This window comes from Anguilla rostrata, chromosome 2, assembly GCF_018555375.3.
Source record: "Anguilla rostrata isolate EN2019 chromosome 2, ASM1855537v3, whole genome shotgun sequence".
NCBI lineage: Eukaryota > Metazoa > Chordata > Actinopteri > Anguilliformes > Anguillidae > Anguilla > Anguilla rostrata.
In genome coordinates, this window is record NC_057934.1 from 65,626,470 (window position 1) to 65,746,456 (window position 119,987).

General features: G+C 46.9%; 7 protein-coding genes across 18 annotated transcripts; 4 read left to right on the forward strand and 3 right to left on the reverse strand.

The window, feature by feature from the left end:
• The first annotated feature begins 1,204 nt into the window (after positions 1–1,204).
• On the forward strand, positions 1,205–36,055 carry palm3 (paralemmin 3). Of its 6 annotated transcripts, none has more exons than XM_064324077.1 (8): positions 1,205–1,226; positions 23,980–24,034; positions 26,200–26,280; positions 28,733–28,851; positions 29,156–29,204; positions 31,104–31,131; positions 31,532–31,594; positions 33,644–36,055. In XM_064324077.1, exons 2-8 carry the CDS (start codon positions 23,987–23,989, stop codon positions 34,960–34,962), a joined length of 1,707 nt encoding a protein of 568 aa, XP_064180147.1. In that variant the 5' UTR covers positions 1,205–1,226; positions 23,980–23,986; the 3' UTR covers positions 34,963–36,055. The 6 variants fall into 6 exon arrangements, with proteins under 6 accessions (XP_064180147.1, XP_064180146.1, XP_064180145.1 ...); XM_064324076.1 differs by lacking the exon at positions 1,205–1,226 and adding an exon at positions 1,492–1,680; XM_064324075.1 differs by lacking the exon at positions 1,205–1,226 and adding an exon at positions 1,671–1,786.
• Positions 36,056–36,548: 493 nt separating this feature from the next.
• On the forward strand, positions 36,549–51,663 carry misp3 (MISP family member 3). Of its 2 annotated transcripts, none has more exons than XM_064324070.1 (4): positions 36,549–36,677; positions 40,600–42,672; positions 47,954–48,030; positions 48,582–51,663. In XM_064324070.1, the coding sequence occupies exons 2-4, from the start codon at positions 40,674–40,676 to the stop codon at positions 48,663–48,665; spliced, it is 2,160 nt and encodes a 719-aa protein (XP_064180140.1). In that variant the 5' UTR covers positions 36,549–36,677; positions 40,600–40,673; the 3' UTR covers positions 48,666–51,663. The 2 variants fall into 2 exon arrangements, with proteins under 2 accessions (XP_064180140.1, XP_064180141.1); XM_064324071.1 differs by lacking the exon at positions 36,549–36,677 and adding an exon at positions 36,697–37,853.
• A 4,041-nt stretch (positions 51,664–55,704) lies between these two features.
• Positions 55,705–67,327, reverse strand: LOC135248945 (alpha-1B-glycoprotein-like). 4 transcript variants are annotated; one of them, XM_064324040.1, is made up of 10 exons: positions 66,966–67,325; positions 66,278–66,607; positions 63,595–63,939; positions 61,968–62,276; positions 61,344–61,400; positions 60,556–60,648; positions 60,042–60,072; positions 59,840–59,889; positions 59,396–59,430; positions 55,705–56,355 (listed from the first exon to the last, which is right to left on the reverse strand). In XM_064324040.1, the coding sequence occupies exons 1-10, from the start codon at positions 67,036–67,038 to the stop codon at positions 56,263–56,265; spliced, it is 1,416 nt and encodes a 471-aa protein (XP_064180110.1). In that variant the 5' UTR covers positions 67,039–67,325; the 3' UTR covers positions 55,705–56,262. The 4 variants fall into 4 exon arrangements, with proteins under 4 accessions (XP_064180110.1, XP_064180112.1, XP_064180114.1 ...); XM_064324042.1 differs by having other exon boundaries at positions 63,595–63,933; positions 66,966–67,324; XM_064324044.1 differs by lacking the exon at positions 61,968–62,276 and having other exon boundaries at positions 66,966–67,327.
• Positions 67,328–67,389: 62 nt separating this feature from the next.
• Positions 67,390–71,707, reverse strand: LOC135248947 (uncharacterized). The gene is made up of 6 exons (XM_064324047.1): positions 71,509–71,707; positions 70,525–70,708; positions 69,588–69,690; positions 68,951–69,071; positions 68,747–68,822; positions 67,390–68,424 (listed from the first exon to the last, which is right to left on the reverse strand). Exons 1-6 carry the CDS (start codon positions 71,599–71,601, stop codon positions 68,030–68,032), a joined length of 972 nt encoding a protein of 323 aa, XP_064180117.1. The 5' UTR covers positions 71,602–71,707; the 3' UTR covers positions 67,390–68,029.
• Positions 71,708–71,991: 284 nt separating this feature from the next.
• Positions 71,992–82,124, reverse strand: LOC135248612 (uncharacterized). Its single transcript, XM_064323435.1, has 16 exons — positions 81,087–82,124; positions 80,382–80,623; positions 80,191–80,279; positions 79,869–80,008; positions 79,574–79,773; positions 78,861–78,913; positions 78,564–78,750; positions 77,961–78,067; positions 77,475–77,653; positions 76,775–76,882; positions 76,386–76,601; positions 74,668–74,781; positions 73,954–74,079; positions 73,429–73,553; positions 72,655–72,877; positions 71,992–72,177 (listed from the first exon to the last, which is right to left on the reverse strand). Exons 2-16 carry the CDS (start codon positions 80,600–80,602, stop codon positions 71,992–71,994), a joined length of 2,274 nt encoding a protein of 757 aa, XP_064179505.1. The 5' UTR covers positions 80,603–80,623; positions 81,087–82,124.
• A 185-nt stretch (positions 82,125–82,309) lies between these two features.
• Positions 82,310–84,759, forward strand: klf1 (Kruppel like factor 1 (erythroid)). 2 transcript variants are annotated; one of them, XM_064324045.1, is made up of 3 exons: positions 82,310–82,572; positions 83,266–84,157; positions 84,545–84,759. In XM_064324045.1, the coding sequence occupies exons 1-3, from the start codon at positions 82,498–82,500 to the stop codon at positions 84,718–84,720; spliced, it is 1,143 nt and encodes a 380-aa protein (XP_064180115.1). In that variant the 5' UTR covers positions 82,310–82,497; the 3' UTR covers positions 84,721–84,759. The 2 variants fall into 2 exon arrangements, with proteins under 2 accessions (XP_064180115.1, XP_064180116.1); XM_064324046.1 differs by having other exon boundaries at positions 83,350–84,157.
• A 27,041-nt stretch (positions 84,760–111,800) lies between these two features.
• On the forward strand, positions 111,801–116,809 carry nfil3-3 (nuclear factor, interleukin 3 regulated, member 3). 2 transcript variants are annotated; one of them, XM_064324049.1, is made up of 2 exons: positions 111,801–111,946; positions 113,446–116,809. In XM_064324049.1, exon 2 carries the CDS (start codon positions 113,590–113,592, stop codon positions 114,790–114,792), a length of 1,203 nt encoding a protein of 400 aa, XP_064180119.1. In that variant the 5' UTR covers positions 111,801–111,946; positions 113,446–113,589; the 3' UTR covers positions 114,793–116,809. The 2 variants fall into 2 exon arrangements, with proteins under 2 accessions (XP_064180119.1, XP_064180118.1); XM_064324048.1 differs by lacking the exon at positions 111,801–111,946 and adding an exon at positions 111,959–112,222.
• The last annotated feature ends 3,178 nt before the right edge of the window (positions 116,810–119,987 follow it).

A 119,987-nucleotide genomic window follows, 5' to 3' on the forward strand; every position in this document is an offset into this window, starting at 1 on the left:
TGCTGCCCCTTTCGCCCACGGTGCGCAGGAACTGCCGCCGTGGGCTACGCATGGCAAAATGTGGTCACTCACTCACTCACTCACTCACTTACGGACGACCTTTGAGGGACGTTTAGTGGGACGCGTGCGCAGGCGGTGCCAGCTGAAACGTGTCTGCGGAAGTGAGTTGCGCCGTGGGTCTGGACGGTTACGTGCTTGTTTATACCCCTCTCTACCTATCCATACTCATGCCGGCACAAAATGGACTCACCGAGTCACCCATTTGGCCATTTCACAGTGGCATTGGTTGAGATGAGTGCCCTTCTACAACACACAGAAAAGAATTTTAAAAATAATTTTAATTATTATTATTATTAATAATAATAATAATAAAATAAATATGAAGGCAAATCACGACGAATATATCTTACATTAAATCTGATCTTAGTACATTTTATTATGTCTGTTATATTTACTGTCTTCTAAATTGAAACTAACTCTCTTATCGTATCAATGTACATACACTGAGAGACAAATAAACCAAGATCTGAACCAAGCACCATTCCAATCAATATAAGCCAATTAAACTCTGCTGTTCGTCAGACTGATCGTACATTATGCTAATATTTTGTATATTTAGAAATAATTTTTTACATTAGGACAGTGGAATCTCTGGTTCGACTGTAGAGGGTCACTTTCACGAGCGCTAAATTAATTTTTTAAAACACTGAATGATCACATGCTGCTGGGACAGCAGTCACATTGTCAAATTAAATCACGTGACTTTTGCGTGTTTGCTGCTTCTTTGGATGAGCAGTTGAAAGAATTTGTTCGCATGATGTCAACAACGGACACCTGAATGTGAAATGTCAAGCGGCCACATGACTGCGCACTCACGCGCCCATGCAATTCCTCATGCTCCAAATTATATTACGGAGCTCCACAATATTGTGGCCATTTATTAAGCGGGAGAATGCGGGCCAAAGCGACGCACGCCAAGAGGCGGACGTTCCGCTTGTGCGCAGCCGCTCTGATGAAGTCTAATTTCTTGGCTTTACTTATTCTTTTCTCTTTTGGTGCCTCGTTGAGGACAAGAAGGGCATAAGTGATAAGGATTACTTCCAGCAAACCGTGGTTTGACCTCTTAATATTATGTACATTTTTATCCTAAAATAAACATAGGCCTACTGCAGTCCTGCTTTGGCCATTGTGTAGCCTACGCAACAATAGCTGGATTACACTAACAGGTTATTTGGCTAATGCACTTTTTTCAATATATTGGCACTGCATGAAAATTATACACCATTGCGTTCGACCTTTTATTTATTAACATAATCAGGGTTGGACCTTTTATTCATTAACATAATCAATAAATAGGGCATCTAGATTAGGAATTCGGGGAAATGGGGATATATGGTGCTCACCTATCACAGTCGTAATCATCATTATTGATTACATAATATTCTACACGCCGCCCTGACGTTTTAGGATATACCTACGAACACTTTAAGTAACGTGTTATTTCAGTCTTTTATATGCTAGCAAAAAAAAACTTTTCGCTTTGGCGATTTTGAGGTTTTTAAGGCAGTGGCTGTCTCACCATCTGCGAAAAATAACAGGAAACCAAGCACCCATTTTAACAAGATCGTTAACGTTAGCCATGTAAAAGGGGGCTGGTCACACCACAGGAACGCCAGTCAGGTATGACTGGCTGCTGCAGAAGCGCGGCGTGCCGCTGTTAATATTTGACACGTACCAACTAGGAGCGAAAGACCGGAGAAGCGGCAGAAGTTGCCTAGTATTTGAGGTCTCCTTTCTGCATTCCACATCGTAGCCTACGTTCCCTCAAAAGTCGCGTTTATTCATCACAGCACGAATGCTAGATCTGGATCTTAATATCCTTTGGATTTTCACTCGGACAAAGAACTCAGGTGTTTCTGTTGCAGAGGAACATTTTGCGGAAACATTGTAGCCCACAACACAATTTGAGTTAGATTGTGGACCGATCGTTCGTTTGGCGTCACACATTTTAGTGTTTTTAAATTTTATTTTACGTTATTTTTTAACTTTCTGAGTCGGACCTCTTTGCTCCATCGAGTAAGGTAAGGAAGCCAGTTTAGCTGTAGCTACATTGGGTGATCGAAAGTTTCCCGTATGTTTTGAAGTTTAGGCTATATTAAACGCGATGGTTGTAGCTGTTTCTTTTATCCTTTAACCGTTAAGTAGGCAGAGGCAACTCAGGCAAAAATAATAACAAATAAATAACTGAATATGATTGTTTGCTTCGCTGTTTTTGGTAAGCTTCGCAAATAGTCTTGATGACCGATCAGACGAAGATATTTTTGATGTGTGTCTGTACGAAAGTGTTGACTTGGGGACTTTCATTTTGTATCCAAAGGAAATGACAAATACCTATGCAAAGCAATGTCTTCACACGTGTCTTTCGACTGGGAGGTTGAAATTTTTAGTTTTGCATCGACTAGTTCATACTTCAGCACTAACATAGAGACACGGTTGATAACACGCTTTTGGGCAAAGCGACCCTTCCCGGGTTTTCTGAAATAAAACCGTTAATGAACTTTCGACCGAATTTGACAAGCACGTGAAGGTTTCAGACGTGAGTATGGAGTAATTCTGTTGCCTTTCGTCCGCCAGGTCAGATAAACAATATTTGCTTCTTGTACGCTATCTTTGAAGGTCGTGTGTGTCACACCTCATTAAAGCTGTATATCCATTAACCTTTTTAACTGCAAGTCTTAGTGTGAATGGAAGGTGGTTATGCAATACTAACATTTAGCATGTGGTGGAATTACGCATACGTTGCTCAGTTGATGCATCTGGAAGTAGTGCTTGTTGATGAAAACAAACTGATAATTTGTACAGAACTTTCAACTAGCCCCTGTAAGCCGGCCCAGGGCCTCAGAAAGGAAATGCGTTGCTTGTGATGTAAGGAAAATAATGAGACAAAATTAATTATATAGGAATCGCTGAAGTGCTTACGATGTTCTTTCTGATGGACTGATGCAGTCTTATCTCGTGTAAAACCAGTAGCTGCATTGCTGCTTGCAACATTTTGCCACCACCCCCTCACTGATTCCAGAACGAATGAAGAGTGTCTGAAGCTGTCATAGTGAAAAAAAATATAGCATTTTAACTGACTGCCTGGGTCACGAGCAACCAGATTGAGCCTCCGGCTTGCAGAGCAGACATTAAGGTACCCATGAGCTTTGCAAAAACGCCCAGAACAGAGAGACGCAGGGACGGAGATGCAGAGGAAGACGGGGAAATCACTGATTAAGGAACTGCTCTGATGTTTCCTTCTTGGCTGGATCTAACTCTTCTTGTGGTTCAGATACTTTCCTAATACTAAGACTTTTATCCAGGTATGTCAGACAAAAAAAAAATGAAGAAGAAAAAAACACGATCTGGTGGTGCGTGGTGCCATTGACAGGGCCTTGTGTTCGCTCGGGTTGTGTTGTATTAGGTCTGACAGGATGGGCACGTGGACGCAGAGTACACTGTCACTGGCGAATGGTGATAACACGGTAGTGAGGGCATTCCTGTAAAGGTATAACCACAATAAAAATGGAGGTGGTGAAGGGTCCGAGTCAGCTGGGTCCGGAGCAGGTCCTGCGGAGTGGCCTGTTGGCGGTGATGGATGGGGAAACATGCCAGGGGGAAATTCCTCTCTGGTGCCGTGTCCTTTGTGCTAAACGAGTTGGGCTTCCACTGTGTCATATTTCCCGCCCGCACTTTCTGCCCTGAAGTAGTTGCAGTTCCACTCGTAATGTACTCGCGCTTTTATATTCCTGAAAATGTTTGTCTTCGTGGAAATCAGGTTAAGAGATTTGTTTGCCGTTAAGTTTGTAAAGGGAAGTGAAAAAAGCATGCGAGATGTAGAATACTGGTGTTTATCTTGATGATTGGTCAGGTGGTTAGTGGTTCCTGTGTGTACAGGCACAGACCTGCCCTGCTGGTTGGACATGCTGCCTGTGTGTGTGTGTGTGTGCGTGCGTGCGTGTGGCTGTATGTGGCTGTGTAGGTGTGTGTGTGACTGTGTGCGCTTATTGGTTTTACTGTATCTGCAGTTGCTGCTGCTTATTTTGCAGTGTATTATATTTATCGTGTTGATCCACCTAAGCCTTTACTCTGTAGCTGAGGTACAGTACCCAGAAAAAATGAAAGTTGAAGAGAGCTTCTTCTTGCTTCTGCCCTTTCTCCTGTCTGAATAAGCTGCTAGATGTAATTTTGTTTGTTTAGCCTGGGAAAGTTGGCTACAGAAAAACTCCTTTCCAGACTCCCACACACAATAGCCTGCCACTTCAGAGCTGTAAATCCGCTCGATTTGACGACAGGTGGGACTATAAAAAAAAAACGTCTGCTTGCTACTGATGAGGCTCGGCCTGAACGTGCGATTATAAACAAGGAAACGGCCTCTCCTGACATAACAGGAGCCCGAGTCCTGTTATTTATAAGGTGCTCTATCATTCATGCTACATTACACCCGAATAAAGAGGCCTACTTTTGAGGGAAGTTGATCCTAGCTCTTAAGGCGAATGCAGCCATAAATCAAGGCAGTCTACGCTTTCATTCAGCAGCACAGTTTAACACTCTTACTCGGTTGCCCCGTACAGCCCTTTCCAGTAAGTGTCTGCTGAGGAAAGTCATGCCTTCTCTCTCTCTCTCTCTCTCTCTTTCTCTCTCTCTCTCTCTGTCTCTGTCTCTCTCTCTGCTTTCGAGCCTACCTGGCCTGTGCCCGTCTTGGCTCCGGGCCACGCGAAACATTCCTTTGCGCTGTGCATTCGCAGGTACGGCACTAGACCTGCGGGCCCGGAGCCCGTGGTAACGCCAGTCCGTCTGCACTGCTGCGCTGTGCCATAGCGTTGCCGAGGATCTGGCGAGCGAGCCGCCGGCGCCCTAGCCCGGCGGACCCTGACGGCGATGGCCGTAGAGGACCCCGCGCTCTGCCCTTTGCTCGCTGAAAGCCAGAAGAATCGGCGAGCGCGTCGGCGTGCGAAGCGCTCGCCGCGTCGCCGCTCCCCTTCCTGCGTTCGTTTTAATCTTCGATCTCGTCCGGCGGCGTGAGAAACGGCTCGGGCCGGAGCCGTCCGATGCTGCGCGCGCAGTTTCTCACCCTCGTTAACTTCGGGCCCGGCTGTCGCGTCTCCAGATCCAGCTGTCCGATTTGACTGCGAGATGAGCCCTCTCGCTGGAACTCTGCGGATGAACGCAGGCATTCGGCTTCTAAAATATACTTCTGAAATGTATATTTTAAATACGGATAGATATCCGTCCCCTCAGTCATGTTTTACTCCAGTTCTGCTGAGATTCATAGTTGTGATACTTACGTTGACCCATGGAATGAGTTCACTTTGAGCTTTCTGTGTTAATGTAATGCACTTCTACGACAACAGCGGGAGCACACCAGGTCCAGCCATCAATGTGTTTTATGGTTCGGACGAATCCTGTCCTTATGCTGACGGGTTGATTGACTCGTTTTGGTTTGTAGTCAGTTTACTGAAGCAGAGGTGTTGGAAGATGGAGCAGCTACATTTCTGCGCTTTGTAATTTAGTAAAATCTTTCAATAAAGATTGGCTGTAGCAATCAGTGTTATGTGCAGAAACAACTGTGGGATCATAGGTCACTTGTTACAATGATTAATGATTTAGGGTTGCACAAAAGCATTTAACTAATAGCAATCAAACTGCCATGTTAAACGCATCATAAAATGTTTTTTTAATAGAGCACATTGGCTCGATAGTTTGGCAGAGCTTCAAAAAGCAGTAAAAGAAATAGCTTATATTAACGTTCCATGAAATCGCATGATGCAACAGATTTGATAATTTATTATGCCATTTTCTGTGGAGTGAACGCAAGGCAGACTGCACTGCCAATTTTTAAAAATGGCATTTTACTTGCTTGTTAGCCTTAGCAGAGTGCTCTTTTTTTTAAAAAAAAGAAGAATATTAGCTGACTGCAAATATATGGGCTTCCCAGGCAAATGTGCTGCAGAAAGTGTAGCTGCGTGCTGAATGATATTGCTATGAGATTAAACGTGCGGAAGATGGCTTCCCTTGAGTGGCGTCAACATGAAAACCCGTTTTTGACTTGCTTCATAATCGTCCAGCCAATAAGCATCCCAGAAGCTCTTTGGCTCTGCTTTTTGGTGTGCAGGTTGAACCAGCTGCTCCCCCCCTGCTTCTGATCCTGGTTGTAATGGCTGAACGGTTACCCAGGATGCACTTGAGAGAAATCCACGGGAGGGTTTTGTGGCAAATCATTCCATTGTGAAAGCCACTTCGCAGTAATGTTTACAGTCTGACGTGATCTTTTGCACACGGAGTGGACACAGACACAGGTTTACTTTCCTCCACAGTGTGGAGTTAGATGTGAAGGTGGGAGTTAAACTGAAGATTGGTTAAATGTGAAGCCTGAAATTAAGTATGGATTTCAGAGCTTGAGAGGAAAGGCTGGAGTTGAGCTGTGAACAGTCGCTCAGTCAGTTTTTATTTTCATACAGTGCTCTTCACACCAAGGTGTCCCAGGGCACGGAGTAGCCAACCACTGTATTTGCAAAATACAAAGGCAGGCCAAAACCCAGTCTGTTGCATACACTTGCATAAAAGCATAGCCAAATTTTTGTCCTTTTTTAAATTTTAAGCCTTTGTTTCGGTATTTTTCTTCTTATCTGGAAGAGAGCTTCTCAGCAAATGTGTATAGTAGTGGAACCTGGCAGAACTGAAACGATACCAAGGTACTGCCAGTATTTGGAGACCTCCGTATTTTGGGTGAATGGATCTGGCTGTTATATAAGGTGCTGACAATTCTTCAAGATAGGAGCGCCCTTTCACATTTAAAGCTTTTTGTGCAGCATTTGCACTCCTGAAGACCGGGTGCTGAATGGCTATTCGAGCCCTGGGGAAAACACATCTGCATGGGAACAGAGTCTGACTGCCTTGATTTCACTGTCGTTAGCTGGGCTGAGTGTTCAGTGTCGGGGGGGGTTTCCCTGCATTTTATGCATTTACATTTGCACGCCGACATCATCTCTCTCTGCGTGTGGGCACAAACGCATACCACACGCGGTGGTAAACCATGTCTCTCTTTTCTTTTTTTAAAATTTGGTGACGAATACGGTTATGCAAACACAAAAAGTTTTCGAAGGCCAAAAGCTGTCGTGATGCAACTTCAGGGGTGTCGGTGGAATGCTAAGCTTTGTGTAATTGTCTTGCCAGGAGGCATGTGTTCATGCCGTTTCACCATCAACTTCACTCTGACATAAGCGCAGGACAAATATGTGATAGCAACAGACATAAGTGCCTCCCCAAACTTGTTTTTAGTAAAAATGCAAATCCTGTACTCAGAAAGCAAGACGATGATGAGCAATAGCATGCTAGGGCTTACGATGTGGTAACAGCTGTTCAGCCTGCAACGTAGTGATTATTCCTTATGGTATGTTGGGAAGAGATTGATTATAACGGTTGGGTTTCATGCCATCGGAAGTCATGTAGTAGTCTTGTACCTCTGTATGTATGTATGTGAGCATCTTGCCTTATTTAACCATCTGCTTGTGCGTAATTGGAGGCAGCTCAGTTAATCTACACCCAGAAACTCACACAGTTTGTCAGTCCACTGGCTGTAAGTTAATTTGCTTGCCTGTGTCTGTAGTGTTTGTGAGTGTGTCTGTGAATGTGTGTGTGAGTGCAGGACAGGTGGCGTAAACAGGTGTGTGTTCGTTAGGGATGGCCATTTTCAGTTACTTCCCAGATCGATGGATTGCATAACGTGCTCGGTTCCAAATTGATTCCTGCCATGGGGAAGAATCTATTTTTAGAACACGTCTTGGCCCGGTGGCACCACTGGTTATATAGAAATTGCATGGGCGCACAGCAACGCACATCAGTACCCAAGCTGTTCCATCATAATAAAGCCTTAGTTTATTGTGTCAGTAAGCACGGTCAGTGTTAGATACGACACAAAGAATTTTATTTTCAACTCACAAATGTTGCGCACCCACAAAACCAATACACAACGGGGTTGGCTGAATACTCAATTCTGATTGGCTGGAACGTGTGTATTATTTCTCCGTATTCGCCCGACGACGGAGTAGCACCTGCTAAAGTTCAGTCATCTTCCTTAAATGAGTGTGCGTCAGTCTGACTCGATAAATAAAGGGCAAATTTGTAAGAGCAAGAAAACAGTCACAAATATCATACTTGCAACAGTGTCAGCTTTATGTCCATGAATGACTGTATCGAGGGCGGCTGGTCTAGTTACAGCTTGACTACGTTTGTAGTTATATTTATATCCAAAAGCCTCCGTTTTTGGATATAATTCAGTAGTTGGCTATTTGGGTATCCGTGATGTAAAAACATGCTGTGAAACCGTTTTGACTGAATTTTAATACTAGGTAACCGGGTTGAGGTAGTCTGCTGGAAAGAGGTGGTCGCCTGTAGGGTGTGGGATGTTTTCGAGAGCGCTTACGTTTCCTTTGCCGTGGATTTGCACGTTCTGAAACGCATGTTTTCGGTACAGTGGTCGGAGGCAGTAAATTGGCCTCGGGTAATTTCCCTCATCACTGCGAATTCAAACCGCGTAATGCTCATCCACTTGGACATTATCCCGCTTCTACCACGGCTCACCAACAAAAAGCAATGATTGCAATCAAAACATGCGTTTCAAAACACATTTTTGCTTCATTCTGTTCATATTAGATTAAAAAATATCCTCTGTTAATGCATTTCTTTTTTTTTTTCTTCTTTTTTTATGCTACATATGCTACTGTATGATAAATGGATACATGGAGCCAAGCTCCAGCACATAGTTGTACACGCATTGTCTTTATGAGAAAATAAAGATCGAATAGGCACGTATCTGACGAGCAATCGATCAGTTACTCGTACCCATGCCCAGTTTCCATGTGACTGCAGTATGCCTGTGTGTACCTCTGAGGTTGTGTGTGGATGTGGTGTGGGTAATTTAATTGGCCGGTGGTTGTGGTTTATATGTGAATGTGCCCCTGGGTTTGTGCATCTGTTGTTGGTGTGAGTGTGCTTGTCTTTGTCTGTTGGTGTGTACAGTATGTCTATCTATAGGTGCTGCAAACCTTATGGTGGTGTGTATATTTATCTGTGTTTCCGTTACATGGGTGAGTTCATCTGGGGTGTGGTGAGAGTGATGGTGGAGTGTGTGTGGTCTCTGTGTGTGTGTGAGCGTGCTAGTATGTGTGTGCGCACGCGCATGTGCATATATGTGTGTGTGTGTGCGCGTTTGTGTGCATGCGTGTTTGTGTGTGTTACTGCCAGTCTTTAGTAGGGACACAGTGCGGGCCTCCTCTGAGAGTGAGATTTGGGGTTAGCAGTCGGCATGCTCAGCACGCAGGGACAGTCGAAGGTGTCTTGTCAGAACTCGCCAGAGCAGGTGGCCCCACCGAGAGCCCATACCCACCCGCCGCTCCCCCCCCCCTCGCCCCCGCCCCCCTCCCCCCTCGCTCTCCTGAGCTACACTCCGGCTCTGTTTCACATGTGACGATTAGCATTTGTTCAAACCAAATAAGCGTTTTGAATTTTAAAAAAAACGGTTTGGGTTTCAGTCAAGGACAGCGGGAGCACAGCCGCGCATGAAACACGGCGCCTTCTCCAGCCTCCTCTTCACCCTGCTTTAGGCTGCCAGCTGCGGCTCTGCCCGTCTGCTGGAGCCGCCGGGCAGTCCTCTCGGGGGGGCCTGAACGGGTGATTCCGGGGGTTTGTGGGGCTCTTGAGATGGCCTGAGGTGTGCGGGGACAGTGACTGAGCGTCCTCCTGCACTGGCTTGTGCCTCTGCAAAGGGAGGACCCCACCCAGCCCAGGTGCTCAGTGCCAGAGGAGTCACTCTGCAGACGTCGGGCGTGACCTCTGTCCTTGAGCTGACTCGTGTGGAGGGGCATACAATTGGAGGGACCTGACCTAGCCTGGCCTGTCTTCCTCTTCCTTCCTGTATTGGCAAGTGTTGGGGGTGTTGGAAGTATTGTGATTGATTCTGAGTGCTATCGTTGTTTTTTCCCCCCCCAATTATCTTTGAGTACACTTCCCCCTATTCACAAAGCATGCGTAAAGACATCATCTATTGCGTAAGTACAAATAAAGACAAATTAATCTGGTGTTTGAATTCTAACATGAATATTAATGTGTTTTCTCTTCGAGCGCTGTAATTAATGTTTGTGAGTTGTCCGCCTTGGGAGAAGATTTAAAAACAGGATGAGGAATTTGATTGGATGTTTAACCAAGCATGCAGACAAATCACAGCCACCTCCCACAGGAAAATGAAGGCTCTGGTTGTGAGCCTGCGAGTGCAATTTATTTTTAGATTATGTTGAAGAGCTTCGGCCTATTTAAGTGTCAATGTGGATTCGGTGATGTGGGGAGTTATAACTCGACAACATCCCTCTCCTCTTCTCACAGTGGGGGCCCTCAGTGTGTGTGAGAAAGGGAGTAGGTGTTTTTGCATGGCTGTGTGTGTATGTGTGTGCGTGTGTGCAAGAGAGACAAAGAGATTAAATGTTTTTGTGTGTCTCTGTGAGTTGGTGTTATTGTGTGGCTGTGTGTGTGAGTAGGTGTTTGTGGGTGTGTGTGTTTGTGTGAGTGAGAGAGTAGGTGTTATTGTGTGTGGCTGTGTGTGTGAGCAGGCGTGTGTGTGTGCGCATGTGTATGCGTGTGTGTGAGAGAGAAAGAGATTAGGTGTTATTGTGTGTGTGTGTGTGTGAGAGTAGGTGTTTGTGTGGCTGTGTGCATAGGTGTTTGTGTGTCTGTGTGGCTGTGTGTGTGTGAATGAGAGAGTAGGTGTTTGTGTGTGGCTGTGTGTGTGTGCATGTGTATGTGTGTGTGTGTGTGTGAGAGAGAGAAAGAGATTGGGTGTTATTGTGTGTGTGTGTGTGTGTGTGTGTGAGAGAGAGTAGGTGTTATTGTGTTTGTGTGTGTGTGTGTGAGAGAGAGAGATTAGGTGTTATTGTGTGTGTGTGTGTGTGTAGTGTGTGTGTGAGAGAGAGATTAGGTGTTATTGTGTGTGTGTGTGTGTGTGTGTGTGTGTGTGTGTGAGAGAGAGAGTAGTGTATGGTGTTTGTGTGTGTGTGTGTGTGTGAGAGAGAGTAGGTGTTATTGTGTGTGTGTGTGTGTGTGTGTGTGTGAGAGAGAGAGTAGGTGTTATTGTGTGTTGTGTGTGTGTGTGTGTGGGAGTGGAGAGAGAGAGAGGTAGGTGTTATTGTGTGTGGTGTGTGTGGTGAGAGAGGTGGAGGTCATTGTTGCTGTGGTTGTAGAGAGAGGTAGGTGTGTATTGTGGGTGCTGATGTGTAGAGAGAGTAGGTGTTATGTGTGTGTGTGTGGTGAGAGAGAGAGATTTGTGTTAGTTGTGTGTGTGTGTGTGTGTAGAGAGATTAGGTGTTATTGTGTGTGTGTGTGTGTGTGTGTGTGTGTGTGTGTGAGAGAGAGAGAGAGAGTAGGTGTTATTGTGTGTGTGTGTGTGTGAGAGAGAGAGAGTAGGTGTTATTGTGTGTGTGTGTGTGTGTGTGTGTGTGTGAGAGAGAGTAGGTGTTATTGTGTGTGGCTGTGTGTGTGTGTGTGAGAGAGAGAGTAGGTGTTATTGTGTGTGTGTGTGTGTGTGTGTGTGTGTGAGAGAGAGTAGGTGTTATTGTGTGTGGCTGTGTGTGTGAGAGTAGGTGTCTGAGGGTCATTTCCTGTCCTTTGGTTAAGCTAATGAGCACGGGGTGTGTAAGATCCAGGAGGCCCTCTCGCACATGCATCTTAACCCGTAAACGTTCCGCCAGTTATCCCTGTCAGAGTCATGTGGGGAGAGGAGTCGGAGTCAATTTTCCACGCTTAGACGTTCCCGCGATTCGCCGGGTCGGGGCCTAGCGAGGTTTGCGGAAATCTCCCGCCGCGGCTCTACGCGAACAAGCGCAGAAACATTCCTGGACGAATCGCGGGAAAAGGTTACGGTGTTCTTACTGAAGACCTTTCGTTTCTGGAGCGATTTCTTTAATGAGCGGCCCGCTGTACCGGATCTGCCCTCTCAACAAGTCTTGCTCAAATACGAGACTTTTGCACGTAGAAGATATTATTGCTGCATCGTGTGATCTTTGCGAGGGGAAATTTGAACGTTTATTTTTGGAATGGAATAGGCAGTGCCTTTCTCCTTGCGTGACATGACTTTGTCTACTGCAGAAACACCCTTAGAAAACGTCATCGTGGTCTCAGAAATTGCTTGTGTGCTATGAATAGGCTACTTCTCCTTGGTAAGCATCGCTACCAGGCTCTTCCACTTTCAAGTGGCTTTTTTCAATCCAATGTAGCGAGCCGGCTAGCGCCACATATCAGTGTCACATATAGCCAGCTATTTACCTTGAATTACGTTTGTTGTGTTGTCCCAAAAAGAACTCTGCGTATCGATTTTCTTTTTCTTAAGCTGATAGCTTACGGTGACACTTACGGTTTTTCTAAAGACTGTTACTCTTCAACTGTGTTGTGTTGGTAGGGTTTACATCTCTGCCTAAACTATTATTCAGAAAAAATATCTGGCTCTTTTAAAGATGAACTGGCGTAACATCAGTTTTTGTCCTGCGTGGTTTTGGAGGGTGGACGTCCTGCCTCGCCCGGTCTATCCGAAATGGTCGTGTCGAGTGTGAACTGACTCGACACAGAATCTTTCCATATAGGACTCTTATGTATGAGAACCACTACGTATCCCGGGTACTTGAACCCAGCAACGTTGCAGGTTCTGTGTTTAAAAGCTATGGAGACCACACACCCCTATGAGGGGCACAGGACCATCGTTCATCAGACACAGAGAATTACACACACACATACAGGTGCGCACACACATACACGCTCACACACACACACACACACACACACACACATGCTCACATACACGCTCACACACACACACACACACGCTCACACACACACACACATACACGCTCTCACACACACACGCACACACACACATGCTCACATACACGTCACACACACACACACACACACACACACGCTCACACACACACACATACACGCTCACACCACACACACACACACTCACACACATGCTCACATACACGCTCTCACACACACACAACTCACACATGCTCACATACACGCTCACACACACACACACACATACAGGTGCGCACACACATACACGCTCACACACACACACACACATACACGCTCACACACACACACACACACACACACGCACACACACACAGATGCACACTCCCCCGCTCTTCTGAGTGGAAGAGTGTAGGATCCAGTAGGGGAGTGACAGACGGCTGTCTCTGAGCGCTCCAGTGAGCGCCCTGGGAGAGCTGTGACATCTGGCTGCCGTGGCGACGGTTGGCGCGTGCTTCAGCGTTTGGGTTTGGACCGGCGCTCAGAGACGGCCGCGGCCTTTCGCCTGCGCCGCGCGTCGGGCTGATCTGGAGCCGCGCTCGCTGGGCGTGGCACCCTGCTGTCTGCGCTCCGCACGCGCTCCCTTTGCTCCGCGTCTCAGACCGCGTCTCTGTCACTGCTCCCTGCTCCCTGTTACAGTCATCCCCCTCTCCTCTCCTCTCCTCTCTGCCTCCTATCCTCTCCTCTCTGTCACTATCCTCTCCTCTCTGCCCCCTCTCCTCCCCCCTCTGCCCCTATCCTCTCCTCTCTGCCCCCTCGCCTCCCTCCTCTGTCACTATCCTCTCCTCTCTGCCCCTCCCTGGCCCCCTCTTCTCCTCTCTTCCCCCACTCCCTCCTCTCTGCCCCCTCTCCTCCCCCTCTGCCCTATCCTCTCCTCCCTCCTCTGCCCCCATCCTCTCCTCTGTCTTCCCCTCCCCCCTCTCCCCTCTGTCTCCCCATCGCGCTCCCCACTCCTCTCTCCGCTCCGTAAGGCCCTAATGAGAGGAATAAAGACCCGGGCCGTCAGGGCTGTGAGGTCTCTCTTCCCAGCTGAATGAGAGCAGCTGGAGGTCCCCGCTTACTGGACAAGCGCAGGCTTTGCCTCCGTTATGGATGGTGTTGGGTAGGGGGTGGGGGGGCGCAGTGCTGGCTTACAGAAGGGAGGGGTGGGGTGGGAGTGGGGGTGCGGGTGGGGAGGTAGGCTGAGCAGGTACTTTGCTCCAGCTGCTCCAGGTGCTCAGCAGCGTCGGGTGCAGCTCTGCGCACAAACAGTCATTATCTGGCCTCTGAGACCAGGATGTCAGAGCGGTGAGCTCACAGCGCTGCCCAGGAATGCTGACTGACAGATTTAACAGCGACGGGCTGACACCGGGAGGAAAGGGCGTGTGTGTGTGTGCGTGTGTGTGTGTGTGTGTGTCTGTCTGTCTGTCTGCACGTGCACTCGCTAGCAGGTCGGCTTTTCGGTCAGGTGACCCGCGGCCTGTCGAGCCCCCACCCCCCCACCCCCCACCCCCCACCCCCTTCTCCCTCGCCACCGTCCCACACCCTGAACGGAAACAGGAACTCCTCCCCTTTCCCGCGGGGTTGTTGGGGACCAGTGAGGACGCGGTGTCTCCCGGTCGCGGGCGCAGGCTGGCTCTGTCTGCGGAGCGGCTTGTCCGCGGGGCCCGTGTGAATAGAGACGGCCCGCACGCTCCGCCGCCGAGCGTGTCGGCGTGTGAGGCGGCGTGGGGGTGGAGCTCGCTACGCAGGCTTGGGCAGGAGGAACAGGCTGTTTAACTGTGACAGGCTCGCGCTGGGGCGCCGTGGAAACCACCCCTCCCCCCCACCCCTCCCCCCCCACCCCTCCCCCCCCCACCCCCCCCCTCCCCTCTCCCCTCCCCGTTCACACGGGCCAGCTGAGAGCCCAGCTCGGCGCTTTGCCGGCGCAGGTTAGCCAATCGCGCGACACCTCGGGCGTTTCGGTCGACACCCGCGCCCCCGTGTAATGCGACGCCCCGGCCGCGGCGAGGAGCGGAGCGGAGCGAGAGAACGAGCGGGGAGGAGAGGCGAGAGCTCCCCCCCGCCCCCCCCCCTCACCGGTGCTCAGCGACGGCAGGGGCGGGTCGCGCGGAGGAGAGAGGGGTCTGGGGTCTGTGAAGCGGCGGTTTCTGTCGGAACAGGAGTGCCATTGTCCGCGATCGGGCGGCCCTGGGGAACCGGCGGACAGAGAGCGCATTGATCTGCCCCGGGACATCAGCGCCTGGAGAGGGGGGCGGCCTCCGGGGCCCGGTTTCAAACGAGCGCGAGCGAATCGCTCATTACTCTCCCCGCTAATAGAGCTTGGCCTCTGCTGATGCGGGACGGGACGTACGCAGCCTGACGGGCCCCTTTCTCAGCCGCGTTTAGGAAAAGGCCTTTTTCCTCACCCTACCTTTACCCTTCTCGTCTCGGAAGGCGATGGAATTTCGATGCATGTCGAGAGAGTGGATTAACCAGTTTCTGTGTGCGTGCGTGTGCGTGTGTGTGTGTGTGTGCGTATGTGTGTGTGTGTGCGTATGTGTGTGTGTGTGTGTGCGTGCGTGCGTGCGTGTGTGTGCGCGTGTGGATTGCACTCAAACTGCGCGTTTTGATTGTAGTCAAAGTGAGGAGCTGGAACAGGATGTCTGCTCGGGGGGCTGTGTCTCTCTCCTGTCCGTGCTCAGCCTGCGCTCGGGGCCTGCGTTTGGGGCCTGTGCTCTGCCGCGGCGCGGCGCTGGGCTGTTGTCACAGGGCTGCGCGTTAGCGCGCTCGGTGGAATGCGCTGTTTTCCTTCCCTTGACCCGCCGCTGCCCGGGGAGCGGGCCGTCTGCGGGGCTGCAGCTGCTTTTACCGCATTTTTAAGATTCCACTCAAACCCCCCATGAGCCCAGCGCACACACGCACACACACACACACACGCGCACGCACGCACACACACACACACACATACGCACACACAAACGCACACGCACACACATGCACACACACACACGCGCACACACACATAAACGCGCACGCACACACACATGCATACACGCACGCACGCACACACAAATGCGCACGCACACACATGCACAACCACACACATGCGCACACACACACACACAACCACACACGTGCACGCACGCACACACACACAAACGCACACGCACACACATGCACAACCACACACGCGCACGCACACACATACATACAGGCACGCACACACACATAAACGCGCACGCACACATGTATACATGCACGCACACACAAACATATGCGTACACACAAATGCGCACACGCACATACACACACACAAAACGTGCACACACACATACACACACACACACAAACGTGCACACACGCACGCGCACACACACACGTGTATTACTCAGTCTTGCACACATTTACTCTGCCATGCACTGTTACCACACACGTCGTTAGAATCTTAAATATGACCCTTCAGCAAAAAGGGCTTGAGAATAAGTAACTGATTTCAAAACTCCTGACACTCATGTGTAAAATTAGAGAGCTGATTGTCTTTGAAGGGCTGAATGATACTTTAAAGGTCAGAAAGATCTGGCTACGGCTGTCAGTCAAGCCTGCAGTCTGGGACTGTAAATCATTTTCATGGAGAGCTGTGGCTAGCCAGAGGAGAATGTGGCATTTAAAGGGGGTTGGTTTGCTTTGGAAGGTGATTTCACAATAACCTGATAGGACAGGGAATGGAGGAGCTAGACTGCAGTCAGAATGTGCAAACGCCCCCCCCCCCCCCCCACTCTCCCCCAACTCACAACTGGCTCTCTGCATTCCTGATGTCCGTAGCCCTCGACAGTTTCACGTACAGCCGCATACAGTTCAGTTCTCCTGAGTCAGTCAGACAGTCGACTCAGTCAGTCTAGTCAGTCAGTCAGTCAGTCTGTCAGTCTGTCAATCTGTCAGTCTGTCTGTCTGTCTGTCTGTCTGTCTGTCTCTCTCTGTACTACTCCTGGAGCAAGAAGTAGGCTCAGGACAATGCTGTGACAGTCATGACCACAGACACGTCCAAGCAGCCGGACCCAGGATGTTCCGCCAGCGTGCCCCTTTCACACTGCAGTGCGTGTGGCTCCACTGCTGGGAGCACCAGGCACAAAAAGACGCAATTTCCCCCGCAACGTGGATGCCTATTAAATCCATTACTGGGGAATCGGGGCCACATGCATTACAGTACACTGTGACCGCATCGCCCTGTAACGAAGTAGGTTTTCATTTGAATGCCTACTAAAGCTTTTGTGGAGGATTTATTGCTTTAATTAGTGCTGTAATAGTAGTAATATGTAATGGTCTAAGATGGACTCGCAAAATTTTATTGCACTATAATTGTAGAAAGCCGTGAGAAATTAGCCACTAACTGCATAGGCGCTGCCGCAGTTTCGGACTATAAAACCATGTCCTTCGCATAGCGATTTATTTTTTGCCCCGCACAGGTCACCCCTGGGAGAATTCCCCCAGCATTGTTATTAGGACAGGGGCCAGGTGTGTCCTCTTTCGCCGGGGGGGGGGTCAGAAGGCCTCAGCCTGCGGTATAAACCGTAGACGCCTCGTCTGGGGAGGGCCGTGTGCTGGTTTCATATGAAGTCAGCGCCTCCCCGAAATGGGTGGTGCTCACCATTTCCCCCTCAGCTTTACTCGCCGAGCAAGCTGGCTGAGAATCTTTTATTTAGAGTCCTTCGCCGCCGTTCAGAGTCGCCTTGTCACAGTCACCTTATCCCTGAGGGTCTGACACAGAAAATTATTTCTTCCCTTATCCGTGATTTTCCGGTGACACTGGGATTTGTAGGCTGTGATTCATTTGAAGTCCTCTGCGTGTCTCCAGCCGATCTAGTGGAACGCACGAACGGGACACAGTAATTGGCTAAAAGCTAAGCGGTGATGAAGTAGGTAGAGGGAGACAATATGTGTTTGGTGCCATCCAAGAAATATCCCATTAACTGAACGAATGGCTGGAGGCTGGAGAATTATGACTGTGGCCATTTACTGAATCTTCTGCTGCACTGAAACTTGTAGTATTCGGTACCTTGTATGGAGGCAGATGTCATTTGTTTTGCATGAATACGTTTTCCCAACATCAATCCATGTAACTGAAACAGAGTTTTTGACTCTTTTGAACCAAAACCCTTTTATGTGACTCTTACTCCCAATGAACAACCGTTGATTATTCTCTATAATATTTATATTCCCAATTTTAAAAGTTAGTTCTATGGGAAATATTGTGAATGAAATTATAATGGGAACAGGACAGTTTCTCTACATTTGTCGCTGCAATCTCGACTAACATTTTATAATATTCCACATTGGGCAGTGGGCATTTCTGAGTCAAAGTTTTCTGAAGTGCAAAGCCAGAAATCACCAGTTTGGCAAATCATATTGTGGTGCTAGCAAAACATCAACGTATTGCGCGTGGATGCATTATTGTGAAAAATTGCTAATAGCCATTAGCCCCTCTGTGGGAAGATTAAGGAATTGCTGCTCAATGGGTGGATTCACTGGGAGGCTGTAATCGTATCTTGCCGCTGGAGGACTGAAACACGAAGCTGTGAGAAGGCAGGGCCCTGTTCAGCTGCACAGCTCAGCTTCGCTAGCTCCAGACTGCAGACTTCCTTCCTGTGCGTGAGAGCGCGAGAGCGGTCGCGGCTCGCGCCCGGCGCAGAGCTCGGCGGCGGGAAGGCGAGGCGCGCGCCGCTGACAGCGGGGGGAACTCCCAGAGTGCACCGCTTCGGCGCGTCGAAACGAAACGCCGCGGTACCCGTCGCCTCTCCCCTTTCCGCTTCACTTCCGCCCGGGAATCTGTACCATGTGACCGAGTGCAGGTACGCACAATGGCGTCAACACAGCGGCTTGAAAAAAATGACATTGTCAAACAAACAAGGAAACGTATCAGTGAGCGTCCTTTATGAGTGGATATAAGAACGTAACATTATGCAGTGACATGAACAGGCCATGCATCCCATTTAGGGTGATCATAAGGAACATGAGAACAGGTCTTTCAGCCCATCTCTGCCTCTCATTTACCTACAAACTTGACCGCACCAGCATTGCATTAAGCTGTGGTTTCTGAATGCCTTTAGGCTTTCTAATTGCAGCAGGATTTGCATCGCTGGATTTAAATGTCAGGGGTGATGTCACTGGCGACGGCATTGCTGGCCTGTACCTCTGCCTGTTTGGGCACTGGGCAGTTACTGCCCTGGCGCTGGTGTGTGGGGTTGTGGTGGAGTGATGACTGCATCGCATACGCAGCACGTGCTCTGTCTGTCCTCTCATGCACGACTCCCCATTACACCTGTATCACCACCATAATGAGCGCGTCTGCTTATTAATCCCTGATTACGGATAAGTGATTCGTCGCCGGTTCGTTTAAAATGCCTGCGTAAGTTAGACGATGCAATTGTGCACTGACGTGTCAGTTGTGGTATTATGATTAAAACACCTAATGTTGAATTTAGAAATGCATTTGATTTTAAAAAGGATGATTTTTTTTTTTTTAAATCACCAAAGCCAGTGAGAGCTGGAGTTCTTTTAGAAAGCGAGTGTCTCATTGTCTCATGACCCGATGCTCACATAATCAGCCACTGACAGCCGGCAGTTGAAAGCCGGCTGTAATTAAGTTGCGGGCGGGGAGACGGACGGGGAATTAATTAGCAGACGACACGACGGACCACATTCCTGGCGAGGTGACGAGATGACAGACAGGGGTGAATTCCATTAAGGAAAGTACCGCGGGAAACATGGCTGAGCGCGTGTACAGCAGGCTGTAAATAATTCCGCGCGGCAGCCAATTTTATTGTGTGTGGAGTTGACAGACACATGTACTTTTTACCGATTACGTGAACCACTTTGCTCTCGGGCTGAAAACATGTTTTGACATGACGGTGTCGCTGTAACGGTATATATCTGTGTGTGTTGCGGATTCTTCCCCTGAAATATTCGGCAACTTCCTCTGTGCGTTTGGGCAGGAGCAGACAAGCCTGCGTGTCAGCGGGAAGCGATGCCATCGCTCCCCCCGCCGTCCGTCGAAGGCGTCCTGCGCGTCTCGCGGCTGGCGACAGGCGGAGTGGGCAGGTGCCAAACGAGCCCCGGAAACTCGAAAAAGAGAGATTACCCCACCTGATGAAACCCACACTCCCTGGGCCCACACACGGTGGGCCCAACCGTAGATTTACCCCGGGGGACGTCCAGTCGCGGTCGGCGCCGGCACGTTGAGGATTGGATCCCAGACCGCGGGCGGGGCGCATCGCTGCGTCTGGAGCCTGAGCGTGATGCCACCAGCGTGTTCCCACATCACGTCCCCAATCGCACCTTCCAAATACTGCTTTTTTTTCTCTTTATTTGTCATTTTCTTCTCATTTCCTTCGTGTCCTCTGGGATTGGCTTCCGACGATGTGACGCACCCCGAGGCCTTGCCCGTGGCGACGGATGGAAATTCTCTCCGTTTGAATGTACTTTTTATATGAAAAGATGTGCACTCCCACAGTCAAACTGCATAGAACATATTTCCATGTAAGACTCTTGGACGTCTTCCTTGGAAAAGGTTGGGAAAACAAATAACCAAATAATTTCATGCAAAGTCTAAATTTCCAAAACCCAGCCTGGATGGAAACCAGTACAATGTGCAGAAATGTACTCTATCATAGCTGCTTTAACCCCTTTATTTTACCTTTGTGAACCATCCCAGCACTTTTTGGTAATCTGTATTTGTCCTAATACTGTAGCTTATTCTTCTGCCTAGTTGGCTTTGCAGAGGTTAGGTCTGAATAGTGTTCACTGTGTGAACTAAACTGTGTTCCTTGGCTAGAAATATCTGTACAAAAAGTATTGTATCTTATTGAACCTGTGTTTAGTAGTTGTCTATGACCATGAAATGCACTTTGTACGTCGCTTTGGATAAAAGCGTCTGCCAAATAAATGTAATGTAATGGAACTGTGATGTTGAACGCCCGTCGGTATGGTAACCACAGTTCTGCTTGGGTTCGTGATGTTTTGGAGAACAACGGACAAACTGAGTTCCACAGCGGAGCTGTTTCAGGAGGTGCTCAGTGAGACTGTGATCACAAGGCCGAGGTGCTGTGTCCCGCACTCCTGATGTGCACCCCGTCTTTATCTGCGTCCCCGGGCTGTCTTCGGAGAGCTGCCTGATTGAGCCAATCATGTGGCACAGATTGGTCTGGTGGCCTGGAGAGGCCTTGACAAATCAAACGCTGACCTGGCCTGATCGTTTCCAACGGGCCCGTCTGATGATGCCTTTCCTTTTGATGTGGGTTTGGTGAGCCCTGCTGTTGTGACTGCTTCAGGCTCAGGGAGCGCCCCCCCCCCCCCCCTCCCCTCAGCCTCCCCCCCACACCACAAAAGAGCCCCTTTTATATTTATCTTTATCCTCACAGATTATTGTCTGAGAACGAGACTTCGTAGTTCTTAACGACTCTCGTCTGGCTGACTGAATGTGCGCTTCCGAGAGAGGGCTGAAGGAAGCCAGGGGGACTCTGGGTGATTGCGTGGATGACAGCGGGGGGTTTCAAACGACGCACGCGGCGTGCTATAAAGGGCCCGAGAGCCCCTGCGAGCCCCCGCGCTTCTGTCGCGGCGCATAACCGCGGCCGCCCGCGGTCTGCCGAGGATCGCCGCGGAGTAACTCTGCACCGAACGAAGCCCGCGGCAGCTGCGGCGCATCTCGAGTTCCTCCGGCTGGTCGTGGAGAGCTAGCCGGGCTTCTGCTGCACCGGATTCCACACGCGGCTTCCTGGGGGGGGGGGGAGGCATCCCTTCCCGCTGACACCGCCGGCGTGAGAATCTGCACCGAAGCCTGACCTGCTGTGGGCTTCTGAGGGGCCGCAAAAGGGGTGGAGAGACTCCCTCGCTCTCGCTGTTGAGACGAGGGGGGGGAGTATTTAAGGCTCGTTCCTCGTCTCCTACGTAGCGCGGGGATCAACCCCATCCCTCCCCCCCCCGCCCCCCCGCTGTACGATGCGTGGGTGTTTTCTCTTTGAAACCGAATAGCCCAGAAAAAAAGGGCTTTTTATACCTGCCGATGAAAGTATGTTTCGGCGCTATTGCTGTGGAAAATCCGAGTGTGAATATTCTCACTTGTGCAGTGGTGGGTAGGTCACCATAGCAACAGCTGGGCAGGGTAGCTGCAAGCCTGGAGGTGGAGCAGAGTAGGCAGGAAGCACAGTGTCAGATTCCGAGCTCTCTCCTGAGAGGATGAGACGCTTCCTGATGAAAAGATTAGTATTATAGTATTATTTCTTTTTTTATTTTTATCAGCAGCAGGCTTTTCTGTTGGGAGCACAATATGCAACATCAAAGGCTTCTTTTAATTTACTTTATAATTCTTTTTTTCCTGGTCATATTTCTGAAACTCATCTCTGCAACTGAAAGTCAGGAGCTGCTTGGAGACAGTGGTGTTGAGGGTGTTTGGAGACAGCGGCGTTAAGGGTGTTTGGAGACAGTGGTGTTGAGGGTGTTTAGAGAAAGTGATGTTCTGGGTGCTTGGAAACAGTGGTGTTCAGGATGTATGGAGACTGTGGTGTTCAGGGTGTTTGGAGATCCATGGTGTTCAGGGTGTTTGGTGACCATGGTGTTCAGGATGTATGGAGACTGTGGTGTTCAGGGTGTTTGGAGATTGATGGTGTTCAGGATGTTTGGAGACTGTGGTGTTCAGGATGTATGGAGACTGTGCTGTTCAGGATGTATGGAGACTGTGCTGTTCAGGGTGTTTGGAGATTGATGGTGTTCAGGATGTTTGGAGACTGTGGTGTTCAGGATGTATGGAGACTGTGGTGTTCAGGATGTATGGAGACTGTGGTGTTCAGGATGTTTGGAGCACCGCTCGGACTCCCACTCAGACTCTGCTGTGGAAGTGTGTGGGAGAACACTCTGGCGTGAAGCAGGTTTGGAGCCCTGGGCCTGCAGTGCTGTCGAAGACGCCTCTTGGGTGTGGAGTGACATCAAAGAGCTCTGTAGACCAAAGGCCTTGTTAGCTTAGAGGAATCACAGGAGACGGTCAGGTGTTCGCAGGGCTCAGAGAAGCCCATCGCCTAACGCTTGATCAAGTTCTTCCTCTTTCTGCGAGCCGCCAATTACAGGCCAACTGAAGAATTCTTCCTGTCGTGCCTTCAAAAGACGTTCCAATCCCAGCCTTGGGCCGTTTTCCCGAAGATTGCCTGTGTCAGTAAAATGAGAGTCGCTGCTGTCTCTCGTCTGGCTGAAGCTCAGTTTGCAACTCCCTGTGTCCTGTGAAACTGTGCAGCTTCTCTCTCTGCTGTTTGTGTGCCTTGGTCCACAGAGCCACTCAGACTGTGACACAAATTTCCAGTTTTTTTTTTTTGTTGTACACTCAAGACAACGTCATCCTTCTAGATGGGAAACTGCCCAGACAATCTTTTCAATTCCACGTTCCCAACGCAGTCATTGTGTGCACCCTCTTGTCATAATATCCATGGATTTATCCCTATCATATATGTTTCATATACTGTATATGCTTTGGAGGATAGCCATAGCTGTGTCTGCCGAATGCTATCATTTTAAAGTATGCCTCTGAGACGCTGCTGGGTGGCTCATCCTGCTAAGGCATCCTGTCCTAGTCTGGTATATGACCACTGTGAAACCACTGACTGTGGCTAACAGCCCCCTGCTGCGATGTGCAGTTGGCACTAGCCTTCCCCAGGGAAGGTATGTTTTCAGTCTGCTGGGATGACAGCATCGTGTCGCACATGGACCCCCCACTGGTGAATGGGCACTGCCTGCTGGGATGCGCATGAAGGGTCTTCCTCAGGCTCACGTCTGTGTGTCCCTGACTTCTGCGGCATCTGACATCACTTGTTTTGGAGGAGAGCGTATGCTTGATGAATACCTGATCAATATGATTGGGTGAAAGAAAAGAGAGAAAAAATCATTAAAAAGTGTCCTCTCAGTCTTTGGAGCAATACAGTTTTAGTGGGGGTGGGGGTGTGTTTGGGACAGTGGTGTTGTAGGGACAGTGGTGTGTTTGCGACATTGGTTTTGTAGGGACAATGGTATTGTAGGGACAGTGGTCTGGTTGGGACGGTGGTGTTCATACACACATAAACCCCGTGTTCTGTGCTGCAGGTGGAAGATGGCGGACGAGGCGGAGAAGTACCAGCAGAGACTGCAGGCCATCGCGGTGAGTGAGTGACCTATTGGGTCTGCACAGAGACACACACACGCACACACACACACACACAAGCACTAAGGCATCCGGAGGAGGGAGAGATGATTAAATGAGGGTGTGGAAAACCAGTTGATTACTGGGCTAAGGTGGGGGGGGGGGGATTGAGCTGGGATTGGGGATAAGACATGAGAGTTGGTGGGGGGCAGTGGGGAAGGCCTGGGGGGGTTGAATAGGTGGGGTACCTTTATAGACTGGGGATAGAGAGGGTGTAGAGAAGGCAGATAGTAAGTGTGCATTAGGGGTGGCGTTAGTGTAGACTGGGGTGAAATGTTACTTGTGTACTGTTATAAGTGGATGTATGTTGGGTAGAGTGGATGTAGAGTGGGGGAAATTCAGTGTGAAGGAAGTGGGTACTTGTTACAGTAGTACAGAGTGGGTGTAGAGTAGGGGAATGGTTAGTTTTGGTGGGGAAGAATGGGTGGACATGTTGCATTTTCATGTAGCATTTGTTGTCGTTGTTAACTTCCATGATAACTTTGTTTTTCTTCTGTTTAATTTTGTATTTATATGTATAAGATAATTTTTCTTTCTTTTATGCCCTTGAGTGCTGATTAACATTTATGTGAAATTAATTAATGTACTCTAGTCTATTAATATCACTGTGCTTCTTTTTATTCCTTCTGGTATGCACTTTCTTGAAGAAGAAAAAAGCCAGCCAAAGTACAAAAAATGCATTTACATGTAGAGGTATTAAGCATAATGTAGGTGATTAATGCTAACATTTATGGGTAGAAATCATGGACCCATGACCCAATGTCATTGTCTTGAGCTGTGCCTTTCGGTGCTCAGTAAAGCACAGGATTAACTTGCTTACATCAACATTACGTGCATTGAACTGGGAAATCATAGGATCCGCAGCGTATCTGAAGGAGAGTGTGAACGAACAGACCCCCCTGTTCCAGCAGGAAGTCGAGTCAGACCCATAGGGACTCGCCTGGAACCACGTCCCCGTGTATCAGAGAGCTAGCAGCTAACCGTGACAGTCAAGTGCTTCCCATTTCAACAGTGTCATTCGAGACCGCACTGTGTCACAGCGCACGCGCACACACCCACGCACACACAGACACACACACACATACACACACGCACTTACACACACTCACACACACAGAGAGACACATACACACACACAATTACACACACACACACACCCACACACAGAGACACACATGCGCACACACAAACCCACACAGACACACACACACGTACACACACACACACGTACGCACACGCACACACACAGACACACACACACGCACACACACACACACACACGCTGCCAGGCATGTGAACCTGAGCCCTGGTTCCCTGGCTTTCTCCAGCCTCTGAATAATTGAGCGGTTCTACAGAGCGCAGTGCGGAGGGCGGGCGGGCGGGGCGGGGCCGAGGCAGGGCCCTTCTGAGTGCTGTAAAACAGCCGGGCCCCAAAGCACCCCGCACCTGCTGCCCTGCTCCCCTCTCTGCGCTGCTCCCCTCTCTGCCCTGCTCCCCTCTCTGGGCTGCTCCCCTCTCTGCGCTGGGGGGGGCGGTGGCGCCGCAGTAAATATCGCACGCAGTTGCGCCGGTGCGCTAGGCCCCTGCTAGGTGCGCTAGGCCCCTGCGTGCACTCGCTAAATAACCTTAAATGACTGCGGCACAGCCGTCCTCGCTCCAGCTCGGGTTTCACAATCGTAGCATTTTCACCCGGCTGAGCTCAAAATCTGATAAGACGGGGAAGTCGCAGTGAGTCAGCCTGCAGCTCGGGCAGTGTATTTATGTTATATTTTTATAGCACACTGAGGTGTGAGGGTGAGGGTGCTGGGAGTGGTGTGTTGGGCAGTGTGCAGGCTCTGTCACACCGTAGCGTTCAGGCCCCCTGATCCTCACAGGGCTAAGGCAGATGCTGGGGGGCACTGTAGTGGCTTAAAGGTGAATACTGAATGCATTAGACTCGTATTGTACTACGTTAAAAGCGCGTGTGTGTGTGCGTGTGTGTGTGCGCGCACGCGCAGACGTGTGTCAGCCCTGTGCTGTAGAGTGCACCGCAGAGCTGTGGGGGGGGGGGGAGGGGGGTGATAAGCGGGGGGAAGAAGGCCGGGTCAGCGCTGGCTGTTTGACGTGCGTTTCCTGTCTCTCAGGAGAAGCGCCGCCTGCAGGAGGAGGAGGACCGGGCCAAGCGGGAAATGGAGGACGAGAAGCTCAGAGCTCAGCAGCTCAAGGTGTGAACTTTTCCCCCCCGACTCTCCAGCCGGCATGTTCAAACTAGCTCTGCACAGCAAACCAGGCAGCGACCTTAGAGAGCGACTACGAAAGCGTGTGGGTCTCACACACACACACACACACACAAACATACACACACACACACACACACACACACACACACACACACACACACACACGCACACAAGCGCACACACACACACACACACACACGCACACGCGCACACACACACACGCACACACAGACACACACACACACACACACACACGCAGAGACACACACACACACACACGCGCATACACACACACACACACACACACACAAACAAACAGACACACACACACACACACATAAACACACATAAACACAGACACACACTCACACATAAATACAGACACACACGCGGAGACACACATACACACACACACACACACACACAAACATACAGACACACACCCACACACACACACACACACACACACACACACATAAACACAGACACACACACACGGAGACACACACCCACACACACACACACACAGACACAGACAGTAAATACACAGTAGTTGTGTTGAAGTAGTTGTAATAGTCAGTTTTGTTAGAGAAGACTGTTAATCCCATTCCGTTGCGCACACATGCAGACTGCTCTCTGATTGGTGTTCCTCCTTCCTACTGTACTTCAGTGTGAGCTGCTCTAGGCAAATAACCTGTGACGTTTTGTGGTGCGTTGGTGTGGTTCCGTCCGTCAGCCGTGGCATCACGAACGTGATCCATCACCATAATAGAAGAAATCTCGTCACGCTTCACCTCTTTCACATATCCTCCCTGCACACCACTGCATCACACTCCGGTGGCATCACTGCCTCTGCTCCCGCTATCACAGCCCAGTGCAGGGCCTCATTATGATCTGGGAAAGAAACGGTGCGAAGCTCGTCAGCGGGGAGCTGGGAGGGGGGCGGGGCGGGGCGGGGCCGGGCGGGGCGGGGCGGTGGCGGTTTCCTCCTGCGGCACCGAGTGCTTCCTGCGTGGAAGCGGTTAAATCGCTGCTAATCCCCTTTAGCTCCCCTGCTCAGTCTTCTGACCCCTTCCCCCCCTGTTCACTCCAGAGGAGAGCAGGGTCGTCCCAACACTGCGGTCTGCACACACTCAGACCCGCTAAAGGTTCCCGCAGACGAGGGCCAGGATGGGCAGAGTGGATGCTGGGAAAGCTGTCGTAACCTCCGGAGTCTGTCCGCGGGGCTCTGGTCTGGCGGTTTTACTCGGTGGTTACAGGTCACAACATGGTGTCTCTCAGTCAGCTCAGGTCTCTTTCTGTCCCAGAGCGCTTTCTCAACAGGACTTACTGCACATGCCCGCCTGCACCGCTTTAGCAATCTGTCGCCACAGAAAGGCCTTGCTTCCACCGTACATGCACAAAAGCACTTTGTGTGTTACAGAGACGTACTGTATTTACTGGTATGTGAATATGTGTGCGTGTGTGTACAAGGTTGTCCCTCTTTTTTTAATGTGTACTGTATATATTTTTTACAAATTTCAAATGCTGCCGTTATAAGCCGTTTTTAAACATTCTTTCCCGCTGACGTTTGCCCCCCCCCCGTGGTTTGAGTTTGAAAAAAGGGCGCAGGTCACCTGTGTGCACTGCTGCGTGTCGCTGGGAGGATGCACGGCTCGCAGAAGCCCGGGACCTCCCATCTCCAGGAAGGAAGTGCTGGGAGCAGATTTCCTTGTTTGGCAGTGACACAATGCTCTTGGCTTTGTACCTTCATTCTGGCAATCGGAGAGGTTACGCCTTGGGCCGCGGAGTTATTTGTTTTGGAAATACTGTTTAAAGGGACGGGCTGCCTGTTTTCTTGCGGAGAGATGGGTTTAAAGGGATGGGAGTGGGAAGGGGGGGGGGGGGGGCAGTGCATGCTGGGAGGACAGCCCTGCTAGGCTACACTGCCAGCGCACCCTGAGACCTGCGTCGCTGTTTACTGAGGGAGATTTGGGAGGCCTGTGGTGAAGTGGCCAGGAGGAACCAATCAGGTCGTGCCGTCAGGCTGACATCACGCTGATAACCGGTCTCCTCAGCTTAAGGCCTGTGCCTCATACACAGCGCAAGCTGGGCCCATTTACTGGGGCCTGTACAGAATTAAACACACAGAACATTCAAATGATATATTATTATCAGGACAAGACATCACCACCTATGACCAAAAATACAGCTTTGTTACAGCATGAGACATACCAATGTAATACACTGCTGTGAAATGCATTTATCACAATATTTATGAAAAAAGTCTATTTTTGCGATTTATTGCAGATTATTGCGTTTCTAATGTTAAATATTCATGCTTGTGAGTGTGTGTGCGGTAAATATGCTGGTGTGTGTTGAGTCGCTTTGTAGTGGCAGTGAAGGCGTGTGTGTGTGTGTGTGTGTGTGTGTGATCATTTCTCTCTCTCTTCCACAGAGGAAGTCCCTGAGGGACCAGTGGCTAATGGACGCGAACCCCACCAGCCCTGACAGCCCAGGGCCCAACTCTCCTGCCTTAAGCTCTCCCACTGAGGAGGCAGAGGCGCAAACAGACAAGTAAGATCCCAGCGCTTCCCTTTCACCTCCCCATCGCCTCTCATTCACTCCCTCTCTCCACCCCTCGTCCTATACTCAAATCCCCCTCTACATCCCCCCACAACTGGAGCTGAATAAGACCGGCTTTAAGGCTATCTCTTACGCTGACCCCCTGCCTGACCTGTAGCCTTCTCGCCACAAGTCTACCTAAGATTTAAAGGTGCAGGCCGGAGAGACAGCGTTCACCGTTGCACCTCTATGAGTCACAGTGTGTGTGTTTGCTCTGAAGAGTTATGCGCTGTCCGTGTGTCTCTGTGTGTATCAGGCCGCAGGAGAGTCCGCAGAAGGCTGAAGAGAAAGAGGATCAGCAGGATGTAAGAGCTCAGGACGGCACACACTTCCTTTATCGAAGCAGTCACCTCTGTTACCTGGATAGATTATGTCTTGTGTGAGGAACCCCCATAAGGAGATTTTTGATTAGCACCTGCAGAAAAATCAGGGACTGAAGTTTCATTTAGTGAGAATTTGTGTAAACACCGAAACCCTGTAGCCACTGGACTCTCATCCCTCAACCACCACTCTTCCTCACCACACTCTGTAGCACAGCAGTGCCTTTTAAGAACCCCTTTTTAATTAATTAAGGTCCACTCCACATCCAAAATCAGCACTCTCAATGTTGTTTCTTACCCATGGACAACTGATAGTTTCACTCATGTTTTTATGTTGTTCTGCACTACAGACAAGAACTTATAAGCACTGTGTTCAGTTCCAAGGAAGACTGTTTTACATAAAGAAATGCTTATAGATTTTAATGTGAACCCAGCTCAACCATACTTCCCAGAGTGCTTTGCAAAAATGCTTGAAGCACAATGCACATTTGCAAATACTTTTAGGCGATACTATACCAGAAACCTGCTGCCTTTCCTATTTTCTATACAAATTCCTTTAAATATTAACTGGATCTACAGGCATAATTATTTCCCCTCAAATTGTCCTGGATATACCTGGTTCAAACTGACAAACCGAATAGACACCTATAACATGGGGCAATGATTTGAAAATCTTCTGTATGTTATGTCAACTCTTCCAAAGAATAATTCAAATTTTCAGTTTGATGCTTCAGTAACTTATGTATTTCTTTTCAATTTGAAAAGGAAATCCTTTTCTTGTTAAGAAAGACAAGCCCTCCACAATATGTGCTGATAACATTATGCGTTTCCCATTTCTATATTGTAATTCTTCCATAATAATTAACTCTAAGCATACTATTATTATCTGTTTCTGTACATCTGTAGATGCTGTGCACGTATACATTTAAGATCATCATAATGAGGTTCCATGGGGGCCGGCAGACATGTTTGAGACCCCAGTCCCCCCCTAAATCACTTAAACAACACATTCTTAAAGATCCCCATGGGAGAAGCAACCCTGGGGTGTAAAGAGAAGCATCTAAAATCTTTGCATAATATACAGATGGTTTCCACAGATGCTGCACTGCTCACTTAATTCATTTGCCCCACTTGCTTTGCTCTAAAAAAAAACTAGATTTGTTTATAGCTTCAACACACCAACTGCTATGGCATGTAGCCATACTAACAGGGAGGGGGGAAGCCAAGTCTGCCTTTTAAATAAGAGTACTTAAAATATTTCCTGTTTAATGTGTGTTTCTGTCCTGAAGTACTCCATAATGATTCAAACGAGAGAGCTTACTTATTTCATGTTTCAGTGTGGGATTCTTTTAATTAGACTGTTCCTGCAGTGTCTGTACTGTGTACTTTCAAATCAATCGCTTGGTCAAAATGTTTTCTGTGTGCTTTCCACGCAAATTCCTGCCTACCCCCAAGGCATCATAAACTATCACTGGGTTCTGAATATCGTACAGCACACCGTGACTCACTGAGGCCCTCTTGTGTTTAAAAATGGTAGCTTTATTTATTCTGTAGCAGTCCCATTTTACAGCCGTTCTGGTTGTTTCGCATTTTAATTCTGAAATAAAGGACTTTTTAATGAACTGTAGCGGAAATTCACCGCATTTCCAGACCCGAGGCTTAGCGGATCAACTGCGTAGTATCTGATTGCAGAAGAGAAATGTCAGGAATGTTTGCTTCGGGGACTGTTTGCTGGGTCACTGTGCCACTACTCCGTGTCTGGCTACCATGAAATATTCATTAGCGCAGGGTGTCAGTGACAGTGAGTGTTTAGCTGAGGTGGTAGGCATGCAGACGGTGCTCTGCGTGGAGCCGTCGAGTAACACTGTCTCTCTCCACCAACAGAACGACAAGGCGGAGGAAGTGAAGGAAGGTGGGTGTGAGCAAATCTTCCTCAAATACTTACTCCCGCACAGCCCCCCCACTGTCTTCTAGCCTGCTGTTACATACCTCCTCACAATTCTGTCGTAATATGTCGTTTACTCCTCCTGTAAAAATGCTTTTTTTTTTTTTCAAGCGTCTGTGATTGTCACAATTTACACATTTCTTGGCAGAATTGAATAAGTCTAGTGCTTAGGTTTTTTATTTCTAGTCCTCAGACGCCTGCTGGCTTGGTTGGCAAGGAAGATGGTGGGGGGTTCCAGATTTTAGGTCCCATATGTGTGCGTGTGCATGTGCGTGTGAGTGGGGGTCTCCGTATTTACACAGAATCATTAAGATATGCACTCACTCACTGCCCCTCTTACTGTGTGTGTCATCCTCCTGTTCTTCAGATGGTGGATCACCCGAGGAACCCCCATCAGCCAGTCTGGAAAACGGCCAACAGGAGCCGTCAGGTGAGAGGCAGTACGCACGCAGCCTTGACTCGAATCATCATTTCAGAAGCACACACATGCGTATTGTCGTTGTAGATGTTCTGATGACCGCAACCATAACCATGGGCATGGTGTGGATATAAATCAGCACACGAAAGGGCATGTCAGCTGAAGTCTAATACATCTACAGCTGCTAGTTTTATACAGCATGTTTTGATATATGTTTTGTGTTGGGTGATGTGCTATAACCAAACACCTTTGACTGTAATGAACGACCAGCTGGTAAGTCATCTGCCCTCTGAAATGCTGGCAAATGCTGCGGTAACAATAAAACTGCACTGCGTCAAGTGGGGAAGGTTTGCATCTTATAATGAGCAAGGGATGAAGACTTTTTAAAAATGGCTTATACATTTTAAATAATGAGAAGTTAAATCTGAAAATATTTTTCTAACCATATGGCAGGCTAAAGTTAATTTAATGCATTTGTTTCCAGCCCTTAACAAATGTTAAATGGGTAGGAAGTGGTGAAAGTCTAAATATTTAGCATTTCTGGACATTGTTTGTTTCTTGGAACACTTATACTAAGATAACAAATAACTTAATACGAACTTATTTCATTTATTAGGGTCATTTATGCAGTGCAATTTGCTTTCAAGCCTCTAGAGCTGTGTCAGCACACCAGTGATGCCGAAAGTGTTGCTAAGTAGGCCCTGTTGTCCTGGTGATGAATGATTGGCGCTCTTTTGCATTGTGAGCTTTTTTTAATTAATTTTTTTAGATTACTTTAATTTTTAAGAACGAGTTTAATTTACTTTAATATATGTACGGTTTATGCACACAAGTTCTGCTCCACACATCCCGTCGCTCTTTAAACTCTGAGGTAAGATAGTTAACCAAAGAATTTTGTGCAGTTTCGAGAAAGGGGCACTGTCGTCTGCTAACGTTACCTTTTAAAGGAGCTTGGTTTAATTTTAACGTCAACTCAGTTTACATTAACCACATGCTTGCTAGCTGGAGTTAGCTATTAATTCTTCAGTCAGCTTGACTCTGGACCGTATAGCTTTGAATCGGGTGCCACATACAAGTTATGATTTGCCTGAATGTACTTAACGACGTGGTTCTGTAGAACTAGTTCCTTCAGTTCTAAGAGAACTATATTAGCTGCCGTTTTGTGAACCATAACGACAATTTACAACAGCTAGTCTAACGGTAACTTAGCTTACTAACGTTGACAAATGCAACTTAGGTCTACATAACGACTCGTGCTCTGTGTGACATTTAGGCCTTAACTTTGTCATCGCTCACCCTTGAATGTTCTTGATTAGACCAGCGTATGAAAGTATTGCTGATCGAAGTCAGTCAGTCGTTGACGTGGAATTTCCCTCGTCCAATCTCCGTGATGGAGGTCCCCGCCTCCTCCGTGTCAACCTTCCTTTCTGACGAACTCCATCGCGTTTTGTTACCGTTGGCTACAGACAAACCGATTTAAAGACCTTGAGATCTGTATGCCGCAGTATTGTTCCGGGTAGCGAATGAATCAACCAAATTAATTTTACTTTGTGCAATAATACTATTAGCCATTATTATTATGGTTTTGTATGAAATTACAAAGACGGCCAGTTAACGTAGCTGATTAAGAATGGGTAATCAGTAGTATTGTGCTGCACATCAGACTTTCTCTTGTCGAATTCTTTAGTGCAAAAATGCTTATTAATTTAGAGTATAATCATTAGCTACCATTTCGTCCTCGTTCAACGCAATGCATCTCGCCATAACAGTAACGTTACAGCTGGGACAAAAGTGACAATCTTGACACTACTTCGAAGTGGCTTCAACAGTGCTGTTGCCCACTTTTAAAAAAAAAAAATGGATATTTGTACTGAGGGGCAGAAAGAGGTTAAGCCAAGAAGAGGGGCTTGCGCGGGGAGTGTGAAATAGCCTTCAACTTCCCTTGACCTTTCCGCTTCACTGTGTGCTTTTATATTTAGTCATTTCCAGTGAAAGGTCTGCATTTGACAGGTCAGTCGGTTTAAGGCTCTGACCCTCAGACTGGTGTCCTCTGTATTGCAGTGCTGGATGCTGCTGCTGCTGCCACCACGTCAGCATCCCCTGCACCTCCAGAAGAGGCGGTGGATTCTGGGGCAGCGGCGTTGGGTAACGGCCCCAAGAGCTCGCAGGCCACTGGGGAGCCGGAGGCCCAGCCCACCCCTGAGGAGGACCAGGAGGCGGGACCAGCGCCAGAGAAGGCGGCGGTCATCCCTAATGGCACGCAGGAGGGCAAGGAGGAGGCCGCCGCCGATTCTGCTCCCCAGCCCCCGCAAAAGGAAGAGGTGGCCGATACCGACGCCCCCCCGAGCGCTGCCGAAACCCCAAAGCAGGAAGAAGGGGGTGCGGAAGAGGGAGGCGCAGAGGCCACGCCGGGGGAGGACCCCACACCGCTCCCGCCTGCTACGGAGGCAGAGCCAGGGAAGGATTCGGAAGACGAGGACGCGGGGGAGGTCATCCGAGCAGAGCGGGTGACCGTCACGGATGAGGGAGACGAGCCAGCCGACACGGAAGCTGCAGCGCCCCAAGCCGACGCGAAAGAACCCGCCCCTCCAGCCGAGAGCTCCGCCCCTCCAGCTGAGAGCTCCGCCCCCCCAGCTGAGAGCTCCGCCTCAGTAGAAGTCCCTGTGCCAGAGGTGCCGAAGCCTGACCCTGCAGAGGACGCAGGCGGCGTTCAGGAGAAAGAGCCCCAGAAAGAGGCCCCAAAAGACGAGGAGGCGTCAGGTGCAGGAGCAGAAGCCCCAACGGAAGCGGAAGGGAATGTGGAAGAGGCCCCGGAGCCCGAGGTAGAGCCTCCAGCCGATTCCGCGGAAAAGGAGCCTCCAGCCGATTCCGCGGATAAGGGGCCTCCAGCCGATTCCGCGGATAAGGGGCCTCCAGCCGATTCCGCGGAAAAGGAGCCTGCAGCCGATTCCACGGAAAAGGGGCCTCCAGCCGATTCCGCGGATAAGGGGCCTCCAGCCGATTCCGCGGATAAGGGGCCTCCAGCCGATTCCGCGGAGACGGAGCCCCCGGCCGCCCAGGTCCCCGTGTACCCGACAGAGCTGCCCTCGCTCGCCCCCCAGCCTGAAGCGGAGGGGGAGGGGGCGAAGCCGGAGGGGAAGGCGAAGTCTGCAGCTCCAGCCGCCGTGGCCGGACAGTTCCAGGACGTCCCTCTGGATGGGAACGCGAAGCCGGAGGCAGCCAAGGATTCGGAGCCGCAGCCCATAACGGGCACGACAGAAACCCCCGCCGAGCCGTCAGAGCAGCAGGCCCTGCTGGACCCCTCCAAAACCGCCCCCACTCGGGCCGAGGGAGGGGAGCCCCCCAAACGCAAGACCTGCCAGTGCTGCTCTGTCATGTGACCAGTACAGTACAGACCAGACCAGTACAGGCTGTCTCCGGCTCTCCTCTTCTGCCTGTGTCCTGCTCTCTCGCTCTCTCTCTCTCTTTCTCTCTCTCTCTCCGTGTCAGGTGTCCCCTTCAGTGCACTACAGAACATCCTGTCTTCCCCCCGCCGTTCTTGAAGATCCACAAGTGGTGTTCACATGGTGACCGTCTCCAGTAGTAACCACTGACTCACCCGTGTGGGAACCTCCCCCCCCCCCACCCCCCTCCCCCCCATACTGCGCTCTTCGCGGTATTGGGGACATTGAGTCGTAAGCTAGACTCTCCGGTATGCGAATTTGGGAATTTCCAAAATGGATGAGTGGAACTGCGAGCGCGCGCTGTGAGACACTGATCCCAGAGAGGGCGGAGATGCGGACCGAACCGCAGCGCAGCGTCATCATGGGCAGTGCCAGGCGCGAAACTGCGGCCGTCGACATGGCCACTGACCTCTCGATGCTTCAGATCAGATCTGCCCTTTTTTTGTTAGCAAATAAGGGAATTCTCTACTGTTTATGGGCTGTGCTATCCTGCGTTATTGCGCGTGGCCATTTTTACTTGGTGAAGCTTCAGCTACAGGTCCACCTACTGGACGTACGGTGACAGTGCTGCAGTCGTACTTTTGAATGACATTTATTTTCACTGTTCTTATGCATCTGAATTGATTTTTTAAAGCTGTAGATCTTATAAAAAAAATAAAATCACCAACATGGAGGTTTTAAGTTGGGTTGAAGTCAAGGCATGCATAGAAGGTTACGGTTTTCAACATTCTGATTGCTCCGGTCTTTTTATTGCTTCTAAGAATTTTACCATTTTTTCATCAGTCTTTTATGGGAAGTCGTTTTTTAACATGTTTGTAATGTTACAATAAATTTCCTCAAGGATCAAAACAAAACTAAAGAAATGTACATACACAGCCATATTTTTGTGATACCGCTGTGTACCTTAATGTATATAACATTAATTAAGGCAGGTGGGGTTTGTTGTATAGAATGTATGTTTCATGGTTGAGTTATTGTGGGAGGGAAAAAAGGAATGTGTTTTAATTAAACAGGAATATATGGAGTAAAATGTGTGTGTCTTAGTGTTGTATGTTTTATTGACAGTGGAAAGATGGTTGCCCTTTTGAATTGGACTATCCTTGTCAAACAGATCTATCCTGTTCATGCGCATGTTTTATTTGTTATTTCAGTCGTTAAATTCAGTGCTGCTAAAACTGCATAGCATTTTCGATATCAAAGTAACGTTAGTTCATGTTTTTTATAGGACACTGTAGCTCGGCCTACTCGTGCTGCTTGAAGTTACGAAGACTGCATATTCTCTACTTTCAAAAATTACGTTCACATTTATGAAACGGACAAATTAAGCAATTGCACCATTATCAAATAATATCTGACAAGTCTAAGCGGTTTAAATGGGACACGTATAGAACCGTTAATCCGATCGACATGTGTATATAATTAAACTATTATATCAATTAAGTCCTTTCCTAAAACCCATGGAATACTTGAAATCCTATTTTCGAAGCGCGGATATTCGCCTAATAATTATAATCTCTTTAGAGGTGGCGAGTAAACAGGGGGGAGGGAGCTTACAGTAGCCTGACGCCTTCTGTTGGCCTCGCAGTTTTTGTCTGTGGGAGTCGGTCTAACGCCCCAGAGGACCCGAAACTAGGCAACATTTTTTCCAACAGGTGAGTTCGCCTTAAACCCTTACAATTGCTTGTGTCGTCAGTCATAAAGCTGGTAAACATGACTTTTACCATCACGTGTTGTCAACGGTGCAAGACCTATTCAGTAGGTTTGTTCAATTCATAAGATCATGTTAAATTGTAGCATTAGGGATGGCTAATCTTTGAAATTTCGACAGTAGGCTATAGAATACTTACTGCACATTGCACAGGTTTTGAAACATGTCCGTTCATTTGTTTGATTAATAAATTAATGAGGTTGATGTTTAATGCTGATTTTCTACGAATTTGATACTCCGTTTGTTAATTAAACGGGGTCTCCTATAATTGTTCAAACTTAAGCACAACAGATCACCCCGTCGTGCTTTATTTGGAACCATATTGTCCAACGTTTTTCAATTAATCTGCGTATTAACCCCTTGCGATGTGAAATCCCTAATATGTGACTGGAATATTTATTTATTTATTTGTTTGTTTGTTTATTTGCATTCTAACGGTCGATGTGATCATCACTACTGGCAACTGAAAGTAATGAAGTTCTAGAACACTGGCCTAAAATTGAGCTGCTTTTCAAAGGGTTTAAAGTGATGAAAAGACTACATTTTGAAATCAAACCATGGAACTTTCTGAATCTAATTATGTTGAAATAATTGTTGGGTAATAGTGATCTTCAAAAAGGTGAATAACGCTTTAGAGAAAGAATGCGATAGTTATTCATCTAAACTATTTCGCCATTCATTTTTAATGTCCTTATGTTGTTTAATTGTCTTGCGCTATTTGGGGAATCAATTTAAGTGCATTTGTTTTGTGAACACTGCGGTTGCAGCGCCTTAAGGCTACAAATCGCTGAACCTCAGATTAATTATAATACGACGCAATACGACGTCTCTGTGGACCAGCCAAGAAGGCACAGAACAAATCACGCAGAACATCTTTGTAAAATGAAGCAGTCAGCAGTGACACATAGCACACTGTCAGTGGTGTCTTGGTTTAAAAAGTAGATTCGAACTCGACAACATGAAGGGAAACTAGGGTATCAGAATGTTTTCAAAATTCAGAATCAAAGTTTTTTCCCCCTCATATTGAAGAAGAATATTTAATGGGACAGAGAAAATTCAATGTGGGACAGCAGTCAGACTTGCAGTGGCGGCAAGGATGGCCATCTTGAGGAAACTGAAGGTGAGCACATTGTCTGGTAATGAGATTTAATAATCTGATTAAAATGCTAATCTGTACAGTTTCCACTGCTGAGTATACTGTAACGGCGAAAATCCAAGCGTTCTTCATTCCCTTTAGCCCGCTAGGTAAACAATGAGAGGACGTCATTTGGCATTCACTTGATTCAATATATATAGCGTATATTTTTTTAGAAAATTGATGGGAACTGCGCTACCCTTATTGGATGCTAGGAAAATGAATAACAATGGAAGACGATGATTTGCCTCTTCACATGGGAATACATTACATTAAGTTACTTTGTTCCATTAAAAATACTGCACTGAATCCCTTAAACCCTTCGCTGAAAAATAAAACGTCCAAGTTGTCATAAATATTTTAATTAAGGTAACAACCCATTTTGTAATGTTTCTTGTACTGAAGCCCGAAAACGTGTTTTTAAGCGAGAGTTGTGTACATAAAAATACGCAGTTGAATCCCACTGCACAGCACTCCTAAAAACACTGTTTGTGCATTATCATTTAATACCATTTATATGTGCACATACTTTAAACAGCAGCTTTAATAATTGGATTAGCTGCTTTTTTTTGATTAACTTAAAAAAATAGATTCATTTTTTATTGTTCATTGATCAGCAGGCAGAGTAAAGAGTCCTTTCTTGAATCTGATGTAGACTGATTCTAGTCCTGATACTTAAAACATAATTAGTTTGGAAGAATATCTGCTGAAAGGCAATCAAATGATTAGAATATCTCATTACATTTTTATTTATTTATTTTAGCATTTTTAAAAATGTATTTTCACCTCTGCCTCACTTCTGCACATCCTATCCTACCCTACCTGTAAGATATCACATTCACCATCTCTGTCTTTCACCTCTTATGCATCATTCTCAGGTGGGAAACGCCCAGTTACACTAAGGCAATCATTATCATTTCATTTTAATCAGTGGTCTAACTAAAACATTTACAGTAGAACTGCTGCAGCAAAAAAATAATAATTGTATTTCTTACACTTATCTTGTAGTCTAGTGGATATTGGTAGGCTACTGATTTGTGTGAGAGTGCTCACACGGAGTTGACTAATGGACAGTTCTTTGGCTGTGAGCCGCTATGTGGAAATATTTTTGCCGCGGCTCTCAAGCCCGTCTCTGGAAGCAGCACTTGTGGAAGAAGGATGCAAACGCAGGGGGCTCAAGTGCAGAGTAATGAGACCGGTGAATAGACACTTAACCTGCAATGCAGTCGTACGGATATGGATGCTGAGATGGGAGGGAGGAGAGGCAGACAGGGTAAAATGGGACTGAGACAGACCCGGGGGGCGACGGAGAGAGAGAGGCAGGGGGCAGAGCTCCGTCACCTGGCAGGTATGAAAGCCGGGCCATTGTTCCGTCGGCTGGCGCGCACACACACACACACACGCACACACACACACGTCACGCATGCCTCCTCTGAGCTGCTCTGAGAGGCCTAAGCGGATTAAAGTCCGCCCCGAATCAGCAGGACACTTTGCTGGTTGTGCAGCCGGCAGGAGGAGGGGCCTCGTGTCTTACTGTGCCCGGCGGGGGTGGGAGCCTAGCCCTTAGCGCTAGGGCTAACAACGGGCCCGGCGCAACTCTGGAGCGGCAGGAACACGGCCGTGATGGAACAAGCTGAGCAGCGCGGTTGTGCTGGTTCCTAGGAGATTGCTCAAAGAAACACTCGCTGTGCCCGTAGAATAAACGCCATTTAATGTGAGATGCCGTGTTGCTGTTCTGACCTGATGGCGATGATCCACATCGGATTGAAACGTTGCCGATATAATGGTGGAAACAGCAGCATAGAGTGTGTGTTTTAAATGTACCGGTGTGTCTCCATTAACCCCACACCTAGCTCTGGATGTGCCGATGTTTCCTTGTTTTTGATGCTGTTGCTCACTGCCATCAAACCCAGTTTGATCAATCAGCTGGGTTTTTGTCTGTCAAGTGTTGTGTGAGATGGAATGACACATCTGCCTCATGTGTGCCTTGTTCTCAACGAATTCCTAAAAGGACTGTGCCTCACCCCAATATTTTAAAGCTCATCACCCCCATCCCAAAGAACTCTGCTGGCTCAGCTCGACTCGATTTGATCAGTCAAGAGTTTCTTTTTAAGATTCTGTCAGACTACCTGTTTGTGCTGCATGCTGTGCCGTGTTGTCTTTTTCTTAAGAAAGACTGACTGCAGTTGAAGGTGGAAACCAATGATTTTAGTCTTGTGTATTCTAAGCACTGGTTTTCTGTCTCAGCGCAAACAGTCTTGGATTGAACATGAGTCATGTCTTGATTTTCTCAGGTGAGGGTGTGCTACCTTTGGAGACTTTTCTGTGACAAGTACATGATGATAGGTTTTTTCCTGTCTTGTTTTATTGTTTTATACATACAGTACGTTCTGAACACTGACTCAGGTCTATAACGAGCAATGCGCCATGTCGTGGCCCTCCTACACATCACACATCACTCAGACGGAGCTTTGCAGGGAGTTCTCCAAGAGCTGGAGTGAATCAACACACTGCTGTTAATAAATCATATGGCATTCTGCAATACGGACTGTACAAAATGAGTGTCATTTATACAATCCAGATTAAACCTGCGTACCCACAAGCATGACAGCTTGTACTTTAAATCCCTTTTAATTTTTTAATAATTCTTACTGTGGTAATTCTTTCTTGGAAGAGTACGTTTCCTCTGTTTGTCTAATTTTGATTATCATTTTTGCCATCGTTATTTTAGGTTCATTGATTGAGGAGATCTAAGGAGCTTTAGGAGTAGTTAAGGCAACAAATCACTTTCCGCTCGAAAGGTCAATGGAGCCAAGCAACAACTCTGTCACTATAGCAACTGAGGCCATTACCAGCCCCCAGAGTTCCGTGTCCCAGGAAGACTGGGGGAGCGGGCTGTGGATGGAGGGCTCTGGCTCTGACTCCGATGACAGGGACAGTGGGAGGGACAACTCTCCACCCATGACCAATGAGGCCACCAGGGCAGGACAGGAGGACACTTGGCCTGATGTAACGCAACCAGAGTGGCCCATGGAGGAACCTTGTCAGGTGATCAGCGCAGAAACCTCCGATGGATCAGACAGAGAGATTGAGGCTTGTCACTTCCCTGAACCCAGTGCCAGCAAAACCTGGCCAACAGATGGGGACAATGAGAGAGACAGCAGGCAGGGCCCTGAAGGGGAAGCCAGCACCCCAGGTACCTCTCAGACTTCCCTTCAGCGACAACAGCAAGATGGCTTTCTGCAGCATGGCACTGTTGCAGACAGCCAGCAGGGGGAGCTGCTGCTGCAGCGCCTGTGTCTGCTACAGCAGAAGCAGGAAGTGCAACAGGTGTTTGAGGGATCTCCACCCTTAGCGACGGTTGCCCTGGAGCCTGCCAGTCAAAGGCCGGGCTGCCATGGCTCCGCTTGTGTTGTTGTAAGGGAGTGGGCAGGGAGGAGGAGAGAAGGGGAGGAGAAAGGGAGCGAGCAAACGGGTGAAGAGGCGCAGCAGAGCGTCGCAGGGCTCCACACGGGCGAGGAAGCGAACCAGGAACAGAGGGAGAGAGGAGCGGAGAGCGCACAGAGAGGAGAGACGAAAGCAAACGGAGGAAGGGAAGGCCAGTCGAACCCCCCGGCTCACCGGAGAGGCAGCAGGATGGAGGCCTCGAACGGCGAGGACAACCAGAGCGACAGCGGGGTCTCCGCCGACTTCTCCCCCGGCAGCACCGTGGAGCTCTGCCCCGCGCCCTGCGCCCCCCAGGAGGACCCCGACGCCTGCCCCGCGCCCCTGAACGAGACCCCCATCGAGAGGGAGATCCGCCGCGCGGTGGAGAGGGAGCAGAGCCTGCGGAGGTCCCGCGGCCTCACCAGCACCCAGGAGTTTGTGGAGATCCCCCTGAGGAAGCCCGTTCTGTCCCGGGCCGTGCCCTCCAGGGCGGCGAAAGGGGAGGGCACGGACAGGCAATTCGCCGGGAAGAAGATGCTGAAGGAGATCAGCGTGGAGGCCCAGAGGGAGGAGGTCCTGGTCCTGATGGGCAAACTGCCCGGCGTCTACGACAAGGGCACCGTGCGCCAGCTGCGGGAGAAGAAGCAGCTGTTCGAAGCCTTCCAGGAGAAGAGAGAGATGTCCGGCAGCCTGACGCCGCTGTCCAAGAGGCCCTCCTTTTCCGCCAGCGACATCTCTGCCGCGGGGTCCCAGATGGGTGACGGCCCGAATGCTGGGCCTGTCCTGGAGAGCGGACACGGCCTGGACCAGATCGCCCAGAAACAGGACCAGAAGCCGGGCTCAGCAGGCTACGGGGGCGAAGACTTCGGCAACACGCATCGGGGTCTCTGTGGCCCCACGCTATCCGAAGGGACTAGCAGTCAGATTATCATTTTGGAGAATAACGTGTTCCTCCATACGCCTGTCCCAAACCCGGACGGGCTCCAGCATCCCTCCCACAGCACGGGGTCCCTGCCTGAGGCGCACGATGTGACGGTGGTGGATTCGGGGACCGTGGGAGAGGGCCGGAGGGTCGTTGGGGAGGCTGAAGGAACGGAGGAAGCAGAGGAGGAAGAGGAGGAAGAGGTCAGCATGGTCAGAGAGAACCCCTTCTTCAAGCTGCGCTCCTCCATGTCTCTGCGGCCTGATGTGGAGCAGGACATCCAGGAGGGGAGGCAGCGGGAGAGGGAGCTGAGGAGGCAGAGGAGCAGTCTGTACGGGACCACGGGTGCAGGAGGGGGGCGGCCGGCCAGCACGGGGACCCGCAGCCCCACCCCCTCCCAAAACGGCCTTTCTACATCAGAGCTTCCCTCATACACCACCTCACCCACACCATCAGGTCAGTGCTGGACTTGTATGTGTAGTTCTCTGTTTCTCCTGCATAGTCTTTTTATCTACAAAATGTAATTTTTAATTTATTGAAAGTTCCCTATTATTTGCGTTGAAATTCAGCATTGGCATTCTGCCTTTGTCACCATGTTTTGTGATTTTTACAGCTCAGTGTTTTCGAAGTGAAAATGTTCCCTTCATTATATTTTTCCATCCTCGTAATTACAGACTTCCCTACTGGATGACTGAAACTGAAAGTATAACGTTTCTTTTTAATTGCGAGTACAGCCTCCCACTTGGCAAGTTAAAAAAACAACCGTGGGGGGGTTGCTGCTTTTAGTGTGCTTTTAAATCAGTTTGCTCCATCCTTCTCAGTATAGGATCGGGCCCTGTGACAGTAAGATAAACAGGTGTATCAGCCATTTGCTGGTAAATGTTTTATGAATACAGTGATGGGTCTGTTGCATTGGAGAGCACAGTCAGGTCTAGCCGGTGTGCATATATCTCTTTTACTGTGGTATTGAATGTTTAATATGCCCGGCTGACAAGACTTATTCCTTCACAAAGACGTCGAAAGCTCTGGGCTTGTCGCGCACTCTGTGGTGTTTTACCGATCTTTGTCCTATGGAAAACAGGCAGAAGTTTCATTCTAAACCAAATTAGCAGGGCCTACCAAGGTTGGTTTGCAAAGTAAATGAACCTTGATTTGACTTTGAGTGTGTGTGTGTACATATTTGTGTGTGTGTGTGTGTGTGTGTGTGTGTGTACATATTTGAGTGTGTGTGTGTGTGAGAGAGAGAGAGAGAGTGTGCGTATTTGTTTATCTGTCTGTGAAAAAGAGTGTAAAAGGGCACTGTAAGAATGAATCTTGGATGTAGTCTGCACTCAAAACGCTACTAATTGCTGTTATTACTTTGCAATTTGATGTACCCAGTCTTAATATCTCAGCTACATCTTTAGTGTATGAGGGCCTATCACGTAGTACAGTCCATAGGGCAAAAATAAAATGAAGTTGTGTAAGGTTGTGCTCTCGATAAGAACGTCTGCTAAGTGCCTGTAATGCAATGTCGTAACAGCCAGTGTTAGGTTCCCTAGACTCCTGTCTGGAGGAGAGCGGGGATAGAGAAGCAGCCTTTATCCAGCGTCAGCAGGCCGGTATGGGGGTAAGGATGAGCCCGGGCAGGCCTTGGGGGAGGCTGCCTGTTTGTGCCCTGGCACCGCCCGTCGCCCCTCACAGACACGCGCGCGCCGTTAGCCGCTAAGTACAGTGGCGGGGCTCCGTCTCCAAGGTGCTCGTTACAGGGGTGCCACTCAGCGCTAGTTAAAGGATTACACCACGCGGGGGTACTGCTGCTCGTCCCAGCAGCCTCTAATTGCTGTTTGTGGGTTGCAAGGGGGTCTGACTCAGGCTCAGTCAGCAGAGGCGCACGCCGGGCCCTGATTTTGGCTCTTTGGCGAAGGTGCACGCCCCCCTGCCGGCTGCGCTGAACAGATAGGGCTCGTTCCAGGTCTGGGTGTCCCCCTGCGATCGCGTATTAATGATTAGTGTAAATTATCGCAGCGCAGGAACAGCCAAGTGAGCGAGGGCGATGCCAGGATAGGAGGTATGTACGCAGAATAACAGGGATCTATCAGACGGCCTGCGTCTGGCTTGCCGTTTGAATTAGTCTCTTCTTTTTCGGGGGGAGGCGGAGGGTGAAAGCGAGGCCTGTCTCGAGGTCTTCTCTTACCTGTGCTCAGGTGAGCGGGGAGGAATCAGCGTAGCGTTGCTTGTGGGTTGCTTTGTCTGCGATGGCGGTGGCGTGACCCCGAAACCCTATCCCCCCTCCCTGACGCGGGCGCGCAGTTTTCACGCCTGGTTCCCCATGCTTCTGTACCCGGATCCGAACAGGACGAGGCCCCGGCACGTTCGCCCCTTTCCTTCTATCACCACACCTGGGCAGCCATGACAGCAAAGCCAGGGGGAGAACCGGGCTGGTTCAGCTCTTCAAGGGATATTTCACCCTGAGAATTAATGTTGTTCATCCTTGCCTCGAGAAATGTCTTTTGACCTGATAGTGACTGCTCTCCACGGTGTTTTTTTATAAATGTTATTTTTTTGCAGATTTGATTAGTTCATCAAATGGGCTCCATAAAACCTTGTTTCAAAAGCAATGGAAGTCTATGGACGAGGTACATTCAGTGAAGATTCTGTCTCACAATCGATGCTAGAGATTCATTTTTAGGGTGAACTGTCGCTTTAAGTTCCTCACGTTAATGGTCAGAGAACAGGTTTTCGGTCACAAGCCGCACAGTAATTCTGTTTACAGATGCTGGATACTGTAGGGGCGGAGGAAGACTGTTCTGTGGCAGTCTGTCTGCTCCCTGGTGAGGCCTGTACTGTAATCTCTCCTGCAGACCCACGCTGGGGGCAGGTCAGTGCTGTGCCGTAACACTGTTTCAGTTTCTCAGGTGACCGGCTCCGATCTGATCTGGGACTGGCGCAGTGTCAGGTGTTGTCTGCGTGGAAGCAGCGCCGTGTCTGCGGTACTCTTGTGTGGAGTCCTTTAAAATTCAGAGTTAAATTCCCTGGCTGTCTCCTCTCTCACACGGGGCCTATAAGGGCTTCACCTGTGCCTTTCTCTCTCCCTCATGCTACCCCCTTCCTTCCAACCCCGTGTTACTCAAGTCAACATCCTCGAGGGCAGAGAATGACAACAACACCTGGCCTTTACCCGGGAGTCAAGTGTGATGAAAGCCTGGCCAATCAGCATGACACATTTTTTTTCTTCAGTTAACTACCTGAGAGAAAAGAAAACAGTTTGGCTGGATTTGGATTCGATGGCCAGATCTCGGTATCCATGCAACCTCTCCCTGATTTGTTTACTCCATCGAAAGTAAAAGAACATTTCTTTCATTCTCTCCCTTCCCTTCCCTTCCCCTCCCTCTGGTCCTGGCACACACACACACACACACGCACACATCTCTGCCCATTGTTTTGGGTGCTAGTTGTTGTCGTTCTTGATTTTCCTCATTTAATTGGTCAGGAGGAGCCTCACTGTGGTTTTCATACAGTTTTTTTCTAACTGCACATCCAAATATGGTCGATACTGTACGCAGTGTTCTGTTTGGTTGTGTTCTTTTGTACTGTATAATGGGATATGTACCTATACACATTTCTGTCATTTCCTGATGGTTGGGATGTGAATGAATATAATTTTGGACAAGTAAACTGCAGTGCAAAGGCTTTTTCTGCAGAACCAGATGGGTACGATTTTAACCATTTCAGACAAGCCGGTCTTACTCCGAATTCCAAAAAGGGAGTAAGACTGAAAGGGTTGAACGCTCCCCCCCCCGGATTCTTTAATAAGCACGGTGACATCACAACGGCTGAGTCACCTTAGCAACAGATGTGTTTGCCGAGATTTAATAAAGGGGCTGTTGCTAGATCCCAAGCCGGCAGATTAGCAGTACTGTGGTAATGTCAGCAAAAAGCAAGCTGTGACGTTGTCACACCATAACGTGGCATTAGTGACAGGAGGATGCTGGGAGGGTTAATCCTCTCACTGCATGAAATGCATATAAAGCATTCCAGAGATGTGGGGGAAAACTGCGTAGCCCTGAACGGCTAACGTGCTTCGGGTCTACAGGCCATTCACACTTCAATTCTGCACTTCGTCACTGAAGAACTAGAGGTCTTTAGCAACAGGACACCAAGTTATTATTGACCAGGCACAATACTATAGTATAGCCGGCCGTTGGCAGCTCAGTGACGTCGCACGCAGGAGGTGTTTGTAAAACCCAGCAGAAGGGGCCGTCTCATGTGGCTGATATTAGCTATATTAAGATCCTCCCCAGATGTCGCCTCAACCCACAGCAGCCCAGGGATTTAACATGTGTAATTAGCTGACAAATGTACACACTGCTGGTGTGTGTGTGCGTGTGCGTGCGTGTGTGTGCGTTTGTACGTGTGTGCATGTGTGCGTGTGTGCGTGCGTGCGTGTGTGTGTGTGTGTGTGTTTATATTCACTCTGGTGTTGCTGATCTCAGTGCACTTGTTTGTGATTTGCACCATGGGACCGTTGAGTCCTGCCCAACATAAGAGGATTAATTTCCTCTTGAGTGAAGGGATATGCTATGGAGATGAAACATATCCTGTTATATAATTGAATAATGTACCAGGAGAGGAGCATGTATTGCATGCTTTAATGTGTGTGTGTGTGTGCGCGCGTGTGTGTAGAGGTGTGTGTGTGCAAGTTAGTGCATTTAGGCATCATAGGACCCGATTTAATTCCAGTTTTATACAGTACGGTGGTCCCCTGGTGTCTGTTGCAGGGGCACACTGATTATGTTCATCATTTAATTGATTTATTTTGCCATTATGTGAATGCAGATTTTGGTGTGATATCGCTTTGCAATAATATAATGCGTGTGTATATATATATATATATTTTCCATTTTTCATTCGGCAAAACATATAATTAAAGGTATAGTATTGATTCTGAAAGACTAATTGTTGTGCCCCTTTTATAATTAGTAATACAAACCAATGTTCAATATGAACGATGACTAATATTATTTAGGCAATTAACTGGTTTTAGGCCTGGAATAATAGACAACTAATTACAACTTATTTGAGACTAGAAGGGAAGATATTCATGGAAATACGCAGAATAAACCAGCTTATATAATTCTACACATTTACTTAACAGATTAACTGTCGAGAGATATAAAATATTGTTAGGTTAACAGCTCAATCAAATCTAATTAGTCCTTTGCAGCAGGAACAAAGTGTGCCTGTGGGACCAGGGTTGAGAGACACAGTTAACGTATAGTCATTTAGATCTGAGAATAAATTACTCCACAGCCTTGGACTACTGTTAAAGAGCCTGTGCCCCCTGGAATCCATATGACTCTGAACACTGAGGTTTCATAGCGTCAAGAGGCATCACACCCCCCGGCCATGTGGGGGCAGTGTCCACAGAAAGCTGTCTCTGTGTCACAGGTGGCCAGACGTGGTCACCTGTGACACAGAATCACAGGGTTATTATTTTCTATTCATGCTGCTGGTAACAGGCCATGTTCCTCCATTCCACTAAACACGATTGTGTCATTCATAACCTCCATCTCTGCCCCCCTCCCCCTTACATTTAACTTGCTTTGTTTTGAATTGTAATTACACTGTAGCTGTGTTGACCATTCAACAGGTGCATTTGCCTGTCTGTAATGTAAACATCATTTTTTTTTTTTCAATCTCTCTCTCGACCTCTCCCTCTCTCTCCCTTTCTCTCTCATTCCTTGGCTTGGTTCAGCCCGACAGTCGCTTGGGAAACTGGACCTGACCTGGCCCCCGGCCCAGCCCAGCGCAGAGGTGACGGGGCAGACTGAGGTACAGCTCACACACACCGACGCTCTCAGGCTCTGTTGCCACCCTCTGCACTATTTCCATGACCTCAGGGCCATTGCGTTTTAATGCAAGCCCTGTCTAGTAATGTGCCGTGTTCTACGCATATGGTCTTATCAATTGCGGATGCTACTGCACAGTTCCTCCCTCGGTAAACAGCCATAAAAAAAGTCTAGTGTCAAAAATGTGGGTTGTACTTTGATTGAGACGTAGGAGATCCGTTACTCACTAGTTAATAACTAACAAGTTCACTCACATTAAGCAACTTAATGTGACAGCCAGAGCAAGTTTTGTGAGAATAATCACGCCGATGTGTCATCATTCTCGCTCGTGCGTAAGCAATACCATTAAGTAGTGAAGAACACAACACTGTGGGCTAATTCAGAAACACTGTGGTTAGTTTGACTACGAGTTCCAAGCAGCTTGCCATTCAGCCGCATTGGTGACCTCCGTGTAATGAAATTGATTTGAATGAGAGGCACTGGCAGTGCCTGGGAACGCTGTGTTCCTTCAGCTCCTTCCTTGTACCTCTTTAGGCCCCGAGGAGTCGGAGGAAGACGCAGCTCCTGCAACGCTGGGAGTCGGGCACTGTGAACGGGCACGAGGAAGAGCAGGACTGAGGCTGGAGTCCCCCCTGCAGGCCAGCAGAGGAACCGCAGCCCATCTTCAGGCTCTAAAGACCCCTCCGGCCCCCGTCCCCCCCCGTCCCCCCACCCCCTCCCCATTGGGGAACTGGAACAGCGGAACCAGGGCATCGAGCCCCGGAACATTCAAAGCCTTCGGAACGCAAGGAACGCCGTGTAGATGTTATGGAATCGTCGGCGGGGCAGCGTCTGATGAGTCGCTCCCTTCGCGCGGGGCAACGGGAGGATTCGTCTGCTTGCGTCCAAAGGGCCAGGCTCGGCAGGGCCCTCAGAGGGACGCTGTTCAGTGGCGATGTTGGCGCTCGGCTCGCGCGGCCCAGCCCCGCCCCCTCAGCACGGCCCTTCGAGCCAGGCTCCGCCTCCGGTCTGATCTACCAGCTGCTTTTGCCATTTATGATTTTTATATGTCTGTATATACGGTAGCTTTTATGAGTAGGGCTGTGAAGAAAATATTAGGGAATGAATGCTTCTGAGCGTGGGGCTCGCTTCCTGGTAGACATACTTTGCTCGTCAGTATTTTTTTATAGACTTGTTCAGACAGCTGCGGTTTCGAAACTCTGATTCTGCCTGATTAAAAAAAATAAAAATAAAATAAAATTTTATTTGTGTTATCGTTAGCAAAAAAAAAAAATTGTCAATATAGCTTTTTTCTCAAAGATAGGACGATCAAAGAACCTGATTTAGCTGAATATTTATTGAGGCGAAACATCTCTGCTTTCACTTGCCTTGCCAATTAATTTTATGGAGCTCTCAGTGTAGAAGAATGACGATAATAAATTCAGACGGGTTTTCCTGCTCCTCACGTGGCTCATATGATTATAGTTTAAAGCCTCTGGCTGTGATGTTGAGGCAGAGAGACAGGGCTAATGTGGAGGGTCTGTGCTAACACACTGAGTTAAAATAAGTCATGCCCACCCTGCTTCCTGACCCATTTGTTCATGAACCAATAGCTGGTCATTAATAGTAATATACTAACCATAATATGGCAATGTCCTGCCGTCTGAGATCTGTTCCTATACTGCAGTGTTCAGACCGTGTGTAAGGTGTGTTCAGACACACAGAACAGTAACAATTCGGCAGTGTAGTGTAATGGCTAAGGAGTTGGTCCTGTAACCTAAAGGTTGCAGGTTCGATTCCCAGGTAGGGCACTGCCGTTGTAGCCTTGAGCAAGGTACTTAACCTGCATTGCTCCAGTATATATCCAGCTGAATAATTGGATACAATGTAAGTCGCTCTGGATAAGAGCGTCTGCTAAATGCCTGTAATAACAATTCAGAATCTGTGTGGTTTGGCATGGTCACATCACGGCCAATCAGAAGTGGTGTTGGTGTAAACAGCAAAGGCCTATGAATGGAAACGGCAGGTAAATGAACAGAATTATGATGAACAGAACTATCTCATAACCATATGCAGCCTGGCATAACTATACAGTGGGATCCCGTGAATACACCAGGCATGGATTTGTATGCGTGTTCTGTCCAAGCTATGCATTTACATAAATGGAGGTCACCTTATGAACGCTTCATTTGATCTGTTTCCCACATTGGAATTTCAGGCCTTTTAAACTGTAATAATCTACGGCATATTAATACCCCCGGCAACACTGATTCTCTTTGCCAGGAAGCCTAATAAAAAAAATCAATTTACGGAGACACAACTGTTGGGACCATCCATCGGCCATGTTTGGTTCACGTCCATCTGTCGTATTTCTATGTGACTGACCACACATTCCCAACGCAGCAATGTCCATGCCCATCTTTGGCCTGTCTTTATTATTACTGGGTTTTTTTTAATTTTTTTTTAAAGCTATTATTTAATAGCGCAAGAGCAGAGGTTTTGAGGTATTGGGACCATGTGGTCTTTCGGTCTCTGGCTGCACTTACATCACACAGAGTGTTTCATGTGTGCACATTCTTTATTGGGATGAAGTCTGCATTTACTTTTCAAAATGAAAGTGTCTGTATGGGGGGGGGGGGGGGAAAGGACAAGCCTATCATTCAGAAGGCAAAGCTATAAAATATTTTCCCTGAGATTCTGGAGGGTGCATGAAAAACTCCACTTCCCATCAGCCCCTTGGAAAACTTTAGACTTCACCCTATTGATATGGACAGGTCAGTGGCCCACCCCAGAACAGAGAACCATATTCACGAGAAAACAACTTCTAGAAATGTTTCCGAATGGCAGACACTGATGCATTCATAGGCACTGTCGCATTTATATAAAACTTTACAGATTCATAAAAAACATCTTTGAGTTAGATGAAATTGGCCTTTGCATATTTTATTTATTATAATGGAGCAGTGTGGGAAGAGGTGGAAAGAGATGAATACAGAATTCTGCAGGAGGGATGATGATCTGATGTAAATCTGAAACTGTCAATTATTATGTAAAGCCGAAAGAAAGAAAGATTGGAATGCAAAACAATAAATCTTCTCACCAGAGAAGATTAAATAAACTCCAAAACAAAAAATCCCACACGCACCTTAAACTTTTCAACACGACTGGCTTTCAAGTCCCAAAACATATTTTTTGTGACATGCATTCAGGAGGATGTTGGAGGGACCTTACAAAATAAATGAAGCAGAGGGATGTCCATCTCTCCCCCTCTCTCTCTCTCTCTCTCCCTCAGAGCAAGAGCCGAGGAGGTTTGTGCCTGCGAGAGTGGCTCCATGGGCTTGCGTAATAGTCTTTTGAAAGGAGCCTAAACAATGGAGGAGAAGGGGGTGGAGGGGGAGGCTGGTGAAACGTGACACGGCAGGAACTCACCGGTATTGTGGGTTCCTTTCACGGGAAGGAAGAAAGTGCACACTCAATTTATCCGTTTAAAATAAAAAAGTGCACTTCCAAGAAGCTGAAACCAAGTGTCATGGGGTTGCTTAAACACACACACACACACACCATACACACACACACACACACCACATATACACACACACAATAATACACACAATGAAAGCATAACACGTGTGTGTGTGTGTAAATAATTAAGCCTAATTTCACATACGTATGTGCACGTGTAATGTTTTTGTTAGAAAAGGGTCAGTAAATTTAGTCAGGCGTGTGAGTTTGTGAGGCACCCACCTGTGTGACAGAGATTCTTTAGCGTAATAATACGTGGTGTGAGTAGCTGATTTTTGCAGGTTTTTTGCATACACTCACTTTTGCATACACTCACTCACAGGTAGCTGCCGTTCATTCACGTTGTCATGGTTACGGGTGGAACTCATGTGGGCCTGTGCGCGGTGAGGAAGTGAAAGGGAGGCGCTCTACCTGCAGGCTGAAGGGCAGCCTCGTGCCGATGCTCTACAAAGTGTTTTTCTTTATTTCACAAACCTGCCGATTTTTATTTTATTTCAGCCATTAGCATTTAGCGTGTCACGACTCTGACAGGACAGGGCAGGACAGGACAGGGCAGGGCAGGGCAGGACAGGACAGGACAGGACAGGACAGGGCAGGACAGGACAGGGCAGGGCAGGGCAGGGCAGGGCAGGGCAGGTCAGGACAGGACAGGACAGGACAGGACATGGCAGGTCAGGACAGGGCAGGGCAGGGCAGGGCAGGGCAGAACAGGACAGGACAGGATATGGCAGGTCAGGACAGGGCAGGGCAGGGCAGGGCAGGGCAGGGCAGGACAGGACAGGACAGGACATGGCAGGTCAGGACAGGGCAGGGCAGGGCAGGGCAGAACAGGACAGGACAGGACATGGCAGGTCAGGACAGGGCAGGGCAGGGCAGGGCAGGGCAGGGCAGGACAGGACAGGACAGGGCAGGACAGGACAGGACAGGATAGGGCAGGGCAGGACAGGACAGGGCAGGGCAGGGCAGGGCAGGGCAGGACAGGCCAGGACAGAATAAGAAAACAGGCTCAGCGCCAGCTCCCGACTCGTCACTGAGCCGTCTGCCATGAACAGGAGCCAGGAGATGAGGGCAGACGGACCGGAGGGTGGCAGTCACACCGACACCGGGACAGTTGAAATCCGGCTCACGGCCGCTGACGTTTCCCCGGGTCCCCCTGTTTCGGAACCGCCCCCTCCCCCCGCCGGAGGGAGGACAGAGACGACGCGGAGCTCTATGGCGCGCCTCTTCAAAAAGCCTTTCAGCCTCGGCGCTGCGCTTTGTGCGTCCTCCGGATGCCGCAGAGCTGTAAAACGCGCCGCGCTCTGACAGGTCGTTATGTTCCTCGTCGTGCCGGCAGCTGATTTATCGCCCCGTTCGCCGGGTCTGCGCACGAGACAGCTCCGAGCGGTGCGCGGCAGCTCGGCCGTCTGTGAGAAAGTCAAACACGGAAACGAACCGGCGCTTAAGGCTGGAATTCCAGCGCTGCGAACGATAAAGGCCCATACACTTGGGAACGCAGAAGGCACATTGTTGTTTTTTTTTTTTTTTTTTTAAACTTTGGTATTGTAGCGGGTCTCGGCCAATCAGCCGCAGTGTTTCGTTAGTTAGTTGCATTCAGACGCGCTCAGCTGCCGTGGTACAGTGTCGACCAACCTCGTGCTTTCCCAGAGTCATCGTGCCACCTCTTGCTCACGGAGTGTTCCTGGAGGCTGGGTGCTCTCTCTGATTGGTCAAACTGCGTTTTTTTTTTCAGCAGACCAATACGACCAGCGCAGCCCACAACTTCTAATGATTGATACGCCCTGCAACTCACATGGCATGATTCATGTCAGCGTTGGTTCTCAGGCTATGAAACTTCAAGCACATTCACATCACCCCCCCCCCCCCCTCCAGTTTCTGTTTCTGTCCTACTCTCTGTCTCTCTCTCTCACACACACAAACACACACACACACACACACAGATCCCATCCGCATTCTTATGCCCTCAGGTACTGCTTTGCTTGTGTTTACTGTCTTCGTTGCAGGGCGTTGTTTTCATATGATCAGTAGAGGCAGTTCAGTCAAATGTTGGGCATTTGCCATGATGTACGCCAACTGCCAAAGCAAATGCATTTTAAACCATGAGAACCGAAATGAAAAGTGAGTTAGCAGCGGCTAAAGAAGGCCGAGAACTTCACCTACCCAGAACCTCCTCTTGAATGCTTTATATGATTAGAACTCAAATGCATATTGTATTACAGGAAGCACATAGCATTTTTGAGGCATTACCTTTCTCATAAATTACTCCATACTAATTATCTCATTATGACCATGCTGATGAATAGTTTCCCGTTCCAAAAATAAGTTCCTATGCCTTATCTCATGGTCTCAATTATTCAACAATGACTTTTGCAGGTGTAAGTCTGTTCGGGAAAGTTGAAACAAGGAGCTGACAAAAAACTGACACTGTGATTTGCTCCACCTTGCTTAGATCACTGTAAATTATTTCACAACAAAACAAGCATAAACTGCCATGCTGATTGTACTACATCAGCAACACACCTCAAATACCTCTTTGGTTCCAACAATGGTGCGATTGACATCTAAAAAAGAATTGAACGTAACTCACTGTCACTATTCACTATATACACCTGAACTTCACAGTTATCACACTATATTTATTTTATTTAAAAACTATGTTGCTCAAAAATGGCCAATTTTATATTTGGTAGCATTGTAATTTATGTTAGCACAAAAGCCTATCTGAGGACTCGGTTAGGAAAATAACCATGACTATGAGCCTACAAACGGCACCTCTGTTTTTTTGTTTTAACATTGTAACCCTATTACCCATAATGTGAAATTGCATTGTGCCCAAAAATTTAATCAATATATCCGTTAATATGAGGTTCAATGGGTGTAAAATGAGTGGCAGGATGACGTGTTCTGACCGCTAGCTGAAACTATGCAAAGCTAACTGCCTTTTGCATTCAGGATGACTCATGGCTGCGAGGCCAAGCCCTTTTGTGAGAGTGATGTTTTGTGTCATCACACCTGATGCAGTGACTCAGGGGGCACAGCCTTCGCCCAATGAGATAAAGAGAGTCCGTGACGTCATTAAAGCTTCAATACACGCCCAGAATCTTATCATAAAACGTACTAATTTCTTCCTACAACTGATGAATTGGGTCTGGATAATCGAACCACCGCCCACTTCTATATGGTCGCATGGGTCAATAGAAACTGGAGGAGGTGTAGGAAGCTGCCTGTCCTTAAATTGACCACATTTCCAATATATGGTGCCCAATAATGGGGGTAAGAACCACTCTCAAACTTCTGCCAGAATATCCTCGATCAGCCCTGTGATATTTAACATTTTGACTCTTTCGGGTAATGTTGGATGCATCCATTATACTCATTTAGTCTCAAACAATCACGGTAGAGATTTACAGTAATGACTTGTGATTGAATGAGATCAGAAAATATATATATATTGCTATGTTTCTATTTCTTCATTTATTTCTGTCTGAAAAAGCATGTTCTCTGAGAATGGAACTCCGTGTCGGAGGTGTATTAAATGAAGAAGCGCAAAAACAGTAACGATCTGAAGGAGTGCCACTTTGGAATGGATTTTCTCTCTCTCTAAGCACTGCGATTACGTCTTGCCTTTCTCAGTTCACACAATAAAACCCCAAAAAACCTGATGCACAGCTGCTCTATGGCTTCTCTGGTCTTTCTTGGCCTCTCAGGGTATTAGGATAGCATTGCCTTTGCTGGCAAGGGATCCGTCTCCAAGACAACCTAGACGGTAACTCTGTCACTACCGTTTAGGAACTGACAACACTAAAATAAGCTTCACTCAAATGCCGAGAGAAAAATACAGCCATGTAAGTCACACATTTCTGAACATTACATAATATATCACCCTGTTCTCACATATTGTCAGGATCCACTGGAATTGTCAGCTATGCTGATTTACAGTTTCGGTAACTTCACTGAGCAATAAGGTGAGCAAGTGGCGCAATTCTATTTCTGTGGGTTACAGCGCCCTCTTGTGACACGTTGAAAGGATCACATCTGAGCTCTGAGTGAATACCCAGTGAATGAGCACTTAATGAATGGGAAACCATGAATTGATTTTAAAGACACACAGAGCCAGAACTGGCTAAACTAGGGAAAAAGTCACTATGCATCATAGTTAATAAAGGATATACATTTATTGGATGCATTGACATTGCTTTTTTCAGTTTCCACACTTTGAACAGTCTCTTTGATTTATATGTACACACACAAACTTAATGCAACTAGAAACTATGTACATACCAATTAAATTATAAGTGCAATATGTGAATATATTTGAAAAGTAAGGTCTGGTATGATTGTGCGCAAGAAGATGAATGAGAATGAAGAAAAAAAAACATTAACAGAACTGAAAGCGAAAAACAGAAATGACGTGTGTGTGTGTTTGCGCGTGCATGTGTGTATGTGTGTGTGTGTGTGTTTAAATGGTCACATTGTTTATTGACAGTGATTAGGAATAGATTTCTGCGCCCAGAGTCATGAGTTGTAAGCAAGCGAGTGTCAGATCGATGTGGTTCATTTGCAGTGATATCACAAATATATTTGTTGCAGGACCAGAATACACCCCAGGAACATTCACTGAGAGAGAGAGAGAGAGAGAGAGAGAGAGAGAGAGAGAGAGAGAGAGAGAGAGAGAGGGGGGGAGGAGTAGGGGGGAGGTCCATGGAAGTGGTGGTCAGCAGGCCGGGTTCTCAAACGTAGAGAGAGGGCACTGAGGAGCCGACAGTGAAGACGTTCTGAGGCGGGCTGTGGAACCAGGACCCCCGTCCTGCATACACCCCCCAAAAACACATCCCAGAGAATACAGGCAATTTCAGTTCACAGTCCCACAACCAAAACACACTATTAAAGCTAAACAGGCCTAACAGCACCATCCGACCATACAAAGCATTAAAAATCATCGCACTCCTTCTCCCACCTACAGCCCAGCCCATCTCAGCAGCCTGGTTCCTATTCTGTACCCCACCCCTTTTTCAAACGAGAAGTTTGACTCGTTCCCAAGAAAAATGTCGTGCTGTCTCGTTGAAGAAGTCGGCACTCTGACCCCGTCGCAGATTTAGCGTGTTTTTAATTAAAAGCTGGAGACTCGAACAGACTGGCGAACTGGAACAGTGCCAGCGCATGCCAATGTAACACCTCAAAATGCACAGCACGCATTTCTACAGATACAGGAGGACATCTCTGAGGCCCAGACACACGCTCGACTCAATATGACCCAAGCTAAAGTGACAACACAAAAAACACGAGACGAAACAGTTATTACAATACAAAACAATACAATACAAAACAATACAAGACAAAACAATACAAGACAAAACAATTAATACAATACAAGCTCTTTTATATTGGTCAATGTTAAAGGGTGCTTTACAAGAGAAAGAGGCAGATAAGACAAGGTTATGTCTTGAGACCAGATTTAAAAGAACCAATTACTGCTGCACCTTGGATCTGAAATGGAGAGATGGTGTGTTTTTAAAGGCATGAAAGGCCCATTCTTACCATAAAACGCTCTTATGTTCTTATGCTCTTAGGAGGTAGGCCTAAGGCATGCACACACATAGGCCGCTCAGGAGGTTTTTCTCCCCTGTGCTGTTAACAGCTTTCATCTTTGAGCCCCCCCCCCCCCGGTGACCAGCGGGGGTGACAGCTCAACAAACAGAACTAGCAGCCAAGGCCTCCTTGGTAGCTAAATATCCCGATGTGATAGTTTAAACCAAGGCTTACTGTATTAAAACCAGCAGCTCAGAATGAATCCTGTGCACGTACAGCACGTGCTGATTCAGGGCCAGACCTGGGTCAAGTACGTATTTGTTTAGGGTTCAAATGCTTTTCTGTGCTCTGTTGATCTTGCCTGGTGTAACTGAGCCTGCCAATATGACCAGAAGACGGGGTCTGCACTTTTTTCAGAGTATTTAATTGGTTCCAACACACCAGACAAGATCAGTAAAGCGTAGAAAAGTATTTGAATCCAAAACAAATAGGTATTTGACCCAGGTCTGGTCAGGGCACAGGCTGTCTGTAAGGAGCAGGAAGCAGAGCGGATGGCCTGGCATCCATTTTGTCAAGCGAATCATTTAATCACTCCGAGCAGAAAGCCGTGGAAGGAGAGGTCTTTCACTTTAAATCCCCCCCTTTCATGACACTTGTTACATGTACCCCCCATTCCAGCACTCTTTGGTAATTTGTATTTGTCCTAATACTGTAGCTTGTTCTTCTGCCTAGTTGGCTTGGCAGAGGTTAGGTCAGAATAGTGTTCACTGTGTGAACTAAACTGTGTTCCTTGGCTAGAAATAGCATGTACGAAATAAGTATTGCATCTTATCGAACCTGTGTATTGTAGTTGTCCATGACCATGAAATGCACTTTTTGTACGTCGCTTTGGACAAAAGCGTCTGCCAAATAAATGTAATGTAATGTAATGTAATGTCTATGCAGCGATAGGTCCAGTTTTAAAATCAACCCTGACAGGTCTACGTTTAACTCGGCTATAGGACGGAGTGTGGCACAGTGGGTAAGGAACTGGGCTTGTAACCGAAAGGTCGCAGGTTCGATTCCCGGGTAAGGACGCTGCCGTTGTACCCTTGAGCAAGGTACTTAACCGAAATTGCTTCAGTATATATCCAGCTGTATAAATGGATACAATGTAAAATTCTATGTAAAAAAAGTTGTGTAAGTTGCTCTGGATAAGAGCGTCTGCTAAATGCCTGTAATGTAATGTAATGAATAGATTACACGTGGTGGCCACAGTCAGAGCTGGTTTTGACGGCGAAGGTTTTGCTGCGTTGAGTGTGGCAGGGTGGCACATTTCTCCCCGGGTTACAACACCGGTGAGCACGCCGCAGGCGGCGATATCTCAGACTCATGCGACTGGTGACGCTCGACGTTACGCTTGCACAGCGCAGCGCGTGTTTCCCGTGTGGAGCAACGAGGAGGTCATGGCCTTTTTTGCGCAATGTGGCGAAAGGGAGGAGCGCATTTCCTCGCAGCACAGGCTGGACTGCGCTAAGAGCTGTGCGGTTTATGAAGAGAGGAAGCACACGTCAGGCAGGCCAGAACTTTCACAGCGCAAAAGCTCACTATAGACTGCCAACGGGCTTTTTATATCATGCTTTACTAAGAACAACCACTGTCTGACAGACTTCCTCCTGCAACAGGTGTCCATTAATAGAATTCCGCTCATGAACACAGGTTTCTGATTATAGCGAGGATGCTGTGGGCGGCTCAGAGCCTGAGATTGGTACAAAGGACAGGTAGTATTGAATTAAGAATAGCTCTTTTGAACGTGTGATGCGCACAATGACACCCCAGACGGAAATTCATGCAAAAGCAGAAAATTTGAGAGAAAGAGAGACAGAGAGAGAGAGAGAGAGAGAGAGAGAGAGAGGGACAGAGGAGAGAGAGAGAGAGAGAGAGAGTCTATGTTGCTGCCTGCCATAAACTGAGGGACAGTGAGTGGCAGTCACCTGATATTTGATGACAGTTTATTTGTTTTGTTTTGTGTTGATATTAAGTTTAATTTGTTTAATTATTTATTTATTTATTTATTTATTTATTTTATGACTATCTATTTTCTACTTCCATCCACTGTATTTTCTACTATTTACTGTAGTATGTTTTCTAATTAATGTTTAGCTTTTCAATGTTCAAACACTTGCTTTGGCAATATGTACAGTGTTACGTCATGCCAATAAAGACATTTGAATTTGAATTTGAATTTGAATTTGAATTTGAATTTGAATTTGAATTTGAATTTGAATTTGAATTAGAGAGAGAGAAGGAGAAAGAGAGATGAATGTACTGGAAGTTACCTGGGAGCCGATGCTTATGCGCCTCAAGGTTAGGTCTGGGAAAGCACAATAGAGCAGGCAGGATGAACAGAATAATATAAAAGATGACACAAATGCACACACATACAGACACACATGTATGCGCACACACATACAGACACATGCACAGACACGCACACACACGCATGCATACACACACACTACACACACTGACACACACACACACATATATAGACCCACATATATAAACACACACACACACACACACACACATGCACTAGCATGCACGCGCACGCATGCGCGCACGCACACTGCTGACCCTGTTATGACCCTCGTTTGGATAAACAATCAGTCAGTCATGAAACGTATCGGCGGTGGCCACTGAAAAGCAGTAATAATGACACAGGAATGCCGGTCCCACAATTCAAAAAGCAACACAGAGCCCACAACACTGAAAAGACTTGCCGAGGGTGTGGTCCACAGCGTGATGATGCTTCCACAAAGGAGCTTCCTCCCTGCACACAACAAAAGGCATTGAGGGGAACATTACCATGTAGGCTTGTTTCAGCTCTTACATTAAGCACACTGAAAAAGACAGTGTCTACACTGTATATATCAGTAACAGAAATATCATTTAAATATGGTTTGTTTCCAGTCTTTCGCCCACCTCCTCTGCTTTTTCACAGCCAGCGCTTTTACTGAAAGAGAAACAGAAATGCACCGCTGTTAAAAACCCCTTTTGAAGTCCGGCAGTTGACTACTGTAGTATTTATTTAATTTTGAACAAAGGTTCCCCTCTCGTCAAACTAATTTGGGAATTGAGGTCGTGCCTCTCAGGTCTTGGCCCCGCCCACAGTAGGTACACTCTCGCTGATGTGTGCGCACTCCTGAGATGCACTCACCCTACAGCCAACCAGTAACCCTGGAAGTAACACATGACCTGTATTGCAGCTAACAGCCAATAGCCCAAGAACAGCTGGTGCACACCTGGGAGGAGCTATTGAACCTGCCTTAAGCCAACTGTGACCCACTGCTGCAAGCCTATGAGAAACCCACGCTTGGGCATATTATTATTATTATTATTATTATTATTTATTTATATGACATTCAGGGTTTACATCTATTAAAAATGAATCTATAAATATAAATATGTTCCTGTGTGCTGCTGCTCTGCACCGTACCTCTCCTGTGCACTCCGATGCCCAGCCCTGTGAGCACGACCAGGAACAGCAGCACTGCAGATACACAGCCAGCAATCAGGGGCCAGTCAGGAGCTGCAGGAGGACCGATGAACACAATCCAGCTCACGCGCACACCACGCCCACACACACGCACAACACACACACAACCACCACACATAATGCCACACACGACACTGCGCACAGCACACACAACACCACATGCACCATGCACAATCACACACTGCACACACATACCAACACACCACACATCAGACACACAACACACACACACACACACCCTGCACCAATCACACACACACACATGCATCCTAGGAGCACAGGGGCCAACAAGGGGTACTGGTTAAGGAATACAAGAGTTGTCACAGGCATGCAAGTTTGAATCCAACAATTCAAAGGGGCACAGCTGTGGCACTCCTTAGTGAGGCACAATACCGAACTGTAAGTAAATGCCCAGCTGTATTAATGATCAATTTAAAATTGATGTATTTTGTCTGTGGATAAGGGGAGTCTGTGGAGAAGCATATAATAAAACTGCTGAAGGGTGGACATCGTGAGAGGACAGACAGGAAGTAAACACAGGTGAAGGGAGACAGCAGACTGAGACTAATTAATAGTTTCCTTTCAGGCTCTGCAGTCACACGGAGAGCGCAATCGGAGGTATACTGGAATTCTGATGCCATTAAACAATACCTAATGTGTGTGTGCTGCTTTCAGCAGGACAGGCTGGGAGAGATTCTGTGGTGAGAATTAACATTTTGATTTGTTACCTGAGAAAGGAGAAGGGGAGGGGGGAGGAGAGACTTCAGCAGGGATGAAGTTTGTTCCTGAATGAAAATACATAAAAGCAGTCAGCACAAAACAGCTGAGAGGACTAGACTGGTTCAACTACAGTAATAGTGAAACTCACAAATTGCAGCACACACGCACACACACTGGTTCTCTCTCACTCCCTCTGTCTCATACGCACGCACTGATATATACACATACACATTGTCTCTCTCTCTCACTCTCTATCTCACACACACACTCACACACACTCTCTCACACACGCACACACACACACACTCACGCACACACTCCCTCACGCATGCACACACACGTACAGGCACACACATGCTGTCTCTCTCACTCTCTATCTCTCACACACAGTCACACACACTCTCTCACACACGCACACTCACACACTCTCTCACACATGCACACACACACAGGCACACACATGCTGTCTCTCTTACTCTCTATCTCACACACAGACAGACACACACACACACACACACACACTCTCTCACACTCCCTCTCTCTCTCACACACACACACACACACACACACACTCTCACAAATACACACACACACTCCCTCATAAACACAAACACACACACACGCACACACACCTGTGTGGCTGGGTACAGTGATAGGCAGGCTGCGCTCTGATTCGCCGAGGAGCACGCTGTACTGGCACTGGTACTGCTCTGGGTCTGGGTCTGGGTCTGGGCCTGGGTCAGGCCGGAGGACGGGTAGGGTGAGGTACACCGCATGGCGGGCGGGTTCAGCTTGGCGTGAGGACACGGGGAGCAAGGAGCCCAGCCGAAACAGGGCGAACCGGGCCCCGGGGTATGCCTGCGGGCCCGTGCACTCCACAGTTACCACTTGGTCTCCAGGGTCCGGATCCAGCAGGGAGAGCGTGGGCGGCGGCAGCAACTCTGTGAGGACGGAGAGCACAGCATTCAGAATCGCAGCTCCAGCTCAGGCCACAGGCTGCGGACGGGTCATAAACAAATTAAACCGTTGTTCCCGAGGAGACCACTCAAGCCCTCTGTGATTTTGTCATTGAAAATCGCATTTATGTTGTTTGGCTAATTCGGGTATCATGGTCTAATCCAGTGATTCTCAACCCCGGTCCTGTGGAGACCCACTGTGCGTGCTGGTTTCAGGTCCAAGCATAATAACAAGCTATGTTTTGTAATGAGCTGCTAATTGTTCTTTATTAGATATGTTTATATTCATGGATGATTTACACAATTAAATCTGACATTGTATCAGATACAGCTATGTATACCCTGAAAAAATAAATGTCCCATATTCACACCCCAGGAATATCAATCAGGCAGACCAACTTATGCTTTCATTTTTTTGTGCTGTATGTGCTACATGATAAATAACTGCAGTTGACAGAGGTTCCATTTTGAATTTATTCAATTACAAACTAACAGATGAAATCAGATGGGTCCCATTTGCTGAGAACGTTGAAACCTGAAACCATCTGTGTAAAATGGCAACAAGCCAAAAACTGCATTGTGTTAAAATAAGTTTAACCACACAATTATGGTTGTACTTCACGACCGAGGCTGAGAGCCACTGGTCTAACTGCGTAAGAATCTCAGCAGGCGTAAGAACCGCTGGTGATATAAACATGGTAACTGCAGAAGCCCTGAAAACAAACCCCAAAAAATCTTGGCCCTCCAAGACAGAAGTTGCGCCTCTATTTCTCAGCTATCCCCATGCTAGCCCAGAGAAAGAGGCCTCATCACAGTGCCATCTCTGACTCAAAGACCACTCTCTCTCTCTCACACACACACACACTCGCTCTCTCTCTCTCTCTCTCTCTCTCTCTCTCTCTCTCTCTCTCTCACACACACACACACACTCTCTCTCTCTCTCTCTCTCTCTCACACACACACACACTCTCTCTCTCTCTCTCTCTCTCTCACACACACACTCGCTCTCTCTCTCTCTCTCTCTCTCACACACACACACTCGCTCTATCTCTCTCTCTCACACACACACACATTCGCTCTCTCTCTCTCTCTCTCTCTCTCTCTCACACACACACACACACACACATGCTCTATCTCTCTCTCTCTCTCTCTCTCTCTTCACACACACACTCGCTCTCTCTCTCTCTCTCTCTCACACACACACACACTCGCTCTCTCTCTCTCTCTCTCACACACACACACACACACTCGCTCTATCTCTCTCTCTCTTTCATTCTCTCTCTATCGCTCGCTCTCCCCTCACCTGAGACGGTGATGTGGACAGGTGCGCTGGCGATGGAGTTCGCGTGGCCGCCGCCCGGCAGGACGACCCGGTACACGCAGGTGTAGGAGCCCCCTTCCTCTCCCCTCACGGGGCCCACGTGGAAGGACGCCTCCGAGCCCGGGGGGTCCGGGGACGCCGGAGAGACCACGGAGCCCTCGGACTGCGCCCCCGTCCTCAGCAGGAAGAAGGCCTGGGGGGCGGGGCTTTGGGACGGAGGGGCGGAGCAGTGGAAGGACAGGCTTTGGCCACTGACTACCCTGCCCCCGTGGGGCTCCACCGACAGGGACGGCTGTAGCGGAGGAGAGGCGGGGGCGGGGGCTGGGTCTGTGGACGAAGACGGGAGCACAGCGAAAGAACAAAGGGATTACATAGGACATCTTATGTCCTTTTATGGATCAGAAGCAATTGAAACACGAAGCCCAAAGTCTGCATATAATACAATGCAAAAAAAAATAAAGAAAATTTTTTCTTGCGTTTCATTCTAAATCTGAAATGTAAAAAGAAAATGTTAGCTGCAGCTGAAATAAACCACAGAACACATGCAACAGCAAACGTACAGTTTTTTAAAAAGAATTAAGTACACTAGTACACTACACAGGCCTGCTTATGACTAAGAGTAAGAGCTGATGGGGGGAGGGGGTCAGTTCGTTCTCTTTGTGAGAGCTGTGTCAGGTAAACTGTAGTTTAGATGTGGTTCAGCTTTGCTTCAACAGTTTTGTCTCTCTTTAACTGTCACACCTCATGTTATTGTAACCTATCCTCCACCACCTGCAACCAGCTCTCCGTTGATGATAATGTGACTGTGTGCGTGTGTGTGTGTGTGTGTGTGTGTGTATGTGCACCTGTTTGTATGAATGTGTGACCGAGAGAGCCTGTGTGTGAGTATGTGCTTGAGAGCAAGTGTGTGTGTGTGTGTGTGTGTGTACATATACAGAGGCAGTTCCACAGATACTAGCAGTGGTAGGAAGACACACCCATCACAATGTGGAGAGGAAATATTAATTCAGAAACTTGGTAACTTGAGAGTCAGTTGTGGCTGTTTTTCAAAGCGGAAGGGAGGTTGCCAGTAGTATACCGGTTTTTAAATCAATCCTTACTTTATGTGGCTTCCAGTTAAATAGATTTCAAATCAATTGCTGAACATAAAACATAACAAACTCAGCAAATGTGGGTTCCGTGTTACATCAACACAGCAGTTATTCTGAATTGTAATAGTTAATCATTGTAATTTGTACATATTTGGGACAATGAAAGTGGCCGTTTTGGGCAAACTAGGACCAAGTGAAAGTGTATTGTACACGAACAGGAGATTTTTTTTCTCTCTTTGTTGCAGTCTGCTATTTACAGATTATGCGATTATGAAAACCAGATTAGGATGTTTGATGGAGAACAACTGCAGATATTTACCAATGAGACAGTTACCAAAGCAACAAGAAAAGGCAGAAGACAACTGTTGGAAATCTGGACTTTAATGAAAGACAGCCTTTGATAAATGTAGAAACTGCGGCTAACAATTCCACGCTTTCAGTGGCTCCATTGCTAAAAACAGAGTTATAGCACGGGCTATTACCAGATCCTTCAGTGATTATGGTGCAAGCCCATAAAAACATTTTATAGCAGAAGATAGCACTTGGACTGATATTTTATGGACAGCCTGTGAAACGATGCTTTATGAGTCTTATGACATTTTATAGTAGTTGGAGAGCAGTTTTGGAGCAGCTCGGAGGGCCATTTACAAGGCAACGTCCAAGTCCAGTCTTAAAGAAACAAACGTGGAAATCTGTCTTCTCTTGGTTAATTAGCCACAGCGTTGTAAAGAAATGCCAGGTCGTCTTTGCGTCCTTCAGTTAACTCTGTTAGTATCAAAGGAAGATTTCTCTGTGGAGATTGGATTGTTATTTGCAATATGGCCCATCCCAGTGACTGATGAAACATGAGCATTTGTAGCTGAAAGCCATTAGGGAGCACTGAATTCAGACCAATTTCACTTAGCTGACCATTGATGCAGGCTTTTGGATAAAGAATGATGCCATTTTGTCTTTCCAATCTAGTCACGTTCCACTGCCCAGGGACAAGCTTCAGACTGACAACATCCTGTTTTTGTTCACTAATTACTTCATAAACACTAAATGGCTTTGCTAAAAAAAAAGAACTAATGTTCACCCAGAATGATCAAACTGGATAGAAAAATCCACAATAAATATTTTTTGGAATCTCCAAGACTATTAAAAAAGACAAACTTAACAGACGTCGGTTGAGCAATGAATTAATGGAACGAGGGATAAAATTCTTATGGAAAATCTGTTATAAATTCTAGTCATTTTCAGCTAATTTCAGTAAAGATTTTGAATCGCACTGCACAGATATGATCAAATATTTGCAGAAATAAAGCAGCCCTTAGTGCTTTCCTTATGTTGAGGCCTCCATCACATGCTGGGCTGAGGTCAGTTGTACTAATGCAGCCACTAGCGCTAGCACCAGTAAATGTGCCCTCTAAACAAAATAACAAAGTAAAGTACTACAGCCAGGCCAAACACCACTGTGTTAAACACAGGGGTCACCAAGGCAACAAACTGCCATTAACTGCCGAACTGGAAGTGAGTGTTCCAGTCAAGCGTTCCGGCTGAGGGCAGCGGTGCCTCGGCCCAGCCCACACACTCACCGCTCAGACGTATGCAGGGGCTGTACTCGCTGTACCTCCGGTGGCGGTCCAGGTATATGCAGCAGTGGGACTCCTGGCTGAGCCCGGCCTCCCCTCTCAGACTGAAGTGGGCCTCCTGCCGCTCCTGTGGAAACTCCACCAGGTCCACCTGCTCCACCTTGTCCTCCTGGCCCACCTGCGCTGCCCGCCTGACGAGATGGAACAGGACTCCCGCATGGCCGTCGGGGGCGCGGCACAGCAGGTCTATCGCGCCCCCTCCCTGAGGGGTCTGCCGGGTCAGAGAGGGTGCTGGGAGATCGGACGGGCGGGGGTCTGCTAAACAGACCAGATCTGGTGAAGAGCAGGAGACCAAGAATCATCATCATCACTTCTGTTTCAGACTTTACAACGGTTTTCCGAAAAATCTCAATTCACCTTTAAGAGAAAGCCAGATAGAGACAATGTTTTCTTAAAGCAATATCCGTTTTGCTCTTCCAGTGTTACCTTTTGTTCAGGGTGTAAGGTTTCTGTACAAACCTGCACCATTTCAATAAGTTTCAACAAGTCCTGTTTGGTTTGTCCCTAGTCTCCTTGAAAATACAAATCAGACCACACGTGAGCAAGACCAGGACAGTCACAGTGAAAAACGTACAAAAAAACAGCAAATTCAGTAACATTTAGGCACAGTCAGGAAAGAGGAAAAACTTACCGCACAACAACAGTATGCTGCTGGCCAGGAGAACAAAATCCTTCACTGAGCAGGGATGTGCACAGACTGCCATTCCCCAGGGCGCAGGACAGTTAGCATTCACCTAACGGCACAGTCCTTCGGCTGGAAGTGAACTGTGGCAAGTTGGGTATGTGTGTGTGTGTGTGTGTGTGTGCGCGTGCGGATGTGTGTGGTTTGTGGAACCAGCAGGCACAAATTCAGCATGCAATATGCAATATGCAATATGCTCTTCTCACGAAACAGGAACACGTTCTTTCTACATTTTTTCATTTCATTCGGCTGTGAACGTCCTCGGTGTCAGTGAGAAAGGATGTGAAGTCACCTAAACAGGAAAGAAAACCGCAGATGCGGGGGTAGCAGGAATCCCAAAAAAAGGTTAGAGAAAAAAGACAAGAAAATAAAATACACGACACTACTGCATTTTATTTAGGGAATTGAACACCCTGATTCATTTTATTTGATCATTACAATGATCTCAGTATTCACAATAATTAAAGGCAACACGTACATTATATAAAATTCACCCGTTTGTCAAACTCTCTTTTAGAGAGTCATTACATAATGCTGTCATGTTATATTAAAATGAAACGTCCGGAGGCCAAATCTGGGTATTTACCTCAGCATTTAAATCAACTTTCTCAAGCCAAGTGCAGTGCTGTAACTGAACTCATGCAACGACACTCACGAAGCCCATCTGAACTAGAGAGAGCCTGCATCTCCCTTCACTTCATTTTTCCCTTTCCAAGGTACCGAGACAGTTCATTACAAACCCATCAGCTCGCTCTCCCCAGTCAAGATGACAGAAAACACGGTAATGACTCATCGCTCGTAATTAGAAGAGCGCGTTCGGTTCGACAGTGCGCGTGTCGTTATGAGGCCGTGGAGAATCTTCACTGCCAAAAACCAAGAATAGATCACAACAGGCAAAAAGCTCATAGGCAGCTCATCCCCACTCCGCTGAGGGTCCCAGCAGTTTCTTCGGAAGCCAGCTGGGTTGCTAGGCAATGGCGCGATGCGTGCGGGACGCTGATAGGCTGATGATGTCAGAAGAGTGCCAGGGCCTGAGCCCCGGTGAGGGGCGTGCTCCGATCGGGGCTCTGGACCGAGCGTTCGGGGGTGCGGTGAGAGAGGACCGGTGGGTTTTGGGGTACGGTTCCTACGCAGGAGATGTGAGCCCTAACCGTGTCTCTCTCTTGTGCTGCGTGCAGTCTCTCCAGCAGGGCCTGTACCCCGGGACAGAGAGAGTGCAGGTCCTGGGACAGAGTCTCCGAAAGGGCGTGGCACACCCCAACCATCCCCCTCACCCACACCGCCCTGCTTCCCCAGGCCACAGCCTCCCGGCCCTTCAGTACCACCTCCCACACGCCAGGGGGCGCAAGAGCCTCCGGATGCTCCAGTGTTCGCCTTAACATCCAGGAGAACCCCTCAAACATGTGCTCTGGAGATCAAAAGAGGATAATCCAGTAAAATAAGATTCAAACTTTTCGGCACAGATGACATTAGTTAAAATCCCTGTTATATAGTAAATCTGTGTGAAACACTTCATGCCTTGGGTTATGCTATGTGTATTATTCAGCTGTAAAACCGTGATTTCAAAAAACATGCCTTCCAAAGGCGCATCCATCATTTTTCAACCCCAGAGTGAAGGGAGTTGGATATTAGAGTCTGATTTTTTTTTTTTAATTTTTTTTTTAGTTGCATAAAATTGCTTAATTACAAAATCCACTTTCCCTCTCAACAAATATTCACAACACCCTTACCAATGGCAGGCAGGTACTTTGCAACAGTCCGCCTTGGTCCTGACCCCTCATCTTCCCCACACAGCTCGAAGAGACCCTGGATCAGCGCGTGCAGGCAAAGCGCAAGTCAATTTGTGTCGTCTGAAGTCGACTCCTACCCACCCCCCCCCCCCCCCCCCCGAGCGCAGGGCGTGTGATCGAAGCGCGAGCCCACGCGTTTCTGACCTGCAGGCAGTCAGCGACTGCGCAGAGGAGCTCGGTCTGAGCGCAGACGCTGCGGCACACCCTCCAGCAGTCCGCCAGGCGGGCCTCCTCTCCGCTCAGCAGGCCCCTCAGGGCCACCAGCCTGGGCGGCGAGCACAAGGGAACACACACGGCCTCGCAGAGGTGAGGACAAGTTCGGGACCTAATCTACACCCCCCCCCCCCACCCCCAAAACTTCAGGACCTAGTGTCCTAGTGTTTATACCCGGGGGGGGGGGCATTGTGGACAAAACAACCTCTCAAACTGGGGCAGGTGGTGTAAAGGGTCAGATAAAATAATTTGTCCAGAAATATACATTGATTTGAACACACTGAATTATGAATGGTAAAGAGGAGGGATATTTGCTGAAAAAGAGTAAGAGGATTTAAAGTGGGGGGGGGACAAGAACGGGTGTGTGGGGGGGGGGGGGCGGGGGGCCATTGACCCTCTGGCCAATACCAGGGACAAAACTGATATTTCCTGATATGGACGAAACGAGTGTAGGACTGTTCTGCCTCCAACATTATCATTGTATTTGTATGCGATTGATTACTGATTTTGCAATGATCACCCTCTGGAATGTGTTATGCTGGATGGTATCTGCATTGCTGCTGCTTACCGGTAGCCCTGCAGAATCTCCCTTTTCAGGAAAGCATCGGTGATCTCAGAATCCAGCTGTGACATCACCTCCTGCAGACTGCCACCAATGGGCGGATCCCGCCCTGAGCAAAATGACAGTTGATTCAGCGAGCCCGCCAAGCCCCGCCCTCACCAACTGCCTACATTCAACAGAATTTGAAAAGATCCCCCGAAAACTATGAATGTGCTGACACCTTGTGGATGTACCGTGCGCTTTGTGTTGCTGCTTCGTGTAATGTGTGGAATGAAACTGTGATTCACACGACTATTCACCAGTCACAATCCTGTGACAATTATGTTTTGGATGTGAAGTAAAAAATATGCAATCACAGATGGCCCCAGTGAATAAGCCTGCATTATATTGCGACACAACAGAGAAATTTATTTCAAATCATTAGGGGAAAAAAATGGAAAAACTGCAAATAATACATAGATATTGTTCTTTTTTATTTTACTTTTTTATTTTGTTTTGGAGGGGGGTCACACCAGGGACAAAACAGGACACACTGAGCAGTGGGGTGTGAGTGAGGTATCCCTGACAGAAAGCCACTGTGTCCTAACGTTATCCCTGCTACCTTCCTCTCCCGGCCTTGCTGTTCAGAACTGCTGTTCTGCACAATGCCCACTTCTACACTTCCTCTGTGATCTTCCTCTGACAGTAACAGAGCGTTTCAGGAACAGGACTCCCACATAACCTCATACAGAAACATGAATGGCATACACATGACGCTCTCTCCAGGAGCAAGCACAGCAGAAGAGTAGACATAACTCTGCATAGAGACAGAAGAACCCAAGCACATCGGTTCTTCCACTGCCCACCATAATAACCTAGCGCAGCAAATATACATCAGCACGTCAGCCGCACCAGCAGCAGCAGCAGCAGTGCCCGGGCAGGTTAGACGGGCAACGCTACGCACCGACAGTGTTGAAGTGGAGGGCAGCGCGCTCCGGGGACGCGAACACGGCCTGGCGGAGGGAGAGGGGGTCGTGCTGCGGAAGGCACAGCCAGGCGGATCCGTCCTCGCGCAGACAGTACAGGACCAACCGCTTCCGCAGGGCGAGGAAGCGCCACTCCGCGCCGCCGCGGGGGGCCTGGAACGCCTGCGGGCGCACGCGCACACACAGCACCAGGTGACTCCCCCCGGCCGCCACCCACCTGACTCAGTTCACCAGGGAAACAGTCAATCAATCAATCAATCAAATTTTATTTGTATAGCGTATTTTACAGCAGTTGTCACAATACGCTTTACCAGACAACCCTGGCCTGAACCCCCACAGGAGCAAGCCTGAGGCAACAGTGGCAAGGGAAAAACTCCCTGTGGCAGATGGGGAGAAACCTTGGAAGGAACCAGGCTCAAGGAGGGGGAAACCCATCCTCCTCTGGTCGGCTCAGGGTGCCGACTGGTGACCAACAGCTCAGCCGGTGCGCTGTGCAGGTCACTGTCTGAACGATAACAGCGGGCAGAAGCCTGGCGTGGTGGTTGAGCGCGCGGGCTCGTAAACTCCGAGGCTGTGCTGTAGTTTCAAATCCCCAGCGGGGATTTGAGTTCCTGTACCCCTGTGTGAGGTACAGTTACACAGCCAAATTCTTCAAGTGCTTCAAATTATCCAGCTCTATAAATGGATAATATGAAATATGTATGTATCCATATATATATACATGGATAAGATGTTGATAAAAAGATTGCAAGCTTGTAATCAACTTCATATGTGATTGTGACATATGCAAACTGCAACACTCTTCACTCTAGTGTGTTTCTTTTGCACCTCTGCACCTTGAACTAATGCACTTGTTGTACGTCGCTCTGGATAAGAGCGTCTGCTAAATGCCTGTAATGTAATGTAATGCAATGCAACAGTGCGTCTATGGGGTGAGAAGTTTTAGGGCGTGGAGCGGATACCCGGAGGTGCACGGGGTGCCTGTGTCGCAGGGCGTCTGCGAAGCACTCCTGGAAATGGGTGGGGAAAGACGTGACCTGCTGCATGTCCCACATCCCCCGTGAGCCCAGGTCAACCACATCCAGGATCAGCCCATCCTTCCCACGCAACTCAGACAACCCAGCCAGCACTGCAGGAAGGATGTGGTGGTGGGGGGGGGGGGGGGGACAGGGAAAGGGGAAGAGTATTAGCAATGGAATGAGAGCTAAACTCAATCTGTTTGACTTTGCTCTTTCCTGGGGCTAAATGTCATTACTGCAGTTTGTTGCTGTTTACAGCTGAGGGACCTAATAACTCACCGAGAGGAGCACTGACAGCACGAGTCAGTGAGCAAGAAGCATGACTGCTTACACAGCACGGCTGCGTCCCCCAAATATAAAACCATATTTTTGCATCTTTACAGCTTTGTGTTCCCTTGACGAAGCAAGACTATAAATTATGCAGCCTTAACATAACACTGAAACACAGGGACGTTCCTGCTTGCCCAGTTTGGAGTACACCTGCAGCACCTCATCCAGGCAGCCAGGGGGCGCTGTTATGTAGCAGAACTCAACCACCTGCAGTCCACAAAGGAAGGGGGAGAGCATTCCCAGCCAGGCGCTGGGAGACAGGACCGCTGTGCTTCGCTCCACCTGACCACATCGCAGACAACAGACTGGGCTTCAATGCGTCGCCTTCAGGAGAACATCAGTCAGCCTTCCCTGTTTATTACATGCACACCACAGAACGCCCTGTGTGCTCCAGATCTACTCATGTTCTCAGTTTACTTACTACTGAATTAACCCTGGCAAGGATTCCGCTTGTATTCCAGTACACCGTTTGTTATTGGACTAGTCGGTGTATGCGTCGTCTATTTAATGCCTGCTATGTTATAGTGCATTTAGTGCTATTACATACTGAATTTACCACACTCCAACATTAATTTAAATGGATATGAACAATGGACAAGCCTTTTCAAATAGGGCAAAATAAAACACAGCATAAAGGATAAAGTTCTCATGAGCAAAACAGTTCTGACAGAACACATTTGTACAGATCGTATTTCACAGCATCTGTGATCAGAGCCATGCTTAAGTGTAGCTCTAAGCACCTGCCCTCCTGTCCCATACCTTGAATCTGCCCGTGGGCTGGGGCTCGGTCTCCATGCTCTGCGCTCGGGCCAGGCAGTCTCTGAGCCGGTCCGGGTGCGAGGCCCTGAGCGCGCTGGGGAGGCCGTACCCCTCCCCCCCGGGGCCACGGTGCAGGGGCCCCCCCGCAGGGCAGGGCTGGGGGGTGTGCAGGGGCAACATCTGCTTCTGCACCTCAGCGTCTGGCTGTCGCCAGAGAGTCGTCCTGAGAGCAACAGGCCCTATGGAGCATGTGCACGTAGAGCAGCACCCTCCCCAGCCCCTCTATCCTGAGAGGGACAGCAGCACCCTCCCCAGCCCCTCTATCCTGAGAGAGACAGCAGCACCCTCCCCTGCCCCTCTGTCCTGAGAGGGACAGCAGCACCCTCCCCAGCCCCTCTATCCTGAGAGGGACAGCAGCACCCTCCCCTGCCCCTCTGTCCTGAGAGGGACAGCAGCACCCTCCCCTGCCCCTCTATCCTGAGAGGAACAGCAGCACTCTCCCCAGCCCCTCTATCCTGAGAGGGACAGCAGCACCCTCCCCAGCCCCTCTATCCTGAGAGGGACAGCAGCACCCTCCCCAGCCCCTCTATCCTGAGAGGGACAGCAGCACCCTCCCCAGCCCCTCTATCCTGAGAGCGACCGGTCAACATTAACCTTCTAAAAAGCTGTGGATAAACAGGCCAAACGAATAACTTTCTCCTGTTCTCTGTAAAGGCTGTTATAAACACCACACTGAAGTGAGACAGAGTGCGTCTGGGGTACACAGGGCCTGACCTGAGCGCAGCGAGCCTGAACTCCTGGGCCAGGGACGGGAAAGGGTTAAACGGCAGCGGAGAGAGAGACAGCACCTTCCACAGACACTGCTCCCAGCACTGATCCACTGCACAGTCCACCAGGTACTGAAAACAAACATTTCCACACACACACACACAAAAACTATGCAGATCCATTAAATACACAAATGTAAAACAATGCAAATGTTAGCTTCTTGTTCACATAGAGTCTATATGCTTGAAATTCAAATGGACCCCTTCACTCTCCACACACACACGCACGCACACGCATTCTCGCACACACACACACACACACACACAAATGAAGGAACTGTTTGTAGTAAAGTAGTGAAGTAATCCGAATTGCTTTATTACTGATTTGTCGAAAACAGTACAACCTGCATGAACTCGGCATTTACTACACCTTGCCTCCAATACTAATATTACTCAATGCTATTTCATAATAAAGAGCATGTGCATGTGTTGTCACGTAAAGGGTTTGTGCATGTGCGTTGCCCATGGTTACCTGGGAGAGCCTAGCCTTAAGGCGTGCGGGGTCTCCACAGGTCTCCGGCGTCAGGTCCACCGTGTGCGGCTTGCAGTACAGCAGCTCCTGCTCCCACAATGCTCTCTGCTCTGCGTCTCCCTGCTCCTGTGGTCAGCCGAGGAGGAGGAGGAGTCAGGAACTCCAGTTAGAGCAAAGTTACACGCTAACTGTGCCCCAGCTGAGCTCTCAGCTACAACATACTAACAGCTTAGCTGTACATCAGTAAGGGCCATGCTAATATATAGCATGAATTCAACATTTACAACCTTTGCCGAGGGAAATTTGCCCAGTTAAATGTCCCAGCTCAGGCTGGGCATGCGACTGCTAGTTGACTGCGTCTCAGCCTTGCTAAGTCTTTATAAGGCCTGGAACAGGAAAGACAAGGTAGCATTGTTGCCGGTAGTTGCAGAAATCTATAATTCCATGCATTGGCTAGACGGCTTTACATGTTCCTCCTGAGGAGGGGAGCACCCTGGGGGTGTGTACTGTAATGTGCATTATCAGTGCATTATCAGTGTTATCATGTAATGAGGGAATGTAGGGACTGATCATGACCTCTGCTTCTGGGCCCATGACATCATCGCATGTGGCGTGTGGAGAACGAAGAATCATCACAAAGGCTGTCACAAATTCTGTCGTGAGAGCACGAACATAGCTGGAAGCACACATTTTCAAAATGGCCGTCATTAGTACCTGCGTTCCCTCTTCCCCGTGTCCAGCCCTTTGCATGAAGCCTTTGAGGAGGGGGACCCCCGGCAGGGCGTCTGACACAAGCTGGCACTCCAGCACACTGCTGCTCCAGCACCACTGTATTAGCATGTAGAGAGAGAGAGAGAGAGAGAGACCCTCAGGACAATCCCATTCCAATTAAACCAATGAATCAACCAGACCATAAACACAACAAAAACAAACATATCTTATGGGAATGACGTTTCTTATTGGGAAACTCAGACAAAAGATCGAAGCAAATCGGCGTATTATTTGGCCCTAAACAGACAGTGCACTGTGGCAGACTATCCGACCACAGTGAAAAACCTCAAGCTTAGGAAAACATGTACGAAGTACAGACTCAGCGAGCACAGCCTGGCGATAGAGACAGGCCAGCACAGGCAGAGCTGGCTGCCCAGGGAGGAGAGGCTGTGCTCCAACTGCAACAAAGAGCAGGTACAGACAGAGCTGCACTTCCTCATTAAATGTGAAAAAATACAAAAAAACAGAGAACATTTCCTCCCCAGATACACAACACAACTCCCATACTTCCCAAACCTACCTGAATCACAGCAAATTCAAATTCTCCAGGGAGAGAAAAGGTCCTGCCAAAATTTGGCCACAAAATATGTAGCCAACTACCACAGCCTGAGGGACAGCTGCAACCGTTAATGATCATTCATTTAAAAAAGAAAAAAAAGTCAATTCAATTTCATTATTATTTTTAGTCGTCTAACAATAAGTAGATTACGTGTTTGCATGTATCTGTTTGTATTTCATGACCTATTGTATTGTATGTACATTGCTACGTGTCTTTTTTTGTAGAGCTTTGGCAACACATACATTGAAATACAGCACGTCATGCCAATAAAGCATTTTATGAATCTGAACTGAATTGAGAAAGAGAGAGAAAGAGAGCGAGAGACTGTAGCAACGGAACCGCTCGACAATAACTGTTTGTTCATGCGCACACTGACAAGTGTGCCAGCACCATGGTGCACACACAGAGCGCACCATCTGTGCCTGCACGAGCGAACGCGCACAGCACACACAGCGCGAGGCTGCGCCAGCTCAGTGACTCAAGCAATGACTCGACACTCGACGCTGTTAAACACCGCACTTCAGGAAATGCGCCAGGTACAACGCCAAGCTGTGTCCTCCTTAAATCGATCGTGACATATTCCATTCAGTGCAAACATCAGAATCCACTTTAATGAGGCAGGACACCGTAGGTGAACCTTGGCGAGCAGGAAAACTGCAGAGGAAAAGCAAGAGAGATTCCCACAGGGACCAAACCTGCTACATGATATTCAGATATATAAATCGATACGTGCATATTTACAGTATCTGCAATCATAATCACAACTTGCAGGTGAAGAACAAAGGAGCTCTTCTCTTTCACAGTGGGTTCAAACCCCTCGCATGTTGGGGCTAACACACCAGGCCCGGAGCTCAACATGGCCCTGGCCCAGAGTAAGGCTACAGAGTACAGCACACGCACGGTCCTCTACACAGACTGTGCAGGACAGAGACAGACCGAGACCTTGCCCTTAATTTCGTTTGCACCCACACCCCTAATGACAGTGCCTGAGCCGCTGTGAACACAGAGCATATTCCAGGACGCACAGTACAGGGGCACACTTCATCGCCCGCGACTCTTCCCCGCCCACCCCCCCCCCGTCCCCCCCCCGTCCCCCTCTCACCTCCGTCAGCTCAGCGAGGGCGGCGGCGTGACCGGGGTCCCGGGCCAGCTGGTCGCAGGCGGCCTGCAGCCGGCTGCAGCTGCGCAGACTCTCCGGGGGGGGGTCCTGTTGGTCGCCGCGGCAGCAGCTGCCGAGGGGGTCTGCGTCGGTTGCGCAGTCCCGGAGCAGGCGCTGCAGCTGGCGGGCCAGGGCGACGCACGCCTCCGCGTCCGCGGCCTGAAGACAGAGCGCCTCGCCGTGACGACCGCCGCCGTGACAACCACCGCCGAGGCGTTCTGCAGAAGTGCTGCTCTCTGCGTGAGTGTGTGTGTGTCTGGCTGACTGTAAGCAGCATGTGTGTGTCTGCTCGCGCACGTGTGTGTGTGTGTGCGGAGCACATGCTGCCTCACCTCGGCTGGCCGCAGCTGGACGAGCCGGCGGAGGCGCAGAGCGTGCTGCCGCAGGCCCCGCAGCCGGCCGGCCGGACCCCACACGAACCCGAACAGCTGCCGCAGGGCCTGGAGCAGACAAGGGGCCAGATGACACAAGCGCTTCCACGGGAACGGTCGACCGCTAATGGAGGCATTCTAAACATGGACTGGGAGGGGAAGCAGGGCTCCTACAGGGACCCGCACCGGGGCAGCAGTACGGCCCTGTCCCCTCACTCATTTCGGCATTCAGCAGGCCTGCACAATCGCCCCTTATGATAAATATGACCGAGCTCTTTAAGGATCTCAGTGCAGCGTTCACTGAAAGGACGGCTTGCTCCATCCACCAGCGCTACTGTGTGTATCCAGCTAACACAAAACATCAGTACAACTCTGCAGCAAGGCTGTGTCATGTCTGAGCCAATATTTATTTTTTACCGCCCCCAAACCACAGCTTTCCAGCTGAATTTTCAGAAGGTCAAGGTCATATTTTTTTCTGCAGGAAACATTTGCCGCGGCCAAACAAAATCTGGAGAGTACAACATTTTCACAACTTCTCCACACCCCCTTATAATAACCTTATCGATTAACCTTTGAAACACAAAAGCATTGATTTAACTTGGACAGGTCATTCCGCACTCCAAACCACCCGACCGACCCGAGGCTGAGCTCTGTGTCTTACCTCCATGGGAGATGTCTGTGGTGTAGCGCTGTCTGTGCTGGGCTGGACGTCCTGGAGCAGCAGGAGGAGAGTGCAGCAGAGGTGGGCCGCAGGGAGGGCCTCATGGGGGAGGTGCAGGGCAGACAGCCTCCCCGCTAGGACGTCCCGTACCGGAGCAAAAACATCCACGCCGCTTTCTGCTAATGGCACAAGAATATAGCAGTGCAAGGGGGGGCGGGGGGCACAAGTTTACTGTGCTGCTTTCCTGTAGTTTTACACACATTACAGACCAAGAGGCAGAGGCGGAAAGTCCAGGGGCCAGAAAGTAAAAGTCCTGCCACCCATTTCACTAATCAGTTCAACCTCCAGGCTGCAGAACTGTGCTAATTACCAAATCCAAGTAATTGGAGCAAAATACTGGGGAGGACTTTTACTTCCTGAACCCGGATTTGCCGCCTCGGCCAATAGAAATGAAGGAGAACGCAGCGGCGCACGGAACTGTGTGACCTGGGCGTGCGGGCAGGTGAGCGCGAGCGAAAGCCTCAGCCTGAGCCTGCTGTGGAAACACACTGCAGCACAGCAACAGCAGGGGGCGCTGTGGGTAAGAGAGCACCCTGGGGGAGAGAGCGAGAGAGAGAGACATAGAGAGAGAGAAAGGGTTCGTTCCAATCGTTTTTTTAAATCTTTTCTCATCTCCTCTGCCCTCGCGTGACCTGCAAATCGATTGAGGTCTGCCATCGTTAAGGACACTCCAATCCGTTAAATGCTTCATGGAAGGGAGGAGGGAGGAGCAAGGAGTGAGGAGGCTCCCTGAGGATGCTTCGGCGAGGATGCACAAGTGCAGCCTTTGCAGAAGACGTTACATATAAATGATCCACTGTAGATCCACCTTTCCACATCTGCCCCGTCTGTAATTGACGAGGCTTTGAAATGAATCTTTACTGAGCAAGGACGCTCCATTTGCTAAATACACGCTGCCTCGATTCCTCTGTCCTGGAATCTCATTCTTGCAACTCGCCCTCACCTCCTCCGCTGGGTGAAGCTAAGGAGCGAGGAAAGGATGTGCGGAAGAGATGCAAAGAATGAAAATAAGTGATTGCATTCCCTCACCTCTCCTTTTCCTGGTGGTCAGAGGCAGTCTGTATGACAGTCAGGCAGTAGGCCTTGCTGCCCCCCTGGTACTGGGTGCCTTGGGGGTCCACCCTCCACACACACTCCACCCTCACCAACTCCTCTCTGTCCCAGTCCAGGCACCTCTGCACTGCTTCCTCAAACACAGCCCCCTGCAAAGACACCTCTTCCTGAAAGACAAATAAGGAGCCTTGCATTACTGATGCACATACTATAACTGTTCTGCATTTCTCGCCCAATGAAAACACTTTGGACTGTCCTACGGTAAAGAGAAACCTGCCTTAGAGAACACCTGGACCCCTCCTTTGACATCAGCTGGCACCGTGATTCTAGGGGAAAAAATGAAACCAAAAAAACAACTGTATCTTAAATCACTGGGAAAGACTTAACATGTCAATGTACAGCCTCTCTGTAAAATCTAACTGAATTTGGTTTCATTTTGAAGTCTAAATGTTTACTTTCCCACATTGACTATACTGCAACAAGCAGCAGCTGCTATTTTATTACTGTGTGCACCAGCAGTTTACCTTATTCTAATAAATATGAGCACTAAAAGTTTAATAAAATTGTATCATTAGAAAACTGTCACCATATCATATCACCTTGCTAAAATCTAAATTGCTTTTCCAAAGAGCAAGTCTAACACATTTGCCTCATGCTGCTACTGCTTAAAGATATTAACATGCTAATATACATAGTACGTGCAAGCTAAAGCAAAAGCAGTCCGTACTGTAGTGAAGTAGCCTTTGGCTTGAGGTACAGAACCTTTTAAAATGCTATGAAATCAATCCATCTGTCAATTCTATCTATTGTAAAAAAAATTGCTCTGCAAATTCTTGGGTCTTTACTATATCAAACCCAAAAGTTTTTTTTTTTCTTATGCTGATAATAAATTATGTTTGCTCGGCTATGGGAGGGACACCACACACAGTGAACTGTGGTTATTTGAAGTTTCCTCCGCAGAGAGGCTGTCCCCGCCCTCCTCTGACCTCAGCACACTATGGCGGCCCTGCTGGGTCATCCTTATGACATCACGGCGCAGGTACTGGGCGTAGAGGGAGCGGGCACGGTGCGGGTCGGGTCCGGTGATGATGCAGGTCTGCAGCAGATCCAGGTCGGGCGCAGGGGAGGCAGGGAGGAGAGTGCCTGAGAATACGCAGGGCCCCGTTAGAGCACAGGCAACCTGGACCTGCCACACAGGGAGGGGGGGTAAAGGCCCGTCAGTTCAGCCAGGACAGATGGCAGGAAGCCAACGCAGACAGGGCGTTCACAACCCAAACTCACAGTGTAAGGGCTGTGGTGGCCCAGCTTGGAGAGCGGGGGGGTCGTGTCCTCCAGCAGCCAACGGTAGCGCCCTATCTCCTGTGGGCTGACGCAGCGGAGGATGCTGGGAAGGCCCCAAACATGGGAGCACCCTTTAGCACCTGGAGACAGATCGGCAGTCAGACATGAGCGAGCGGTGTAACACTGCCAAGCCTCCATCAAGCCTTCAATCCCATCCACGTTATTACAGGATACAGATACTCCAGACTAATTACAGCAGCTAAGCGCAAAGCTCGAAAGAAGGCAGTCAATACCAAGAGTAAAGGGAAATACAGGCTTCGACCTGCAACATGTCTGACGGCAGTGAGAGTCGTGGGGAAAGACACTGCCCTGCTGAACATCTCATCGCTGCTCGACTTGTTCAGTGTCAACCTGCCGGCAAAAGGGGATCAATCTGTGAGACACCCGGTCCCGCTGCTTTTAGCACTTTTGTAGCCGCGCGCGTGTCTGCATCGTGGAGAGCAGCGCGTTTACCTGCGCTCCTGCGCGAGCTGGCGCAGCCGCTGCGTGAAGGCTGGATACGGGTTGACGGGGACGGCGCGCGGGTCTCGCAGCGCGTCCACGCACAGGCTCTCAGCGCAACTCTGTAGCCCTCTTTCCTCCACGTATCTCCGCACCTCGTTCAGCCGCCGGGCCTGATCGGCCTCGCAGGGCCTGGGGACTCGGGGACGCTCGCAGAGCCCAGAGCGCTGCATCACCACTGCGGTCTGACCTGCCTTGTTCAATTGAAAGAAGGGAATTACAGAGAGCGAGACTAAAAGAGAAATTTCAATTAGCCTATGCGATACTGTCAAAATGTCTAAACTCTTACACTCGATACAGTAAAAGCTGAGCTGCATTAGCTAAGACAAAAAAAAAAACGTTTGAAATAAAATGTACAGTGCTTTCAAAGTATTTTCAAAGCAAAACATCAAAATGTGGCTTATATTATTACTATACTATACTATTCTGTTTAAAGACGTACCTAATGTTCATTATATGTAAAATGTTTGTTGATTCAAGTTACAACTGACAAGCTTTTTGAATAACCTACCATGAAAGGCGATTATAAATTTACACACGCAAATAAAGTTTTAGACAGACCTTCAACGCGTTAAATTAACTTCAAAGTGAAGTTATAATACCTAGGTAAATTTTACATTGAAATCATATAGGAAGTTCACAGTACAGTAGGCCTACCTCATGAAAGTCAGCGATGAAGTGCGCATGCTATTGTTTCATAGCAACCCAGGGTAAGCTCTGGTTGTCAAAACTAACTTGTTCAACACATGTAATATCGGTTGCATCTTTCTGGTCGTAATCAGACATTTGTATTGGCCTTAGTCAGTTAATAATTAATTTGATGACGCACAGTATTCCAAATAGCCTACAAATTATAACATATTGGCCCGCCGAATGAACAGGTTTCTTCCCAGAAAAAAAATCTATTTTTGGTTCATTGTAAGCCTACGACAGACACCAGTCCACCCAAAACACAGAATACTAAAAGTCATTAGAACAGTAAAAACTACCGGACAGACCAGTTATACCAAAACGCAATCTAATTATTACGACAGATAGGTCATCACTGCAGACATGGGCAAACCCGAATTCATATTTAATGGTATTCGATATAAAGACTTTGATTTGGTAATAAATAAATACATGTATAAATAAATAAATCGACACCGTGTTTGACAAGCGTTGCTGAACATATAAGCAAGCTTTCACAGAGCTCATATTAGCGTGTTTTTCGGTGATGTTTCTAAACAGACGAGCAGTGGAAGGTTGTGTCTTTATCTCTAATAGAGAGTCATCAGTGGCTTTCAGGGTCAGGTTGCCATTATCTGGCCAGTGACAGGGACCCTCTCTTCGCTCCTCGCGCGCTGATAAACGCTAGCACGCCATAATCATAGCTCGTGCACAGGTCTTCTCAGAAACGAATCTCTCAGCGTTCAAGTGACAGACAGAGAAAAAGAGGAGAAGAGTGCAGTATGCTCACGTTGCCTAAACATGAATGGAAGTTCTGCACGATGAGTAAATGTAGCTCTTACATGCAACACCTTTCAAGCCAGGCAAAGACACAAGCACATTATCTTTTACACATCGAAACAAACACTCTTGGAACATACTACATATTTATATAGTCAGTGAATCAGCAAGTTTATCGCACTTCAAAACCATTTCTGTCAAACCATGTAGCCTGCATTTCCACTGTATTTGCACAAAAATGAAATAAGCTGTTTCACTGTCGCTGTGGTCATTTTACTATGATGAACGTAAGTACGATTTTACTCAAGACCACTCAGTTAGAACAGGAGTGATACTAGTATTTAGAGGAGATAATGTGGTGAGCTGATGCTTAATATTCATCAGCAGAGCCCCTCCTACCAGCTTGTGAGTACTCAGGAGTCTGAGTGAAAAAGTCAAGTTTTGGTGTTGAGGGTGAAAAGGGGGGAGTACGGAAAGGAAAAGGTCTAAATGCATTCAAATTCCTGTCTATTATTTATTTACAATAATTTCTGCGCTTGATTGAACCCTGAAACAATTACATTTCTTTCTGAGGTTTCCCAGAATCCTTTATTGCGTTACTGTATACTTCTGTGGCCATATGGCTTTGGCTCAGGCTGTCCTTCCCTCGTTCAGTCAGTTCTCAAACTTTTCTAACTCCACTGAAGACATGAAGGTAAGGCATTCCCTTTTTGTTTATTTAAAATTGTAAAGCTAGTGTTAGTGATAAATGTTAAAAGAAATAGTACAGTCATTATCTTAAAACTTGCTCTAATGCATGTTTTCCCATGCTTCTTAAGTAAACTCAATGTGTTTACTCTGGGGATGTGTTCAGACGTATTCAATATTTTAATTTTATGTGTAGCGACTGATATTATGGATTGCAGCATTTGAACCAATAGGTCAGCCTATGGCTGTAATCCGCAACTCCAAGATACAGACAAGTCTGACATTCATCAGAATCCTTACATATATTCACACTATATACTATATTGACACAGATTTCTCGTTTTTTAATTTAATAACGAAGAACACAATGTTACTAAAAGTGAGTGTGCCTAAAGCAGCTTGGTATCAATGCCAAGCGTGGCATATCAGTACGTATGGTATATCAGTATGAAACTGACATGTCCTCATGCCTGAGAATATCGTACTGTAATTTAAAATATTCAAAATATTTATTCCACAGAATAGTTTTTTTTTTCTCACTCGGTGTCCATGGCATCTTGTATATATAGGCCCTTTAATATATAGGTTGTTGTTCTGTCTTTCTATACGTCACCTATCCCTGCTATATCCATCTTATTGCATCGCTCTTGATTTCCTTGGTTGGCCTCAACATTCACAAAAACACCTCATCCCCCTCAAGGTGTGGAAGTTTGATAATGGCTCCATCAGTTTGGATACTCATGAGAAAAAGGCAGCTGTTGTAACCCATAGCATCCACCAACAGGAACTATTGCAGTCTCTGACAGAGGAGAATCCTGAGGATGGGAATGGGGCCTGCTGGGATACGGAGTTCCTGCTGTCTGAGTGGGACAGTCCATCCCCCGAGCCAAACCCTACTCTGGACTACAGCTCACAGCGGATCATGCTTCAGGAGCAAAATGGATGGTGCCACATGAATGTACAGGAGGGAAGTTGTCAGAAAGAGCAGGATTTAGCAGACGGGTTCAATGTAAGCAACAGCAACCTGATGGCTGAGTTGCTTTTACCTGCTGAATCCCTCAGCTCTGCTCAATCAGATCTCTACCACAGAGGGTATGGTGGGGAACAAGAGAAGCCCTACCCATTGCATGCCCCGGTGGACCAGTTTGGCTTCTCTGTGGGGAGTAATCTGGAAAGGAGTGGAGACAGAGTTGCAATGTGCCAGAGCAAGGGGAAGCAACAGGACTACGGACACTACTACTCCCATCCAACCCCTACGATATCCTTTCCTGACACCCAGTTCCTCCAAGCACCAGCTTTAGACACTGACACCTCATTAATTTCCCCTCAACACTACAGCTTTCCAAACTACCCGTACCCTGAGTTTTACCAAAATCAAAGCCCTTACACCCACTATCGCACCCCTGGCCTGTTTTCCCCTCCAAAAACCCACTTATCAGTCTCATCTCCGCCCCCTGTTGGCCCGGAAGGAAAGCACATTCGCAAGACTGTCACGAAGAAACGGACCGCCATTCACTGTTGTGAGTACCCCGGCTGCACCAAGACCTACACCAAGAGCTCTCACCTGAAGGCACACCTCCGTACTCACACAGGTAAGAGGAAATACACGAGTGGACACATATTCCAATTTTCGCCTGAGCCTAGTCTCACCGATAGTCAAAACAGAATGCAAAAAGTGTCTCTTAATGCAATACAAAATAGCGATTCTGCTGAGAAATGCAGCTTCCTCACCAAAACCGCAGGAAGTTTGCCGGAAAAAAAAAAACCTATAACGTTTGAAAACAGACCTAAGATATGACTGGATATTACTTGGAATACGAAAAAAAAAAAAAAAAAAAATGCATTCAGGAGGGGAGAGAAAGGAGACGGTTGATTAAAATGGCAGAGAATTTGATCTCTCCCTCTGCTCGCTGTCACAGCAGAGCAGAGGGTAGGAGGCTCGAGGCCCGCTGCTCCATCTGTTCCTCCGTGTTCCTCAGGTGAGAAGCCCTACCGCTGCACGTGGGAGGGGTGCGGCTGGAAGTTCGCCCGCTCCGACGAGCTGACGCGGCACTACCGCAAGCACACCGGCCAGAAGCCCTACGAGTGCGCGCTGTGCCAGCGGGCCTTCTCCCGCTCAGACCACCTGGCCCTGCACATGAAGAGACACACCTGAGAGGGGGGGAGGGAGAGGGGGAGAGAGGGGGGAGTGGGAGAGAGAGGGGGGGGTGCCAGAAGCCCTACGAGTGCGCGCTGTGCCAGCGGGCCTTCTCCCGCTCTGACCACCTGGCCCTGCACATGAAGAGACACACCTGAGAGGGGGGGAGAGAAGGGGGAGAAGGGGGGAGTGGGAGAGAGAGAAGGGGGGAGAAGGGGGGAGAGCAAGTAGGAGAGGGGGGGGAAAGGGGGAGTGGGAGAGAGAGGGGAGAGAGAGAGAAAGAGAGAAGGGAGAGAGAGAGAGAGAGAGAGAGGGGGAGAGAAGGGGGAGGGGGGGAGTGGGAGAGAGGGGGAGAGAGAGAGAGGGCGAGAGAGAAGGAGGAGAGAGCGAGTAGGAGAGAGAGAAGAGGGGGAGAGTGGGAGAGAGAGAGATTCACTGCACAGATTAATCAATTCCAATACCTATCAGAACCAAATAAAAATAAAATAAAAATTATTCTGGGGGAAGAGGATATCGCAATGGAGGTGGTAGCCTAGTATGTCTCTGCCTGCCATAAATTAAGAGAAGGTTCGGACTAAATAGTGGTACTGCACACAGTATCATCTGTGTTCATTACTGATACTGACAGGTTCATAAATTGTTACAGTATATTACAAATTAAATATGTTTTAACCTGGGTGTGTGTGCATATGTGTGTGTATGTGTGTGTATGTATCTATACTTGCATATGTGTGTGTATGTGTGTGTATGTATCTATACTTGCATATGTGTGTGTATGTATGTGTATGTATCTATACTTGCATATGTGTGTGTATGTATGTGTATGTATCTATACTTGCATATGTGTGTGTATGTATGTGTATGTATCTATACTTGCATATGTGTGTGTATGTATGTGTATGTATCTATACTTGCATATGTGTGTGTATGTATGTGTATGTATCTATACTTGCATATGTGTGTGTATGTATGTGTATGTATCTATACTTGCATATGTGTGTGTATGTATGTGTATGTATCTATACTTGCATATGTGTGTGTATGTATGTGTATGTATCTATACTTGCATATGTGTATGGGGGGTTTGTTATTCTTTTTTTTTCTTTTTTCCCCTCTTTGGGTTGTAGGGGTCTGTTTGTCATTTTGTATATCCCATTGCTTTTGCAACACAAGTTTAATTGTCATGCAAATAAAGCACATTTGAATTTGAATTTGATAGAGCGAGAGAGAACGGGGAGAGTGGGAGAGAGAGAGAGAGAAAGGGGAGAGTGGAGAGAGAGAGAGAAAGGGGAGAGTGGGAGAGAGAGAGAGAGAAAGGGGAGAGTGGGAGAGAGAGAGAGAAAGGGGAGAGTGGGAGAGAGAGAGAGAGAAAGGGGAGAGTGAGAGAGAGAGAGAGGAAGGGGAGAGTGGGAGAGAGAGAGAGAGAGGGGAGAGAGAGGGAGGAGAGAGAGAGAACGGGGAGAGTGGGAGAGAGAGAGAGAAAGGGGACAGTGGGAGAGAGAGAGAGGAAGGGGAGAGTGGGAGAGAGAGAGAGAAAGGGGAGAGTGGGAGAGAGAGAGAGAGAAAGGGGAGAGTGGGAGAGAGAGAGAGAGAAAGGGGAGAGCGGGAGAGAGAGGGAGAGAGAAAGAAAGAGAGAGCATGGCAAGCACACCACGGATCTAATGCACTAACTCCTGAATGCTGACTGACAGCAGCACTCAGGTATTGATGGAGAAAAACTACAGGAAGCCCCAGCCCAGCAATAGCGAAAAACTACAGGAAGCCCCAGCCCAGCAATAGCGAAATGAGAAGTGGCCCAGGGACCAAACATAAATAAAATGATACGTGTTCATTCCAGGCTAAACTCAAATGGAAAGAGAACGCACAGTTCTCAGTCACCCACACCTAACAGACCAGAGCAATAGGCTTTCCAGAACAAACTGTAAAGTTCACGGTATGCTGACAAACGAAAAAGTTTGGGAGAGCTGGGATGGCTTCAATGTTCCCAGCTGATGCTACTTCCTCACATGACTTTGATTCTGGATTCAACACTAAGTGATGCCTTTGGTCTGAAAATTTGACAGCATTTATTCGCAGCACAGCAGTGTTTCGTGAGCAGGTGTGATGCCCTACTCACGACCAGGGGTCTGTTTTTTAAATCTCAAGTACGACACTGTAGTGCCAAAAGGCTATCTTTGAATCAGTATACTCTTCAAGTGTAAGGAAAATGGAAGCACTGTACAAAATGGCTCCCAGGATACAATGACAGGATTTTACATAAGATGTACATATATTGAATAAACATCCCCCCACCCCCCCTCCACTGAGGTTCAGACTGGTGCTGAAAGTCAGTGGAAGGTATGCTTTTCTATAGGCTTTTATGGAACACTGTAAAAAAGGCAGGTATGTTTAGTAAATGTATTATAGTATGAGTAATGTAGTAAGCGTATTGTCCGTAGGTGGAAGGTCCGGGGGTCGGGGTGTAAAAGGCCTGACCTGTGTTTCTTCCACCCATGAACTCAGCCAACTGATTTCCCTAATTAGTTCTGTCTCCCATCTGAAGAATTATACTAAATAGCAAAGCCAAGTGATTGGAACAAAATGCTGGGGATGACTTTCACTTCCTGAACTTGGATTTTCCACCTCTGCTACTGTCACAGTCAAATGCTAAAGGGGGAAATGCTCTGATGTACTTTCATAAGCTCTGTTTTTCTGGCCTGTTGTCTAAGTAAGTGCACGACGCTCTGTTAAGTTATGAATAAATCCAGGAATATGTTTACTGTACTCACCTTGTTACGCAGATGCCTTAGCATATACTAAATAGTACAGACTGCAGTGCCGATATGATTTAATGTTTCACAAGATCACATGTTTCCAAACTGAAAAATAACAGAGGAATCCATTTGCTTTTAATTCGAATGACACTTTTTAGTTTTGTAATATATTGTTTTATAATTATTGTCATTAAACTATTTTTAAAAATATATGTTTTCTTTATATGTTTTTTTTTCTGTATGGGCTTCCTTCCATTCTACACAGTACAAAATGAGAAAACTGAATTGTTATTTTCCCTGTGCAGTGAAGTTAGAAAAAACACTTGCTGTGCTTTCACTTTTCCCCAGTAGGGGGAAACACTGCACAGGGATTTTTATTCTGTGCATCAGTTCCTCTGTGTCCTACTGAGTAGTACCACAGAATGAGTCAACGGATTTGTCAACACTTAAGAAAAGGATTTCCTTATGTAACAGACTGAGCGGTGATTCAGACATTATGCCAGATGAATGCACACTTTAAGCCAATGTATTTATCATACTCTCTTCTAACAAGTGGGCTTCACGCTAACTTTTTCCATCCCTGCCTGTCGGGACTAGATTGACAGCTGCCCATAACCAACCCATATAGCCATGACCTGCCATTCTCTGATGTGATAGGGTGTCTTTATAAGTAAAATCTGCACTTGAGAAAATGTTGAGTTTCACTCGAGTTTCAGTTTTGTTTCCAAACTCTCCCTTTTGAGTGAAACTGAGAAGTTGCGCAGTCACAACAGCCACCACCCGTGCAACAGAGGGGGTTCTTTTTGTGCCCCTCTGTTTTTAATTTTAATTTAGCAGACGCTCTTAAACTAAGAGGCTTACTGGGTCGTCTTAGATATACTGAACGCATGCAGCAAGAACAACAACAAGAACTTACGTAGGCCTGTAAGCAGCCATTAATTCACATATTTGGCTTGAAGTAGGTCACCAGTACTGAAATGTAAACACGGTAAGTCCTCAAATATCAACAATCTTTCATAACGAGCTCTAAAAGCAGCCTTGGACGGAGGCCAGTTTGTCCTCTCTAAAGAAAGGCCATGTTCCAAGCGTTTCGTGGAAAACCTCGGTTGACTTTCAGATAGCTGCCATGTTATCGGTATCTGGGCAGAAATCGTCAGAGATGCATTCAGAAGGGGGAGGTTATCGGGGGATGGGGGGGTGGGGAGGGGCGGGGGGTATGGACAGTGCTGCTCATTCTTCTCTCTCTCTCTCATATGCACACAGGGCCGTGCTCTGGGTAGTCTGTCCACAGGCTGGGCGCTCTGTGGCCTGTCTGACATCACTCTCCTGCTGAGAGACGATGAGTTCAGTACCATCGCCATGCAGAGGGGATGAGTCACCCACCCAAGCCTCAGGGGGCCGGGGCGGGGGGAGGGGGGGGGGGGGGGCAGGGGGACTGCTGCCCTGTAGGCAGATTCCCGGGACCTTCCACCCGGGGGTAATGCACAGCTGTATGCACTCTAGGCCCACCACGAAATATTGAAAAACCTGGACCAGGTACCTGTAAGAACAAAAAAAAAACGTGTCACCCCTTTCGTTTGCCAAAAGCCAGCCAGACCCCACCATTCCGCAACCCTGGGAAACGTGGCTCCGCCCCCTATTCGAGCCTGCCCTTCCTGGTCACACCCAAAATACATGTTCCAGCCCCTCAGTGGTGCACAGAGCGTTCCGTCACAGAGTCACTGACCCAGCTCTTCTGCCTTCCCCCCCCCCTCTGCTCCTCCACCCCGACCCTCTCAAGCACTTTAATTCTCACCCCAACACCCGATTAGGTGTAAACATTTCTTTCTTTTTTTTCATTTTCAGAGTCTGTAGTTCTTTGTTATTATTTGTTTAAATGAATTAGTTTAATTTTAAATATAGTAGTTTAGTTGACAAGTCGTCAGTCGAGTTTGTACTTTTTGCACTACAGGTGCTCCAAGCCATGCCCAGAACTCAAACTTGGTGAGCGTCCTCTCTGTTCTGACACCTCTCTTCTTGACATTCTTGTCTTTTCCCCTTTTCATAGTCTCACTCTGTGTTTTTTTTATAATTCATCTGTTACTGTTTTATTGATACCCAATAAGGGGGCAATGTGGAGCAGTGGTGAGAGAACTTGTGCTTATTACCCCCAAAAAGCTGAACATTGAGATCCCAAGTGCTCTTATTTTGTGCTTTGAAGATAACTGCTTGGCCTTGCTCAAAGTGCTAGTGCTAGTGATAAATTACTCGCGTGATAAAAGTTGAGAAGTTTGAGGAAATTACGCGAATGAAGCAAAAAGAGCACAGTGTTCTTTGGGATGATAGACTGACTGCTTGGGGATATACTTTCCCCCTGGTGGAAATTACTGTGCTTTGATCCCTGACCTTTGCACTTGTGTTTGCGTTACAAGTCGCCCTGGATAAGAGCGTCTGCCAAATACCGGTAAATAACGAAAAGTTCGTACGCATTCTATGAGAAAGGGTAATCGGCAGCTCTCGGACCCCTTCGCTCCCCCACCACCGTGCCAAACAAACGACAAAAAACTTAAAGAAGCCACTCCGAATCAAGGTCTAAAAAAAAACAAAAAAACAAGCGTGATTCGTTTCTAAAGTTGAGCCTCCCTCTCTCCTCTCTCTCTCCTCTCTCTCCTCTCTCTCTCTCTCTCTCTCTCTCTCTCTCTCCTCTCTCTCTCTCACTCTCTCTCTGAGGAGCCCAACCTGGGTTCACCTCCACATGCGTGCGCACGCTGGCCTGACTCAACCCCGTCGTGGCGTAAACAACACCGCGGCAGCCAAGCTCGCGTTGCAGGCCTGGCCACCTGCTGGCTGCTGCTGCCCTGGGTTCGAACCGCTCTCACATGCCAGACCGATGTGCTTTCTCTTCCAGTCCTCGTGTGCAGTTCAGCAAATACCTAGTTTTGTTCCATCAAACATTAAACTGAATGAATATTTCTGGCTGGACCTGCAACAGCGGGGCCAGCCCTGCAAACGCGAACGTCTGTGACTGAGCGACTGAGTGAGTGAGTGACTGAGTGAGTGATGAAGGCACACCATTGGTCGGCCGAGTTATGAAGTCACACCATTGGTTGGCCGGTCCAGCCATATACTAGGTTTTGACCTGGTCTTGTTTTTAATCATAAGAATAGAAAATGACTAAATATTGGTTAAAAAAAAAAAAAGAAAGAAAATATTGCCCATTAGTTTCCTTGAAAATGCGCTCAGTAGCAGTGCATGTTTGCCACTGAAATCATTCTAATTTTACATAATTCTTGTAGTATTTAATTTTCATTGGATCAAACACAGCCACACGCTACAGACCTGCTCAGAGAAGTCTGTGCTCACAGCTCCTTTATGAACAGTGCATTGCGCATGCACAGCTGCCAGGATAACAACATTTCACACAGTGTGCGACATCCACAAAACAAATCATATTCGTCATTAATAATCATTGCGGCTCCAATGATTTGTCTAAAAAAAAAAAAAGTAGCAGTAGTTCAGTCCTGTTATCTGCAAGGCAAGAGAGTGGCAAACTCCATTCCTGGAGGACCAACATGGCCACAGGTTACAACCAATTACCATGCCTCATTTCCTCCAATTAGGTAATTAGCTACATACATTTACTCTGGTGAATTTCCCAGAGGGCCCTGCTGTAGCATATGGGAGTGCAGTCCATCTGCAATCTGCCTCGCTTTCATCAGATTCCAGTGAGCAAATAAGCATAGGTCCTGACACTCGCATACTGTATGTAGTTTCACATTTGGCAAAAGGAAGTGTTTTATATTTCCGTCACAGACTATATACAGACAGGTGGAAAAACCCGAAGTGGAGAAACATAACGAATGCAGATGCTTCAATACAAGTGCATGATACAATTAGGTAATTAACATCCCATCATGCTCTGTGGCATGTGTAAATTAATTTTGAGCAGCCCCAGTTGACCTCGATTTTGGATCAAGATGGCAAGAGGAAAAGATCCAAGTGACTTTGAAAGAGGGTTCATTATTGGGGTATGGATGGCAGGAGCTTCAGTTACAAATACTGCTCCCAACGCATTAGACATCATTCTCCACCACCATCATCAAAACACCAAATGAGGGAATATATTTTGGAAGAATGCTGTTCCGTCACTCCAGTAGAGTTCCAGAGAGTTGTAGAATCTATCATTCTAATTCTCTTGTAGAGGCTGTTATGGCAGCAACAACACCGGCACTTTACGTGGGTTTTTCCTTTAATTTGTCACACATACACGCACATGTATATATATATATATATATATATATATATATATATATATGTGTGTGTGTGTGTGTGTACATACATATAATTCCTGTATGTTATCTTGCTGAGGTAAAACTGGGCGGGTGAAAGGAACAAAGGCAAATGCTGGTTCAGAGGGAAGGCAATAGAAAGAGAGGAAAATGGAAATGGTAAAGCAAAAAAAAAAGAAAGAAAAAAATAGTAGGGCGGTAGAACCAGCGCATAAAAGCCACACAGGGACATGGTGATTTAAGGTCAGCCGCTGAGAAGGAGAGAGCACTCTAGGACAGAGAACACAAACGGCCAATCAGAAGTTGTTTACAATGCCACTGGTCGTCCCTGATTGGTTATTTGACTGGGGCTGTCACTTTTGGTTTAGTTCATTTGGAGCACGCTCCAAGGGTGAGTTCAGGGGAATTCTGTAGTACAGTTTCAACCCTTCATAGTTATGTGGTAGCATTTGCTAGAATTTCTTTAAACTGGGCAAGAACTCAGTCTTGTTTCATACTGACACAATTATTAAACAGAGAATTATGTTGTTTATTATAATCCGCTGAGTATAACTTTAGGCAGTCCTCCTGTCCTCCCATCACACTGCTTGCTCCTTGTCTCTTCATACTAAAGAATAAATCAGTGCCAGTGAACACTTAGCATGGTGAACAAAAGCTCAAGAAATACATTTAAAAACTCAAAAGAAGCTGTATAGAGTGGTATTAACATTATTTACAATACAACAACGTTTCCGAATGACAGGAGAACTACTGGAAGCGTTTATTATACTGAACATGGAAAACTAATTACGACAGTTGGTCCTCATCTTGTTAACTTTAATATTACAAACTGTAATTTGAGTAATAGTAGCAGAGAATCATTCTTTAATTCTTTTTGCATGTCACTGATACAGTGTATACATGGTCTGAAGTATACATTACAAGTGTTTGAAAGCCTTTATATTATGTTGCCTATTGCGCTGACGGTGTTCTTTAGTTACTTTATTTACCTTCATAATTTTTATTTGTCATGTTCTAGAGAGCATGATATGTGAAAACTAGGCCTGTATATATTGAAACAAATGTTTAGTCATAAAAGTGCAGCTATAACAGAGCTCATATTTGCAATGCACAAGTGCAGAAGCAATAAAGGGATGCAATGCATTTATTTATAGCAATTACAGCAAATACTAGGGGTGGGGGGCAAGGTAACTGACTCACCATTTGGCCAGACTTTGTGTACACAAGATATAATGTACAATGCATTGTACATTATATCATTTTGTGTACAATGCATTTGGGCTTATTTTATGCTGTAATTCTATATTACTTCAAAAGTGAACATTATATGTGTTACATTAGTGTCATACAAACCGAGTAACCCTGTATTTATCAATAGAATACCTTACCTAACCTCTCACATAACCCAGAGGTAACTATTTATACTGTCAGAAATGAATTGCCATATTCATTATATGATGGTAAAATGGTAAAAAAAAAAAATCTTATGTTTCTTGGGAGGGCAGCTTGTACTGAATGAGAAGTGAATGAACTGTGCTATTTTTTCTTCCTGATTCGGTCCTCTGGTCTCAGATAATGGCAGGTGAGGTGCCGGTATGTTTCAGATGAAATTAGTCAATCATTCAGCCAGGCCTGTTACACATTCAAATCCAGACAAGGCTCACAGCTTCTGAAGGCTTACAGCTGTCCTTAATCATTACACTGCTATCACTTAATAGAGAGGCTAATCACTTTCTCAAAATAATGACACAGACAAAGTCAACTACCATCACGAATCACTGAGCTTTTCGGGAAGGTCCAAATTGCTTTAGTAAGCTCTGTTTCTGAAAATAGAATTTGTTTCTCACACATTCTCGAGATTTGCATGGGTGGAAACCTCGGTCTTTGCTTTACTCATCTGATTACTCGTCGTCATATTTATGTCTTTTATTTTATATCTGCACTGAGGTTTTATCAGTAGTTAGTTTGAAGAGCAAGCCTGCAGCCTAACAGTAAATTGAAAGAAGGTAGCACTGGAGAGGCCAAGAAGTAATTTAGTGTTGTATTTATTTCTTTATTTTTTTTAAATGTGCCACGATTTGACACCGTTATACTGTTGGTTTCTTTGGAGTTGAAGGCTTAATTGGAGCAGGGAGCATATTTTATTTTAGATCAGCTGGGGGGGGGGAGGAGTAGGGCGTAGCCATTAGCTAGCCTTCAGCTATTGGAATGCAGAGCCTGACAGAAAAACCAGGCAAATGAACAATATTTGCTGCCGGCTACTGCACACCTTTCCAACATAATTAAAATAGCACAGTACAGTATTGAGGCTATTCTCGACGGTATTGTCTCACAGACACTGCTGACATGGTTCTTTGTCAAGTTGGCAAACCTCTAAAACCGGTACAGGAGTAAACCTGTTTATCTTTATGAAGTCCCCCATCCAAAAAAAAAAAACTATTTGTTTTAAGCATTTTCAGTTAACGGCAGAGGTTAATGTTGGCTGGGTAGCTATCGATGACCCCGGGCCTCTTTGTATCATTTACCTTTCCTCAGTTCCTGTTTTATCGAATGCTGTTATTATTGAGTGTTTTATTCATTTACAAAATCATTTATCGCTTTGAGTATGGAATCGGGGGGGGGGGGGGTTCGTTGTATTGTGTGAAAAACTTTGTGTTGCATTTAAAATTGCATGAAAAGTGCTACACAAATAAAGTCTCATTGATTGATTGACTGATCTGACAAGGTTTAGATTATTTCATTTTAAAGAACACCAGAGCACAAATACGTACAGTTAATGCCATAACAGCGGGGCGACATAGCTCAGGAGGTAAGACCGGTTGTCTGGCAGTCGGAGGGTTGCCGGTTCAAACCCCGCCCTGGGTGTGTCGAAGGGAGCAAGACACCTAACCCCCAACTGCTCTGGCGAATGAGAGGCATCAATTGTAAAGTGCTTTGGATAAAAGCGCTATATAAATGCAGTCCACTTAATGTAAGGGGTCATGCAGTAGCACGGACGGTTCCCCCTGTCGGATGTTCTTGCTTCTGTCAAATGTTGCTTTCCGGAGAGACGTCTTCAGGGACGTTACTTCTGCGTAGGTCTTGCCCCCACAGTAGACCACAGTTTTGGTACAAAGCGTCCCATTTCTTTTTTGGGAACCGGTATTGGCACATTTTGGCAGGTGTTCTGCTGTGTGTCTTTAGGGAAAAGACTAAGCCAATGCAGCAAAGAGGACAAGGGGATGATTTATTTATTTATTTATTTTGCCATGATGGTCACACTCTGGCCATTAAAGTTACCATGGTACGTAGGCAAAAGAAGGGCTGTCCTTCTGTCACCTGACCAAATTTCAAATATGGCTTAAGCAAGCCATCCAACAGTTTTAATTAGCTTGCCTCACTACCTCTGGTTTCTGCTGCCGAATGGCAGTTATCCATAGCCTACACTGAGGCTGCACAATAAATGTTGGTTGAGGGAAGTTACTATCCCTGCAGTAAATGTCCTGGCAAACTGTAATGAACTGAGATATAAATCCAACAGACTATAATTATCATTGTTACAATTTTATTAACTAATGTAAAAACTAGAATGCTCAATCTATCCCAACTCCTTGCATGTGCACCCAACAATACCAAGAATGTTACACTTGATGCATTCCAATGGAATCACCTGTTCCTGCACAGTAATGCATGCATGCACGAATGCATGCGCAATCAACTTATCCACTCAGTATTGATTTCTGAAACCCACGCATGCATGATTTTTGGATTATTTCCAATTATCCGCTTTGGCTTTGTAAAAAAATGTTTGCCGGGTTCATTCGATGTCTCAGAATAAGCGTGATTACATCCCAGGCGCGCCGAGCTTTGGCAGGCTCCCATACCCCCAGGCGGGCTGCCAATACTTTGTATTAAATGCAATTATTTTACATAAACGGTGTGTCTTTTTTCTGGTCTTGCCGTTCTCAGTTTCATGACCCAGGCCTAAGACATCAAAGACTGTATAAGCGCTCCCCCTCCAATCGGTCTGACGGTACGATCATTATCCTTATCCACAACACATTTTTAGTTTTGCATCGTCGTTTCAGCTTGCTATCGCACTGACCCTACGGGTTACTAAAATATAGGCGATGACCCTACAAGAAGAGACATGCAGAAAAATGTTTTTAATTCTTTTTTTTTTTTTAATTGGAACATTTTCATGAAGATTATTTTTCATAATATGGCTACTCTGTTTAGTATGCCAGTATGCCTCTTTCAATATGTTACAATGTCAGAAATTTCAAGCCAGCATGCTTGCATCTCTGTGATGGGCTTTTCGTTGACCCCATTTGCAAAACTGTTATGATTAGAAAAAATCTTAATACAATTCTCAGGTAAATCCACCCTAATGTATATGTATGCACATCTTTTTCATGCTTAGATGCAGTAATAATAAATGGCCTGTATGTATAATTGGCATTCTTCTATCAACACAATAATAGGACTGGGCACCTAAAAATCATATCACAAATATTTGTACACATACTTGCTTGTGTGCCTGAGAGGAAATATGAATCGGTTGGATAACTTGAGATATCACATTTAATTAAACAAAAGCATGTAAATGAATCATCTTTGTTTTGTGTTGTGTCGTGCCAGCATGTGCAAGGAAAACAGTCCAATACTTAGTTACTGTACTTTCAGATAAGTACATTTTATTCAGCCACTGAGACAGTTAGACGTATTTTCCTGTCATGTGATTGAATGACTGTGTTAGCATTATACATGCATTTAAAACATTTTTGCAAAAATAATAATAAATAAATAAGTAATCAACTTGTGGTTTCAGTTTTTAAAAATGTGCACTCTCTAATGGAATCAAAAAACACATTGGCCATATTTGGCATATTGTTTTTGCGTAACTTCAAATTTTTACTGTTTTTTAAAACTAGCTTCCAGTAGCCTCAAAAACAAAAAGTACTTCCATAACCCACCCAAGGACTGACTTTACTTTGAATGGTGGCCTCTAAAGCACTTGCATAAACACATGAATAAAATATGTGATTTGTCATCAGTCCTGTAATAGATGCAAGTATCCTCATCTCGCAGGTCAACAGCACAGAAACATGTGGACTCAACATCCTGGAATACCCATGAGTCTTTTGAAAAGTTGGTGACCCCTTTTTATTTTTTACTTTACCATGACTGGAAAAAAAAAGTACTAAAAGCATCTTGTCTCCGGTAATACATTCAGAAGCGCTCCAATAACTGGGAATGGAGAAAAAGATGGAAAAAACATTCTTGGTTATCAATTATCAAACTCCTTTACGTCTTCTGTGAGGTGCTTGGGGGCACTTTCTGAAATGGGCAGCAACATAGTTAGAGAGGCTGGTTGCCAAGCAACCACAGATGTAAGGCAGTTCCAAGAGAGAAGAGAGTTGTTTACTGGCCTGAACGACCTAGAGCTGGCTTTTCTGAAGTGTTGTGCCAACTTAAGAGCCATTTGCTGAAACATACAAAACAGCTTCCCAGAAAAAAAATAAGATATAGGGCCGCACAGAAAAAAACTATAATTATGACAAAATGTACTCTATCATCTATGGCCTTAGCTCACCGGGGTCACAAAGAGAACTGCTAGCTTCTGCATACATAGCAGAGTTAATTTACTTGGAATGCCAAATTGTAATATCACTTTTTTTTACAAATTGAAATAACTTTTGAGACTTTTTTTATCATTTAATTAACTTCAAAAATGAATTTTATTTTAATTGCACTTTTACTGACAGATTATGTTAATATAACGCATTTTCCTACAAACCTTTAGTGAATTAGGAGGCCTACAAATTCAAAACGGGGTAAATGTCAAAACTACCGAACCCTTTCAAGCAATAAGGCCAGAAAATGATGCCTTTTACGCATTTTTGCAAGGCTGACTGAATAAAACTGCATTTCATTTTGCCCAAGCAGTACCTTCATAAAAGCCCTCAAATGTACTGAAACCTTTTGTTACACACCACAAGAGAGAGACAAGGCCCATCAGGTAGCAGGTGTGTTAAATTCATTCAGTGGCACTTTTAATTTTTTAACTGTGAATGAAGGTCCCAGCCGAACAAAAACAACCGATTGGGATTTACAACATGCATGGAAAAGACATTTTGTCATAGAATAACAAAATTGATTTAAAGCTGCATGTTTGAGATTCATGTTATGTTGGATTTTGTTCTCCTATCTAAATAACATGCTCCAATTATAGCTATAAAATACAAATAGCGAGATTTATTTACAATTGCCATTAGAAATAGAACACAAAAGAAAGTTTTACTCATTGAAGGGTACAAACAAATAAGAAGTGAATATTTGTTTTTGAAAATCAGACATACTCTACTTCAGACAGATGCGGTGGAGTTTGACATTATTATGACATTATTGAATTATTAAACATGGTTTTTTTCTTCTAAATTCACTTTAGTAGTAAAATTGAATTAGTAACTATAGTGAAAAATGATGAAAAAAAAGTATGATTCAGTATCAGAATGTTTGGGGATTGACGATAGCATGGAAGGACATCTACCATACAACTCTTGTACACACAATTCAGTGCAAAATGATCATTTTTACATGTGCCTGTGTCATGTTAAGTAGCAAATGTTTTCCCCATTCTTGGACAAACAAATTATGTAGGTTTGAAAGGTCAAACAGCTCGGACAATAAGAACCAGAAATAATGAGTGATACAGAACGAAATACTTTCCCGAATTTTACTGTAATTTAAATTAACTGGTCATTTTTACTTACAGTTTTAAACATGCTTTCATTTTGACTTTAAGGCCTATAAATTAGACTGATAGAAACCAGCACCAGAACGAAAAGTGCAGGGGAACTTAATTCACATGTGGGCAGAGGAGATGTGCAATGAATGTTCTAGAAACAACCCCCCGCCCCCCGCCCCACACACATGCACACACACGCACACACACACACTCACACACACTCAGACTGGGACTCAGACATGAATTTCCGGTCACTGTCCTGAAATTGGGTTATCTATATTCGTCCCACCGGCTGCTTTTCAATGCGTTACATAAGAACTCTGTAAGCACTGGTTGCATAACCCTTGATGCTCCACTCTCTCTCTCTCTCACTGTCTCTCTGTCTCTCTCTCTCTCTCACTGTCTCTCTGTCTCTCTCTCTCTCTTTCTCTCACTGTCTCTCTGTCTCTCTCTCTCTCTCCCACTGTCTCTCTGTCTCTCTCTCTCTCTCTCTCTCTGTCTCTCTCTCTCTCTCTCTCTCTCTCTCTCCACTGTCTCTCTGTCTCTCTCTCTCTCTCTCTCTCACTGTCTCTCAGTGTCTCTCTCTCTCTCTCTCTCTCTCTCTGTCTCTCTCTCTCTCTTTTTCTCCCTCCCCTGCGGTACAAACATTGACTGGCAATCATTCCAAACCCCTCTCCAGCTCCTGTTGAATTTTACATAAGCTATCCCCTGTAGTCGTCTGTAAAAGGATTTCTTTTTGTTACCTTCATTATTAAACAGTGCCATTTTTGGATATCTCTGATGAATGTGTTATGATACTGAGTGTATCACAACACATTCACTGAGGACGGAGTGTAGCACAGTGGGTAAGGAACTGGGCTTGTAACCGAAAGGTCGCAGGTTCGATTCCCGGGTAAGGACACTGCCGTTGTACCCTTGAGCAAAGGTACTTAACCGGAATTGCTTCAGTATATATCCAGCTGTATAAATGGATACAATGTAAAATGCTATGTAAAAAGTTGTGTAAGTCGCTCTGGATAAGAGCGTCTACTAAATGCCTGTAATGTAATACTGCCTGTTGCCCTGGGAATGTTATTGAGTGCCATTTTCCTATATGCCATTTTTTTAATCACCATGGAAAGACAGACACATATATAGTTGCATATATATATACATATATATATATATATATATATATATATATATATATATATATATATATGCAACTATATATGTAAACACATTCTAAACATCTAAAAGCGTAAATGAGGCCTACAGTAAACTAATGGAAGCTGACACATACATATATAAACATATCAACAAGTGCCAGGAGATCGTGTTCTGACGGTCAAATGCAGTTTTGGAGTTTACATTCTGATTGAATAATTGGCATGAAACCTGCCATGCATGATCTATATTAAGTCCTGAATTTAGGGAATTGAAATCCGACACAAAAAATAAGGTCACCACGCAGCCATGTAAATAATTTAGAGGTACTGGTACACTGACTTAACCACTAATAACCAAGTCATACCAAGCTATAGTGAGGTTTTAGTAAAAATGAACGGAAATCAATTTGATGTATATTATCACGTTAAAATGAAATGATGGATTTAATCTTCTAACGTGTTCTCAGGGTGAAAATGGCGCTGAACGGATACAATAAAGCCAGGCTGTGTATAAAAATAGCAAGTGCACCGGTGACGGTCTTGATGGTGAATGTCCCTTATTAAGCACCGCCAACACCGGCCGGAATTAATTTGGCTCTATTTTGCTTATTCAGTCCCAGTGCTTAATTAGCTTTCTCTGGCAGCCGCTGCCAAAGATGAATCATTTAGCAGCGCGTTCCCGTTCGCCCTCCGGACACGCCCACAAACATACGGCGAACTGCGTCTGAACGGTGCCTCAGAATGCACCGGACGGTTTAGACCGAACTGTGTGTCCGGGAGGAGACGGTTCGCTGCTTTCCAGCTGGATGTTCCTGATTGCGCCAAATCTGTCGTGTGTTCATATATTATATCGGGAGGACAATCTGGGGGTTTAATTTTTATGGGCCTGTGTTTTATCCTCAGTGTTTTTCAAATGTAATTCCATAAACAAATATAAACTTAATTTTAAAATTATGAAACTTAGCAAACACAAGGTATGACACGTGCACGGTTCAAGGGTTCCTTTCAGAGGCAAAAGTGCCCCGTGTAAACTAATCTCCTTCACTTGTAAACTATGAACTCACGGGGTATTGCCAGGATCCAAAATAAATGAGCAAGATCTGCTCACTAGTTCAGTAGAGTCCACTGTGGGTGGTCATCTAGCTAGCATGTGTTAAAATTTTAGGCGGCCTTTAAATGCTGGTAGTCAGCTTAAATTAGGTTGAAATGCAGCGTGCTAAACTACTGCTGGCAAAACACTTAACACAATACATTTCCCACAGCCCTTTATTTCAGGAAACGCAACTATTTTAACCAAGTAGTTTTGATTTCATTTCATATAGTTTATTTGGTAGGGACAATGCAAGTTAACATAGTACCACTTCAACTCGTTACAAACAAGTTGATGTAACTGATGTACCGCATACAGAGATTATAGCTATTGCTAGTTTTCAACTCCTGTCCCTAGTTAGGCTTTTAATAAGGAAAAAAAGAAATACAAAAACCTACAATTATAGAACATTATTTAAAGAAGAGAAGAAGAAAAAAAATCAAATCATGAAGTAATTAAACATGCATACAGCTCTGATTTTGCTTCCGCCAGCCTTTAACATTTTTATTAAAAACCTTAATATCTTGAAATATATCTTGATATATTGAAATACTGACATACTGCATACTGTGAGGACCGGGAGGTGATGCATGAAAAATGATTCAAATCTTGAAATGATTCTCATGCCCCAGAAAGGCTTGACCTAAAATAATTACTTGAAACTTAAACACTGTCGTGAGTATGAATCTATACGTTCTGCAGAATAACCTAGCAGGTAAATGTAGCACAACTCCATGCCAGTTTGAATCCATGGACTGTTTTGTCATACAATTAAGACCTTAAATTGATCGCTGGTTCAATATGTGCCTTCCAAGGCAGAAAGGAAATGTCAGGAGACGGACTCCAAGTGTCCAGATCTCACATTCGTCAATAGGTATTTACATTCTGCTCTCTTCACAAGATTGCCAATATATTGAACAGTACAGTGAATGTTGCAAAATGCAATCTGTCTCTGTTTTCCCTTTGGTCAGGTTAAGCATGGACCTGTCAGTCAGGATCTTGACAAGCAGGCCCTGGCAATACTTGCTAAAGCTGACCTTCGAGTTTCCAGTGAACATGGTCAATGATCCCTGGGTTCACAGGCAATTTACTTGAGGACAACCCTGTGCAGCCACATGTACCTACATGGTTTTTCACATTTTCCCTTCGATTTGGTCCGGTTGGTCTGAAAGAGAAATCCAGTATTCCTCCTAACTCTCTGCTGCTCCAGTCATTGTTTACTCACTTTGGCTCAGGGTTGCATAAACAAACAACTATTTCATAAAACGACCCATTACATTATCATTGCTGGACTGTAGGTCCTGTCTCCATTAGTCAGGATGAATGGCCCCACTGTTATATAATATTGTTGCATATTCTATATGTTAATCATAGCCACTACACAAAGTGCACTTCAGAATGTTACTCTATCACCTGCTGTGTGATTCAACAAACCGAAAAGTTATTCATGTCTCTAGCTGCACCAGTAAAATCAAAGTAAGTTATTCCGAAGCTCGGTGGGAGGGACATGTTCTATACACCTAATTTAAATACAGCCACATAATGCAATACCCTGCACAGCAAAACACTCGTTTGTACCTCTTACAGTTTTATGTCCGCTACACAGCTATCTCACTATAGAAACATTTTCACCCGTGATACAATAGGCAACTGGCACATTGTGCTTCAAGTAGCTAATCTGCCTGGCTTATATGTGTGTGTGTGTGTGTCCATGTGTGTGTGTGTGTGTGTGTGTGTGTGTGTGTGTGCATGCATGCATTTGCGTGTGTGTGTGTGTGTGTATGTGAGAGAGAGAGTATGACATACAAACCAAAGATAATAGAAGGCTGTTGACAATGGAGGAGAAAAGGTAAGGCTCTTGTTATGTAACAGAATCCAAAGTTATATGGAGTGATTTTCTATTTATAACCAGGGCCATGCATTTCACATGATTGGGATTCTGAACATGTAGACACCCGTATGGTATTACATAAATATGCATTTCTGCTGACCCAGCGCAGGGGAACACGTACACGCAGATATTAGTCAACACCAACATGCCATTTATCCATGATAATCAGTCAGTCAGGGCTTGCGCGTTTCAGAAGGTAGTGGGAAGACCTCACTTGTTCAAAAAACAAAAAGCAATAAAAACCTGGCTTGTTATTACCGATTGCAAGTTGAACCAAAAGCGTACGCCTACAGAAATAAAAGCCAGCATTCATATATAACTCATTTGAGAATAACACAGGTTTAACCTGAGAGAGTCCAGTCTGTGTTTTATCTCTGGGCCGCTCTACATCATCACTGTGATGCAATTCTTTTGTCTGGGCTGTCTGAGGTTGTTACTCGAAGTGTCATAATGTAGACTTTGGCACGATGTCAGAGTTTGGGATTAGAGAGAGCTGTACATAAGGGTGTGTGTGTGTGTGTGTGTGTGTGTGTGTGTGTGTGTGTGTGTGTGTGTGTGTGTGTGTGCGCGCGCGTGTGTGTGTGTGTGTGAGGGTGTGTGTGTGTGTGTGCGCGCGCGCGTGTGTGTGTGTTTTTGTGTGTCTATGTGTCTGTGTGTGTGTGTGTATGTGAGTGTGTGTGCGTGCGTGTTTGTGTCTGTGTGTGTGAGTATGTGTGTGTGTGTTTGTGTATGTGTGTGTTTGTGTGTGTGTTTGTGTATGTGTGTGTGTGTGTGTGTGTGTGCATGAGTGTGTGTGTGTGTGTGTGTGTATGTGAGTGTGTGTGTGTGTGCATGAGTGTGTGTGTGTGTGTGTTTGTGTGTGTGTCTGTGTGCATGAGTGTGTGTGTGAGTGTGTGTGCGTGTGTGTTTGTGTCTGTGTGTGTGTTTGTGTGTATGTGTGTGTGTGTGTGTGTGTGTGTGTGTGTGTGCATGTGAGTGTGTGTGTGTATGTATGTGTGTGCGTAAGCGGCTGTGTGTGTGTGTGTGTTTGGGGGGTGGGGGCAGTGTACAGTGATTAGAGGGAAAGAGGGCAAAAGAGGTCGCAGGGGTTGGGCGACTTAGCGGCTTCCTCACATGAACTGGCGAATGTGTGCAGAGTCAAACAAGGACACTGTTTTCCACTTCGCCTCGGTTGAATACAGGCCTCACAAGCGCTCCCAATGACTAACGCTTTTATTTCAGTGCTCCAGCAGTCTGGTTTTAGATTTGACTGTCAAATTCCGAGACAAAAAGGTAAATGTTTTGCGACCCGCTTCCATGGGATTTTACATGATTCGCGCCTCAGTGTGCCCTCCGTGCTAAACGGTTTAACAAACAATTTACTTTTCCTCTCAGTTTTAATTTTCCGCGCGGCCGCATGAACACAATGGCTTCCCTGAAAGCTGGCTGGAGCCTCCTGAAAAACATTATACAAAACATCCACACGCACCAAAATTATTCCAATGACAGCCGAGAGTACACAGCCGAAGTGATTGTTTCCGATCGACTGACTCATTAAATCCATGTTATTTTGTCAGGTGAAATAGTCGCTATAATATAAATAGAATAAACTTTTTTTCTTTTTTCCTTCACTACTTTTATGGCATGTCAAATATTCAAACCACTTCAAGTATGGACCTTTTAACAAAATTTTATTACTGTTTAAATACAATTACAATTAATAAAGCTAGCTTTACTGAATTTAATCTTGCTTGTTTTAGCATAGTAATACTTATTGTAATACTGATGCTGGCATTTTGTATAGAATTATATGTAGTAAACTGTTCATGATAATGAAAGTAAAATAATTATCACAAGTTATGAAAACAATTATATTTGGTTAAAATTTATTAAATGTTGATGCTTTAGTTTTGAAAGTGTAGATTACATTTATGATACATGCAAAAATACAGATCAGCTTCATTATTCTGAATAAGTAAAGCATTGTATGATACTTCAAAACTTCAAAACATTTTTGGAATATTAATGCAGTATATAAGATCTATAAAGAACTGTTACAAATTTTTATTTAAGATAAGGTAGATAAGATACGGGATAAGATACAAATTCAAAATATTGTATTGAGAAGAAAATGATCAACATCTTCAGATCGTGTTCATGAATTTTCTATGATTAAGGAATACTGTACAACAGGTAAATGTGGTCACTGTGTAATAATAATGCAGTACAATACTTCAGGTAAATGTTCTCCAACAGCCTACTGTCGAAATGCAGGGCAATTAGAATTAACATATTTCCCAGAGACATAAATATGATTGGGCGAGAGCCAGCATTCCATTGCCTGGCCCGGATCCAGCCCGTTGCGACATCCCCGCCAAACTCAGAACACAGAGTTCAGCCCAGGCCAACGACAGCACGGAGGCGGCGTCCGGATCCGGAGTGCATTCTGTCCCGAGTCTGACCCGAGTCTGACCCGAGTCAGGCCCGAGTCTGGCCCGAGTCTGGCCCGAGTCTGACCCGAGTCAGGCCCGAGTCAGGCCCGAGTCTGGCCCGAGTCTGGCCCGAGTCTGACCCCAGTCAGGCCCGAGTCTGACCCAGACCCGTAAGCCATCAGAAATCGGGTGCCTTCGTTTCAAACCTCCTGACCCAGTCCAGTGCTGAGGCGCAAGCCGGGTGCGGTTGTTATGTCAATCCGCTGGTGCTAAACAGGATCCGGATCAGAGTTGCACGCTACCAGAGTTGCAAGTTTAACCCAGATTAATTACATCGCCTCGTCAAGCAAAACATTCCTCGTACTGATGCGTTCATGAACTACAGTTTTAGGAGTGTGTGGAATAATTTCCTGAGATGCAAACCCCGCTACCTGACCACAGTGATCAGCAGTGCAGGATGTCAGCATGGTAGGGTACGCACTAGACCAGGGCTGCCCGAGCCAGCTCCTGAAGACCTACCACCCTCTAAGTGCTCACGCCCACTCTAATCTGGCACACCTGACTCTTCCAATCAGCAGCTCAATGAGATCTCTAGCTCGCAGGAGTCAAACTCCAGTCCTGGAGGGCCGCAGTGTCCGCTGGCTTTTGGGGCGCTCTCAGCACTAGTGGTTCATTTAAGCCATTGATTGGCTGAGGGATCCACACTCCTCATTCTCAAAGTCCTAACTGGCAACTGATTGAAAACAAACCACAGAGACCTGCAGACAGAGAGGCACCCTGGGAATTCAGTTTGACACCCCTGCTCCAGCAGTTGAACGCGGTGTGCTTTCCGAGGGTTGGACTGAAAGCCTACAGGACAGTAGATCTCCAGGAACAGGGTTGGGCAGCCCTGCGCTGGACAGTAAAGATGGGATTATCACACAAAGCTGCTTTGCACACCCACCGTGCGTCTGATTAAGCTATGCGGTGAGTGAACTTAACCCAGTGACGTCCAAGCTAGCCGCAGCCAGAGGGGTGGCTTTAAGCTTGTTATTATTATTATTATTATTCTGCCAGAGGGAGGGTCAGGCTACACGCAGCTAGGTGTCCCCACAATCCAGTGACCCGTCAGCCTTGGCCTGGTGCTGCTGCAGTCCCATCACATCACCCACAGGGCCCTTGACTAGGACTGTATTTTTTTCTCAATGTCACCCGCCACGCCAGGCAAGCAGCAGCCATTCACACTTCTGCCCAGGCCCACTTGGTAGCCCCGTGGCACCCATGTCATTTGACACCCCTGGATTTTGCTGGGGACAGAAATTGAGCAGTAATACCAGTCGACCTTCCTCAGCCCGGTGATCCGGTTCCAACAACGCAACAGGATGCTTAATGACTTTACCAAACATCACCTTTTCCTGGGCTAAGGAAAGAGTGTTAAGTAATGGAAGTCCGAGGCAGCACGAGGTGAAGCCCAGTGGCTGTCCCCAAAAGGGCTCGTCTTATTACTGTCCTCGCTTAACTTCGCTGTTTCAACATGATGCATTTCCTTCCTGCCGAGCCAGTTCCGTAAAAAAAAAACTAAAACCGTCAGTATTAAAATGATAGTTCTTTTTTTTTTTTCTCCAAAACTAACTATCATACAATAGGTTGCAAATGTTTTGCAATCTTACATTTGTTTAATCTCGCTTAATTATATAATGGCCTCTCAGACAGACAAATGCTCTTGGATGCAAACATCAGCTGCTCTCTGAGAGTAATTTTATTGTCAAAGCAGCCATGACACCTCCCCGGGCTCGGCTGTCAGGCTACAGACACACGCTAAGGTGTGTAAAGCAATGAGCGCAGGCACCAGCCTGCGGTGTGTCATGGCCTCGGATTGAATCCAGACTGTGCGAGTTTAGATTGTGGCTGGTGGCTCCACATAGGGCGATGCGGAACTGCTGATTGCGTTGCACCAGGGGATGGGAGGGTTCAGTTAGTTAGGGGGTCCGCATTTCATTGCTATCTAGCGACCCCCACTGGTCAATCAGTCACCCTGTGGACTGCACGTTAAAGCCGTGTATGAATGGTCCTCCTCTGACTCCGCTCTATGCAAGCCAAGCTGTAGTTTGTGGCGTAAGAAGAAGCAGTTGGCCGGTGTTTCAAAGGAGAACCATGAATGACTACACTCTCCCAAATTGGCAGGGGAGTTCACGCATCAACGTGGCGGCAGTTGCAGGCGATTGGCCGTGCCAAACTGGCCTGGGAATTGGACACTCTCAGCCCCACGCTGTGCGCCAAATTTATAAACAGAAACATTAAATCATTAAAAATAACGAGTGCCTGCGTTTGTTCATTCAGCCATAGCTTATAGACCATATGTGCTGGTAAACATGTACATGCACACTGGAATGTTCCTGTGCGTGTGCGTGAACATGCGTGTGCATGTTCGGGCGTGCATGCGTGTAACATGCCCATGTTACATGAGAGCACTTCACATAGGTTCGAGTTTGTCTTGGTCCTCTGGTCCATCTCTTCCCTCTTCTACACTGACCCTTTGACCCTTGGATGTTTGAACATCTCAGGCTTACGATGTTCATCACAGCAAACAGTGCCAGGACAGTGAGCTCAGGGTCCCAGGGTCCACACTGCCATCCTGGCTCAAGGTGGGGTGCGGTGGGTCTCACAGCAGATTACAGAGGGGCAGACCATCGCACACCACCGCATGAAATCATGATGCAACATTTCGAAAGGCTGAAAAGCACACAAAAAAATGACAAAAACAAATTCAGACAAGAGATTCAGCCCTTGGCTTGACGCTGTTAAGTGAGAATTTACTTTGCGTCACCGGCAGGCTTCCCGTTAACAGAAAGGGGAACTTTTCTGAAAGACATTTTTTTTTTTCTTCCTGATTTTGGCTTTGCTTGTAACCAAACCTAGTGACGGACAAACACAAATAACATAGAATGTGCTGAGCACAACCAACCAACTATGTAGCGCAATTGCATAATTCAGCCAGCTGTAAGCAGCATGTCATATTCAAAATGACTGTTTTTTTTTTGTTTTTTTTTTACAAAACTTTCAATTTCAAGTTTCTCAGGGACCTACAGATTAACGCAACACAAAATAATTTATTTGTATTATATGTATTAAGTCTGATAAGCTCAGAATTGTCGCCAAGCTGACTAAGGCCAGAAAAAAAAACTGCACAATGTAATAGACTGTATTTAATCTGGTTCTGCTTAATCCCTTTGACCTGGTGAGGCAATTTTGGTTGCCGTCTTTCAAGCCTTCAAAACTACAGTTTATTAGTCAGGCCAAAAAAACAATATGCTGAGAGCATGTGGGACGGACAGGCCTTCGTTCAGACCTAAGTTATCAAAGTTATTCAGTCCCACTGCCATCTGATTTTCAGTCCAGATCGCCTGCGAGGTCATTTGATTGTGGTTGTACCGGTGTTCACTGGAATGAATCGAATGAGGAAATCTCCCACTAATGCCTGAATGACGTCATACTGGCATTACCATTTCGCGGGACCGGGAATTAAATTTTGCGAAGTGCACGTGCTGCTTGCTAAAGGCTACCAAGCTGGGCTCTGTGGCCACAGCACAGGGAACAGAACGACCAAGAGATTTTTCTGTGGAACAAATGACATCAGTGCATTACGGCTCCTAGCGCAAATGAACGTGGTGGCAATCCGGATGATAAACAACCTATTAGCGTCGGCATGGAAAATGATATGTCAGCAATCAGTCGGGCAGCGAAAGTGTATTATCTTCATGGAGTTTTTGCATGGCGTTGTACTATAGAGTAGCACAACGACAAATCAGCAATTATGGCAACGTGCTCCACAAACTTGTACTAAAGCTCAGGTTGCGAAAGAATGTTTTCGAGGAAAAAGTGTACAGCTCTTTGAGCTTGCACAGATATCCAGGAGGGGGGGATGGGCCCTTTTCATCTTGAACTGTTCTATCTGTACCTGTTGGAGTTCAGCAAATGTGATTGGTCAAAGTCGTCTCCCTGTGTCTGCGTGAAGCGCCCCACGCTTCTCCATTGTAAAATCTGAATCCTTCACGTCTCTGACTATTCAGAGCATCTCTGACTGACCCTCCACCGGAGGTAACCACAGGGAGAAGAAGCAGGCAGGAGTAGGAGGTCTTTGTAGAGACACCCAGCAGCTTTCTTATCCCAGCTCGGAGAGACCAACAGGTGCACCTTGCATACTGAGGTCGCAGTAATCCCCAAACAAAACCACGGAGAAGATGAGACGTCCCAGGCCGGTCGTTAGCCGTGACCCGGTGGTGAGGGTAGGATTTAGGGAGGGCTCGCTGGGCCCATGGAGGTGGGCACCGCGGGGCAAGGTAGGAGAGGTTGTTTGGGAAGGGAGTGCCAAGGATTAAAGATGAGAAAGATTGAGTCACATTATTACCTTTGCTGTGCTCATCCCCAGTTTGGGATTCTATTGTGTACAGATGATGAAGGCCCAAAGCTGGTCATAAGTCTCTCGCTCCTTGTCCCATTGACGCAGAGATTTGGGTTTGAATTAAACCTCCCGTGTCAAACTTTAAGCAGCTGCCCCCTTGCAGAACTTCCACTAAAGGCCTTCTCTGCGACACTGTCCCGAATTCAGACGAAAAACTCGAAAAGTTGACATCTCTCTCTCACACTAACGTTTTGGAGTGAGCTTATGGATCAATATTTTGTTGCCGCACAAATCGTAGAGTTGATATTATCATTTGGAATGCTTCGGAGGCTGTTCTCCGTATTTCATAGCAAATCACATTTCAGCTCACACCGAATAGTCTTAAACATGTCATGTGTCTTCACACTGTCCCATGAAAATAAAATGCAAAGAATGTGTTTGCGTGTGTGTGTGTGCGCGTGTGTGTGTGTATTGCATGCTGTGATACGCACAGTCTGTTCTGTTTTTGTGCGATATTCTCAACTAAAATACAATGGACTGCAACACTGTGGCACTGAAAAATGGAAAATGAATAAATCCAGTTTACTCTCACATAAATTTTTCATAAAGGCTGACATGCACTCCAGTCCAGACTCTGCTGAGTCTAAATTGCCACTTACCATGTCCAGAGAGTATTGACACAAAAAAAAAAAAAAAAAAAAAATGTATGCTTCTTTTCAATTCTGTTTGGAGAATTTGGTGTCCTTGAGAGAATTAGCAAAGGCAAAGGTAGGTGATGTTGAATCAGTTTTTCAGTAAGCCTATCAAATAATTAAAGGGTGGATGAAATTAAAAAAATATATACAAATAAAAAACACCAGGCAACAACAGCCAGGAATGTCTTCCCTTTCCTTCCAAGTTGAAGGGCATTCATCTGTAACTGGACAGATGGTTGTGTGAGTGTACCAACAAGGCCGATATGTTGGCTTATTACAGACAGACACAACTGAAATTTTGAAGCAGAAAAGCAAAAGGGGGGGGAAAAAATCCCTTCCTGACAGAGCTGGCAATAGTTTAAATTTTTTCACTTCGCACGTTCCCAGTACTTTGTTTTTACCAAGAACGTTTAGCAACTCTGGCCAAAGAACGTGAAAAATAAAACTACCGAAAGTCTTACTAAGCATCTCTGTGGGGTTAGCTCATGTGCTGAATTGCAAACATGACTTTTTTCACCCCGGTCCCTTCAACATGTACCAGCGAAGGCGGGGGGGGGGTTGTCTCCATGTGTTGCCAATTTGAACAAATATTCTAAATATTTCCATGATTAACTGCAAAGTACGAGTAGAGCTGGGGAGTTCACTATGATCAGCACTGCTTTTAAACCATTTTCCCAGGGAAAAAATTAACTCAGATGCTACAGGCCATAATTGATGATGTGCAAACTATTTTTTTTTTTTTACTACTTGGCTCACAGTAGCTTTAGAATGGCAAAGTACATTTTGCAATCAATGAATGTTGACAAGCTAAACCAAATTAAGGACCGAGAGTAATGCACAAACTAACACGTCTATACACTGAAGTTGACAGTTATTTTGTCCTATGCATAGTCAACGCAAATATTGAATGACGTATTATCCTCCTTGGTGTGTTTAAACAAGGCAGATAATTGGTCTTCAAACATTGTGACGTATAATAAATTAAGCATTTCGCATGGCAGGGCCCATTTCTTAATTTGAGCTAGTATTTAATTTAATCATGCAGCAAATATGGAATCGGGGAGGAAATAACCAGCGTAATGTGAAGTTTAAAACATAATTAATGAAACTGTTTAATTACTTCACAAGTTTTTATGGTGTGTTCCTGCATTTCAAATCTTAAAAATCTTTCTGCACCACTGACTTTTACTACTTTGTTTTGCGCATCAATTTCCCATTTGGCTGAAAATTAGGGTGAATACGTAGTTTTATTGATCTGATCTCAACAGGTACAGACGGAACGATGTATCATACGTCTGCGTTGCTATAATGTGATAATACAACATCTTCAGACGGCCATGTTGTCAAAATTATGTTAAATTAGTTTTTTTTGTTCTATCATTTGTGTCTTGCCCAGTCCTGGCGTTTACTGAAGCTGAAGAGTTTAATGCATCCCTTGTCAGTAATAGACAGCCACTTATAAAAACAACATTTTTGAAAGCTGGGAACAGTCAAGTATAAATCTATTTTTAATTTTTAAAAATTATTGTGTAGGCGATGGGTTTAATGCAAGTGAACTGAAATCAGCGACCAGGCTTCCCGAGCGTGCGCGGACTGAACAGCAACCCTGCTGGAAACTAAACTGAAATCGGACGTCTAAATTTTAGGAAGAAAATGTGACTAGTCTCTTGAACGATCTAAAAGGGGGGGGAGGGGTCATTTGGATAATCTTCATGAAAAGATTATCCTAATGAAAATAGTTAAGGAAATTGGGTGATCGTGAGTTAGTTGAAGCGGATATCTACAAGCTAGCGGAGCTTTCCCGCGACGGGGTGGACCTTAAACAGAGGGGCGGTCTTAACGCCGGTCGCTTGTTCAGGCCGCGGGGTTCAACTAAGGTAAGGGGGCGTCCTCGGCTGAACTTGTTGGTGAAAGAAACAAATACGAGCTGCGGCATCCACAGCCGAGCAGAAACAAGCGAGACGAGGTGGGAGAACGACTGGCAACCTACTCCGTATCGCATACGTTAACAAGTGTTCTTTTTACTAGGCTACTGGAGCTAGCTGAAATAAAAACGGACAATCGTTTAGTTGTTCTACATAAGTCAGGTGTACACCTTCAGTTAAAGTGTAGTATACGAAAGGAATAAAAAGGACCGAACTATTTCTTCACAGGTAAGACCATCATCTATTTTTTACGGTGTGTAGCCATCACACATATTAAAGAACAACGGCAAACCAAGTCTCCGAATACAGCAGAGAAGTAGAATATTGTGTCAGTATTATGTGCGCTGTGGTGTATTATGTGAATCGGTGCCCTATAAACTGTAGCCTACTGTTGCCGCGTGGTCAAAGTTCTAGCCTTTTGAAACGAGGACAACGTTTGTATTTTGTGCGAGAGGTAAATCTGTCTAAAAAGTAAAAATGCTAACTGTCATTGCAAGCACTTCGTGACTGTTTCAGAATAAAGAAATTCCATGATTTCTCACGGGTGACGTTACAAAGATGTTCGCGGAGCCCAGAATGTTATCCAGCGTATAAATAACAATGCTGGCGATTCGCCCGAGGAATGAATGTAATAGGAGGACAGGATGTTCGAACGGAGCGCCCTTGTGGTAATGTTGCATAACCAGAGAAATGACATTTAGGGCGAGGCTTGAAATACGCGCTGCACCTGATAGTTCAGCCTCTATTTCTGGGAAACTAATGAAAGCGAACAGTGTGTTCAGGACTTACCTAGGCTACAATGTACTGGCGCGGAACGTTGACTGCGTTCTGAAATCAACACATTTTTGCTTTTCAGGACACATGTACGTCAACTGCCTTTTATTGCGAAAAGTGCATCAACTTTGTCTGTTGACAACAGGAAAAGTGTATGTGCGTTGTAGACAGGAAGCATTGCTTCGGTTAAGGATATAAAAATGTAGACGGTACAGATTATTTTCAATATGTCGGCTTCGACTATTTAATAAACACAATAGCCTACATTGTTGAGTAGCGTATGTTCTTACTCTGTTATTATCGATTTTACGATTCCATCGCCCGAAAATATAAACCTTTTGCGTGATTTCATTATCATAAGTCAATTTCAGTTCTAGGTCAATGGTTGGTCTAGACTGAAAGCGAAATTTTCCACAATGACCACGGCCACCACAAAAAACTGAAGCCGATTTCCCTGCGCATTTCAGTAGTTAGTCCTTAATAAAACAGAAGACATTATCAGATTCAGTCATCGGTTCGAATGGAATTATTGCATTAAGTCCATATACGTACAACATGTAGTTACACAGGAAAGATGTAACTGGTTACGTAACACTGTGTTGTAACAGGTCTTACATAACATATACACAAATTCCCCTCACTTAATATTTCCCGCACTTCTCTCTCTGTACCGCTAGGTGGAGCTGTTGCTGCATGGAAGATCACTCCGAAGTCCGGGGCCCCAATCCGTAACTTCGTTCTCAACGTTGTTTTCTAGCGCTCATACCTCGTTCAAAAAAAAATCGAGAAATAATACGCAAGCCAGCAGGTCCCTAAGACCGATGAGCAGAGCTGTGAAGGTTCTGGAGGAGAACGCCGAAGAAATGACCGGCCAAAGTGACGCGGTGCTGCAGGAGCTGGTGCCGTCCGGCGTCAGGGAGCTGGAGGCGGAGTTGTCAGACGGAGCGCTGTCCTTCACGGACGAGACGGTGTCCATCCTGACGTCGAGCAGCCTGCTGGCGCGCTCGCTGCTGGGCCGCTCGTCAGGGCTCAAGCGCAAGGAGGGCGGCGGCGGCGGCGACGGCGGCAGCAGCCCCAGCAGCGCCCTGCGGCGCAAGCGCGAGTTCATCCCCGACGAGAAGAAGGACGACGGCTACTGGGACAAGCGCAAGAAGAACAACGAGGCGGCCAAGCGCTCGCGGGAGAAGCGGCGGGTCAACGACATGGTGCTGGAGAACCGCGTGATGGCGCTGCTGGAGGAGAACGCCCGGCTGCGCGCCGAGCTGCTGGCGCTCAAGTTCCGCTTCGGCCTGGTGAAGGACCCGTCCGACCCGCCCGCGCCGGCCCACCCCGCCGCGCCCTGCGCCGCCCCGCCCCCCACGCCGCGCTACTATCTCCCCCGAGCCGACGGGGCCCACCCCGGCTCCGCCGCCGGCCCCCTGCCCGCCCCCCCCGCCCCGGGCTGCCTGTACGGGGGCCGGGGCGTGGCCAGAGAGCACGCGGGCAGCGTGTCGGAGGACTCGGGCTTCTCCACGCCCGGCGGCTCCAGCGTGGGCAGCCCCGTGTTCTTCGACGACCGGCTGAGCGAGCACGGCAAGCTGTCGCCCCGCGGCGGCGGCGAGGAGCCCGGGTACGAGCCGCACCCCTGCCCCGCCGGCCCGGACCCCGCCGAGAGCATGAGGAGCCTGCCCCACAAGCTGCGCTTCAAGACGCCGGGGGGCGGCGACGCCGGCGGCGGCGACGGGGGGGAGAGCCGGCGCAGCCCCGCCCAGCCGGGCCGGGACGCCGCCAGGGGCCACGCCCCGTTCGTGGGGGCCGAGGGCCCGTGCGCCTGGCAGCAGCAGCAGCAGCAGCAGTACCCGCGCCCCGAGCAGCACTGCTACCCCCAGCCCGCCGCGTACGCCCTGCCTCCCCAGCAGGGCGGCGCTGACTCGCAGTACCACGCGGAGAACAGCGTGCTCAAGTCTCAGCTCAGCTCCCTCAGCGAGGAGGTGGCCCAGCTCAAGAAGCTCTTCTCCCAGCAGCTGCTCTCCAAGATGAGCTGAAGGCCGCAGGCGGGACGGGGAGACCCTTTACCTCTTGTACGCACGGAAAGGACCCGAGATGGACGCTGGGCCTTTCGGCAGCCTGTCCACTCCGCAGTAAACTGAGAGACAGTCGGGAGGAGCAGGAGCGCAGCGGGGACGTCCGCGGGTCACTTTTTACTGTGCCGCCTCTCCACGTGACCGAAAAGATATCATAGCCTCTCTCTGATATCAAGATATCATAACCTCTCTCTGATATCAAGATATCATAACCTCTCTCTGATATCAAGATATCATAACCTCTCTCTGATATCAAGATATCATAACCTCTCTGACGTCACGAGCTGATATTACTTTCGACGAGTTCCACTTTGTTATATCAGGGGTGTCTTCGCTCTGCTTTAGGGAAACGGTCACATGTAATTATTGGGCTGCGCTGGGATACAGCAGGATCAATGCGTTTCTTCGGCCTCTGCCTCAGACAGGGCACAGCTCTCCAGATGTACAGTGTATGTCCTCAATAGCAAGGCACCGCTCTGCTGACACACTGCACTGGTCCCTCTATCCCCCTGCCCTCTGTCAGACACTGTGAGGACCTGAAACACACACACACACCTCTGCCCTCGGGATGTCCACACCTCACACACACACACACACACACAAACACATACACACACAGACACACACAAGGCTTCCTATTAACTGTACGCTGTCTACTTTCGGGTCAAACAGAAGGTCAAACTGTACAAACCGCACTTGCGAGGGCTTTCTCTCGATGCATAAGCTACCTGCCTCAAGTAGTAATGGACTTATCCCAGCTAACTTTGTAAGACAATATTGTATCTACAGTGTTGTACAGTATTGTGCAATATACAATTCTTCTCATTTTTTTAAAGCAAGATCTGTATTGTATTCCTGTTCTCCTCATCTGTGTGTTTACTGTGAGGTGGCAAAGCATGATGGGAGTCATTTCAGTGATGTCACTTCCCTGTACATAGGCCTTCAGACATATCAGGTACTACTATACTGTATACACTCACAGTTTACACCAGCTAAAAAAAGACATAGGGGTGTTAGTATGGTTGTGTGTTACCTCCTCTGGCAATAACCTGGGTGCCGATGAGGCAGCGAGCTGCTTCTTGTGCTGTTGAATAAAGGGCCAAAAAAGGTTCGAATAGGTTTGACCCCATTTCTGCCTGTCCGAACCCTAGCCGCAAACGTTCCACTCCCTTTTTGCTAGATTAAGTGGAACGGGCTTCAGTAACCATTTGGAAGTATGCAGGTAGTCCAGACACCACCAGCACTGTTACACGGTATCGCGATCACGCATTCCCCCTCACACACAATGTGGAACGATCAAAAATGGACTGGAAAGCCGTTTGACCACATCTGCGCACTTATACAACACCAGGCACTTACTTATACAACAGCAAGCACAAAGTAGGTCACCCCGATTAAGAGCATTTCCCAGGCAAAGAGAATGGAAATGGTAGTAGCACAGGAGTATGAGCTTAACACGGGGGTGTGGGGGGGGCTGGTACAGCGAACTGCTGTAGCTACAGTGTCCAGTTACAATCAATTCCTCCTGAACACAGGGCAGCCACCATTACTGTAGAATCAGCAACACAAATCCACATCTCTCTTCCCTTCAGGTATTTCCAAATAGTGTGGAGTTCATTGTCGCGAACGCCATCTAAATTGCTGTTCCACGCCATACTGTACAAACTACTGAACATGCAGGATTACTTTGCAACACTGAAAACCTCCTGCTGTCTGTGACACACCACCGTGACATAACACTATGTAATCTGCTGCTTCATACCGCTGTTTTTTTGTTCAACACAGCGTTGTTCTGCAGTAACTTGTATTTTCATGTTTATGTACGCAACCGTTGTTACAGTACAATGCTGAAAAAAACATTGTTTATTTAACGGACATTTTAAATATCATAACATTTTGATTATGCAACTGTCTTGCAAAATAATATGCAATAGGTTTTATTCACTTGTTAATAAATGTTTCCCTTTTTTTTGGAAAATGCTGTATTTCTGGTTTTGATTTAAACCAGTCCTGCTTGGAATAAAAAAGTGACTCGTGCATTCAGGTCACATGATGCCCTCATCGCAAGCCACAGATGTGGGAATTCCCATTCAAAATGGCAACCTTCAGTTTAAGCAGAGCAATAGAATCTGATTGGCTAGCCTGTTCATTACACTGAGGCTTATGGGTAAACTCATCACAAATGTTCATACACCCAGTGGGGAGCAATCCTATATGGAACCTTCTGGCACATACAGTAAAACACTGATGCCATGATGGCAGCTGATTTTTAAAAACATGGCCTCATGCCTAAAATTGATCATTTAAGTTACTTTTATTGTAGCGCATGTTACTGATACTGATATTACGCGAGCTTGCTTCAGCAATGACCGCTCACAGCAAAGCATAAGTGTTAAGTCAATTCTGACAGAGTTTATATGAGTCTGCTGCTCTATTAGAGTAAAATACTCTATCAGGGGTGATGTTACACTGACCATTGTCCAGTACATTAGCTGTAATTCAGCATTTTGTTTTCCCTTGAAAGATAATATGATAATAACTGACGGTTACTCAGGGAGTTTACAAGCTAACTGCAATTACACTTAACTGGGTAGCTACCATTTTTTAGCCATTTGTTTCTGTGAAGTGCTGCTTCACAAAGCATCATGGTTACGCATTAGCTGGGACTACACAGTGCCTCCATACAGCTGGCTGGAAACACTACCAATGGCAAAAACATAGAGCGAATAACCTCACACAAGTCCTACAGATTAACCCGTCTAAACCTGTAGAGACGTTGCCGTTGAGATTCTCAAATTTTCTACATTTTCGGCACATTGAGGGCCACAAAAATATGGGTCTGTTGAGGTCTGTTGTATCAGGTTGAGCTGCAGTGGATATCTAGAAAAACACATCAAATCTCAGTGAAACGCTCAATGGATAGATAGAATTTTTGGGTGAACTGCCCCTTTAAGACACAGATTCCAGCCTTTGAGTAGCACAGACTATATGAGCTGTGCATTCACAACTGAAAACGGCCTACCTATTAACCTCACTGTGGCTGACTATCTGTAAGCTCAATTCTGAAGCTGATGTCATGTTATACAAAAGATTATAGCCCCAATTAATTTTAGGCAAGATTATCAAAATTTAAAAAATGTGCCATATCATACCATGTTATCAGTGAATTTATATCAGTGTCTCTGCACTGGATGGCACTTCAAGTAAACCATTTATTAGGGATGATTAACGCGATTAATGCACATAAAAAAGAGAAATATTCAAAAAAAAAAAAACAATTGAGATTTCACTTCCGTTTTTGTTTCAGGCTGTAAGGAGCGGTCATTGTTCTTTCGCAGCGTACACGCCTTCGCAGACGTAGCGCCTGCGTGACTCAGCGAGCGCAGGCGGGGCCGACGTGTCCGGACAGCCGCGTGTGGGACGCGCGGAGGGCTACAGGCCTGTACAGACATCAGAAACACCCCCCCCCCCCGCGCGCCCCGGCCCCGGCCCCCACCGAGGGGCAGGCCCGGCGTGAGCAGACACAGCTCCTCCAGCTAGCCACCGCCCTGTGCTGCTGCTCCTGCTGCAGCAGCGCCGCCAGGACACGTGAGCAGGGCCTGGACGGAGTCTTTACGGTCTACAGCTGAGAAAGAAAGAGCGCAGCCTGGATGTGACCAACGTTTTCTCCTGAACTCTGACTCACAATTAAGGGCGTGTGTTCATTTTTCTTTCAAACTCAGATACTTAGGAAAGTATATTTCCATTGAAAGGACTTGTTTGAAGCATACAGTATCACAGATTACATCATACTACATAACTCTTCAGAGCGCGTCAGGTTACCTAACCCGGCAGAAAGAACCCAATTCAAATGCTGGCAAGTGCAAAATAAGGGTGGGCTGGTTCACTGTTGAGCTCTCCACTCTGTGTGAGTCACGAACCTATAATCAGAGAGGGAAGAGGGATAGAGAAAAATAGTAAGAGAGAGAGAGAGAGAGAGAAAGAGAAATATCCAGATGTATTCCTTACCTATTGTATTTGTTGTATTATACATGTCTATACCTCAATATCCACATTTGCAATAGGTACACAGTTCAAGTTCACAGGAGATAAACTGCACCAATTATACATAGCCACGTATGCACATGCAAACAACGAAATAATTAATATTCTTCCAAATACACAATTAAACATTCACATGCACTAACATATTTGCAAATAAAAAATCACAATAACAAATACATGCATATGCTACTAGGTACACTAATACACTGCCAAGTACAAGTATTAATTTTTGTATTTCTTCCATTTCTAATTGAATCAGTCATTTAAACAAAAAAAGAAACACTTGCATTTTTAAGTGAAATGTTCAGTGAATCCATGGATTAATTGTATTTTAGCATTAACCATACATTAACATTAACCAACATTGGCCCACACCAACAATTTTAACAACTGTTGAACATTTAGGTTTCCTTTTTTCAATCAAATTCTAATTGATCCTCCTGAGACGTTCTATTTTTTAACTTTGCTATAACTACACGCCAGTAGGGGGCAGCAACGATCACGAATCATTTGGAGTTGTAAAAAAAATGACGACTTCGTAGCTTCGTAGTGCCAGTCACGCTGACGAGTTTATGCAGGAAAGACAACGCGTGGGCTACATTCCCTACAACTACTGTTGATGAAGCACTCCGAAATTCGCACGAAACGTGTTCATTTCCTCAAGCTTTTACGCATTTGATGTTTCAAATGTACCACAGAAGTTGTGTGTGGTCAGACTCCCTTCCTGGCTGCATGACTAAGCAGGGTGATTAGCATAGTGTGCAGGCACACATATCACCAAGAATAATGAATGGTTTTGTTTTAATTATCTGCTTAATTAGTTAGATTAATTTGATATCAAACCATGTTCGCCAGGATCCTCGGGGTACAACACACATTAAATCATAAGATAACAACGCAACAAGGCAGAAGAGGGATGAGCCCTAAGGCAAACTATGAAAAACAGGCAGTAATTCCCATGCAAATGTAGACCAGGAAATGGCATCCCTTTGTCACCCTCAGTCCGTCTCTTTAGAGCACACCTTGCTCCATATTGTGAGTGACTGAGGTCATCACTGCCTCAGTGCAGTGCTCTGGTAGTAGCAGGGCAGTTTGGTTCAGAAACAGGAGCC

What these genes read in the sequence shown, in the direction of transcription:
- palm3 (XM_064324077.1), top strand. Translation starts at nt 23,987, where the DNA reads ATGGCGGACGAGGCGGAGAAGTACCAGCAGAGACTGCAGGCCATCGCG. An exon ending in TCAGAGCTCAGCAGCTCAAG is followed by an intron (nt 26,281 to 28,732) that starts GTGTGAACTTTT and finishes TCTCTTCCACAG; the next exon opens with AGGAAGTCCCTGAGGGACCA. An exon ending in AGAAAGAGGATCAGCAGGAT is followed by an intron (nt 29,205 to 31,103) that starts GTAAGAGCTCAG and finishes CTCCACCAACAG; the next exon opens with AACGACAAGGCGGAGGAAGT.
- LOC135248612 (XM_064323435.1), bottom strand. Translation starts at nt 80,602, where the DNA reads ATGCAGCGCTCTGGGCTCTGCGAGCGTCCCCGAGTCCCCAGGCCCTGC. An exon ending in GGCCGCCATAGTGTGCTGAG is followed by an intron (nt 78,914 to 79,573) that starts GTCAGAGGAGGG and finishes TTTTTCCCCTAG; the next exon opens with AATCACGGTGCCAGCTGATG. An exon ending in CACAGACATCTCCCATGGAG is followed by an intron (nt 76,883 to 77,474) that starts GTAAGACACAGA and finishes TGTCTGCTCCAG; the next exon opens with GCCCTGCGGCAGCTGTTCGG.
- misp3 (XM_064324070.1), top strand. Translation starts at nt 40,674, where the DNA reads ATGGAGCCAAGCAACAACTCTGTCACTATAGCAACTGAGGCCATTACC. An exon ending in CACCTCACCCACACCATCAG is followed by an intron (nt 42,673 to 47,953) that starts GTCAGTGCTGGA and finishes GGCTTGGTTCAG; the next exon opens with CCCGACAGTCGCTTGGGAAA. An exon ending in AGGTGACGGGGCAGACTGAG is followed by an intron (nt 48,031 to 48,581) that starts GTACAGCTCACA and finishes GTACCTCTTTAG; the next exon opens with GCCCCGAGGAGTCGGAGGAA.
- klf1 (XM_064324045.1), top strand. Translation starts at nt 82,498, where the DNA reads ATGGCTTTGGCTCAGGCTGTCCTTCCCTCGTTCAGTCAGTTCTCAAAC. An exon ending in ACTCCACTGAAGACATGAAG is followed by an intron (nt 82,573 to 83,265) that starts GTAAGGCATTCC and finishes ATCCCCCTCAAG; the next exon opens with GTGTGGAAGTTTGATAATGG. An exon ending in ACACCTCCGTACTCACACAG is followed by an intron (nt 84,158 to 84,544) that starts GTAAGAGGAAAT and finishes CGTGTTCCTCAG; the next exon opens with GTGAGAAGCCCTACCGCTGC.
- LOC135248947 (XM_064324047.1), bottom strand. Translation starts at nt 71,601, where the DNA reads ATGTGGGACATGCAGCAGGTCACGTCTTTCCCCACCCATTTCCAGGAG. An exon ending in GAGATTCTGCAGGGCTACCG is followed by an intron (nt 69,072 to 69,587) that starts GTAAGCAGCAGC and finishes CTCGCCGCCCAG; the next exon opens with GCTGGTGGCCCTGAGGGGCC. An exon ending in AAAGTACCTGCCTGCCATTG is followed by an intron (nt 68,425 to 68,746) that starts GTAAGGGTGTTG and finishes TTTGATCTCCAG; the next exon opens with AGCACATGTTTGAGGGGTTC.
- LOC135248945 (XM_064324040.1), bottom strand. Translation starts at nt 67,038, where the DNA reads ATGGCAGTCTGTGCACATCCCTGCTCAGTGAAGGATTTTGTTCTCCTG. An exon ending in TGTCCACATCACCGTCTCAG is followed by an intron (nt 62,277 to 63,594) that starts GTGAGGGGAGAG and finishes CCGTCCTCACAG; the next exon opens with AGTTGCTGCCGCCGCCCACG. An exon ending in CGCTGTGGACCACACCCTCG is followed by an intron (nt 59,431 to 59,839) that starts GCAAGTCTTTTC and finishes GTGCTTTCCCAG; the next exon opens with ACCTAACCTTGAGGCGCATA.
- nfil3-3 (XM_064324049.1), top strand. Translation starts at nt 113,590, where the DNA reads ATGAGCAGAGCTGTGAAGGTTCTGGAGGAGAACGCCGAAGAAATGACC.